Source organism: Phyllobates terribilis, unplaced genomic scaffold, assembly GCF_046119375.1.
Source record: "Phyllobates terribilis strain yellow unplaced genomic scaffold, ASM4611937v1 Scaffold_3__8_contigs__length_932513732, whole genome shotgun sequence".
Taxonomy (NCBI): Eukaryota; Metazoa; Chordata; class Amphibia; order Anura; family Dendrobatidae; genus Phyllobates; species Phyllobates terribilis.
Genome location: NW_027362763.1, coordinates 530,366,975 through 530,511,153, shown reverse-complemented (window position 1 = coordinate 530,511,153; position 144,179 = coordinate 530,366,975). Strand labels below are relative to the sequence as shown.

Genomic DNA, 144,179 nt, shown 5'->3' with positions numbered 1-144,179 from the left:
GCGGAAGAAGCAGTGGTGACACCCGCTGACACTGGTCGTGGACCCTGGGGTTCACCCCACAAAGTCGGGTGCTTTGCTGACATGTGCCTGATCATGCTGGTGGTGGTCAGGCTGGTAGTTTTGTCACCCCTGCTGATGCTGGCATGGCAGGTGGTACAAATGGCCTTTTTGGGGTTATCAGCAGAGTCTTTAAAAATATTCCAGACTCTGGAAGACCTACCGGTTGTACTGGCAACGTCCCTCGTGTTGTTGTTACGGGGAACTGTTGCCCGCCTTCTGTGTGCGGCCACCACACTGCTTCTTCCTGCCTGTTGGGGTACTCTGCCTCCCTCCCCCTGTGTGCTGCTGGCCTCGCTCTGCGTGTCCTCCTGCCACGTTGGGTCACTTACTAGATCATCCAACACCTCCTCCTCTTCCACTTGCGCACCACGATCCTCCTCCTCACTTCGTGGCAATTGTGTCTCGTCATCGTCCACCTCTTGTGACAAATTGCCAGCATCGACTTCCTGTGGCCGTGGCTATTCAAATATTTGGGCATCGCTACATGGGATCTCCTCTTCCACCACTTCAAGCGGAGCAGGCGAGGGGCACAAATATGGAAATGGACCAGTGAACAGCTCTTCAGAGTGTCCAAGTGTGGGATCAGTTGCTGTCTGACGACACTCGGCATGGTGGGAGGAAGGAGCATCAGGGTGAGGAGGAGTATGCGGTCGAGACTGATGGCTACTAAAACTTGACCGTGCGGAAGACAGATTGGAGGGGGTGGTTCCCAGGTAACTGGAAGCATTTTCTGCTATCCAATTAATAACCTGTTCATACTGATCAGTTTGCAATACTGGTGTTATAGTGTGCTTCCCTAGTAATTCGGTCAAGAAGTGGGAGTGAGAAGATGTGGCTGTTGGTTGTGGCATATTTTCACCTTGGCCACGGCTCTGTCCTCTACACGCACCATCACCAGAACGTCCAGTTCCACGTCCCTTGCCACGCGCCTTGCCCATTGTAAATGAAGTAAAATAGCTTACACTCGCACTATCAATGGAAAAAGGGTAATAAAAAGGAGATTAGAACCGTGGAAGAGGAAAACCACAGTTCTATTTCTCTGGCCTACACGAGAATATTTTAAACAGATATATTTGTGTCTGAATACTGAGCGAGACACTCAATTTTTTTATTTTTTATGTAAAAAAGGCAAAAAGGTGGATAATACAGAGATTTGTACCATGGAACTGCAAAACCACAGTTCTAGTTATCTGGCCTACACCAGAATCTTTTAAACAGATATATTTGTGTCTGAACAGTCAGGGAGACACTATTACTGTTTTTTTATGGAAAAATGGCCAAAAGCTGGATAATACAGAGATTTGAACTGTGGAACTGCAAAACCACAGTTCTAGTTATCTGGCCTACACCAGAATCTTTTAAACAGATATATTTGTGTCTGAACAGTCAGGGAGACACTATTACTGCATTTTTTACGGAAAAAATGCCAAAAGCAGGATAATATAGAGATTTGAACCGTGGAACTGCAAAACCACAGTTCTAGTTATCTGGCCTACACCAGAATCTTTTAAACAGATATATTTGTGTCTGAACAGTCAGGGAGACACTATTACTGTTTTTTTTTACGGAAAAAATGCCAAAAACAGGATAATTCAGAGATTTGAACCGTGGAACTGCAAAACCACAGTTCTAGTTATCTGGCCTACACCAGAATCTTTTAAACAGATATATTTGTGTCTGAACAGTCAGCGAGACACTATTACTGTTTTTTTTACGGAAAAACGGGCAAAAGCTGGATAATACAGAGATTTGAACCGTGGAACTGCAAAACCACAGTTATAGTTATGTGGCCTACACCAGAATCTTTTAAACAGATATATTTGTGTCTGAACAGTCAGCGAGACACTATTAATTTTTTTTTTACGGAAAAACGTCCAAAAGCTGGATAATACAGAGATTTGAACTGTGGAACTGCAAAACCAAAGTTCTAGTTATCTGGCCTACACCAGACTCTTTTAAAAAGATATATTGGTGTCTGAACATTCACAGACACACAAAAAAATTTTTTTTGGGGGGGGGGGATACCAAAAGGTTAATAAGATGCGTATTTGTACAGTCTGACTGAGGAAAAATAAATAAATACAGGATTTAGATGAAAAAAAAAAGGATTTTTCCTGGCCCCTGAGACCGGGGGATAAGTCTAGCAATTTGACCAGCAGGAGCACACAGGACTGTAATGCAGTGTTTGTTGGTATAACCACTGCGTCTCCTATACAGCCTGCCTGCCTGCCTGATATCTGGGATGGATATTAGTCCTGAGAAGGACTGTTTGTTTGATTTGGCAGGCTTTAGAGACCCTACACTACCTATTTCGCACTATATATCTCTCCCTAACTCAGCAGCACTGACCCTACACTGTCTGATCCCGGGTGACTGTGTCCAAGATGGCGGCACCCGGTTTTAAATACTTGAGGTGACGCTGTGCGGCCAGCCAATCACTGTAATGCCCACAAACAACATGGCTGCGGCATTACAGTGACTGGCTGGCAATCCCTGCATGTTCATTGGCTCTGTAAAGAGCGCCAAACGTGCAGGGCGGAGACCCGAGCTCCTGCCCGAGTAACCCGGAAATGCTCGGTGCTCGCCGAACATCCCGAGTAGTGAGATGCTCGCGCGAGTACCGAGCAGTGTCGAGCATGCTCGCTCAACACTAATCACCACCCTGGACCTAATGAAAGGGTACTGGTAAATTCTCCTGTCCCCAAGTGCCATGGAGAAGATGACCTTCTCTACTCCTCACGGGTGCTTTCAGTACACCAGGATGCCGTTTGGTCTGCAGGGAGCCCCAGGTCCCTTCCAGAGGGCCATGGACTGAATCCTAGCCTCTTTCAAAAAGTACACTGCAGCTTACCTAGATGACATTGTGATCTTCAGCCCGGATTGGGGAAGTCATCTACAGAAGGTCCAGGCAGTACTGGATGCGCTGAGGAAAGCAGGGTTTACCATAAACCCAATGAAGTGCGCAATGGGAAAAGAAGAGGTAAAATACTTGGCCTACATCGTTGGAAAGGGCGAAATAAAGCTGCAAGTAAATAAGGTGGAGGCTATCCAAAATTGGCCGCAACCGAACTACAAGAAGCAAGTTCGGGCGTTTCTGAGAATTGAGGGATACTATGGGCGATTTATCCCGAATTTCGCCATGATAGCCACCCTCCTGACTGATCTTCTTAAGGGCACAAAGACGTCGATGGCCAAATGGTCCTTTGAAGTGGAGATGGCATTCCAGGAGTTGAAGCTCGCCCTATATAAACAGCTGATCTTGTTCGCACCTGACTTCACTAAGGAGTACGTGGTTCAGATGGACGCCTCCGAGGTTGGTTTGGGAGCTGTGTTGTCTCAGGAAATAGATGGGGCGAACATCCAGTCTTGTTCCTGCGTAGGAAACTCTCCTTCTGTGAAAAGAACTATGACATCGTAGAGAAAGAGTGCTTGGCCATCAAATGGGTAATTAACACACTGAGGTACTACCTGATAGGCCGGAAGTTCAGGCTAATGTCATATCTCCTGAGATGGATGAGGGAAAAGAAGGGGAAGAATGCCTGGGTGACTAGGTGGTTTCTAGCGCTCCAGGACTTTAGTTTTCATGTGGAGCACAGGCCTGGGAAGCTACCTGGTAATGCAGATGCCCTGTCCAGACTTCTCTGTTTAGCGAGTGAAGGTGCCAAAACCTGCAACTTTGGGCAGAGAAAGGGGGAAATGTGACAAAGTCACTGGCAAAGTGCTGGAGGGGATGTATGTTTCACTGAGGCTATTAGCTTCAGTGATTTGAAACCCAGAAGGTTAAGCAAATATTTTAAGGGCTGGGTTTTTGGGAACAACCATGGAGCGGGTGGCAGGTTGTTCTCCATATCTCCACCCCAGGGTGTGGTCTGGGGTTTAAATAGACGGCCTGCTAAGGCATTAGTTTTTCAGGGTGTCTGGAGAAGCTAACTACAGAGAGGTGCTGGTGTTTGTGCTGAAATTGAACCAGTGTTTTGATAACCCTGAGCGGGCGGATCCCCGTTACCACAAGGACTGTGCTTTGTGTTGCCACTTTGTTTTGTCTTTCTGTTTTGTCCAAAGGGCCATGTTTACTTTGATGGACAATATGTTGGTTTATGCCACATTCTAATAAATCAACAAGAAATTTAAAGGGACAGGGTTCCTGTAGCTACCTTCGTGTGCAGCTGTGTGAGCCGATTTACCAAAAAAAATAAAAAAATAAAAAATATATATATATATGTCTATATATATATATACAGTACAGACCAAAAGTTTGGACACACCTTCTCATTTAAAGATTTTTCTATATTTTCATGACTATGAAAATTGTACATTCACACTGAAGGCATCAAAACTATGAATTAACACATGTGGAATTATATACTTAACAAAAAAGTGTGAAACAACTGAAAATATGTCTTATATTCTAGATTCTTCAAAGTAGCCACCTTTTGCTTTGATGACTGCTTTGCACACTCTTGGCTTGGCATTCTCTTGATGAGCTTCAAGAGGCAGTTACCGAAAATGGTTTTCACTTCACAGGTGTGCCCTGTCAGGTTTAATAAGTGGGATTTCTTGCCTTATAAATGGGGTTGGGACCATCAGTTGTGTTGTGCAGAAGTCTGGTGGATGCACAGCTGATAATCCTACTGAATAGACTGTTAGCTGCTTTTTTCTTGCCATAATACAAATTCTAAGTAAAGAAAAAAGAGTAGCCATCATTACTTTAAGAAATGAAGGTCAGTCAGTCCGAAAAATTGGGAAAACTTTGAAAGTGTCCCCAAGTGCAGTTGCAAAAACCATCAAGCGCTAAAAAGAAACTGGCTCACATGAGGACCGCCCCAGGAAAGGAAGACCAAGAGTCACCTCTGCTTCTGAGGATAAGTTTATCCGAGTCACCAGCCTCAGAAATCGCAGGTTAAAAGCAGCTCAGATTAGAGACCAGGTCAATGCCACACAGAGTTCTAGCAGCAGACATATCTCTTCAACAACTGTTAAGAGGAGACTTTGTGCAGCAGGCCTTCATGGTAAAATAGCTGCTAGGAAACCACTGCTAAGGACAGGCAACAAGCAGAAGAGACTTGTTTGGGCTAAAGAATACAAGGAATGGACATTAGACCAGTGGAAATCTGTGCTTTGATCTGATGAGTCCAAATTTGAGATCTTTGGTTCCAACCACCGTGTCTTTGTGCAACACAGAAAAGGTGAACGGATGGACTCTACATGCCTGGTTCCCACCGTGAAGCATGGAGGAGGAGGTGTGATGGTGTGGGGGTGCTTTGCTGGTGACACTGTTGGGGATTTATTCAAAATTGAAGGCATACTGAACCAGCATGGCTACCACAGCATCTTGCAGCGGCATGCTATTCCATCCGGTTTGCGTTTAGTTAGACCATCATTTATTTTTCAACAGGACAATGACCCCAAACACACCTCCAGGCTGTGTAAGGGCTATTTGACCAAGAAGGAGGGTGATGGGGTGCTACGCCAGATGACCTGGCCTCCACATTCACCAGACCTGAACCCAATCGAGATGGTTTGGGGTGAGCTGGACGCAGAGTGAAGGCAAAAGGGCCAACAAGTGCTAAGCATCTCTGGGAAGTCCTTCAAGATTGTTGGAAGACCATTTCCGGTGACTACCTCTTGAAGCTCATCAAGAGAATGCCAAGAGTGTTCAAAGCAGTCATCAAAGCAAAAGGTGGCTACTTTGAAGAACCTAGAATATAAGACATATTTTCAGTTGTTTCACACTTTTTTGTTAAGTATATAAATCCACATGTGTTAATTCACAGTTTTGATGCCTTCAGTGTGAATGTAAAATTTTCTTAGTCATGAAAATACAGAAAAATCTTTAAATGAGAATGTGTGTCCAAACTTTTGGTCTGTACTGTATATATATATATATATATATATATATATATATATATATATATATATAATATATACATATATATGTATGTATGTGGCCTTTTACACATATATGCCCCTATATATATTTTTTATACATATTAATAATACGTGGAGGCCAGGTCATCTGGCGTAGCACCCCATCACCCTCCTTCTTGGTCAAATAGCCCTTACACAGCCTGGAGGTGTGTTTGGGGTCATTGTCCTGTTGAAAAATAAATGATGGTCTAACTAAACGCAAACCGGATGGAATAGCATGCCGCTGCAAGATGCCTTCCAAGGACATAGGGTGGTATATATAACAACCCAACATCAAAGATATGGCAACATTTCCTGGCAATATTCTTCACTTGCAATATTTCCAGAGTCTTCAATTTGGATAATCCGGGAACATCCCAGTGTTTACCATAGACGTATGAGGATATATTACATGAGACTCCAGAGCGACATCCTGGTTCCACACCCAAAGGATCCATCAAACATGAAACACATCCGAAACCCTAAGGTAAGTATATAAAATAAAATAACTAAAAACAAAATAAACGGCAATCAAGAATATGTTAAAATACTGTATATAGCAATGAAATTCCCTACCCTTCACCCCATAAGCCTCTAGTTGACAAGTAGGACCCAAATCCAAAGATATCATTTAATCCTTGTGGGTCAATGTTCCCAGCCTGTATAGCCACTTACTTTCAGTTTGGGCTAACATTTTCCCCAAATCACTACCTCTCTGACCAAGCTATATCTGGTCAGTATCTCTAATGGTTAGATCCTTGGAGGTGAAATTGTTTAAAGCGTTGTGGTATCGTTTTAAGCAGGGAACAATTTTCAATGATTTTAGCTTTTTCAATATCTCTTATGTGTTCCCTAACCTGTACCTTCAATTCTCGGGTGGTGAGTCCAATGTATACCTTACGACATGGGCATTCAGCATGGTAAATAACCCCTCTGAAGAATAGTTTAGGAGTTTTCTTATATACCTTACGACATGGGCATTCAGCATGGTAAATAACCCCTCTGAAGAATAATTTAGGAGTTTTCTTATTTCAAAGATCCTCAATCCATCCAAGTTCTTGAATGTTTTGGCTTTCACCAAGTTGTGACATGCCTTACACAGGGAACATGGAAAGATTCCTTTTATTGATGGTGTTATTGTAGTGTCTCTAAAACGGGAAGAATCATAATGGCTGTGAACGAGCAAATATCGGAGATTTTTCCATTGTCTCGCTACCATAAAAGGAGAAGAATAGAGTATCTTACTTAATATGGGGTCAGTCATCAGTACACGCCAATGTATTTTAATGATGGTTGTAAGCTCTTGCCATTGGTTGTGTATTTGTTCCTGTTTTTTGGAATTGCCGTTCTCTCTCTTCCCATAGAGCATATTCCCTGGAGGAATTTTTTGCCTTTTTTTAAACCATTGTTGTTGTTTATATACTTACTGCAGGGTACTTGCTTATGTTTTTATCTTGGGTTTTGTCTGTTTAGTGGCCAGTGTGAACATGCTGCATACACACCCACTGATATTCCAGTTCATCTTTTCAGGTTACTTCTTTTATAACCATGTTTAATAAATTTGTGGCTATAGCCCCTTTCCTCAAATCTATGGGCTAAATCTGCAGATTTACCTCAAAACAAATTCTCTTAGCTCTTAAAAACTGACCAATCGGGATCCCTCGAATGGTAGTTACATGATGTGAGGACTCAGCATGGAGAAGTGAGTTTGTGGCTGTCTGTTTTCTAAACATACTGCATCAGTAATAATACAACCATTTTCAGAAACATGCATTTGCAAACCCAGAAAATCGAAGTATCTACCACACTTATAGGTGAGTTTAATGTTCAGAATGTTGTTATTCAATTTGGCCATGAGTTGTTCCAAATCTCATTTAGACCCCTCAATCCAACCTTGAACATGAGCCATTTCGGGTATAGATTCATCCTGGAAAATGTCTCTCTCCCATGCTCCTAAAAAAAGCTTAGCATAAGACAGGGTGCAAGATGCCCCCATTGCTGTCTCTTGTAGTTGCAAATACATTTTCTGATTAAAGATGAACACGTGTTTGAGAACAAATTCCAGGAGGATCAGAAGCAGCTCCACCATGAGTCCCTCCAAGTGACTGGATCTTAAGAACCAAGCCACCGCTCTGAGATCATCATAATGTCTAATAGACGTGTATAGTGATTCGATATCTGCTGTTACCATAATCATATTTTCTTGTAGTAAGTGGTTTAATCTCTGAAGGTTAAGCCCTATGGGTAGGGATAATCATAGCCTTTACTACAGCTAAGCATTTGTACTTTATGGCTCTATAACCTTGGCCACTTTTCTTTGTGGACCCTCTCATGATTTTATTGGTTCTCCAGGCATTTTTGTTTTGTTTTTGAGGCTTTCCCTTTCATTTTATATGTGGTTTTAAGTATTTTTTTCAGTATGTTTTCATTATTGTTGCTTGAATCTTTTCTTATCCTGGGACCTTATTACATTTTTTCCCAGGTTTTTTGGGTATATATACTGTATATTTGGTGAAGTGTCTTGCATTATATGATATTTTTTGGGATTATTATGATTGAATTTACAATGTGAAAATTCATATAAGAACAAGGAAAACCATTGTATGAACAAATGTGTCCAAACTGGTTAATTACCGTAGTTTTCGGATTATAAGACGCACTTTTTTCCTCCAAAATTTTGGAGGAAAGTGGGGGGGTGCTTCTCATAGTTCGAATGTATATGGCTGTTTATGGTGGCTGTGGATGGTGTGGGGGAGCGGCAGTGGTGGAGTAGCGGGCACAGGAGGCAGGAGCCGCCTGCTGCAGCCTACACTGTGCCCGCTACTAAAGAAAATTAATATTCACTGCTCCCCACGCTCATGGGCGTGGAGAGCAGTGACTATTCATTTTCCTTAATAGCGTTCACACTGTACCCATAGCGCGGCTCCTGCAGCGGTCGGCGGTCAGTGTGCCCACTATTAAAGTCCATGCATATTTTACTGGGCCCTATGCAATTCACTAGAGACATATGGGACACCTGTAGGAGGAGATTTCCTCTTTCTTCTAAACACTCCCCGATGATATCGTTTGTCTTTCAGCCTTTGCTCCCTCAGAGCCAAGAATCATCAATGGCTCATCCCTGGATCAACGCGGGATTGTTTAGATTTGCGGATATAGTGGACAGAAACACCTTAGTAATACATCAGTTTGATTATTTAAAAGAAAGTTTTAACATCGCTAACCGGGAATTCTATCAGTACATACAGATTCAGTATTTTGCAAGATCCCTGTTTGGCTCATATAAAGTGTCCATCCCCACGGAGTTTGAGAGGCTGTGCAGGAGAGGTCCCTCTACCAAGGGGTTGATCTCGGATATATATAAAATAATCAATTCACCGGTGGGTGGACCCATCTTCCAGCACCCCTATATGTCTAAGTGGGAGGGATTCTTGGGAAGGAGGCTTTCCCCTCAGACATGGCAGACAATATGGTCTAAAGCAGCTAAGACATCAATCTGTACCCTATACAAGGAGAACCAATATAAAATTTTAATGCATTGGTACCACACGCCGGATGTCCTGAATAAAATGAACCCGCAGGTCCCGAGTACATGCTGGAGATGTGGATCATCTGTCGGCACTCTGACACATGTTTTCTGGTCCTGCAGCAAAATAGTTCCCTTTTGGGAAACAATAAGAAAACTGGTTCAGGAGGTGCTATTTACAGAGATTTCTCTGGAGCCCTCTGTTTTCCTTCTCAATGTGACCCCTGGGGGAATGGGTAGACATTCTTCCAAATTGCTCCTCCACTTGTTGACAGCAGCAAGATGCATGATTGCTCTTTGCTTTGTCACCACCCTCTAGACATGAGTACTACGCTAGGGTCTGTGATGTGAGGCGGATGGAGTCCTTGACTGCAAGTCTTAATGCAAAGATGGACCTGTTCGAGACAGTATGGGCCCCATGGGACTACTATTGGGCGCAGCGTAGTGAATGATCAACTGTTTCTTGATCTTTTGTCTATATCGTTCTTCCTTTCCCTTCCTTCTCTCTGTGTTGTCTTTTTTTTTTCTTTGGGTTTCATGGACTGTTATTTAAAATGGATGTCATATCAGATATTTGAATTTGAAAGCTTTAAAGTGATCTCTAATGGGCCGGCCTGCTGGAGGCATAAGGGTTTTCTCTGATATGAAAATGTGAATGACTTTTCTGTGTTCTATGTTTGCTAAAATATGTGAAAAATTTTAATAAAAATTACAGTTATAAAAAAGTCCATGCATATTCACTACAACCCACTCCCATGGAAACTTAGTACAGCAGATGAAAGACACACCATGCTTACTACCCTTCAAAATCGAGAGATGTCAAACAGTCCCTTGGTTGGGACATCTTTGATTGTCTGTTTAGCCAGAACAAGTAATTGGCCCTTAGAAGTTTCATGCATTCTGACTGGGCAAAGTTTGCCTCCCGTCTGCTCCACCACTATGAACTAAGTTTGGTACCCGACAAAGACTATCACCCTAAGAACAGAAGCAGCCAATAGTGTGACAAATACCAGAAATTCAGGATATAGAAATATTGTAGAATTCTGATATTGCAGCATTTCCAATGTAATCTCTGTGCTGCCCATCCGTTCTGAGGAGCCTAGGAAAGTTCAGGTAACAATCTCTTTGGCAGCACTAAACTGATCGTGACCCAGCTTTATCAGAAGTAAATATGAAAAATAGCTAAATAGATTTTGTAACAATTTATCAGAAAAGAACAAGTGCTCTTTCTCAATGGTGGTCCTAATCATACAATCAACTAATTTTTACACCCTCAGTCAGTAAAGATCTGTAGAAAGTGAATTATGCCATTTCACTGCATAAAAGTCTCATTGTGAACACTAGCCAAGGGGAATTTTTTTTACTGAGTCACAGCTACTGATAAAAACAAAACAGATGCTAGTTCATTAGCTGGCCAGAACTTTGTATAGCCAGGCTTTGTGTTAGGTGTACAATAGTGCTGTTCCTGTTTACCGACAAGGTGCTCTGTCTTCAGCTGCGTCTATAGGTAGCTGGTACATCCTCTGCACTGCCTGCAGCTAAATGATGGTTTCTTTGAAACAAACCACAGATTATTTTATTTATTCATGCATTGTGAATCTTTTTTTTGCCTCTCACACCCCCACATCACTAATTTAGAATATTAAATTAACCGTCCTTTGTCTCCAGATGGTTCCCACATATTCATTCACCTGGTTTTGTTATACAGATACACTATTATATATAGGTGAAATTAATATTTGGCTTGTAGAGCCTTAGATATGCAATATACAGTCATGGCCGAAAGTGTTGGCACTCTTCAAATTATTCCAGAAAATGAAGTATTTCTCCCAGAAAATTATTGCAGTTTCACATGTTTTGATATATACATGTTTATTTCCTTTGTGTGTATTTAAACAACATAAAAAACAAAGAAAAAAAGGCAAATTGGACATAATTTTACAAAAAACCCCTGGACAAAATTGTTGCCATCCTCAACTTAATATTTGGTTGCACATCCTTTGGAATAAATAACTGCAATCAATCGCTTCCTATAGCCATCCTCAAGCTTCTTACACCTCTCATCTGGAATTTTGGAGCACTCTTCTTTGGCAAACTGCTCCAGGTCTCTCATACTTGAAGAGTGCCTTCTCCCAATAGCAATTTTAAGATCTCTCCATATGTGTTCAAGTGAAATTTCTATCCCTTCCAATGTACAGCACCATGGAATCAATGGCGCTAAATAAATAAATAATCTATAATATAACCGTGGATGCGTACCTCTGTCTGAAGCCTCGATAGACTGCGCATGCGTGACACGCAGTCTGGCTCCAGACAGAAGCAGGCATCCAGCCGTTACAGGTAAGAGGAGGTGTATGGCGCCGGAGATCGCAGTATGCGTAAACACTGAACGCATACCGCGATCTCCGGTGCCATTCTTGCATACTTACCTGACTGGGAGGAGCGTTGCCGTGGCGCCTCTCTTCTGGCCGGAGACTGGGGGCAGGAGTGAGGCGTCGGATCGGCGCGTGCGCATAGCGCTATCCTTCGCCATTTTACTGAAGACACATTTACAGTGTGTCTTCAGCAAAATGGCGCCGGACAGCGCTGTGCTCTGGCGCCGCTCTCTTCCCCCGGCCTCTGGCAGAACAGGACGCTGCAGCGCTGGAGTACAGAGAAGAAAGGTGAGTATAACTGTTTATTTTTTTTTGTATGTGTGTACAGTGTGAAAGGGAAGAGGGGGCCACACATATCAGGATTGTGGGGTGAGGGGACCACGCATATACCAGGATTGTGGGGTGAGGGGACCATGCATATACCAGGATTGTGGGGTGAGGGGTACCACGCATACCAGGATTGGGGATGACGGGAGCCACGCATACCGGGATTGGGGATGAGGGGAGCCACGCATACCAGGATTGGGGAAGAGGGGAGCCACGCATACCAGGATTGGGGAAGAGGGGAGCCACGCATACCAGGATTGGGGAAGAGGGGAGCCACGCATACCGGGATTGGGGATGAGGGGGGCCACGCATACCGGGATTGGGGATGAGGGGAGCCAAGCATACCGGGATTGGGGATGAGGGGAGCCACGCACACCGGGATTGGGGATGAGGGGTGCCAAGCACACTGGGATTGGGGATGAGGGGAGCCAAAAAACACCGGGATTGGGGATGAGGGGAGCCACGCACACCGGGATTGGGGTTGAGGGGAGCCACGCATACCGGGATTGGGGATGAGGGGAGCCACGCACACCGGGATTGAGGATGAGGGGAGCCACGCATACCGGGATTGGGGATGAGGAGAGCCACGCACACCGGGATTGGGGATGAGGGGTGCCACGCACACCGGGATTGGGGATGAGGGGAGCCACGCACACCGGGATTTGGGATGAGGGGAGCCACGCACACCGGGATTTGGGATGAGGGGAGCCACGCACACCGGGATTGGGGATGAGGGGAGCCACGCACACCGGGATTGGGGATGAGGGGAGCCACGCACACCGGGATTGGGGATGAGGGGAGCCACGCATACCGGGAATGGGGATGAGGGGAGCCACGCATACCGGGAATGGGGATGAGGGGAGCCACGCATACCGGGATTGGGGATGAGGGGAGCCACGCATACAGGGATTGGGGATGAGGGGAGCCACGCATACCGGGATTGGGGATGAGGGGAGCCACGCATACCGGGATTGGGGATGAGGGGAGCCACGCATACCGGGAATGGGGATGAGGGGAGTCACGCATACCGGGATTGGGGATGAGGGAAGCCACGCATACCGGGATTGGGGATGAGGGGAGCCACGCATACCGGGAATGGGGATGAGGGGAGCCACGCACACCAGGAATGGGGATCAGGGGAGCCACGCACACCAGGAATGAGGATGAGGAGAACCACGCACACCGGGAATGGGGATGAGGGGAGCCACGCACACCGGGAATGGGAATGAGGGGAGCCACGCACACTGGGAATGGGGATGAGGGGAGCCACGCACACCGGGATTGGGGATGAGGGGAGCCACGCACACCGGGATTGGGGATGAGGGGAGCCACGCATACCGGGATTGGGGATGAGGGGTGCCACGCATACCGGGAAAGGGGATGAGGGGAGCCACGCATACCTGGAATGGGGATGAGGGGAGCCACGCATACCGGGATTGGGGATGAGGGGAGCCACGCATACCGGGATTGGGGATGAGGGGAGCCACGCATACAGGGATTGGGGATGAGGGGTTCCACACATACAAGGATTGGGGATGAGGGGTGCCACGCATGCAGGGATTGGGGATGAGGGGTGCCACGCATACAGGGATTGGGGATGAGGGGTGCCACGCATACCAGGACTGGGGATGAGGGGAGCCACGCATACGGGGATTGGGGATGAGGGGAGCCACGCACACCGGGAATGGGGATGAGGGGAGCCACGCACACCGGGAATGGGGATGAGGGGAGCCACGCACACCGGGATTGGGGATGAGGGGAGCCACGCATACCGGGATTGGGGATGAGGGGAGCCACGCATACCGGGATTGGGGATGAGGGGTGCCACGCATACCGGGAATGGGGATGAGGGGAGCCACGCATACCGGGAATGGGGATGAGGGGAGCCACGCATACCGGGATTGGGGATGAGGGGAGCCACGCATACCGGGATTGGGGATGAGGGGAGCCACGCATACCGGGATTGGGGATGAGGGGAGCCACGCATACCGGGATTGGGGATGAGGAGTGCCACGCATACAGGGATTGGGGATGAGGGGTGCCACGCATACAGGGATTGGGGATGAGGGGTGCCACGCATACAGGGATTGGGGATGAGGGGTGCCACGCATACAGGGATTGGGGATGAGGGGTGCCACGCATGCAGGGATTGGGGATGAGGGGTGCCACGCATACAGGGAATGGGGATGAGGGGTGCCACGCATACAGGGATTGGGGATGAGGTGTGCCACGCATACCGGGATTGGACGGTGAGGGGTACCACGCATACCAGGGTTGGGTGGTGAGGGGTACCATGCATACCAGGATTGGTTGGTGAGGGGTGCCATGCATACCGGGATTGGGGATGAGTGGGGCCACGCATACCGGGATTGGGGATGAGGGGTGCCACCCATACCGGGATTGGGGATGTGGGGTGCCATGCATACCGGGAATGGGGATGAGGGGTGCCATACATACCGGGATTGGGGATGAGGGGTGCCATGCATACCAGGATAGGGATGAGGAGTGCCATGCATACCAGGATTCGGATGAGGGGCCATGCATACCAGTATGGGGATGAGGGATGGGGTACCATACATACCACGATAGGGATGGGGTACCATGCATACCAGGATGGGGATGAGGGGTGCCATGCATACCAGGATTGGGGATGAGAGGTGCCACGCATACCATGATTGGGGGTGAGGGGTGCCACGCATACCTGGATAGGGGATGAGGGGTGCCATGCATACGGGGATAGGGGATGAGGGGTGCCATGCATACCGGGATTGGGGATGAGGTGTGCCATGCATACCGGGATTGGGGATGAGGGTTGCCATGCATACCAGAATAGGGATGAGGGGTGCGATGCATACCAGGATAGGATGGTGGGGACAGGATGGGGGCAGCACAAATACCAGGAGGGGGGCAGCACATACCACACATACCAGCATGGGAGACCATATACCAATAAAAATGCTCACCACCCGGGCGTAGAACGGGTTCAATAGCTAGTAATAATACATTTAGATCCGGACTCATTGCTGGCAACTTCAGAACTCTCCAGCAGTTTGTTTCCATCCATTTCTGGGCACTTGTGGAAGTATGTTTGGGGTCATTGTCCTGCTGGAAGACCCATGACCTAGGACGAAAACCCAGCTTTCTGACACTGGGCACTACATTGCGACACAAAATCTGTTGGTAATTTTCAGATTTGCATACAGCCAGAGGCAGCAAAACAACCCCAAAACATCTTTGAACTGCCATCTTATTTGATACTGTGTTCTTTTCTTTTTAGGCCTCATTCCATTTTCGGTAAACAGTATCTAGGGGTAATATTTCTCCTTGTGGAGAGTGCCATATTAAGCACATAAGGTGAGGAGACTTTTAAAGCCACAATGCTCACTCTGGGAAATATACAAATTGTCTCTTCAGAGAGGAAGAGGACTAGAACTCTAGTGCCACCTACAGGAAGTAGCAATCCTAAAAGTCAATAGTGACCCTTTAACGAGCCTTATCACATGACTTAGGATAAAAAGCCAAGACCAGAAACTCAATTTGCAGACACTGTGTTTCGGGGTAGGTGGCACTAAAGTTCTATTCCTCTTCCTCTTTGAAGAGAGAATTGGTAAATAGTAAAACTATGTGCTTTACCAAAAAGCTCTATCTTGGTGCCATCTGTCCACGAGACGCTTTCCCAGAAGGATTCGGCTTACTCATGTACAATTTGGCAAACTGTAGTCTAGCTTTTTTATGTCTCTGTGTCAGCAGTAATGTCCTCCTTGGTCTCCTGCCTGGATAGTTTGCACTGAAACTGATGCACCCTGAGCCTGCAGGACAGCTTGAATTCCTTTGGAACTTGATTGGGGCTACTTATCCATCATCTGGACCTTCCTGCGTTGCAACCTTTCAAGGAACTGTTGGGAGGGAATAAACGCAAATGTAAACGACTAAATGAGAAAACTTTAATTTTAACAAAAAATTGTTTACCTATAGACGTTCTACCAATTTAAAAGATATTTTGGTGCATAATCGGTTAGAAGCACCTTCAAAAAATTGGTTGAAAAATCTGGGTCCTTCAGGTAATTTTAAATGCAGGGACTGCTCTTTTTGTTCATTGCATCTGACATCTAAATGGCTCTGAATAGGTGACATCTCACATGTGGTTAGAGATTTTATTTCATGCAGGACACGATATGTGGTTTATTTTATATAGGTAAGACTATTAGACCACAATTTGTTAGCTTTACAGATTAATCAGTAAGCGGAAAGGTTCCCATCGTTTGATAGAGCACATACGAGATAAGTACAATTCAAATCCCAGATCGCTACGCTTTTCAGGCCTGGAAAGGGTTAAGCACTCTGTTCAGGGTGGTTACCTACACAAACATTTAGGGGATGTGCACGCGATGCGTTTTTTACGCGCTTCTGCTGCAGTTTTTCCGCTGCGGAAATGCATTAAAACCACATGTTAATAGGTCTGCCATGTATAGCAATGGTAATCCGCATGTGCTGTGCACATGATGCGGAAATTTCCGCTCCGGATTACCATTGCGGTAAAATCCGCAGCATTACCATTTCTAACGCGATTCTGCGGCGAATTTGCGCCCATTGACTTGCACTGAATCGCAGCAAACTCGCAGGTAGAATATCTATACCTGCGGAATTGGTGCGTTTCAATGAAAATCAATAGGCGCGAAATTGACGCGGAATCGCGCTGCGAGTGGTATCCGGGTCAGGAGAGGAGGCTGCTTCTCCTATCATCCAACCGCTGCTCTGGCTGATAACAGCGAGAGCAGCGTGGAAGGGAGAAGCTGCAGTCTTATCTTCCCAGCCCACATGCCCGCGGTAGTAAAAAGAAGAATAAAAAAGTAAAAATAAAAAAAATAAACCTTTATACTCACCTTTCCGGCGGCCCGCAGTGTCCTCCTAGTCCCCAGCGGCGATGCTGTCTTCCCAGTGGCCAGCTGTACGCTGCAGGGCACGGGCTCGCGCCCCGCAGTGTACCGAGCTGCCAGGACCTGCAGTGACGTCACGAATCAGCTGATGGTCACGTGACCATCAGCAGATAAGTGCCAGCAGGGATCAGCTGATGGTCATGTGACCATCAGCTGATAAGTGCCGGCAGCAATCAGCTGATAGTCACGTGACCATCAGCTGATCGCTGCCGGCACTTATCAGCTGATGGTCACGTGACCATCAGCTGATCGCTGACGACACTTATCAGCTGATAGTCACTTGACCATCAGCTGATGTTCACCCTGGGAATATGCGCAAGAATGTTCCCATGGTGGTTAGCTCACTGGGGCTGATCAGCTGATCTTCAGCTGATGAACCCCAGTGACCTCCTGCTGCAGCATGTATACTAACAGGGTGATTTTACACACCTGTCAGTATACATTGCTGTCTTCTACAGCAGTGACATCAGTGATGGCTGATGTCACTGCTGTAGAAGTGACCCAGATCGCCATGGGACATTCGGCGGTATGTGGACTGCGTCGTTGACGGCGGACAGGTGAGGGATATGTTTGTTTGTTTTTTTACGTTTTTTCAGGAGATCAAGGGCTTCGCGGAGGCGTGTAATGAAAAAAAATTGTAGCACCGTGTGTGTTTAATTTCATTAAAATACTTTATTCTGGCCGTGTCTTTTATTGATAAGGCGGCGACCATTTTACTACGCGGTTAGTAATGGGGCGTCTTATAGACGCCCTTCATTACTAACCTGGGCTTCACGTCAGCTGCCAATACAATACTGACGTGAATTCCAACCCCATTACCCCACTCGCGACCGCTACAGGGCAGTGGGAAGAGCAGAGACTAAGCGCCAGATTTGGCGCATCTTATGGATGCACTATTTCTGGGTTGCTGAGGGGTGATATTAATAGCCGCGGAGAGGGCTATTATTCATGGCCCCTTCCCTGGCTATTAATATCAGCTCGCAGCTGTCTAGTTTAGCCTTTGCTGGTTAGATTTTATAGGGGGACTCCACTTCAATTTTTTTCAGGGGTCCCCCTGTAATCTAGCCAGTAAAGGCTAAACAAATAGCTGTGGGCTGATATTAATAGCCAGGGAACATTTTTGGCTAATGGCCCCTTCTGTGGCTACTAATATCAGCCCTCAGTGGTCAGATTTCCCTCTGATTGTTATAAAAATGATGCGGGAGCCCACCCCATTTTTTTTTTAACTTTAGGCTCTGTGCCCACGATCCGGACATAGCAGCGCTTTGGATGCAAATTTTTTCTGCGTCCAAAACGTTGCATTCTATTGAACACAGGTAAATCCAGATGTGTTCACTGAACCATGCGGATTTACAGCAATCAATACTTTCTAGTGGTCAAATTTCTGTTGCGCAGACTAGCGACTCCGCAAAAGAATTTGACATGCTGCGGTCCTGAAAGACGAGCTGCATGTCAGTGTACACGGGTGATTCGCAGCCTCTGATGCACGCATAGTGGACAAGGGATTTCTAGAGATCCCATCCACTATACTGTAACATCTGGACGCTGCAGGTTTGACGCTGTATAAACATGCAGCATCAAACCTGCAGCGGCTCCTGACCGTGGCCACGTACCCAAACTCACCCGCAGCATGTCAAATTCTGTAGCGGACAAGCTAGTCTCTGCTGCAGATTTTGACCGATTGAAGTGTCATTATATGGGGTGGATTCACGTGTACTGACATTAGAACACCGTGTTTTGGACACAACATAAATACGCATTATATGCGGTGGATTCACGTGTACAGACATTAGAACACCGTGTTTTGGACACAACATAAATACGTTGTGTCCAAAGCAATGCTGAGTGCTGATCGGGGGATGTAGTGGCTAACGAACCAGCTGTGAAATGGTAATTATGGCCAGAGAAAATGTTTGCCTATTGGCACCTTTCCAGGCTAAAATTAACAGCTCACAGCAGTCGCATAAATTACATGAATAGAAATGCTAATGAAGGTTGGGTGAATGGGACTAGCTGACACCCAGCTCTTTTGTTTGGTTATGTCAAGGTGTCAATGAGACCTTTTCAGACCAAACTTAATTAAAGTAAAGTAAAGAGTTAAATAAACACACAGACACAGTGTAAACACTTTATTTGAATTACAGCAGATACATTCTTTAATTATTTAAATGAACCAATATACTCACCCCAGTTCTATGGTAATCCAAGGGTTTAAGCAATATCCCACCAAATAACTTTATTTAGCTTAAAAAAGCATTTATTAATGTACAAAAACACTTCAAAAAACGCATGTAAAAACGCTCAGGAAATTTCTGCTTCAAATCCGCATCGTGCGCACATACCCTTACTGAGAAGAGAAGCTAGATGGATACTTCATTCATGTTCACAGGGTAACTCAGGGCTGAAGGATAAATTGGATAGGTCAGTGTTTTATGATTTGTTTGTTGCTGACTGCTTTTTCATTTTATGTTTTTGATATGTTTATGCATGTTTTGGATTATATGTTCATATTGTGCTTTTATACCACTTGCTGCACGTCATGTTGGGATTGGGTATATAAATCAGATTACTCCCACTGACAAGTATACAAGAACCTGTTGAAGAGCTGGTTGGTGTGAAATGGCTGTCATCCTCTTTGCATTCCATTCACCACTGCAACCCAATGTTTTAACTTTTTCGTTAAAGTTCTGAAGTTTTAAGAAGACAGTGAGTGCAATTTTTTTCTTTATACTTTTTGACGTTATGCCACTGGTGTTTTCTGAACACACCCATAGTCTCCTGAAGGACTGATTTGTCTCGTTCTGTTTTTCAGAAGAGGCAGTAACAGATGGTGCCGGAACACACCTCCATCACACGCAACTTCTTGATTATGTTGCGCACCGTGGACAAAGGAGCATCAAGATCTCTGGATATGGATATGAGATTGTTGAAATTGTTTAACAATTTTGATTCTCAAGACCTCAGACAGCTCTCTTCTCCTCTTTCAGTTCTCCATGCTTAGTGTTGCACACACACACCCACAACACAAAATTTGGGTCAACTTCTCCCCTTTTTATCTGGTGTGACAAAGTCACTGGCAAAGTGCTGGAGGGGAGGTATGTTTCACTGAGGCTATTAGCTTCAGTGATTTGAAACTCAGAAGTTTTGCTTCCGCACACTAAGTTTTGCATGGGGTTAAGCAGCCATTTTAAAAAGGGCTTGGTTTTTGTGAACGACCATATAGCTGGTGGGAGGTTGTTCACCATATCTCAACTCCAGGGTGTGGTCTGGGGTTTAAACAGACGGCCTGCTGAGGCATTCAGTGATCAGTAGGTCTGTTTAGGCTAACTCCAGATATGAGATGTTTGTGTTGAACTAACCTGAACCATGTGGAGTTGCTAAACTCTGAGCGGGCGGATCCCCGCTACCACAAGGACTGTGCTTTGTGTGACCACTTTGTTTTGTTTTCCTGTTTTGCCCAAAGGGCCATGTTTATTTTTACTTCATCATGGTTTATGACACCTGTATAATAAACCAGGTAAGAATTTAAAGAAACAATGTTCCCGTGTCTACCTCCGTGTACAGCTGAGTGAGCCGATCTACCACAGGTGGTGGTAGAAGTGCGGCCAAGATCCCCAGGAGGCACGTGTAGCGGCTGAGGACAAACCGCATGCCCTGGTAAAGATGGCCATAAGCCAGGAATCGACGGCCGACAGGATGGAGGACCTGATCAAGCACCTTGTGAAAGCCCAGCAGGAGACAAGTAAGCTGCTATTGCAACAGATCCACCAACAGCAGCAGCAACAAGACAAGCTCCGACAGTAGCAGATGGAGTTGCTCGCAGAAGTGGTTCGAGGAAGGCTGGCAGCTCCTCCCCCCAACTCCAGGTGTTGACTCATACATTCGGAAAGCGGTAAGATGAGCCATGCACAAAATTACCCTGGGCGATGATGTGGAAGCTTTTTTGGCTGTGCTTGAAAGGGTGGCAGAGCGGGAGCAGCTACCACCATAGCAGTGGTCGGAGGTGCTAGCCCCCTATCTAACTGGTGAGCCCTAAAAGGCTTATTATGACCTGGCCTTACAGGATGCACAGGAGTATTCTAAACTAAAAACTGAATACTGTCACATTCAGGGGTCTATATTTCTGTCCGAGCTCAAAGAGTCTACCACTGGGCATATTGCGGTGATAAACCCCCTTGCTACCAAATGTTCGATCTGCTGCATCTGGTACAGAAGTGGTTGCAGCCGGAGTCCTCCACCCCAGCCCAGATGATAGAGCGGGTCGTAATAGACAGATTTATTCACGCCCTCCCCAGGCTGGTGCAGACCGGGAGCCCCCGGAATGCGGACAACTTGTTGGGCCCCCTAGAAAGATACCAGGTGGTCAAGAGGTACTTAAGGAAGCTGGGTGGTGCTGAATCCCCATACTGGGGTACCCAGAGGAAGCCCAAGTCCCAAAGGAAGGGTGGTAGGGCCACTAGTGGGGGAAGTCTGAGGTCCCAAGGGGTCACTGAGGGGTTGCCAAAATCCGCTGGGAAAGACTTGCACTGCTGGAGATATCACGGTCCTGGACACATAGCTGCCCGTTGTCCTATGACCAAATGGACTGCTGCATAGGGAGGTGATCTTCATACTATGCCTATCCTGCCTGCACTGTGGACTATCAGCCCGGTGAGGGGCCGCAGGCATGTCCCGTGACACTAAATGGAGTATTGTTGTCGGGTCTCTTGGACTCCGGAAGCTTGGTGACCCTGTTAAGGGCCACACTCCCCTACCAGTTTGTCGCAGGGAAACACGTGGGCATCCACTGTATCCACGGGACGTCAGCCTGCTCTGGGACTTGTGGGGAAAGGTGGGGGAGCCCACTAACTCAGACCGGAGCCGGTTCACCCATGAAGATTCCCCATTGCAGTTGGAAGTGGATGAGTTTCCCCTGTGTGTCCTTGCTGGCGACGAGGACGAGACAGTGACCCAGGAGGAGCAGATTCCTGAATTGGGGTTTTCTGGGGGAATTTTGGAACTGCTCAAATAGAGGACCTTAGGTTAAAAGTGGTATGGGACAATGTGACTGTGATGAATGGGGTTGGCTAAGAGCCGGGGGCTGACACCAGGTTTCCTTATTTTGCAGTTAATGAGGATTTGATATATCGGGTCACTAAACAGAGAGGGGAAGGATTAGAGAAGCTGTTAGTACCAGGACCCTATAGGTGTAGGGTACTAGACAAAGCCAATTCTCATGTTTTGGAGGGGCATCTGTGCCTATGCCAAAACCCAAGAGCGAGTCCTTCAAAGGTTCTACTGGTCTGGGTGCCACCTGGAGGTTGTTAATTATTGTCGGTCCTGTCCTACGTGTCAGTTAACTACTCCCTAGTCCCACTTTCATAGGCCCCTGGTCCACTTACCCATTATAGAGGTCACATTGACCAAATTGCCATGGACCTTGTAGGACCCTTAGTTATGTCCGTCAGGGGACACCAATAAATCCTGGTGGTGTTGGACTATGCAACACGGTACCCAGAGGCGGTACCACTGAGAAACTGTCAGGAGTATAGTAACATAGTAACATTGTTTTTAAGGTTGAAGGAAGACTAAGCCCATCTAGTTCAAACCATAGCCTAACATGTTGATCCAGAGGAAGGCAAAAAAAAAACATGTGGCAAACACTAAGCTCCACATTGGGGAAAAAAATTCCTTCCTGACTCCATACGATAATCAGACTAGTTCCCTGGATCAAAGTCCTATCAAGGAATCTAGTATATATAACCTGTAATATTATACTTTTCAAGAAAGGCATTCATGCCCTTCTTATATTTTAGTAGTGAATCACTCATTACAACATCATGTGGCAGAGAGTTCCATAGTCTCACTGCTCTTACAGTAAAGAATCCGCGTTTGTGATTGTGATTAAACCTTCTTTCCTCCAGACGTAGAAGATGCCCCCTTGTCCCCGTCTCAGGTCTCAGAGTAAAAAGATCAGTAGAAAGGTCTTTGTACTGTCCCCTTATATACTTGTACATAGTAATAAGATCACTCCTACGCCTTCGTTTTTCCAAACTAAATAACCCCAAGTGTAATAACCTGTCTTGATATTGCAGACTCCTCAGTCCTCTAATAACCTTGGTCGCTCTTCTCTGCACCCGCTCTAGTTCAGCTATGTCTTTCTTATACACCAGAGACCAGAACTGTACACAGTATTCTAAGTGTGGTCGCACTAGTGACTTGTATAGAGGTAAAATTATGTTCTCCTCATGAGCATCTATGCCTCTTTTAATGCATCCCATTATTTTATTTGCCTTTGCAGCAGCTGCCTGACACTGGCCACCAAACAGGACCTTGTCGTCCACCAATACACCCAGGTCTTTTTCAGTGACAGTTTTGCCCAGTGATTTAAAATTAAGCATATAATTATACATTTTATTTCCTCTTCCCAGGTGCATTTCCTTACATTTATCCCCATTAAAGCTCATTTGCCATTTATCAGCCCAAGCTTCTAGTTTACATAGATCCTCCTGTAATATAAAATTGTCCTCCTCTGTATTGATTACCCTGCAGAGTTTAGTGTCATCTGCAAATATTGAAATACTACTCTGTATGCCCCCTACAAGGTCATTAATAAATATGTTAAAAAGAAGCGGGCCCAATACTGACCCCTGTGGTACCCCACTGTTAACTGAGACCCAGTCTGAGTGTGCTCCATTAATAACCACCCTTTGTTTCCTATAACTGAGCCAGTTCTTAACCCACATACATATATTTTCCCCTATCCCCATTGTTCTCATTTTATGTATCAACCTTTTGTGTGGAACCGTATCAAAAGCTTTTGAAAAGTCCATATACGCAACATCCACTGCACTTCCTTGGTTCAGTCCGGAACTTACCTCTTCATAAAAGCTGATCAGATTAATTTGACAGGAACGGTCCCTCGTAAACCCATGTTGATATTGGGTCATGAGGTTATTCTTCTTCAGATACTCTAGTATAGCATCTCTTAGGAAAACCTCCAGGATTTTACCCAACAGTAGAGGTTAAGCTTACTGGCCTATAATTTCCAAGTTCAGTTTTTGTCCCCTTTTTGAATATTGGCACCACATTTGCTATACGCCAGTCGTGTGGTACAGACCCTGTAATTATGGAATCTTTAAAGATTAAAAATAATGGTTTATCTATGACGTTACCTAATTCCTGCAATACTTGCGGGTGTATCCCATCCAGACCCGGGGATTTGTCAACTTTACTGATTTTTAGACGCCGCCGTACTTCCTGCTGGGTTAAGCAAGTGACATTTAATGGAGAATTTTTGTCATCACTGATCATGTTTTCTGTCATGCGATTTTCTTGTGTAAATACTGTTGAAAAAAATCATTTTACATATTGGCTTTTTCCTCATCCTCATCCACCATTTCACCCAGACTATTTTTAAGTTTAAGTATTTTTTTAGTTTTTTGCTATTTATGTAGTTAAAGAATATTTTGGGATTATTTTTACTTTCTCTGGCAATGAGTCTCTCTGTCTCAATCTTTGCTGCCTTGATTTGGTTTTTACAGAATTTATTTAATTTTCTGTATTTATTTAATGCCTCATCACTACCTACTTGCTTTAGTTCTCTAAATGCTTTCTTTTTGTCACTTATTCCGCCCCTTACAGCTCTATTTAGCCATAGTGGTTTCCTCCTATTTCTAGCATTGTTATTCCTAAAGGGTATACAGTGGGTTAGGAAAGTATTCAGACCCCTTTAAATTTTTCACTCTTTGTTTCATTGTAGCCATTTGGTAAATTCTAAAAAGTTCATTTTTTTCTCATTAAAGTACACTCTGCACCCCATCTTGACTGAAAAAAACAGAAATGTAGACATTTTTGCAAATTTATTAAAAAAGAAAAACTGAAATATCACATGGTCATAAGTATTCAGACTCTCTGCTCAGACACTCATATTTAAGTCACATGCTGTCCATTTCCTTGTGATCCTCCTTGAGATGGTTCTACTCCTTCATTGGAGTCCAGCTGTGTTTAATTAAACTGATAGTACTTGATTTGGAAAGGCACACTATATAAGACCTCACAGCTCACAGTGCATGTCAGACCAAATGAGAATCATGAGCTCAAAGGAAATGCCCAAGGAGCTCAGAGACAGAATTGTGGCAAGGCACAGATCTGTCCAAGATTACAAAAGAATTTCTGCATTACTCAACATTCCTAAGAGCACAGTGGCCTCCATAATCCTTAAATGGAAGAAGTTTGGGACCACCAGAAGTTGTCCTAGACCTGGCCATCCAGCCAAACTGAGCAATCGTGGGGGAAGAGCCTTGGTGAGGGAGGTAAAGAAGAACCCCAAGATGACTGTGGCTGAGATCCAGAGATGCAGTAGGGAGATGGGAGAAAGTTCCACAAAATCAACTATCACTGCAGCCCTCCACCAGTCGGGCCTTTATGACAGAGTGGCCTGACGGAAGCATCTCCTCAGTGCAAGACATATGAAAGTCCGCACAGAGTTTGCTCAAAAACACATGAAGGACTCCTAGACTATGAGAAATAAGATTCTCTGGTCTGGTGAGACGAAGATAGAACTTTTTGGTGATAATTCTAAGCGGTATGTGTGGAGAAAACCAGGCACTGCTCATCAGCTGCCCAATACAATCCCAACAGTGAAACATGGTGGTGGCAGCATCATGCTATGTGGGTGTTTTTCAGCTGCAGGGACAGGACAACTGGTTGCAATTGAAGGAAACATGAATGCGGCCAAGTACAGAGATATCCTGGAAGAAAACCTCTTCCAGAGTGCTCTGGACCTCAGATTAGGCCAAAGGTTCACCTTCCAACAAGACAATGACCCTAATCACACAGCTAAAATAACAAAGGAGTGGCTTCAGAACAACTCTGTGACCATTCTTGACTGGCCCAGCCAGAGCCCTGACCTAAACCTAATTGAGCATCTCTGGAAAGACCTGAAAATGGCTGTCCACCAACGTTCACCATCCAACCTGACGGAACTTGAGAGGATCTGCAAGGAAGAATGGCAGAGGATCCCCAAATCCGGGTGTGAAAAACTTGTTGCATCATTCCCAAGAAGACTCAAGGCAGTACTAGCTCAAAAGGGTGCTTCTACTCAATACTGAGCAAAGGGCCTGAATACTTATGACCATGTGATATTTCAGTTAATCTTTTTTAATAAATTTGCAAAAATTTCTACATTTCTGTTTTTTTTTAGTCAAGATGGGGTGCAGAGTGTACTTTAATGAGAAAAAAAATGAACTTTTTAGAATTTACCAAATGGCTGCAATGAAACAAAGACTGAAAAATTTAAAGGGGTCTGAATCCTTTCCGTACCCTCTGTATATTGTGCACAGGTCCTATTCAGGATGCTAATAAATGTCTCCCATTTGCTTTGTGCAGTTTTATGTCTCAGGATATCGTCCCAGTTTATTGCACTAAGATCATTTCTCAACTGTTGGAAATTTGCCTTCCTGAAGTTTAGTGTCCTTGTAACCCCTCTACTACACATTTTATTAAAGGATACATGAAAACTTATTATTTTGTGATCACTATTACCCAAGCGACCCCCAACTCATATATTTGATATGCAGTCTGGCCTGTTGGTTAATATTAGGTCTAGCAGTGCCCCCCTTCTTATTGGGTCCTGAACCAGTTGTGAAAGGTAATTGTCTCTCATAGTTGTCAATAACCTATTACGTTTGCTTGAACTACAGGTTTCTGTTCCCCAATGTATTTCAGGGTAGTTAAAGTCCCCCATAATAATGACTTCTCCTTGAGTTGCTGCTTCATCTATTTGCTTTATGAGGATATTCTCTGCTGCTTCCATTATTTTTGGACACCTATAACAAACCCCTATCAGTAAATTATTATTTTTTCCCCCTCCCCTTATCTCCACCCACAGGGACAGTACATTTTCATTAGATTCACAAATATTCTCACGCAAGATGTGTTTTAAGATGATTTTACACATAAACACACTCTCCCCCTGCTTGTTTGTACGGTCATTTCTGAACAGACTATAGTCCTGTAAATTAACTGCCCAGTCATGGCTCTCGTCCAGCCATGTCTCAGATATCCCCAACATGTCATAATTATTTTCCAAAAAAATTAATTCTAATTCCTCCATTTTGTTGGTGAGGCTTCTGGCATTAGTGTACATGCATTTTATGTATCTCTCTGTACCTCTATTCCTTCTTACTATATTGACTGTTCTAACCCCACCCCCAATTTCTTTATTTGTGCCCAGGTCACTATCAGCACTATCTTCCCGACCTATAAAATGAATACCCCCCCCCCAATCCCTAGTTTAAACACTCCTCCAACCTTCTAGCCATTTTCTCCCCCAGCACAGCTGCACCCTCCCCATTGAGGGCAGCCCGTCCCTAGCGTAGAACCTGTAGCCAACTGAGAAGTCGGCCCAGCTCTCCAGGAACCCAAACCTCTCCTTCCTACACCAATTCCTGAGTCACTTATTTATCTCCCTAATCTCCCGTTGCCTTTCTGGCGTGGCACATGGTACAGGCAGTATTTCAGAGAATACCACCTTGGAGGTCCTTGCTTTAAGCTTGCAGTCTAATTCCCTGAAATCATCTTTAAAGGACCTTCCACCTACCTCTAACTTTGTCATTTGTGCCAATGTGCACCATGACCGCTGGGTCTTCACCAGCCCCTCCCAGTAATCTGTCAACCCGATCAGCGATGTGCCAGACTCGAGCGCCAGGTAGGCAGCACACTGTTCGACGATCCCTGTCTTTGTGACAGATTGCCCTATCTGTTCCCCTAATAATTGAGTCCCCCACTACCAGCACCTGCCTGGCCTGCCCTGTTCTCCTATTTCCCCCCTTACTGGAGCTGACACTCCTCCGGCTTTCAGAGGACATGCCTTGCTGCAGCAGTGCTACCCCTGTACTGACACCCCCCTCATCTGCCAACTTTGCAAACTTATTGGGGCATTCCAGATCAGGACTAGCCTACCTGGCACTCTTCCCTCTAACCCCCCTTCTGTCACCCAGCTAACTGCCTCACTGTCCTGCAGCTCCCTACTACCACCCTCCCCCACATCTACCCCAGTGAGCAGCTGCTCAGTGAGCAGCAGACTCCTTTCCATATTGTCAATGGATTCCAGTGTTGCCAGCTGCTCATTTAGATCCAGTACCTGGGCTTCCAAACGCACAACGTGCACCATCTCGCACAGCAGTATGCACCCACGACCGGCTGTTCAAGGATTGCATACATGTGGCAAGATGTACAGTGGATAGCATTGTCAATAATGGAGCTCATTTCCTAATGGGAATTGCACTAGACAGAAATGTTAAGTAAAAAGAAATGTAAAGAATTAATAAAATACAGACAGCAATTCAGTCCAAATTTGTCCCTTCCAAACTCCCTGAATCAAAGTCACTGAAAAACAAGTCACACACTTACTTCCATTTGAACTTACACTCCGGTCACACTCAGCTCATTCACACTCGCTAAGGAAGGAGATTTAAAGAGTTTTTTTTTTCCCCTTTAGCAGCAATCCAACCTACAGTTCAATGCACTGCCAAAGGACTGGATGCCCCAACCAGCTGCCCCTTATAAACCCTTAATCATGACCCCTCACCCTTAATTAACCCCTTGTGAGTATAGCTACACCTCAGGATTTAAGTGCAATGTAGTTAACCCTTAAATACACAGGTAGTAAAATAAGAGACTATAGAGAGAAAATAGGTTTTAAAAAGCCAAATAAAACTAAACAGGTAGAAAAGCACTCAGCAGTTCACAATTCAACAACTCACAGCAATTCACACAGGTATTTTCTGCAGGATTCCCAATTACCTATCCACTGAAAAACAAGTCACACACTTACTTCCGTTTGCACTTACGCTCCGGTCACACTCAGCTCGTTCACACTCGCTGAGGAAGAAGATTTAAAGAGTTTTGTTTTTTTTTCCCCTTTAGCAGCAATCCAACCTACAGCTCAATGCACTTCCAAAGCTAGCGAGAGCTAGTCCATATCTTCTCCCGAACGGGCCTACCAAAGGAGACCCTGATGCATCAAGGGACTCCTTTTAAGTCCAAAGTAATGAGGGAGTTGTGTAAGGCTCTCCAAATTACCCAACTCCGGACGTTGGTGTACCATCCGCAAACGGACGGCCTAGTAGAGAGGTTCAACAAGACCCTGAAGTCTATGCTTAAGAAGGTCGTGGAGAAGGATGGCAGAGACTGGGACAGCCTACTACCGTACCTACTGTTCTCCATTAGAGAAGTCCCATAGGCCTCTTCAAGCTGCTATATGGATGGCACCCTCAGGGACTTCTGGACATTGCAAAGGAGAACTGGGAAGCCAAGGTAACAGCCCACCTAAGCATCATTGAACATGTGGCCCAGATGCAGGACTGGATCGCGAGGGTGATGCCAATTGTGAGGGAGAGCCTCCTCCGCGGTCGGCGAGACTGAGACAGTTTAGCCCTGAAGACTGGGTATTGGTGTTGATCCCCACGGTAGAAAGTAATTTACTGGCCAAGTAGCACGGGCCATACGAAGTGGTCGAAAAGTTGAGTGACGTCAACTACAAGTTCCATCAACCAGGGAGAAGAAAGCCATATCAGGTGTACCACATTAACCTGCTCAAACCATGGCGAGACAGGGAACAGGTGGAAGCTATGTGCCTGGGGGCCTATCCTGAAACCCGAGTCGAGGATGTCACAGTGGCAAAGACACTGTCACCAGTCCAGAAGCAACAGTATCGAGAGCTGCTTCAGCGGAACCTGTTTTCGGAGCCGCCAGGTTGTACTCTGGTGGTCGAGCATGAAATCCTGACGAAACCGCATGTGAGGGTGAACCAAAAGCTGTATCGGATTCCCGAAGCCCGCCACGAGGTGACCTCCGAGGAGGTGAGGAGAATGTTGAGCCTGGGCGTCATTGAGGAGTCATCCAAATTCTATTTTAACAACTATTAAGTGTTCAAGGGCTGACATTGAGGACATCTTTTAAATTCAACCAAAAGAAACGTTTTTTCAAAGGATATTACTGATCATTATGTGTAACAATTATGGGTGGTGAGACGCATAGAACGCATTGACACCCTAATACACATATATATGAGTGTGTAAAAGTAACAATCACTTAATGTGCATATCCATAATGGTGATGTGCAAGTCACCTCTGATGACACAAAGGGGACTTTATCCATGGGGGATGGACGTCAACTGCATTTCGGACATATCCATGTCCACTAAAAAATAAGTGATTGGATAAGTATGGTCCAAGATGGTAAAGGAATCCAGGACCAACCAATAAATTAATGATAACACATGCAAAATCAAGTGCCAATGCCTTTATACTGGTCACATACAACAAAGTCGGAACAGTGGCATATATGTCCAAGTGCTGATGGGCATATATGTCCAATTGCTAATGAGTATAAAAGTGATAAGCGCAATTGCTGAATATAGATGAACAGCTTATCACAATGAGGGGACCGTAAAAGAAAACTTATACCCTAAGATATAAGATGCGCCCATAGGCGGATTATAATGAGGGCAATCCGGGCTACCGCCCGGGGCCCGAGGCCCCAGGGGGCCCATGAATTTCTCCCATTATAATGCGCATTTTTTTCAGTCACAGGCACAGCCGCGCTGGCCGAAGGTTAGATGATCATCACCGCTGTGGGCCCGCAGCTGTAGGTGATTTGAATCATGCTGTGTTGCCCCGCCCTGCCAGTGCCACATGACGCTCCCATCTGGCCGCCTCAGCTATCTATTCACTAGCACAGACGTGCAGTTTAAATGCTGTTGGGACCGCCCTGCCTGACGTCATGTGGCAGGGCGGTCCCAACATCATTTAAATTGTCCGCCCATGATAGTGAATATACAGCCGCGGCGGCCAGATGGGAGCAGCTGCGTGATGCAGGCGGCCAGCGTGTCTGTGAGTGGCTGGCTGCTGTTGGTTCCGCCCTGCCTGACGTCATGTGGCAGGGCGGTCCCAACATCATTTAAATTTCCCGCCGACGCTAGTGCAAATACAGAGCTGCCTGATGCAGCCAGCATGTCTGTGAGTGGCTGGCTGCTGTTGGGACCGCCCTGCCTGACGTCATGTGGCAGGGCGGTCCCAACATCATTTAAATTTCCCGCCGGTGCGACTGCAATTACAGAGCTGCCTGATGCAGCCAGCATGTCTATGAGTGGCTGGCTGCTGTTGGGACCGACCTGCCTGACGTCATGTGGCAGGTCGGTCCCAACATCATTTAAATTTCCCGCCGGCGCTAGTGCACATACAGGGTTGCGCGATGCAGCCAGCGTGTCTGTGAGTGGCTGCTTTGAACTTTGGGACCGCCCTGCCTGACGTCAATCAGGGCGGTACCAAAGTTCAAAGCAGCCACTCACAGACACGCTGCATCACGCAGCCGCTCCCACCGGCCAGCTGCAGATCCACCGGGGCGGGCAGTTTGAATGATGCTGGGACCGCCCTGCCACATGACGTCAGGCAGGGCCCAGCATACACAGGGGCGCGGGTCTATTTAAAAGTTCATGAAATGGCTGACATGAGCCAGTGTCATTCTGCCCTGCAGCATCTGCTGAAGAGGAGCCGCCACCCACAGTTTGTCTGTAGCCTGCCTGGTCTCCTGCTGAGCCCTGCTGCTTCAGTCTCAAAGTGTGTATTCTGTCTTAAAAGTATGTTTTTGTATATCAATGAATAATGGTCCCCTGCAGTTTTATACAGAGTGCTTGCTGGCTGCCTTCTAGTGTTCCTGCCACTTGCCACAGACAAACATTAGCTTATATCATCATCTGTCTCAGACAGTGTCTGTGGACTGTGGCAGTGGAACGGGGTGGGCAGCCTGGCAGCCAGAAGCACTTTGTATGAAAGGGCAGAGGATCATTGTCATTTTTAAAATTTGTACATAATGTTGGGGATGGGAGAGGAGTGGACTAAAACTACATAAAGACAAATGCCCCTGCACACTGTGTACTACCTCCCCCCATCATCTTAGAAATTTTGCTTGCATCATGTATTTCATTATTTGTATAAATATACAAGCAAAATTTCCAAGGTGGAGGGGTACATAGTGTGCAGGGGCATTTGCCCCATGTAATTTCAGTCCACTCCCATCCCCCACATTTTTTACACAATGAAAGGATCCTTGCCCTTAGATACAGAGCGCCACTGAAAATTCTGCTTGTACATGCCCATGATCAGGATTCTGTGTTTGTGTTGCACTATTGATATGAAAACCTTGTGAAAATTGGCAAGAGACTTGTTTACATATTAAAGTTGGTCTGTTCAATACTATGGGTTAAAGTATTATTTTAGATTAATGGCTGTTTTTTAGGTTAGTTTCACTCGGCAGCTATTTTTTTCAATAATAATGTTTCAGGTATATGATGACCCCCGACCCGTCATGGGGGGGGGGCACGCTGTCTCAACTGCCCAGGGCCCTGGCTATCCTGGATGCGCCCATTGACGATATCATGGGAACAGATGAATTATGAGCAGGTGAGCAGATGTATGAGTTTCTGTGACAAGATTGAGATCTCATTATAAGTTGAAAAGATAATTCTGCTTGATCAACAATACAACCCCAGATATGTAAAGATACCAAAAAGACAGAAATACAGAACATTCGGAACAGCAGATGAATAGCCGAAAGGAACTCCAGAAACACATCAAAGGTGAGTTGCCGGGTAGGGCAACCAAAGAATCAAAAGACAGAAAAAAAGGCAACCTTGCCTAAATGTATGGAAGCTGGATAGATTCCATAGTATAGACAAGCCCATAGCTAGATGGCATGCTAGGAAGGAACTAAAACATTGCAATAAAATTATACTAGGGATCTTCATGGAAGGACCCAAGACAAAGGTGGACGTGCAATGTCTGGAAAGAGGACAAAAATATATATGAGGCATCCATCATGCACAAGATATAAAGGTAGATATATCATTATGAAAAGTCCAACACAACTGCCAAAAGTAATTAAATATCATAAGTACCCGAATAAGAAATTATTTTTCGTTATATTCTTAATTATTTTCATATAATATATTTAGTTGGAAGGAGGATAATACAGTTCTACCAATTATAAGAAACCCAAATCGCAGTAATGAAACAAATTCAATTGCAGGAAAAGGATGCGCATAAATAATGTCAAAAGAGGTCCTCAGGCCCATTTGGTAATAGGATGGGAGTTCTAAGGAAACCAGAGCCATAATGAATATACTGTATATTCAATAAGTAATAAATCTAGCAATTTAATATGATGACCAATCCAGAAATGCTGACTAAAGCAAAGGTTCCGACAATGTCCAAATGGTGTAGAGAATTGATGTTGAGAATTTCAGTAAATAGGAAACCATCCATATTTCAAATAAGGCATTCGTGGTGAGCCTATCGGAGGAGGTCAGCTCAGAAAACCCGTGAAAAGAAGTTCTTCATTAAGTCCTGATGGAGCAACAGATTGAAGGTTGAAAATCCACCTTGCCTCCATTTGTAATAGTAGTCTATGGCAATTGCCACCTCCGCCACTGTTCAAAATCTTATGTATGACCAAAAAAAACGAACATTCTTAGATTTTCCATCATGTACAGACAAAAACTGAGTGGCGATAGGGGTTGAGGTCTTACTCTTCTTCGAATCGGTCGCTGCCAGGTGAATAGTAGGGAGGTGTTTCTGTGCTAATTTCCTCAGTTCTTGGGAAGTCTGGCCCACATACACTTTGAGACAGGGACAAATGATTGCATAAATGACATTTCTGGTTTTGCAATTTATATAAGATTTTAGCGGACAAACATTGCATTCCCAACAGGGAAAAGATCCCCACAGCACAAAACCCCGGTTGAGCCTAGCAGTAGGCCACATATAGTAACTTCTGGTCAGGATGTCACGGAAATTTGGGCCTCTCCTAACCATTAATAGGGGCCATGCACACATAAGGGGGGATGTTTGAGTGTCTGTGGTCAAGATAGACCGGTGGTTCTGCAGAATGTATCTCACCTGATCCCACCAGGTGCTGTAGTCCGTAATAAACCTTGGCAACGAGTCCTGTTTCCGATCACGGGGGGGGGAGTAATGAGTCTTTGCTGTGTCCTTTGGCGCGTTGAAATGCAGCCGAAATTACTTTTTAAGCACCAGCTTATGCCAACATTTTTTTGGGGTGGTGGAAGGACACAATTGTCTACCGATCCCGCCTCTTCCAGGATTAAGTTCTGGGGAAAGGAAGCATGCAGGGATGCCGGCGTTACATGGTGTATATACTGCACACAGGAAACACTGGGACTGGTGTATATACAACACATATGAGACACTGGGAGTAGTGTTTATACACTGGATAAACTAAGAGTAGTGTATATACTGCAGATAGGAGACACTGGGACTGGTGCATATACATCACATAGGAGATACTAGGACTGATGCATACACATCACATAGGAGACACTGAGGCTGGTGTATATACATTACATAGTAGACACTGGGACTGGTGTATCTACATCACATAGGAGATGCTGGGGCTGGTGCATACACATCATATAGGAGACACGGAAGCATGTAGAACCTGTAGAATCCTGTAGACTGGTGTATACATATCACATAGGAGACACTGGGACTGGTGCATACACATCACATACGAGACACATGGACTGGTGTATATACACCACATAGGAGATACTGGAACTAGTGTATATACATCATATAGGAGACACTGGGACTGGTGCATACACATCACATACGAGACACTAGGACTGTTGTATATACATCACATAGGAGATACTGGGACTAGTGTATATACATCACATAGGAAACACTGGGACTGGTGCATACACATCGCATATGAGACACTTGGACTGGTGTATATGCATCACATAGAAGATACTGGGACTAGTGTATATACATCACATAGTAGACACTGGGACTACTGTATATACATCACATAGGAGATACTGGGACTAATGTATATACATCACATAGGAGATTCTGGGACTACTGTATATACATCACATAGATGACACTAGGATTGGTGTATCTGCATCACATAGGAGACACTGGGACTGCTGTATCTACATCACATAGACACAGCGACTGCTGTATATACATCACATTGAATAAGATAAGAATAGAAGGCACCACCAAAAATATGTTTTGGGATCTGCCCGTTACATACCAAAAAGTAACTAAGAGTAGTTGAAAGAGAAAAGGGGTGTGAAAACAAAGAGATCACCATAAATGTATAAAATAAGCAAATTTAACATTAAAAACACTAAAAAGGCACAAAAATGGCCATGACAAAGTAACAGACCACAACACTATAGTATTGGAGTCTAAACCATCTGCCTGGGAGAAAATATACAAAAAAGCCAATTAGAAAATACAACATAGTGTTGAACAGTGTATACATCACATTGGAGAGAGACACTAAGAATGTTGCATATACATCGCATAGAATACACTGAAACTGCTGTATACACATCACATTGTACACACTGGGACTGGTGTATATACATCACATAGGAGACACTGGGACTGGTGTATATACAGCATATTGAAGAGACTGGGACTGGTGTATCTACATCACATAGGAGAAACAGGGACTGCTGTATATACATTGCGTAGAATACACTGAGATTGGTGTATATACATCACATAGGACACACTTGGACTGCTGTATATGCATCACAAGAGATGTATGCATTACATAGGAGACACTGCAACTGCAGCCTTCAGCACTGGGACGGGAGCGCAGAGCGTGCTAACTCTGCCCACAAAGATTCTTCATTGAATTCTCACATTCTAGGGAAGAATTAAAGGACCTTAAGGCTTAGGGGCAATCTTATTATAATGTAAAAATATATGAAGGGTGGGAGATGCTGGACATGCAGACCTCTTTCATTACATGTTATTTCCGATAGCTGTAAGTAAACATATGCTTCACTCTAAAAACTAACAAATGAATATTGTTTACCATGCCCATGGTGACCTCTAATTACATTTGGTTTTAGGTAGAAATAATTGGCTCAGTTTACATTAGCACTAGCACTTTAACTTACGGTAATTGATTCTACCCATGAGGATACATGATTATATTCAGTCTTAATCTGAAAACAGCCCTGGTTTACATTGGCACTAGCACTTTAACATTTATGCCTCTTTTGCACTTGTATTGAATTATGAATATAATTCCTGCAATTTATGTGTACTTTCTGCATGATCTATGCTTGCTCTTTAATTGGGCAAACCCTGCTTATTTTTAGTTTTGTTCATTTTTTAATGTACATTTCAAATAAAAACTTTATATTTTAATCAGATTTAAGGCATGCGTCTCTTCCTAACCTGCGACTGATTACCTCAGGTAGTGTGTTTTATATTTTAAATATATGAGGGGACAGTACAGAGATCTTTCCAATGATCTTTTTACACTTAGGCCTGCGACAGTGAGAAGAGGGCATCCTCTACGTCTAGGGCACACGTGTCAAACTCTGGCCCATGGGTCAAATCTGGCCGCATGGTGATTATATTTGTCCCGCGACACCAGAACCACCACCCCTATGTGGGGCCATTATTCTGTATGTAGGATTATGTGGGGCCATTATTCTGTATGTAGGACTTTGTGGGGCCCATTATACTGTATGGAGGACTATATTGGGCCATTATTCTGTATGGAGGACTATATGGGGCTCATTATACTGTATGAAGGACTATGTGGGGCCATTATTCTGTATGGAGGACGATGTGGGGCCATTATTTTGTATGGAGGACTATGTGTAGCCCATTATTCTGTATGGAGGACTATGTGGGGCCCATTATTCTGTATGGAGAACTATGTGGGCCCATTATACTGTATGGAGGACTGTGTGGGGCCCATTATATTGTATGGAGGACTATGTGGGGCCCATTATTCTGTATGGAGAACTATGTGGGGCCCATTATACTGTATACTGGTTGACCCGCGATTTTGTCCAAGTTTTTCATTTTGACCCTCTGCGTATTTGAGTTTTACATCCCTGGTTTAGGGGAAATTAGGTTTAATCTTAATCACAGATGCAGAATCTTTACTGTAAGGCTATGTTCATACATTGCGTTTTTTCATGCAAATTTACAGCTGCATTTTACAGTGAAAAAAAGTTGAAGAAACCAGCTTCCAAAAGTGCAAATATTTATTGAAGCAAATCCACGCAGTTTAAAAATTTCCAAATTACATCGGGGAATCTCACATGGAAAAAACGCAACGCGTTTCGAACACAGAGCTGTGTTCTTTGTCAAAGCTTTGACAAAGAACACAGCTCTGTGTTCGAAACGCGTTGCGTTTTTTCCATGTGAGATTCCCCGATGTAATTTGGAAATTTTTAAACTGCGTGGATTTGCTTCAATAAATATTTGCACTTTTGGAAGCTGGTTTCTTCAACTTTTTTTCATGCAAACACGTGAGGCCACACGTACCCCTGCTTCCTTCCAAAGCCTACAGCAATCAGGTGAGCTGAATCTACTTTCCTCTTTTTGCATTTTACAGTACCAGCAAAGTCTATAAGATTCCAGAAATCTCATGCACGCATCATGGTTTTTATTTGATCAGTATTTTGTGCTTTGCATGTTTTTTTGCAGAACAGAGCATGTCACTTCTTTCAGCGTTTTTCAACCATTGGAAGTAATGGGTGGTGAAAAAAACGCACCAAAAATGCAGATGTCAGGTTTTTCAGTGTTTTTTGTGCCAAAACCAGAATGAATTTTTTTTCCACTGAACTTTATGTACATGCATAAAGAGATAAAAGGACAGTGAAAAAAAGCACCAAAAACCAAGCAAAAGAGCAAGAAAACTCCTGATCAAACCTCTAGGCAAGAGATCAGGTTTTGCTGCTGAAAAAACGCAATGTGTGAACACAGCCTAAGAGCAGTGAGACTATGGAACCACATGATGTTGTAATGGTTCACTGCAAAGCAAAAGTTCAAGGAGGACCTAGGTGCTTTTGACGCACCCGCTGGGCCATGTTGTGCAGCGTTGCGCATGCGGGGAATACCCGGAGCCGGATCTGATAGGGGTAGTAGTCCTCGTGGCGGTGACCCGGTCCGTGCCCAGGGTGTCAAACCAAGTGGCAGAACTTAGAATAAGATGTTATATTGTTCGACTACGCCACCCGTTGATTGCGGCTATGAAGCCGCCGCTGCAGGGCAGACCGCTGAGGCCGGTGGTACGGGTGTGCAGCGTGGATAGTATAACCCCCAACGGGAGGGGTATGGCCCCAGGGCAGCAGGCGAAGAGGGGATGATGGTAGTGATGTTATAGTAGTCCCCGTCCTAATAATGCTAATGCGACAAGGAATCAGTGAGACGTACAGCTGCAGTTTTCAATGCTTTACTCACAGTTCTTTATCAGGTCCCTTGTGCGCAGTCAAGACCGCCCGAGTCATGCTGCGTCCACCAGGTCAGGGACTCGGCCAACTCCCAGGCAATTCCAGAGCGTGGTCCAGGGCTCCCCTCTCTTCCTTCCTACTGGCCGTCCCCACCAGGGACCCACCTTTGTCCGGCTCCCTCGGGCCTTCTGGTGGCGAAGCCTTTCCCGGTTTCCCTGACCCTATACGGTATGCCTTCCTGGTGGATATGGTGAGGGGTCGCGCCAAGACTTGACCACGACCTCCGGTTCCTGGCTAAGGATAATTGGCCTCCACCAGTTTGGGATCCGGTACCCTGTTCTGCCAACCCTTCACCCGTTATTCCGTGGGATCTTAGGGTTCCCTCTTTTCTTGCGTCTCTGGGCCTTTCCTGGTGTTTATGTTCCTTCTTCCTCTTACTTCTCTCTCTCTCTCTGCTTCAGGCCTCCACTTCAGGCCTGGCTCTGGAGCTGGGCCCGGACTGAGCCACAGCTCCCTGTCAGCCCTCTCTGGCTGAACTCTCTCAGACTGCACTCCTCTGCACCTCACCCCCGTTCTATCATGGTGCCCACCTTTTATACTCCCTTCTGACACCCGAGCCCAGGTGACCAGCACCCAATGGGCTCCTACCTATGCCCAGAGTCCCTCCCCTGTCTGCTCCTACACCACTGGGATATTCCTCCCCCCTCCCCACTCCAGCCAGGGACAGACGCTGTCGTACCTGCACATCTATCTGGTGGGAGTACCGTTGATCTGTCCCCCGGAAATGGGGTGAGTGTAGTGTATGCAGCTAACTGAGCCCCGTTCCCCACTCCTTCCTTACCCGGGAGTGGAATACCGCACCTCTGGTTCGAGGTGCAATACCGCTGTAGCAGCCGAGTCCTCGGGGTGCTACATTTTTCTTGCTAAATATATTATTAAAGCTTATGGGTACTATATTCTGAGATCCAGGGAACTAATCTGATAGCTGTACATGGAGTTAGTAAGGAATTTTTCCCCTAATATGGGGCAATAACCATTTGCCTCATGGGGTTTTTACCTTCCTCTGGATCCACGTTAGGTTATAGGAAGAACTCGATGGACTTATGTCTGCTATAAAACCATTGTTTATCTTTGAACGCATCTAAATGATGAAGAAACCACATGATCACACAATACACAGTACAGCAGACTTATCAGGACTAGGGCATGGGGAGAACCGGGGAATTTCTGAATCCCTGTACTAAATGGCTCCTAATGAGAGCTGCACTCTGCTGAGAGCCATTGCTCCACTTTCCCCATAGCCTACAGATGCCATAAGACAGAATACAAGTGTGTGAGACATTTAGGGAGCTGCGCCATGTTTAGCACGCAGTGTGCGCCATTTAGGACAGATTATAAATGTGCTGCAATGTGGAGATTGTAAAAAGACACCTAGGCCAAGTTCACACGTCCAGTATTTTGTGAGTTTTTTACCTCAGTATCTGTAAGCCCCAACCAGGAGTGGGTGATAAATACAAAAGTGGTGACGTGTTTCTATTATACTTTCCCTCTGATTGTTCTTCACCTGGTTTTGGCTTACAAATACTGAGGTAAAAAACTGACCAAATACTGAACATGTGAACGTGACTTAAGTGGAGTTCCACAGAGCAGAAGCTCTAATAACCAGACACTGCTTTATTCATAAAGTTGGTTCAAAACTTTGAAGACGACGACTACGTGGTGCTGCGTACGTGTGAAAAACTCAGCGCCTTCTAATGTCCTAGCAGCAGTTAGGGGGACAGAGAGGAGACTGATAGAACGGAGGTCTTCGGTAAAATGGCCGCCGCGTTATCACTACGGAGTAGTATCACGTGACAGCATACTAGTAGTGTCCTGAACAGTTCGGCCTCTTGTGACAGGAGCGTTTCGTGCGCTTCGGCCGCACACGGTGACGTTGGCTGCTGCAGTGGCGGCGCCGGCGCGGTAGAAGCAGAAGATGTGCAGGTGGTGAACGGAGGAAAGCGAGAACGCGGCGTCCGCCATGGCCAGACACCGAAACGTGCGCGGGTACAACTATGATGACGGTGAGAAGCTGAGCGGGTGGTGGGAGGAGCCTCAGTGATCCGAGCCTGCTGGCCGTGCAGGACGCTCCTCTCCATATGTTTGCTGAGCACCGGCCGTAGGTTCCCATATGGTGGCTCGGTAACGCCGTGGATCCGCCTCTGGGAGCTGTCCGCTCCATATTCTACCATGGATTCTCCTAGGGAGGTGTACAGCATAGAGGAGTTGTCAGAAGTGGCTGCAGCTCCCTGATTGGTTGGTGTGGGCCGCTCAGCCATAGTCCTGTCACTTGTAGGGCCCCTAAACCATCACCCACTCTCCTAGACCCCACCAGGTCCACCCATGTTTACTAGTATTGTTGACATTCTTGTTATTGAGGTACATAGACTCTGGTACGTGCCGGGGTCCCCAACACTCTTGTGATACTTTCCACAATGCCCCTTCCATTTTACATGGACCCCCTTAGACTTTAAAGGGGTCCACTTCCCAGACAACCACCTGTTTTCCTCTTGTAGAATAATATCTTTACCCCACTCTGGTGCCGTTCCAGTACTGTCGGCAATAGCTGTCCCAGGGCTCATGTGACATTGTCATGCAATCCCTGCGGCCAGTCAGCCCTGACTTTACTCTCCCCTCCTTCATACAAATCACATACATCCGGATGTATGTGATTTGTCCAAAGACAGGAGAATGAAGCCACAGTGTCTCGCGATCCCCGGGAGAGCCAGTGCAAACACCACTGGAACGGCACTGGAGGGGAGCATATGTGTTACTATTTTATTGAAGGGGAAACATGGCGATAGTTCAAGTAGTGGAAACCCCTTTAATGGATGAGTTTGATTTCCAAAACCGATAAGAATAGGACATGCTCTGAGTCGGAGACGTGGACCTGTTTTTAAAATGGATGTTTATCAGTGTGTTGATCGAGGAAAAACGCACCTGATGTCATCGCGTCACATTGATGTGTGAATGCTACCTAAAGAACATCAACATAATCTCGCCTGGATAGATTATGGTGAACACCTCCTTCCACATGTATTGTACTATAGAATAACGACTATCCCATACATCTGGATTCTCAATTAGGTTGCGATCAGACATGATGTATCAGTACCAATCGAACAAATCACTCAATGTGTAAAGCCTCGTTAAAGTGATTGCCCACCTTTTGAAGATCATTTAAATACCCGCCGCAGTTAACTGGATAAATGCTGCTGTCAATCACCGGCACCAGCATTTAACACACGATTGCGGGGCGCCGATGGGTTGTCATGACAGCTAGGGATCTGCAGTAGACCCCCGTGCCGGTCATTGTAGATCTCCTATGAACGCCGGAGATCTCATAGATCATGATTTTTGCTACACATTGCAGTGCTGAAGCCCTGCTACATGTAGCACAGGTGATCGTATGATTGCAGCTTCCAGTCTCCTAAGGAGACTATTGTGGGGGTTTTGTTTTTTTACTTTTTATTGGCTACAAGTTCAAATCACCCCCCTTTTTGCCCCATTCAAAATAAAACAATTAAAAAAATAAGAAATACACATATTTGGTATTGCTGCGTTTAGAAATGTCCGATCTATCAAAATATAAAGTAAATGAATGTGATTGGTAAACGGTGTAAAGATAAAAAAATCAAAACTCCAGCATTACGTTTTTTTAGTCGCTGCAGCATTGCAATAAAATTCAAAAACAGGCAATCAAAACATATCTATCCCAAAATGATATAAATAAAAACTTCAGCTCGGAGCGCAAAAAGTAAGCCCTATCCTTGCCCCAGATCCCGAAAAATGGAGACGCTGCGGGTCTTGGAAAATACCAACAAGCAAATTTTTTTTTCTTACAAATTTCAGATTTTTTTTCACCACTTAACTAAAAAAAAGAACCTATACCTGTTTGATATCTTCAAACTCGTACTGTCCTGGAGAATAATAATGGCCGGTCAGTTTTAGCATTCAGTGAACGTGGTAAAAAAACTAAAAAAAAAAAACAATTCTGGAATTGCAATTTTTTTGGAATTTCACCACATTTGGAATTTTTTCCCGTTTTCTAGTATACAATATGGTAAAATCAATGGTGACATTCAAAAGTACAACTCGTCCAGCAAAAAACAAGCCTTCACACGGCTTTATTGACGGGAAAAAAAATAAAAAGTTATGGCTCTAGGAGGAAGGGGAGCAAGAAACGAAAGCGCCAAAACGGAAAATCGCATGGTGGTGAAGGGGTTAATGAAAATTATTTTTAGCCCCAAAATACATGTATTTAAGAAAAAAAAAACCCAAAGGTGGCTAACCCTTTTAATTACCACTAAAAGTTAGATACATACTAAACAAAAAGCAATGAGAGCAAGACTTATAACACTATAATGATTTTTAGGGAATTTTGAAAAGAACATGACATAAAAATTTTAAAAATGTGCTTAAAATTAGATATACATTAGCTTATATCAGAGAAAAAAAGTGCTAATGTTGGCTTCCTGTGTAGGGAGGACATATTTGTAAAGTGATTGGCTCATGAGTTTCCCCATTACTCTTATTGTTACTTATTTTACTGACATTACAGCACTTACCGTGACACAATTCCTCTGCCTATGCAGGTTGCCTAAATTCCTTCTTTTTTCTGTAATATCATTGTGTATCTAATGTATAAGTACATTTTTAATATTTCTGTATCACCTTTTAAAAATTGACAAAATCATGATGTAACGTAATTATTATAAGTCTTGCACTCATCCCATTTTTTGGTGTTTGAGACCTTTTCAGCGGATCCCACTCTGACAATACCTTATACACACAGAGTGAATTATGATCATGGATTGTTGGGGATCTTTCATGCAGATTTCACTTCCAATTTGCAAAATATAAAATCCACCGCAGAATCCTTATGTGGCATATGCAGATTTCTGGGAATGATGGGTTATAATCCCTATGTACAGAAACACTGCTCTGTCACTGGATAACCAGAGAGCTGCTCAGGAACCATGAAAAGCTGGGTGATCAACCTCTGACTGCTGCCATATTTCTATCCCCCCTCAGGTATGGATGTATATAGAGGTCCCTGAGTGGTCCTCATGTTTCTATGGTTGTAGTCTTGTCGTTCCATATCCAATATATTAAACTATTCAATAATTACTTTCATAAATGCTCTCTTAATATTGAAGTTTAATTAGTCACCGTCATTTAACAAACATTCCATAAATCAGTAGTATAACTATTATAAAAAAATGTGTGATGTACCTTATCAGAGAAATCAGCTTCTTCCTGAACTCATTATTCACTCTGAAAGAAAACTTCAAATCCATCTTCATTAAAGCACATGTACTGCCCGCACACTGAAGTATTAAATTGCAACTCCTATTACGTTTTCTAGAGAGGGGATGGAGGAAGAATGAAAAGCTCTCAGCTCATTGAGAGACCAGGCAGACAGACAGATTGCCCAGCAGCTTCTAGAAAATGTATTTCACTCACAGAGCTGGATTCACAGTTGCACAGCTCAGTACTGCTGTATAATGTCCTACATGTAACTGCTAGGTCTGGCCATGTGCTACAGAGAACTCAGAGCAGGAATCCAATCCGTATTTGTGCGTGCTTTGTATAGAAGACATCATAGCAGCTAGTTTCCATCCAGTAGTTCAGAGAGACCTGGAAATCAGAGCTGGAGCCTGCAAAGGAGAAAATCAGTAAGTGGCCATAAAGTGTTATTCCTCATACCGAAGGGTCTTTCATCCTCTTAGAATAATGGCCATTCTTACTGATAGATAAGACATTATTAGCTTACTGTTGTACCTAAATTCAATATACAGTGATATGAAAAAGTTTGGGCACCCCTATTAATCTTAAGCTTAATGTTTTATAAAAATTGGTGTTTTTGCAACAGCTATTTCAGTTTGATATATGTAATAACTGTTGGACACAGTAATGTTTCTGCCTTGAAATGAGGTTTATTGTTCTAACAGAAAATGTGCAATCTGCATTCAAACAAAATTTGACAGCTGCATAAGTATGGGCACCTCACCAGAAAAGTGACATTAATATTTAGTAGATCCTCCTTTTGCAAAAATAACAGCCTCTAGTCGCTTCCTGTAGCTTTTAATGAGTTCCTGGATGAAGGTATTTTTGACTATTCCTCTTTAGAAAACAATTCCAGTTCAGTTACGTTTGATAGTCGCCGAGCATGGACAGCACTCTTCAAATGATCCCACAGATGTTCAATGATATTCAGGTCTGGGGACTGGGATGGCCATTCCAGAACATTGTAATTGTTCCTCTGCATGAATGCCTGAGTAGATTTGGAGCGGTGTTTTGGATCATTGTCTTGCTGAAAGATCCATCCCCTGCGTAACTTCAACTTTGTCACTGATTCTTGAACATTATTGTCAAGAATCTGCTGATACTGAGTGGAATCCATGCGTCCCTCAACTTTAACAAGATTCCCGGTGCCAGCATTGGCCACACAGCCCCAAAGCATGATGGAACCTCCACCAAATTTTACTGTGGGTAGCAAGTGTTTTTCTTGGAATGCTGTGTTTTTTTGCCGCCATGCATAATGCCTTTTTGTATGACCAAACAACTCAATCTTGGTTTCATCAGTCCACAGGACCTTCTTCCAAAAAGAAATTGGCTTCTCCAAATGTGCTTTTGCATACCTCAGCCGACTCTGTTTGTGGCGTGTTTGCAGAAACGGCTTCTTTCGCATCACTCTCCCATACAGCTTCTCCTTGTGCAAAGTGCATTGTATAGTTGACCGATGCACAGTGACACCATCTGCAGCAAGTTGATGCTGCAGCTCTCTGGAGGTGGTCTGAGGATTGTCCTTGACTGATCTCACCATTCTTCTTCTCTGCCTTTCTGATGTTTTTCTTGGCCTGTGTAACATACCTGGCGGCGTCCTTGCATAGTGGTCCATCTCCTACTGTGCAAGAGCGCGCACTTGATCTCCAGTCCAGAATGTCTCTCTGGCTTCCCTCCATGCTGTCTGTTTGTGTCTGCTTCTGCTGCTTAAGGGCGGCGCCCGATCACTTCCTGCTTTTTGTACCTGCTGTGGGTCACACCCCTTGTGCGTCCTCAGCCTATTGCTGTCTGTCACCTGGTATTTAACCCAGCTGCCCCAATCAATCCCTGCCTGAGCATTGTGTTTCATTCAGTGTGTGCTTTCACTCTGAAGGTGCCAGGTCCCTTTCTGTGTTCTCTTGTCTGCCTATCCTGTTCCTCCCGCCTTCTAGGGGCCGATTACCTAGACCCGCTCCTGTATCTTATCTGTCCTGTCTGAACACGCTCCTTGCCTGTTCGTTCCGCCTCTCTGGGGGCCGTATTCCCAGACCCGCTCCTGTATCCCGCTGCAGTGTCGGTCTCCTCCGTACACTCAGTTCCAGTCTGAACTCTCTCCTATCTTTTACCTGTTTTTTCTGTATGTCCGTTCCTTTCCTTTTTCTGCAGAGTCTGAACTCGTACCTAACTCCTGCTTGTTGTCTCTGTACTCCCGTTTGTGAGTTTGTGGTCCACGCTCTACTTCTCTGCAAGTACCCTGTGGGTATCTGGCTCTGCCTTTCCCTTCCTGTCTGTTCCGTGTGAACTGAGCCCTGTCCCCCCTGCTCTGCCTTGCTCACCGCTCCGGCGGTTCTAGCCTGCTCTGCCTTGCTCACGGCTTCGGCAGCCTTGCTCCGCTCTGACCCTTTTGCTTGCTGCTCCGGCAGCCTTGCTCCGCTCTGACCCTTTTGCTCGCTGCTTCGGCAGCCTTGCTCCGCTCTGACCCTTTTGCTCACTGCTCCGGCAGCCTTGCTCCGCTCTGACCCTTTTGCTCACTGCTCCGGCAGTCTCGCTCCGCTCTTATCCTTTTGCTCACCGCTCCAGTCGGTCTCGTCCTGCTCTGCTCTTGCTCACCGCTGCGGGCGGTCTCGTCCTGCTCTGCTCTTGCTCACCGCTGCGGGCGGTCTCGTCCTGCTCTGCTCTTGCTCACCGCTGCGGGCGGTCTCGTCCTGCTCTGCTCTTGCTCACCGCTGCGGGCGGTCTCGTCCTGCTCTGCTCTTGCTCACCGCTGCGGGCGGTCTCGTCCTGCTCTGCTCTTGCTCACCGCTGCGGGCGGTCTCGTCCTGCTCTGCTCTTGCTCACCGCTGCGGGCGGTCTCGTCCTGCTCTGCTCTTGCTCACCGCTGCGGGCGGTCTCGTCCTGCTCTGCTCTTGCTCACCGCTGCGGGCGGTCTCGTCCTGCTCTGCTCTTGCTCACCGCTGCGGGCGGTCTCGTCCTGCTCTGCTCTTGCTCACCGCTGCGGGCGGTCTCGTCCTGCTCTGCTCTTGCTCACCGCTGCGGGCGGTCTCGTCCTGCTCTGCTCTTGCTCACCGCTGCGGGCGGTCTCGTCCTGCTCTGCTCTTGCTCACCGCTGCGGGCGGTCTCGTCCTGCTCTGCTCTTGCTCACCGCTGCGGGCGGTCTCGTCCTGCTCTGCTCTTGCTCACCGCTGCGGGCGGTCTCGCCCTGCTCTGCTCTTGCTCACCGCTGCGGGCGGTCTCGCCCTGCTCTGCTCTTGCTCACCGCTGCGGGCGGTCTCGCCCTGCTCTGCTCTTGCTCACCGCTGCGGGCGGTCTCGCCCTGCTCTGCTCTTGCTCACCGCTGCGGGCGGTCTCGCCCTGCTCTGCTCTGCTCTTGCTCACCGCTGCGGGCGGTCTCGCCCTGCTCTGCTCTCGCTCACCGCTGCGGGCGGTCTCGCCCTGCTCTGCTCTCGCTCACCGCTGCGGGCGGTCTCGCCCTGCTCTGCTCTGCTCTCGCTCACCGCTGCGGGCGGTCTCGCCCTGCTCTGCTCTGCTCTCGCTCACCGCTGCGGGCGGTCTCGCCCTGCTCTGCTCTGCTCTCGCTCACCGCTGCGGGCGGTCTCGCCCTGCTCTGCTCTGCTCTCGCTCACCGCTGCGGGCGGTCTCGCCCTGCTCTGCTCTGCTCTCGCTCACCGCTGCGGGCGGTCTCGCCCTGCTCTGCTCTGCTCTCGCTCACCGCTGCGGGCGGTCTCGCCCTGCTCTGCTCTTGCTCACCGCTGCGGGCGGTCTCGTCCTGCTCTGCTCTTGCTCACCGCTGCGGGCGGTCTCGTCCTGCTCTGCTCTGCTCTTGCTCACCGCTGCGGGCGGTCTCGCCCTGCTCTGCTCTTGCTCACCGCTGCGGGCGGTCTCGCCCTGCTCTGCTCTTGCTCACCGCTGCGGGCGGTCTCGCCCTGCTCTGCTCTTGCTCACCGCTGCGGGCGGTCTCGCCCTGCTCTGCTCTTGCTCACCGCTGCGGGCGGTCTCGCCCTGCTCTGCTCTTGCTCACCGCTGCGGGCGGTCTCGCCCTGCTCTGCTCTGCTCTTGCTCACCGCTGCGGGCGGTCTCGCCCTGCTCTGCTCTGCTCTCGCTCACCGCTGCGGGCGGTCTCGCCCTGCTCTGCTCTGCTCTCGCTCACCGCTGCGGGCGGTCTCGCCCTGCTCTGCTCTGCTCTCGCTCACCGCTGCGGGCGGTCTCGCCCTGCTCTGCTCTGCTCTCGCTCACCGCTGCGGGCGGTCTCGCCCTGCTCTGCTCTGCTCTCGCTCACCGCTGCGGGCGGTCTCGCCCTGCTCTGCTCTGCTCTCGCTCACCGCTGCGGGCGGTCTCGCCCTGCTCTGCTCTCGCTCACCGCTGCGGGCGGTCTCGCCCTGCTCTGCTCTGCTCTCGCTCACCGCTGCGGGCGGTCTCGCCCTGCTCTGCTCTCGCTCACCGCTGCGGGCGGTCTCGCCCTGCTCTGCTCTGCTCTGCTCTCGCTCACCGCTGCGGGCGGTCTCGCCCTGCTCTGCTCTGCTCTCGCTCACCGCTGCGGGCGGTCTCGCCCTGCTCTGCTCTGCTCTCGCTCACCGCTCACCGCTGCGGGCGGTCTCGCCCTGCTCTGCTCTGCTCTGCTCTCGCTCACCGCTGCGGGCGGTCTCGCTCTGCTCTGCTCTCGCTCACCGCTGCGGGCGGTCTCGCTCTGCTCTGCTCTGCTCTCGCTCACCGCTGCGGGCGGTCTCGCTCTGCTCTGCTCTGCTCTCGCTCACCGCTGCGGGCGGTCTCGCTCTGCTCTGCTCTCGCTCACCGCTCCGGGCGGTCTCGTCCTGCTCTGCTCTGCTCTCGCTCACCGCTCCGGGCGGTCTCGTCCTGCTCTGCTCTGCTCTGCTCTGCTCTCGCTCACCGCTGCGGGCGGTCTCGCCCTGCTCTGCTCTGCTCTCGCTCACCGCTGCGGGCGGTCTCGCCCTGCTCTGCTCTGCTCTCGCTCACCGCTGCGGGCGGTCTCGTCCTGCTCTGCTCTCGCTCACCGCTGCGGGCGGTCTCGCCCTGCTCTGCTCTGCTCTCGCTCACCGCTGCGGGCGGTCTCGCCCTGCTCTGCTCTGCTCTGCTCTCGCTCACCGCTGCGGGCGGTCTCGCTCTGCTCTGCTCTGCTCTCGCTCACCGCTGCGGGCGGTCTCGCTCTGCTCTGCTCTCGCTCACCGCTCCGGGCGGTCTCGTCCTGCTCTGCTCTGCTCTGCTCTGCTCTCGCTCACCGCTCCGGGCGGTCTCGTCCTGCTCTGCTCTGCTCTGCTCTCGCTCACCGCTCCGGGCGGTCTCGTCCTGCTCTGCTCTGCTCTGCTCTCGCTCACCGCTCCGGGCGGTCTCGTCCTGCTCTGCTCTGCTCTCGCTCACCGCTCCGGGCGGTCTCGTCCTGCTCTGCTCTGCTCTCGCTCACCGCTCCGGGCGGTCTCGTCCTGCTCTGCTCTGCTCTCGCTCACCGCTCCGGGCGGTCTCGTCCTGCTCTGCTCTCGCTCACCGCTCCGGGCGGTCTCGTCCTGCTCTGCTCTGCTCTCGCTCACCGCTCCGGGCGGTCTCGTCCTGCTCTGCTCTGCTCTCGCTCACCGCTCCGGGCGGTCTCGTCCTGCTCTGCTCTGCTCTCGCTCACCGCTCCGGGCGGTCTCACTCTGCTGTGTTTGTCCGCCACATCTGTGGTTCTGTTCCAGAGTCCCAGTGTGTACTGGGTCCTATCCCGCCTGTGTTCCTACCTGCTAGTGCCTTCCTGTCTGCACTCTAGCCGTGCTTGCCTGTACCCCCCTGCCTGCATACCCGCCTGCCTGCATACCAGTTGTGCCAGCCTAACCAGTCTGTTCCTGTATTCCCCTGTGTGGGTCAACAGCCGTGTCCGGGGTCTGTCCTGGAGTAGCACCTGGTCCCTCTGCTCGGTTCCTCCTTGGTGCACTGGCGTCGTATGCCGTCGTGCGACCCTGGTCGGATCGGGTGAATACCTAGTTACGCCCCTCCAGGCATTCACTCTCCGGCACGGTCCAGTGGAATCACACACACACGCCGCTCAGCCCGGGCATGTGCATTACAGCCTGCCACTTCTGGCCTTAACAAGAACTGTCCCTGTGTTCTTCCATTTCCTTACTATGTTCCTCACAGTGGAAACTGACAGGTTAAATCTCTGAGACAGCTTTTTGTATCCTTCCCCTGAACAACTATGTTGAATAATCTTTGTTTTCAGATCATTTGACAGTTGTTTTGAGGAGCCCATGATGCCACTCTTCAGAGGAGATTCAAACAGGAGAACAACTTGCAAGTGGCCACTTTAAGTAGCTTTTCTCATGATTGCATACACCTGGCTATGAAGTTCAAAGCTCAATGAGGTTACAAAACCAAAAAAAGTGCTTTAGTAAGTCAGTAAAAGTAGGTAGGAATATTTAAAACAAGAAAATGATAAGGGTGCCCATACTTATGCACCTGTCAAATTTTGTTTGAATGCAGATTGCACATTTTCTGTTAGTACAATAAACCTCATTTCAAGGCAGAAACATTACTGTGTCCAACAGTTATTACATATATCAAACTGAAATAGCTGTTGCAAAAACACCGATTTTTATAAAACATTAAGCTTAAGATTAATAGGGGTGCCCAAACTTTTTCATATAACTGTACTTGCCATTCATTTTCACTATGAAGACACTATAGCCTTGGCCACGTCATAATACGTTACAGTTCATCGCTGTGTGCAGCCGTTTTGCACATCACTATTATCTATAGGGATTGGTAAAACATTTTTACTTTGCAGGTTCATGGGGGTTAATACCTTAATAACAGTATATTTTGGTAATTGCATATACTCATGCTTTAACTAGACTTTTCCTGACTATTATTTTTTATATATTTTATCTTTTAAAGATTTTGATGATGATGACATGTATGGACAGTCCGTAGAAGATGACTACTGTATCTCACCAGCCACAGGTATACATTAACTCTATCCTCTGACACGTGTCAAGACATTCCACAAGCTGTTTCTTAGGTATTCGATTGGCTAACCAAGTCCCACTTAAACCAATGCCACAAATTTGGCTGTGTACACAAAGCATGATACAGTTCTTAACTGGCCACAATAAACAGGAACGCGCTCTGTCCAATTTAGAAGAAAGTTTCGTGTAGGGAACTTCAACAACTTCATCAATGTTTAATCCTGCAGATTAGTCTCCATAATGTGATGCGCAGGGAAGTAAAGCTGCAGTGGTTACTGCTACCAAAGTTTGGAGCTGTGATACTGTTCATTACAGGTGAATGGTGGTAATGATTGTGACCTGCCCAATCCAACCATTATCAGTGATAATGATGACTATAGGTGAATGGTGGTAATGATTGTGACCTGCCCAATCCAACCATTATCAGTGATAATGATGACTATAGGTGAATGGTGGTAATGATTGTGACCTGCCCAATCCAACCATTATCAGTGATAAGGATGACTATAGGTGAATAGTGGTAATGATTGTGACCTGCCCAATCCAACCATTATCAGTGATAATGATGACTATAGGTGAATGGTGGTAATGATTGTGACCTGCCCAATCCAACCATTATCAGTGATAATGATGACTATAGGTGAATGGTGGTAATGATTGTGACCTGCCCAATCCAACCATTATCAGTGATAATGATGACTATAGGTGAATGGTGGTAATGATTGTGACCTGCCCAATCCAACCATTATCAGTGATAATGATGACTATAGGTGAATGGTGGTAATGATTGTGACCTGCCCAATCCAACCATTATCAATGATAATCATGACTAAAGGTGAATGGTGGTAATGATTGTGACCTGCCCAATCCAACCATTATCAATGATAATCATGACTAAAGGTGAATGGTGGTAATGATTCTGACCAGCCTATAGAAATGGAAACCTATTTTGGAGAACAATATGAAAATATGTATGACGTTGGGCGTCTGCTGCATGTTTTACAAGGCAGAGAACAATGTCATCCCCCTCCTTGCTTCTTGTCACTGCTTGTGTAAAATGAATTTGGTGACAGATTGCACCATCCATTGTACTTGCTTAGCCTCTGTGACATTGAGCACATTATTGAAACATGTTCATTGTTCTTTGTGGCAACTTTGACTCCCATATATATATTTTTCCTCTGGTGAGGTCTGCCTTCTATTTCCCTTGCTAGTCATTTGTGAGTTGTTACTTGTCAGTTCTACCTATTTAGCTGAAGCTAAAATATTACTGCCACTTTCCCATATCTCCGTCCCAATCAAGTCCGTTTTTACACAAGCATTGTTGTGTTACACTCAGTCTGACCATGGTTCTATTCACCTATACTAGTTCTTTGGGAAACAATAAATGAGGCCTAAATCCCCTCACACACATTAGACTTTTGTCAGCCAGACTCGACAAAAATCATCGGGTTCGGAAAGTAGTTTAATATGCAGGGGGCCCTGAACAGATGATTCTCAGGTGTGTTAAGGCTCTGGATGTCCAATCTTCTTCTCTCTGTATAAGCCACCGCCAGACATGTTTGTCAGCGGCCCTCTCGTAAAGAACACTGGAATGCTCTCCTGGGTGAGATAGACGAGATGGCTAATGAATGAACGATTGGCCGAACAGTGCTGCTACCAAGTAGATATCTAAGGGGTGTGTGTGGGGGGAGCAAGAGTGGGTCTTTGGTTCTTAAGGGTCTGTTTTGGCCCTGTGTTTGGCATGTGTCCTGTAAAACACTTCTCATGTATACACTGAATGTATCCTTAAGCCCCTACTGAGGGTATTCTTTTGGCATACACTATATTGATAGGGCTCTAGAGGTAGTGAATAGCATTGTTAACCCCCTACCATAGGCAACAGCCCTCTGACCCGATAATCTATCCAGTGCAATGGCTGCTAATTGTGTAACAGTAATTTAGGAGCATAGCACTATCTGCTCATTCATGTAAAAGTAATGTTATGTTTGTACAATCGCTGCTGGCTTTCTTTGTGTTTAACCAATATTACCTAAGTTATGCTGTAAAAGTCTTGCCTTATTTGACTTTACTTTGAACATGGCAGGGTGACTCCAATAATCATAACTTTTTAGGACATTTTGAGAAATTCTTGAAAACACACAATTACTGGTTAAAAGTGGCAATTTTTAGCCAATGCTGAAACCACTAAAGGTAGGTAAAAAAAACAAAACGGGTAGCCTTCAGACCTATGTTAGTCAATGGAACAGTGCAGGTGAGAGTTTTTTTTTTCACTGACCCAAGTCACAATTACTTCAACCACTTTCATGCTTATCAAATGCCGGGGGCACTTCTAGATCCCCTTTGCCCCCTTATCTCTGCTAGACTGTATGTAAGACTCATACCAACTGGAAGTACTAGTTGTGCTTCATAGGTCTTTTATTAAAGAAGAACTCCCATCAAACTTTATATTCTCTAAAGCTGTGTGGATTTATATGTAGTGTAAGTGCGGTAATATACTCACCGATTGTCCTCTTCTCCGGTTTCCAGCACTCCGGTCCTCTTCTGGGTAATGTGATGGCTATTCTGACCTCAAGGATCTCATGGGGCTTTGTGTGAACCGGAAGTCACTTTTACAGTGTAAGCCTATGGAGTCTTGCTCTGATGCTCCATAGAGTTACATTGTAAAAGCCACTTTTGGGTCACACACACAGCCCACTTGTGATCCGACCAATCAGAAATGGAAGTCATGTGAGCGAGAAAAGGAGCGGGGCTGGAAACGCTACACTAAATACACAAGTTTAGGCAATAAAAAGTTTGTTGACTGCTTCTTATACTCTTCCTATTGATTTCAATGAGTAATTCTCATTGGTGTTCATACAGTGACTTTTTCACAAATTTGTTTGCTACGTGGTTTTGAAAACCTCGCGGTAGAAGAAAAAAATAACATGTCACTGCTTTATTGTGGATTCCTTGGGGAACTGAATCCCCTGCAAGGTTGATACTGAAGTCAAAAGGCTGTAAAAACCATGTGGAAATAAATCCCTTTAAAAAACTCTTCAAAACTGCATCAGATTGGAAACTTCGTAAAAGACCCAAGAGATCAAACAGTGTGTTTTGCTAGAAAACCAATGCCGGGTTTGTCTTCCCCATAAGAACTCTGTGTGAACATTCCCTAATGCAGACCTCTGCACACTGTGGCCCTTGTACCGCATTTGGCCCATTGGCTGTCCCTGTCCAGTTCACAGAGAGGGGCAGCCAAAGGGCTAAGAATCAAATTAGTAAGCAGCGGGACTATAGTCTTTCTCGGTCACTGTTTGCACCTACCAGTATCGAGATGCAAGTCGGCTGCACAGGCTACATTTCATGCTGGGTGGTCCTATTTGCCAGCACTCCTCACAATGTGCTTGCTTGATAGCTACTCCCTGCTGCGCTGCTTCACCAGAACACTTGAAGGGAATCTGTCAGCAGCTTATTGATACCTCAGCTGAGAGCAGCATAATGTAGTGGCAGAGACTCTGATTCCAGTGATGTATCACTTAGTTTACTGGGTGTGATAACTTTACTGTTAGGCTGTGTGCCCACGATGCGTTTTTTAAGCGTTTCCGCAGCCGCAAAAACGCTGCAGAAACGCTTAAAAAACGCATGGTAGAAGGCCTGCCATGTTCCCCAATGATAATCCACATGTGCTGTGCACATGCTGTGTAAATTTCCGCTGCGGATTATCATTGCGGAAAAAAATGCAGCACTACCAATTATTTTGCGGAAGTGCTGCGTTTTCGCCGCCATTGACTTGCATTGGAACGCATGGATTCTGCATCACTGCATATGTACATGCGCATTCCATGCGTTCTAATGTGCAGATGGTACCCGGGTCTGGGGGAGAGGAGAGTCTCCTCTGGACCCGGGTACCATAGAACCTGTGAAAAAAAGAATAAAATAAAAAATAAATGTTATATTTACCTTCTGATGGCCCCCGCTGCACTCGTCCTCCCATGCCGGCAGATCACGATGGACTGAAGGACCTGAGCGGACGTCATAGTTATGTGACGGAAGGTCCTTCAGTGTACCGCGATCTGCCAGCAAGGGAGGACGGAGCGAAGCAAGACTCCGGGGGCCATCGGAAGGTAAGTATAGATTTATTTTTTATTTTTAACCATTCTTTACGGTCACACTATATAAATCCATGCCGTTTGCATGGATTTATATAGTGTGACCAAGTTGTCAAGCACTTTCCAAGTGATGCTAAAATTGCTTGGGAAGCGCTTGTCAACCCGCATGCGGAAATGCAAGTGAAGAACGCTTCACATCCGCATGTCCCTGGCAGGAAACCGCATGTACAATCCGCATGTGCAATCCGCATGTTTTTTTTCTGCCAGGGAGATGCAGAAACGCTTAGGAAAAATCCTGAGCGTTTCTGCATCGTGGGCACATAGCCTTACCTCTTCTGCACATGTAGCCGTGCTCAGAATGCAGAGCCCTGTATAATACCGCCCTCACCACTGATTAGCAGTTTTCTGCCAATCAGTGGAGTGGGCGGAGTTAAACAGAGCAGTTGACTAGGAGGCACTAGACATCTAGTCCTGTAATGATCTTCTGATGATAAAACACTGATTTTATTGAAATAGCAACACATAGACCAGTAAGTGACACATCACTGGAATCAGGCTCTCAGCCCCTACATCATTATGCTCTCACATTACATAGCAAAACCTGCTGATATATTCCCTTTAATAAAATCCTGACGCCCTGTGGGACAAGCACATGGTGATGTTTTTGCTGTGCTGTCTGAGCAGTACGTATTGGAGAAGTTCTTGCCGCCTGTGAATAAAATCTTGGTCCTTGATAAGCAGCCATGTGAGCAAGTAGTTGCCTCATTGAATGAGCCATATATCTTTTCACTGGGCCCTTAGTATGGTTCTGGAACATAATGAGGATAGTTTATCAATAATTTGTGTCCCGACAACCCCTTAAACTGCTACCACATGTTATGATTAAGGCTTATTGTAGCAGCTAATCAAAACTATGTAATTTTACTGCTTTTTAAAAAGCGATAAATTTAATATTTTTTTTTATACTGAAGGGGTTATCTGGGACTTTTTTATTTTTTTTCTGATGGGGCTAAGAATTTACAGGCAGGTAGTTGCTAACTACCTGCTTGTTCTGCCTGCCACCAATCTGCTGGTTGATTCTCTTCCGATTGTCTCTATTGACAGAACGTTACTGCTGACATGCTGACTGACAGCTGGCTCCCCAATGCCTAACTGCGGGGAGCCGGCTGTCAATCAGCATGATGTCAGCAGTGACCCCCCAGTTGACAGCAGCCTAGAAGAGAAAGAGCAGCTCTGTTGACGTAAGGTCAAATGAAGCAGTAGACTTGCCGGCAGGAGTGCGGTCTGTGACCGCTCTAAGTCAGCAGAGATTTGCGCTGGGCAGAAGAGGCAGGTAGTTAGTAACTGCCTGTCTGTAAGTTCTTAGCCTCCTAAGAAAAAAAAAATACAAAAGTCTAGCGTAACCCCTCACACATTTTAAAAAAAAACCCTACCCTAATGTCAGGTGGTTATTTTTATTCCACTTGTTGCTTGTGTGCGCAATGGTCCATACACGGACCAGTGTTAGCCCTTGTGCAAATGGCTTATTTTATGCACAGACCTCGGGTCCGCGTGGAAAAAATTTTCAGCATGTGCTAGTCTGGTCCTGGCTAGGGCTTGTAAAAAGTATGCAGCTCCTGTGTCTATGCAGGCGAGTACACCGAGCTGCACATGGAGCCAGTTCCGTCTGTAACATGGGCACATGATTGGTCCTCAAAGCTTAGCGTTTGTCTGAGTGTAGCCTAAAGCTTTTGTTACACTTCGTATACTCTTCCAATTGTGAAATATTTGCTTGTTTTTTAGCTTTCTGACATTTGTATTGCTTATACTTCTCTGCGTCAATATGTTATCTTAATAATTATACTTTACTTACCTGGCAAGATCCACAGTGCTGGTGACTGATGTCCTTGTTAGGTACTGCATGGATACTCTTAACTCATTAGTCTTCAAGTTCTGTTATTTTAATCTATGTTTCTTTGATTATCCTTAGGGGTTCTCCAAGAGTGAATTTTTTTTTTTCCGGCTTGGATTGGTTGAAAATAACAAACAGAGACATAATCACTTTCCAGCTCACTCGTGGATCCAGCACAAGCCTCACAGAATGTCTGTGCTGGCTCCGGATGTGGTGCTGGCTCCGGATGTGGTGCCTGCTCCACTCGGCAGTAACAGTACCACGTCAGCGAAGAAGTGACTAAAAGAGCTCGTCATCAGATGTTTCTCCCGTTACATGCTTTTTTAGTCACCTGACCACTGCAGCCAATCACAAACTGTAGTGGTACAGTGAAATCCGAACCAGTTCCAGAGCTTGCACAGAACTCTGAAGTAGCCTGCACTGGATTTGCGATGGAGCTTTGGAATTAGTTTCAACAAACGTTTGTATAAATCAATGGTACAAGAGAATATAAGAAACTTTGTATTGTATCTTAAAATAGAAATCTGCTTCATTCTCCACTTATAAGCCACTTCTCCTCCACTCATCATTCACTTTGAAAAACAGCTCAAATTCATCTTGCAAGGCTAATTGCCAGCACCTTTCACAGCATATTGGAGTCTATGGAGAGGGTAGGAGTGAGCAGCAGGGAGATAAACAGATCTGTACTGCAGATTCCTTAGAAAGTAGTTTCTCACCACAGAGCTGGATTCACAGCTACAAAGCTCAATGTCCTCCATGCTACTTCTGACTATGTGCTACCAAAGGAAAAAAGAGCAGAAGCCCTGTCTGTGTGTTAAGTGAATGGGAGCTAGTTTCCTATCATTAGCTCAGTCAATTGCAAATTTAGCTCCCATTCAATGTATTGAGAATAATATTGCTGTTTTAGGTTTCTTTGTTCTTATTTGCAGCTGCTCAGTTTATATATTCTAAACGGGACAGACATTCTAGCTTTACTGAGCCTTTGGAAGAAGAGGAAGATGAATATGAAGATGATGACAAATCCAAACCTTCCAGCACGACGCTGAGTGCTTTTGATCAAGGTATTGGGGGCTCATTTCTCATATCTGCACAGTTTGCACTTTTTGGGACCCATGTAACATATTTTATTTATTTTTCAGCTCGCTTATATTCCTGCCTGGATCAAATGAGAGAAGTCCTAGGAGAATCTGTATCGGAGCAAATCATGACCGATGCTGTATTGCAATGTGGCTTTGATGTAGCAAAGGCCCTGGACTTCATCTTTAAGCAAGATAGCAACACTAACAAGAAGCCTGTTACCCAAGACTCCGCTGTTGAAAGACCAGGAAAAGGTACGTTTGTTTTATAATTGCTTTTTTTATATTCACACAGTTCACAATTTGACAACTTTAACTATATAATGCTAGGTCAGTTCTCAAAGCTTTGGGGTGTGGAAGCTTTATTTAAGAAAGAAAAAAAAAAATCCTGTTCAGTGGAAGCGGCTGACACTTGTAGCACTATGCTAGTTGTGCATTTTGTGTTTAATTGTGTATCAGATATTTCCTTTATTGATTATTATTCTTCAGTCATAATCCAAGATTAGTATACTCAAGTAAATGCATCGTGCATTGCCATGCACATTAACATATAGAGATCAACACAATTAAACAGTTGTGGCGCAGAGGCGCACTGCGCATGTCTGGAGGCTTAGAAGATGGCGTCCGGTCATGTGCAGTGCGCGGCTCTGAAGCCGGGAAGCGTACACCTGGCTTCAGACACAGCCAGAATGAGCGGCGCACAGGCGTGAGGTTTGCACGAGCAGCGATGACGCCGCTCGTGCAAATTATGTTATCACACCCACAGGGGCGTGATAACATGGAAAGAAGGCTGACTAGTCTGGGGCAACTAATGCCCCATCAACTAGTCAAAGCCCCTATTAGCATAGCAAATGGGGACATTATAAATGCTTTTTATACCTTGTTTTCACTCAGTAACGTCATCCAGGGCTGGTTAGGCAGGGAATTTGCTCATACATAGATGAATGCTGCTGGGTTGGAGGGCATGGGGGACCTGACAGGTTCCCTTTAAAAATGAAGCCCCATGTAGCACACACAAAAAAAAATTACTTGAATACCCAAATGAGAATTTTTTTTACAACTCTTTAAAGCACATGTATGAAAGAAACAGGAAATGTGTCTGGTCAGGAAAGGGAGTTAATGGCCCAGTCTTGAACTGATTAATAAAGCCCTCCCGTTATTTTTTTGAGTGCCTAAGTATATGTAAATGTTAGTGTAGTGTGTGTTAGTATACTCAGATCACCACCTTTTCGGGCATCCATCGCTGTTGCGCTCCTCATTTGAGTCATTTTCAACTCTGTCCGGATCACACTGCGTGACGCAGAAGTGACTTGGCGTAAGTCTTTAGATCAGTGTTTCCCAAACTCCAGTCCTCAGGCTCCCCAACACATCAGGATTTCTTAGTATTGCACAGGTGATGGAATTATTATTAAGGCATCAGAAACTGCCACAGGTTCTCTCACCTGTGCGATACTAAGGGAATCCTGAAAACATGACTTGTTGGGGGGTTTGGGAAACACTGCTATAGTGCATCAGAATGAGTCTCCATAGACATCCATTGTAGAAGAGACTTCCGGGTGATAAAGTGCAGTGTGATCCAGAGAGTCCGAACTGCCATCACGTAACTCAGAAGAGGTGCTGGGAACAGTAGAAGACAGCAATCAGTGAGTATATTACCACTTACACCACACTACACGCGTTTACACAGGTTTAGAAAATAAAAATAACGGGAGGACTTCTTTAAGGAGATACAACTGGTTTCTACATGGTGCTAAGATTTCTTTAAATAATGATCCACTTTTATGTAAGTATTTGTTGTGACATTTAGCAAATAAATGCCTTTTTGTGTCTTTTTCTTTCTGTTTTGTCTTGTTCCTGCTGACTTCGTGTATGGATTGCGGTTTTGTTCATCAACCTGAATATTATTGGCCATGGTAAGGTAAGAAGCCTTATTTACCTCTTTACAGCACTTATCCAATGATCAAGCTTTATCATCTTTACTCCTGAACTCAGAATGTGCCGACCCTTCACACTTAACCATTAATGAGCCAGCAAATAGACGGTCGCAGAGTAGCATTTTTTCTGGTGATCCTTCAGATGGTAGCAAGGAGAATATTTTGCCCAATTATACTCCCAGCTTGACTCTATCTGCCCTCATAAACGATGAATCGCAGCAAAATGTTGGCAATGGAAAACCCATTGCTTTGTCGCAGATTAGTTTGCTGGATTTAATGAATCATACGCCTGGTACCCCTGGCGCTGTGAGTGACATGTTTGACAGCAGGGTACAGACTTCAGCCCAGATTCCTGATTTGATGCAGATAAGTCAATCGTCTATTAGTGTTGAAAAGTCTATGGACGTGGCTGTCGGTGGCCTACATGGTTCTCGAATAAGTTCCTTCCCCATAAATACTGGGCCAGAATATCATGTCTTGCGTGAAAAAGCCCCTTTATTTGGAAGCCTAAGTTCAGTCTTACATTCAGAGGATAGTATGTCCTCTGATGGAGAAAATCTGTCTGTACCAAAGTATGGAAGTCCATCACTGGCTGATCTTATCCAGGAGCACAAGGAGAGGAACCCTTCACAGGATTTTGTGATCGATTCTCCTCAGAAGAATCGGTGTAATTCAGACTTGCAGGCTGGATCGTTTGTTCCATTGTCTCAGTTATCTGATGGGCCTAATGCAGAATTCGATATACCATCTCTGGCCACATCTCTGTCATCCCTTGCTGTTTCTCAGAACGTTAATCAGGGAGACTTTCATGTTTCCCTGTCTGATCTCATTGTTGAAGCCAATAACAAACCTTATGATGACCTCCACAATTTGTTTCAGTCCAGCGGAGTGACCCTGACGGAGACCGATACCAACATAGATCTCCGCTTTCTCATTAGTGAGCCTCTGGGCGGTCTCGATCCTTCAAGTCTTAATGTAAACCCTGCTGCACCTGATCCTTTAGAACACAAAAGTGACAAATGTATACATTCAGTGAAAAGTCTAAGCTCTAAGAATCGCAAGAAACCCGACCTTTGGGTTAAGTCGTTGAAGGCCAAGCCTTCCACCTTTGCATTAAGCTTATGTTTTACCTACATTCCTAAAGCGTGCAGGAAGTCCCTTTTATTGGCTCAACCACCAGACTGCCAAAATAAGGAATTAACGCTAACTGATGACACGAGTCAGACCCAGATAATGCCATTTGATTTCCAGACTCCCTCCCCTGATGACATTGTAAAAGAAAGTCAGAAAAAGGCTTTTATGAGATAAAGTAAAAGATGTCCTAATTTGGATGTTCACCCCTATTTTTTACAGAAATATTTTCTTGAATGTATATGTAATTTGCAGAAATGGAGCTGTATATTTAGTTATATTTTAGAAGCTTTTTATTTTTATATTTCATTATATTCCGAGGAGTTTTTAATACTTTTAGATCCAAAAGCAGTATCTTTTTTTTTTTTTTTCCTTCCCTTTGAAAGTATTTTTTACATCAACTTTATGGGCCTTAAAAAGTTTTCCCCACTAAGAACATACATTTTAATAGATCTTGGAATAATAATAACTTCCACAATTGGATGTGTTTTAAATAAAATGTTCCTGTGCTGAGATAATCTTATAAATGTGCCCCTGCTGTGTACTGTGTAATGGCTGTGTCTGACCGTGTAGGGAACATGGTCTAATCATACCACATCTCCTGGGCAGGGGAGGAAACAAGTATACAGAAATTACAGCAGGGGATCACAAGTGATTCTTTCTGTGAGGTAAAACATTTTCCTGCCTGTCACAATCAGCTGCGATCCCCTGCTGTAATGTCTGTATACTCTTTTGCTTCCTCCCCTGCCCAGGAGATGTGGTATGATCAGACCATGTTCCTGCACGGTCAGACAGGACCATTACACAGTACACAGCAGGGGCACATTTATAAGATTATCTCAGCACAGGAACAATATTTATAAAAACATCCAATTGTGGAACTTATTATTTTTCAAAGATCTATTGATTAAAATGTTGATTAAAATTAACTTTGTTCGTGGTCACACCCCTTTAAGGGGTTATCCAGAACATCTCACTTCCGCATTTACACTTGAAAAGTGCTGTTGCTATTGTGTTGACATCGGGAATCGTGCACCTGTAAGTAAGTGTAAGATATGTGTGGGCCATGCATGAGACCAGTCAAAAGTAACGTCTCTGCGATGCCAGCAGCGTCTCTCGCCTCCCGATGCGGAAGTGAAAGGGATCGGATTTTGCATTCATCTGAAAAATTCAGTTTTATGGGAGATGAAGGAGTATTCACTGTATTTTTGATGATTGCCTTACAACCTAACCAGATTTATTTTTTTTTTTTTTGTATAACCAGTAATTTTATCAATGATTTTTCTGATAACCACAAGATACTTTTTATACTCAGTATTATTGGTATTTATTTTCCTAAATATCCACTGCCTATCTCTCAGCATTTTCTCAAATCATATAAAGCCTGGGCTTACAAATATTCGGTTTCTTTGTTGGAAACTTTTTAAATGCCATAGACATAGTATTTTTTTATGAAATATGTTGGGTCTTGTGTATGCCTATTAGATGTATGCTTAATAAAGATGAAAGAGGGAACCCCTCTATCTAAACCATTGCGGCTTATCCTTTTCATCATTCCTAGTGTATATTATGTGCATCATATTCCACTTTTTTTTCATTTTTTTTTGTCAGATGGGGCTAAGAACTCACTGGCAGATAGTGAACGTCCTCTCTGTTCTTTCCAGCGCCCATGTCCGCCAGCTCGTGCTGTCATGGGCGGCTCATGCCAGTGATTTTGCGGCTTATGGTGGCATCACATCAATAGAGCAGCTTCTCCTTTTCTGCTTTGCTCTGTTGACAGCGCGTCTCTGCCAATGTCATGCGGATGGACTGTGATGCACCATCAACAAAGCAGACTGGAATAATAAGATCTGCTCTGTTACTGTGTAGTGAAATAAAGCAGCGGAATCGGTCTGTGACCGCTATGATCCAGCATAGATCGGTGCTGGGCAGAACAGAAATGTAGTATGCAATTAAACATAACTGCGCACTCCCATCCTCCAGATTTGATTGATGTTGATGACGTCATCCACGTAGCCCAACGAAATCTCGCTGCTGTGCCGGAGCATCGCCAGCTCTCGCACATGCGGGATTTCTTTGGACCAAGTGGATGACGTCATCAACATCAATCAAATCTGGAGGACGGCGATCAGCAGCAGAGGATGGACACCCATAGCAATGACACCCATTAGACCGGACTGTCCGGATTTACATACAATGTGAGAGGAATTCAAAAGTTATTTTTGGGGGTATACAGGGGCAGTCAGGGGATAATATTTAAGTTTGTGGAATGCAACACAGGCGCTTATAAATGTGGTAGAATTTATTCAAACACACAAACTGATGTGAGGTTCCCTTTCAGATCAGATAAAATTACAAAAGTCCTGTATAACCCCTTTAGCCCCTTCATGACCTTGCAATTTTCCGTTTTTTCCTCCCCTTCTTCCAAGAGCCATAATTTTTTATTTTTCTGTCAATATAGCTGTATTAGTTTTTTTATTTTACCATATAATAATAATAATCTTCATTTAAATATAGCAACAACATATTCTGCAGCGCTTTACAATTCAGAGGTTCATATACAACAGTCATAAGTAACATAGCTAAAGACAATACAATAATTACATAAAAAATAATGACAACCCTACTCGTAAGAGCTTACAATCTACAATGAGGTGGGGGTGGCACAAAGTACAATGGCTTATTTACAAGGATGGTCCAGCCATCTTGAGGGGATGAGGGATAGATAAAGGTGGCATGAGCTCATCCCCAGCCAGTATCTGTAGTGCTTTTTGGTTCGGTGAAGACTTATGTTTGGAGAAATAAGGGATGGGCTATAAGAATATAAAAGGACTTCGATTAGGGAACGCGATAGGCCGCCCTAAACAGGTGTGTTTTTAGGAAGCGCCTAAAACTGTGTAAGTTGTGGTTCATCCTAATTTCTTGGGGTAGAACATTCCAAAGAATAGGTGCAGCTCGGGAGAAGTCTGAAGCCGGGAGTGGGAGGTATGGATTAGTGCGGATGTTAGTTGAAAGTCTCTTTCGGAGCGTAGAGAACGGGTAGGCCGATAAACAGAAATGAGGGAAGAGATATGCCACACTGTGGAGAGCTCTGTGAGTGAAAACAAGCAATTTAAATTGGATCCTATAATGTATGGGCAGCCAATGCAGTGACTGGCAAAGAGCGGAAGCATCCGAGTAACGATTAGCCAGATAGATGACCCTGGCTGCAGCATTAAGGATGGACTGGAGAGGGGAAAGTCAAGTGAGGGGGAGGCCAATTAATAAAGAATTACAGTAGTCAAGGCAGGAGTGGATCAGGGCAACAGTGAGGGTTTTTGTTGTTTCCAAGGTGAGAAGGGTGTTCTGTAGTACAGCAGGGCCAAGGTCAGGGGATAAGGTGTATAGTTGTGTGTCATCAGCATAAAGATGGTACTGAAAATCAAATTTGCTGATGGTCTGTCCAATTAAGGCTGTGTAGAGAGAGAAGAGATGTAGTGTATGTACGTACTGTACGCTACATGTACTTACCATGTAGTGTACTGGAAAAAGTGTGGTGAAATTGCAAAAAAGAAAGTACAATTCCACAATTGTTTTTTTTTTATTTTTTTTATACCATGTTCACTATATGGTAAAATTGATCTGGCAATATGATTTTCCAGGTCAGTATGAGTGTGTTGATACCAAACATAACCAACACATGTCACAAAAATAAATATAGTCACTCCAAGAAATTCATATATAACACACATTATCCCTTTAAGGCAACAACAAGGGGTAAACTGGAGGCAAGAAACAATAGAAGACTAAAAGCATATTTTATTATTAAATTCTTTGAAATATTTTTACACACATTTAAAATTTAAGCAGGAAAATATTTTTTCAGCTATACAGGAACATGTAACTGGGTCCCAAACCGAGGGCTGAATATATGGGCTAGTTAAGCTAGGAGCGTATATTATAAGGTATTATCCTACGGCTCAAATTCAATAGGCTGGTTTCAAAAACAGAAAGAGAGACCTAAAGTGCTAGTGCTACGTATCCACCCGTAGAAACCTACACTGCTAGTGCCTCACATAGAGACTGTAGGAACCGTGTATACCTGTCACCCAATCTATATGGAAAAAATTGCCTAATGTTAGCAATCTACCCACTCCATTTATAGTACTTCATTGCCAAGGTCCTGTTGTAGAGGACCACAATAATATGGGTCCAAAGCGGCAAGTCACCGAGACCATAATGAGGCGTAAGAAAGAAGGGCACATTACCTATAGCCAAGCGGAGAGAGAAATATGGCCCACAGCTCCTGATGCTGCACCCCAATTTTAAATGTGTGTAAAATTTTTTTTAAAGAATTTATTAATAAAATATGCTTTTAGTCTTCTATTGTGTCTTGTCTCCAGTTTACCCCTTGTTGTTGCCTTAAAGGGATAATGTGTGTTGTTGATACCAAACATGTAGTTTTTTTTTTTTTTTATTTAAGTAGTGAATTTTTTTTTAGAAATTTGGAAGAATAAAACATTTTACTTGTGTCTCCATTTTCAAGACCCGTAGCGTTCTAATTTTTCTGGATCTGGGGCTGGTGAGGGCTTATCTTTTGCGTCTTGAGCTGATTTGATACCATTTTAGGGTACATATGATGTCTTGATTGCCTCTTATTGCATTTTGTTGCAGTGCTACGGTGGACAAAAAAACGTAATTCTGGCAGTCTGATTTTTGTTCTTGTTTACGCCGCTTACCAATCGGATTAATTTATTTTATATTTTGATAGATCGAACATTTCTGAATGCACTGATACCAAATATGTGTATTTTCCTTTTTTTTTCTCATGCTTTACTGGTTTAACCCCTTGCTTACCAGGGAAGTATTAGTACGCACATTTGCGTACCCCCGGTTCAGTGAGGGCTGCTGCGCTGAGCCCTCACTGAACCGAGCACATGTCAGCTGATTCTTACAGCTGACATGTGCCCGCAACAGCCGCGGGTGGAATCGCGATCCACCCGCGGCTGTTAACATGTTAAATGCCGCTGTCAATCTCTGACAGCAGCATTTAACGCGCGCTTCCGGGTTGCGCGTCATAAGCCCCGCCCATCGGCGACCCCGTCACGTGATCGCGGGTCGCCGATGGGCATGCATGACAACCCAGGGTCTGCAGCAGACGCCTGTGGTTGTCATGATCTGGTCGCTATGAGCGCCACCTAGTGGTCGGCGCTCATAGCACAAGACCATTTCTGCTGCATGCAGGGGATCTGCTCGTCCCCTGTATGTAGCAGAGACGATCAGACAACTGCTGCTTCTAGTCTCCTATGGAGACTATTGAAGCATGCAGTAAGTGAAAAAAAAAATGTTTTTAAAAATATAGAAAAAATATAAAAGTTTAAATCACCCCCCTTTCGCCCCATTCAAAATAAAATATATATATATAAAAAAAAAAAACCCACATACACATATTTGGTATCGCCGTGTTCAGAATCGCCCCATCTATCAATATAAAAAAATAATTAATCCAATCGGTGAACGGTGTAGCGAGAAAAAAATTCTAAACGCCAGAATTACGTTTTTTGGTCGCCGCAAAATTGAAATAAAATGCAATAACGGGCGATCAAAACATCGGATCTACCCCAAAATGTTATCAATAAAAACTTCAGCCCAGCGCGCAAAAAATAAGCCCTCACCCAGCCCCGGATCACGAAAAATGGACACGCTACAGGTCTCGGAAAATGGCGCTATTTTTTTTTTTTAGTTTTTTTTTACCAAATTTTGGAATTTTTTTTCACCACTTAAATATAAAATAACCTATACATGTTTGGTGTCTATGAACTCGTAATGACCTGGAGAATAATAATGGCAGGTCAGTTTTAGCATTCAGTGAGCGTGGTAAAAAAAATAAATAAAAAACAACTGTGGTATTGCACTTTTTTTGCAATTTTACCGCACTTGGAATTTTTTCCCGTTTTCCCTTACACGACATGGTAAAACTAGTAATGGCGTTGGAAAGTACGACTTGTCCCGCAAAAAATAAGCCCTCACATGGCCATATTGACCAAAAAATAAAAACGCTATGGCTCTGGGAACAAGGGGAGCAAAAAACGAAAAAGCAAAAACGACAAAACCCAAGGTTGCGAAGGGGTTAAATTGTTCCCTTAGGAGAAGCTGCGATAGTCCAATCGCTTGTGCTATACATAGCTGGGCTTCATCTATGAACGCCGGCTTCAGGAACTTCACAATGACAGGTACGGGGGTCATCAGCAGACCTTCGGCTGTTATGACAACCCCCCAATTACGAGACTGGGGCACTGATGGGATTAATGATGCGTTTCTGGCCAGCATGTGTTAAATCCCACTGTCAGTGATTGACAGCGGGACTTAACAGGTTAACAGCTGGGGGCAGAGCACTGCTCAGTCCACAGCTGTTAAAGGCACTTGATGGCTGATTTAAATCGGCCATTAAGTGCAGGAAAAGATGTGGTCGTGTGAGCCCCCATCAAAGGCAAGGACATGGCCTTTGACGTAAATATACATCAAAAGTCGTGAAAGGGTTAAGGAGTAACTAAGCCTTTATCACTTTTTTCCTGTTCTTGCAAGCAAATGGGAAAGGGTCCAGGTTGTAAATTGTTTTTATTTACTTTTATATATTATAAACTACACACATCCTTGTGCCAGCAATGGGGTTCATTTAAGGTTTGTGCCAGTGCACTTCTTCACTGCCGTGGTATTTTGCATTGTAGGTACCGAGCAAAGGATGTGGCTTCTATTACAACAAAACATGATGTTAACAGTTCAAACACATCATTTTTATTTTATTTTTTGTTTTACCAGCTCGCCCACACTGGAAAGTCTGAGTCTCTCCTGCTTTTTCATGTTCACATGTATTGAGTAGCCTATAAGTAGATGCTGCTTAATAGACAAACATCTGCTGATCAATATCTTAGTTTTTTTCCATGTACTCTACAAGTGCAGCAAGTGTGAGAACGACATTTTATTGAGGTCCTGCTTGCACTTCTATAGAGCATCAGGCACAAGCTCCTGACCTGTGGGTACCGGGCACAGACATGAAATATGTGTATATGCAGCAGATGAAAGTACATATATTTCTAAAGGTACTATTGACATGAAATTCTCACCAGATGTCAGTAACAACCTATCCAATCCACACAGGCGAAGAAATCAAATCATAGATGTCAATAAATTAAAGGGAACCTGTCGCATCCTTTTTTGCTATTAAGCTGCCCCAAGTGTCTGTACATTGCATCACTAACATGTTTATCTCAAGCAAAGTCCCAGTATTTAGCACACCAATCACTTTTTACACTTTGACTGCCACAGATACCTCCAGATTTGGTCATAGGGGTGGGCAGCTCTAACTTTCAGTCACGGTCAATCAAATGCGTTTTGAAATTCTCCACGCCCATCGTATTCGCATTCCCTCTCGTCACTGCTCCCTACGTCACCGCAATCTCCCAGCTGATCCCACGCTTGCACAATGATGCTCAGCTTTCCGGGCATCTGGGTGTACATCCCAGCTGCAGGGGCAGCGCTGGCACTGGTTCAGTCACCACTCGAAGTATTCAGAGCGGCGGCCCTGAGCACCAACTGACAGCTGGCCCCAAAGCCAACAGTGTCAGTCAGGGCCGGGGGGTGGGCAGCTACAGCTACCGCTCCATATACTCAGAGCGGTGACTGAACCGGTGCCGTCCCCATGACTGAAACCGAATGCTGCTGCGTAGAATAAAGTTCATTTTCTCCCCACAGTGTTCGGCTAATTGCAGGTGCCGGGCAGGTTAGTAGCTCTATTAACATGCAGATTAACCCCATATCTGCAAGTTAATAGCTTTCTTCCTGGGGACAGGTTCCTTTTATGGCAGTAAAAATCCAAAATTGCAGATCACTTCTTCAGCAGTCATGGTCATCAATATCAGATTGGTTGAGGTTTTCATCATCATCTGCTGTTTGGCAGTGGCTGGATGCAGACTTTGAATTGAGCTGTACAGCACATGTTTGTACAATGTGCCGTGACTACTGCCGAGAACTGCACATCAGCTCCTACACATGGATGGATGAAGTGATGTGGTTGCTTGATTTGTTTAGGGGCCACTGAGCATGATTGCGCTTCAGCATACCATTAACTTACATACTTTTCTGTAATCCATATTGTACAGTAGCTTGGGAAAGTATTCACACCCCTTGGTATCTTTCATGTTTTGCTACCTCACAATCTGGAATTTAACTAATTTTTTTTTTTTGAGGGTTTGCATCAGTTCATGTAAAGAACATGCCTACTATTGTGAACGTTTTTTTTTCTTTTATTGTGAAGAAATCAAATAGGACAAAATAACTGAAAACTTCAGTGTGCATACCTATTCGCCCCCCTAGTACTTTGTAGAGCCTCCTTTTGTGGCAATTACAGACGCAAGTCGCTATGGATAAGTGTCTATGAGCTTTGCACATCTTGCCTCTGAGATTTTTGCCCATTCCTCAAGGCAAAACTGCTCCAGCTCCTTCAAGTTAGATGGTTTCCTCTGGGGAGCAGCAATCTTCACGTCTGACCACAGATTCGCAATTGGATTAAGGTCAAGGTTTTGACTGGGCCACTGCAAAACATTTACACATTTCCCCATAAACCACTCGAGTGTTGCTTTAGCAGTATGCTTTGGGTCATTGTCTTGTTGGAAGGTGAAACTCCGTCCCAGTCTCAAATCACTGACAGACTGAAACAGGTTTTGCTCAAGAATATCCCTGTATTTCGCACTATCCATCTTCCCCTCGACTCGGACCATTTTCCCTGTCCTTGCTGCTGAAAAACATCCCCACAGCATGATGCTGCCACCACCATGTTTCACTGTGGGTATGGTGTTCTTGGGGTGATGAGATGTGTTGGTTTGGCGCAAAAAACATAGCATTTACTTTGGTGGCCAAAAGTTCAATTTTGGTCTCATCTGACCACCGCAACTTCCTCAATACATTTGGGGAGTCTCCCACATATCTTTTGGCTCAAAACGAGCCTTACAATTTTTGTGTGTAAGTAAAGGCTTTTTTTCTGGCCACTCTTCCATAAAGGCCGCCTCTATGGAGTGTACGGCTTATTGTGGTTGTATCCACAGATATTCCAGTCTCTGCTTGGGAACTCTGCAGCTCCCTTAGGGTTACCTTTTGGTCTCTGTGCTGCCTCTCTAACTAATTTCCTCCTTGCCCAGGCTGAGAGTTTTGGTGGGCAGCCCTCTCTTGGCAGGTTTGTTGTGGTAGCATGTTCTTTCCATTTAATGATAATGGATTTGATGGTGTTCCCGGTGATCATCAGAGATTGATATTTTTTTATAACCCAACCCTGACTTGTACTTATCAACGACTTTGTCCCTGACTTGTTTGGCCATCTCCTTGGTCTTCATGGTGTTGTTTGGTTATTGGTGCCTCTTGCTTAATGGTGTTGCAGCCTCTGTGGCCTTTCAGTAAAGGTGTGAATATACTGACAGACCAGGTGACACTTAAGGCCCCGTCACACTTAGTGACGCTACAGCGATCCCGACAACGATACGACCTGTCAGGGATCGCTGGTGAGCTGTCAAACAGGCAGGCTCACCAACGATCAGGGGAGCAGCGACATCGTGGAAAGAATCTTTCCACGATGTCCTGCTCCTGGTTACCAGCCTGCTGAAGCAGGAGCAGGCTGGTAACCATGATAAACAGCGGGTTACTAGGGGCACACGCGCACTTAGTAACCCGCTGTTTATCATGGTTACCACTCTGCTATTGTGAGCGTTGGGTTACCGCTCACTTTAGCAGGCTCGTAACCATGATAAACAGCGGGTTACTAAGTGCGCGTGTGCCCCTAGTAACCCGCTGTTTATCATAGTTACCAGCCTGATCGCTGGTCCCGCTGGTCACACACAGTGATGTGTGCTGACCAGCGGGAGAGCAAAGACCAAAAAATGGTCCAGGACACTTTGCAGTGATCAGCGACCTCACAGCAGGGGCCTGATCGCTGCAAGTGTCACACATAGCGACATCGCTGGTGAGGTCGCTGTTGCGTCACCAAAACCGTGACACAGCAGCGATCTCGCTAGCGATCTCGCTATGTGAGACTGGGGCTTTAGATTGCACACAGGTGGACTTCCTTTCACTAAGCATGTGACTTATGAAGGTAATTGCTTGCTCCAGAAATTCTTAGGGGCTTCATAGCAAAAGGGATGAATACATATGCACATGCCAATTTGTAGTTATTCAATCCCATAAATGTAATTTATGTTTATATTTTTCTCACTTCACTAACTTTTGACTGTACTGAGGCGTCACAGACAAATCAGATTACAAAAATATTTAAACACAGGTTGTAATGTAACAAAATAGGTAAAAAGCCATGGAGAGGGGGAAGGGGTGATTACTTTTGCAAGCCACTGCACATAGAAAAGGCAGAAAAGACTGCTAATGGAAAAGATCCTACATCTATACACTTCTTGGTTTTGTTTTTTAGATTTTTTTTTTTTAGTCCGCTAGCTCCCCCAGCTGGTAAATATTATCACTGGCTTGAAGTGAACAAAATGCTACTGAAAAACTGTTTTCCGATTCTTCACATTTGTAGTGTCTTCATTATTATAGAAAGGGCATAATGGAGAAAATGCATTGTCCATGCAGGAAGCCAATTCATGGGATGCCTTTTGTGCTCTCTGTACTTAACTAACACTAAATTTATTAGCAATACTATGTTTCACCTCTCTTACTGTGTCGAGCAGTCATTGACTACAGATCAGTAAAAAATTAATCAGAAAAATCCATCACTCGGTGTCCAAAAAATTTAGAACAATAACGTTTATTGAAACATCTACAAATAAAATCCGCACACTGTAAAAACAGGACATCCTAGAGCAGTGATGGCGAACCTTTTAGAGACCGAGTGCCCAAACTGCAATCCAAAACCCACTTATTTATCGCCAAGTGCCAACACAGCAAATTAACCTAAATATTGAGGTTTTAGTTTAAAAACAACTGAAACAAAGAGCAGGTGAGCGCAGCACAGAGCAGCCACAGGAAGGAGCAGGGGTATGAGACTACAGAAATAAAGAATGTGCTCACCCCCATCTTGGTATATGCCCCCATCCTTATATATATGCTGCCCGCCCCCCATCCTTGTATATATGCTGCCCACCCCCAGTCCATGTACAGTACAGACCAAAAGTTTGGACACACCTTCTCATTTAAAGATTTTTCTGTATTTTCATGACTATGAAAATTGTACATTCACACTGAAGGCATCAAAACTATGAATTAACACATGTGGAATTATATATTTAACAAAACGTGTGAAACAACTGAAAATATGTCTTATATTCTAGGTTCTTCAAAGTAGCCACCTTTTGCTTTGATGACTGCTTTGCACACTCTTGGCATTCTCTTGATGAGCTTCAAGAGGTAGTCACCGGAAATGGTTTTCACTTCACAGGTGTGCCCTGTCAGGTTTAAGAAGTGGGATTTCTTGCCTTATAAATGGGGTTGGGACCATCAGTTGTGTTGTGCAGAAGTCAGGTGGATACACAGCTGATGGTCCTACTGAATAGACTGTTAGCTGCTTTTTTCTTGCCATAATACAAATTATAAGTAAAGAAAAACGAGTGGCCATCATTACTTTAAGAAATGAAGGTCAGTCAGTCCGAAAAATTGGGCAAACTTTGAAAGTGTCCCCAAGTGCAGTTGCAAAAACCATCAAGCGCTACAAAGAAACTGGCTCACATGAGGACGGCCACAGGAAGGGAAGACCAAGAGTCACCTCTGCTTCTGAGGATAAGTTTATCCGAGTCACCAGCCTCAGAAATCGCAGGTTAACAGCAGCTCAGATTAGAGACCAGGTCAATGCCACACAGAGTTCTAGCAGCAGACATATCTCTACAACAACTGTTAAGAGGAGACTTTGTGCAGCAGGCCTTCATGGTAAAATAGCTGCTAGGAAACCACTGCTAAGGACAGGCAACAAGCAGAAGAGACTTGTTTGGGCTAAAGAACACAAGGAATGGACATTAGACCAGTGGAAATCTGTGCTTTTGTCTGATGAGTCCAAATTTGAGATCTTTGGTTCCAACCACCGTGTCTTTGTGCGACCAGGTTGGTTAGTCTTGTGGTATAAGCTAGGTGAAATGATGTTGCCAAGAGTAACACGTCTTTTACCAGTAAAGGAGCATCCCGGTTCTAGTATGTCAGCAAGATCTTTGTCGTTTATATACAGTTAGATGAAAAAGTTTGAGCACCCCTATTAATCTTAAGCTTAATGTTTTTTAAAAATTGGTGTTTTTGCAACAGCTATTTCAGTTTGATATATGTAATAACTGTTGGACACAGTAATGTTTCTGCCTTGAAATGAGGTTTATTGTACTAACAGAAAATGTGCAATCTGCATTCAAACAAAATTTGACAGGTGCATAAGTATGGGCACCCTTATCATTTTCTTGTTTTAAATACTCCTACCTACTTTTTACTGACTTACTAAAGCACTTTTTTTGGTTTCGTAACCTCATTGAGCTTTGAACTTCATAGCCAGTTGTATGCAATCATGAGAAAAGCTACTTAAAGTGGCCACATGCAAGTTGTTCTCCTGTTTGAATCTCCTCTGAAGAGTGGCATCATGGGCTCCTCAAAACAACTGTCAAATGATCTGAAAACAAAGATTATTCAACATAGTTGTTCAGGGGAAGGATACAAAAAGCTGTCTCAGAGATTTAACCTGTCAGTTTCCACTGTGAGGAACATAGTAAGGAAATGGAAGAACACAGGGACAGTTCTTGTTAAGGCCAGAAGTGGCAGGCCAAGAATAGCATCAGAAAGGCAGAGAAGAAGAATGGTGAGATCAGTCAAGGACAATCCTCAGACCACCTCCAGAGAGCTGCAGCATCAACTTGCTGCATATGGTGTCACTGTGCATCGGTCAACTATACAACGCACTTTGCACAAGGAGAAGCTGTATGGGAGAGTGGTGCGAAAGAAGCCGTTTCTGCAAGCACGCCACAAACAGTCGGCTGTGGTATGTAAAAGCACATTTGGAGAAGCCGATTTCTTTTTGGAAGAAGGTCCTGTGGACTGATGAAACCAAGATTGAGTTGTTTGGTCATACAAAAAGGCGTTATGCATGGCGGCAAAAAAACACAGCATTCCAAGAAAAACACTTGCTATCCACATTAAAATTTGGTGGAGGTTCCATCATGCTTTGGGGCTGTGTGGCCAATGCCGGCACCGGGAATCTTGTTAAAGTTGAGGGACGCATGGATTCCACTCAGTATCAGCAGATTCTTGACAATAATGGTCAAGAATCAGTGACAAAGTTGAAGTTACACAGGGGATGGATCTTTCAGCAAGACAATGATCCAGAACACCGCTGCAAATCTACTCAGGCATTCATGCAGAGGAACAATTACAATGTTCTGGAATGGCCATCCCAGTCCCCAGACCTGAATATCATTGAACATCTGTGGGATCATTTGAAGAGGGCTGTCCATGCTCGGCGACCATCAAACTTAACTGAACTGGAATTGTTTTGTAAAGAGGAATGGTCAAAAATACCTTCATCCAGGATCCAGGAACTCATTAAAAGCTACAGGAAGCGACTAGAGGCTGCTATTTTTGCAAAAGGAGGATCTACTAAATATTAATGTCACTTTTCTGGTGAGGTGCCCATACTTATGCACCTGTCAAATTTTGTTTGAATGCAGATTGCACATTTTCTGTTAGTACAATAAACCTCATTTCAAGGCAGAAACATTACTGTGTCCAACAGTTATTACATATATCAAACTGAAATAGCTGTTGCAAAAACACCAATTTTTATAAAACATTAAGATTAATAGGGGGGCCCAAACTTTTTCATATAACTGTAAAATAGGTAGGTGTTTCTTGAGGAAAGGTTTAACCTTTGTACCCTTATCCCATTTTATTTGTTTTACTTGCCACAGCGCTTTACAGACATTATCATCACTGTCCCCATTGGGGCTCACAGTCTACATTCCCTATCAGTATGTCTTTGGAGTATGGGAGGAAACTGGAGAACCAGGTGGAAACCCACGCAAACACGGGGAGAACATACAAACTCCTTGGGGGGAATTGATCCCAGCACCCCAGTTCTGGAAACCAACAGTGCTAAGCTCTCAGCCACTGTGCTGCCCCTGTGTTTTACCCTATATCACGCTAGGATGTTAACCCCTTTCTGACATGTGCCTTACATATACGGCACATGTTGGGCCTCTCCCTTTGGTGCTGGCTCCGGCGATGAGCCCGCACCTCCTTTCCAGCTGTCAAATGCCCCGATCAGCCGCGGGTGGAATCGCGATCCACCCGCGGCTGTCAACATGTTAAATGCCGCTGTCAATCTGACTTCAGCACTTAACATGGCTGTAGCAGAAGGACTTCATAAGTCCCGTCAATCAGCGCCCGTGTCACACGACCGCGGGTTGCTGATGGGTTGACATGAAAACCCGAGGTCTGCAGGAGACCCCTGTGGTTGTCATTGCTGAAAGGCTATGAGCGATGTCCAGCGGACTGCGCTCCTAGCCAGTGAACATTTCTGATACACACAGGTGATTGTATCTACCCCAAAATGGTATCAATAAAAACGTCAGCTCGGCACGCAAAAAATAAGCCATCACCTGGCCCTAGATCCCGAAAATTGAGACGCTACGGGTCTCGGAAAATGGCGACCTTCTTTTTTTTTTTTTTTTTTTTTTTTTTAAACTTTGAATTGTTTTTTTTCACTGCTTAAATAAAAATTAACCTGTACATGTTTGGTAGCTACAAACTCGTAATGACCTGGAGAATCATAATGGCAGGTCAGTTTTAGCATTTAATGAACATGGTAAAAAAACAACTGTGGAATTGCACTTTTTTTTGCAATTTCACTGCACTTGGGATTTTTTCCCATTTTCCAGTACATGATATGGTAAAACCAATGGTGTTGTTCAAAAGTAAAACTTGTCCCGCAAAAAATAAGTCCTCACATGGCCATATTGACCGAAAAATAAAAAAGTTACAGCTCGGGGAAGAAGGGGAACAAAAACCAAAAACTGAAAAACGGAAAATGGCAAGGGGGTAAAGGGGTTAAAAGAAACTTTTGAGGTCCGATAACGCTATAAACCTGCAGATATTAGGTTAATCTGCAGGTAATTAGTGCTATGAAGGTACCCAACTGCAGTACTGAAAGAGCAGCAACCGGGAGAAAATGAACTTTATTTCTCCAGGGAGCTGGCAACTTTCAGTCATGGAGGTGTGTCCAAAGCAATTAGTCACTGCTCACACCACTGACTGGAGCTGCTGTAACCACTCCCTGACAATGACTGACAGCTCAGCAATGCATCAGTATAGAGCCAACTGTCAGTCAGATGTTCCAATAAGGCTATGTGCCCACGATGCAGAAATGCTCCGGGTTTTTCCTGAGCGTTTCTGCATCTCCCTGGCAGAAAAAAACGCACGCGGATTGTACACGCGGATTGTACATGCGTTTTTCCTGCCAGGGACATGCGGATGTGATGCGTTCTTCACATGCATTTCTGCATGCGGGTTGTCAAGCGCTTTCCAAGCGATTTTAGCATCACTTGGAAAGTGCTTGACAACTTGGTCACACTATATAAATCCATATAAATAACGTCAGCGCAGGTCCTTCAGTCCATCGCGAGCTGCCAGCAAGTACAGACAAGGAGACCGGGGGCCACCAGAAGGTAAATATAATCTTTATTTTTTATTTTATTCTTTTTTTCACCGTTTCTATGGTACCTGGGTTCGGAAGAGACTCTCCTCTCCTCCACACTCGGGTACAATCCGCACATTGGAACGCATGGATTCTGCATGTACAGATGCTTTGATGCGGAATACATGCGTTCTAATGCAAGTCAATGGCAGCGAAAAGCAAGTTCTTACGCAAAATAATTGGTAGTGCAGTGTATTTTTCCTCAATGATAATCCGCAGCGGACATTTCCACAGCATGTGCACAGCACATGCGGATTATCATTGGGGAACATGGCAGGCCTTCTACCATGCGTTTTTTAAGCGATCGTGGGCACACAGCCTAAACGTTGTTTTTAATTTTTTTGGAAACGTAAGTGCTTTTTTTTATATCTGCATCCATCCCTTTACTAACTGGTATTCCTCATCCTTGCACTCCTCATGGATTAATGAGTTATGAGAGGTGAGCTGAACATATTTTTTTTTTTCAGTCATTGACTACTGCAAAGTAAAATGATGGACAATGAGAAACCAATTTTCATACTCTTAAGACTCCTCTATTTTTTTCACCCTCCTGCTCTATTCTTCATAAATGGCCAGTAATTCATAGAATATTAGAGTTGGAGGGGACCTCCAGGGTCATTGTGTCCAACCCCCTGCTCAATGCAGGATTCACTAAACCATCTCAGACAGATGTCTGTCCAGCCTCTGTTTGAAGACTTCCATTGAAGGAGAACTCACCACCTCTCATGGCAGCCTGTTCTACTCATTGATTACCCTCACTGTCAATTTTTTTTTTCTGATATTTAATCTGTATCTTCTCCCTTTCAGTTTCTTCCCATTGCTTCTCGTGTTTCCATGTGCAAATGAGAATAAGGATGATCCCTCTACAGTGTGACAGCCCTTGAGATATTTGTAGACAGCTATTAAGTCTCCTCTTACCCTTCTCTTTTGCATGCTAAACATTCCCAACATTTTGCAAGATAATCATAACAGATTTACTATAGTAAAATGGTAGCACCAATATATCACTGTAGCGTTCTGGTTTCAGTCATGGGGTTGGTGCTAGCACAGTGTCAGCTGTTTTTGTATAGAGGGTGGCAACTGTAATTACACCTACGGCACTGACTGACAGCCGGCTCTAATAAAGTTAATTTTCTCCTGGCAGAGGGGGGTCTAAGTGCCGGAGGCGGGCAGGTACAGAACATTAACCTGCCGGTTATACATATCCCCGGCCATTCAGCGCCAAGCCCCGTCTAGTGACGCTGATTGCCAGTGGGCGCGTCTGAATAGAAGGCGCGGCCTCGCTCAATACAAGTGTATGGAGAGCGAGGCCATGCCCATTGGCCAGGGATATGTTTAACACATACATACTCTCCATTTCCAGGTCTCATACTGGCGAATCCCCGCAGCGCATAGTGCCTGCGCTGGGGGGATTCATAAGTCTGCAGTCACACAGAGTGACAGCAGACTTATCACTTTTGACCAGACAGTCCCTTTAAGTGGACCGTAAGGTTCTGTGGCAGAATTGCTGTTGATTTACTATGTAGATTTGGGCATAGAAATGAGCAACAATACCACATGCTGTGGAATTTTTCTTCGTTGAAATTGATCAGTGGGGTTGAATTTTTTAATGTCACTTTCTGTTGCATGAAGAATAAGTGAGATTCTCAATCCTCTGAAAAGTCTAAATTCGCAATCAAATATATTTGTTCCAGATCTTGTACACCTCCCCTAAAGTTAAATAAACGGGTTCATCATGTCCAACCTGTTAACATGCTTTGTTGTTGAACTTGAGGAAGACTACTGTGGCAAAAGGTCTATGAAGTAGTTTGCCATTTTATCTTTAAAGGAATTGTCTAGAATTATAAGAAAGCATCTTCTATTGAATGGGACTGAGCTGCAACGATGGATGCAGCCCAGGGACAAGGATGGCATGTTTTCTAATTAAGGACAGCCCTTTAAATAACAGTGAATATATTCTCATTATTTGAGAGGGTCTGGTCACTTTCGAGTCTACAATTGAGACATCCCCCTTGTTTATTAGCTAATGGAGTTCGTTACAGTTGGTATCTTAAGGGAATCTGTCAACAGGATTTTTCTATTTAATCTGAGTGCAGCATAATATAGGTCAAGAGCGCCTGATTCCAAGTATGTCACTTATTTGTCTCGCAAGATGTGGGAAAGACTAAGTGCAACACCAAGGGAGTAGGAAAAGGGAGCCCAGACTCTAGGGAAAGAGGGGAGTGGAGACCTCCTAGGTTGATCTAGTGTCACCCTGTCAAAACTACCATCCCTATATTGGCTCTTCATCAATCGCCGCACACATACCTCACCCTGTCTTTCCCTGGCGTTAGGCTCAGGCTAGGGAAGGGAGGGGATGAGCGCTAGTCCATCCCCACTGAACACTAAAGACAACAAGGGGGGGGGGGGGACGCTTAGCTTTAGTCGACTCCAGACTAATGCGCACATGTCCTCTAGCACCAGAGAGGAAGAAGTACTGCTTTTGCTCATGTCTTCACAAGGAGTAATGAATATCGCCGGCGCCTCCCTCTTGCACACAGCAGATATTTATACACCCAGGCCAGGGTGTTAATTAGCCAGACGAAGGTAGCCGCTGGGTCCTAGAGATACAGATTCTAAGAAGTTGTCTGTAATGCCAAACGAAGAGATCTCCTGGAACCAACTGCTGGGTGACTGTCTGTCACTTCTGACACACCCGTGACATTATTAGGCTGTATGCTGTAGTTTCAATACAATCAGTGTTTTATCTGCAGGAGATTATCACTAGAGGACTAGATCTCACGTGCACAGCTGTCAGGCTAATCTGTGTAACCTCACCTCTGATTGGCGGCTTGCTCACAATGTACTGTGTACACAAGAAGCTGCCAACCAGCGGTGTGGGCGGGGTTATACACAGTTTAGCATTATAGCCACTACTACATCTACAACAAATAAAACAGGGAATCTATCAAAAATATGTCAAGCAGTCCAGTAAGTGATACATCGCAGGAATCAGACTTTCTTGCCCAATATTATGTTGCTTTCAGATTACGCAGAAAATCCTGCTGACAGATTTCATTTAATGTGTACTACTTTTGAGGCTTGAAGCAGAGTTGTGAGGGAATGAGTGGGTGTTGGTGTATGCATAGGCATGTCTGTTTGCATGGATGTTTTTGAGTTTCCGAGTGCCTTTAGAAATGTTTGTTCTGTAATGCCCCACTTGTGGTAACTATGAATCCTCCTTAATTATGAGAAGATATGCGGCACTCCACGTATAAGATGAGGTGCTCAAGCAGGGTTCCAACCTGTAATCTATAATATAACCAGGGATGTGTCCATCTGTCCCAAGCCTCTGTAGACTGTGCCTGCGCAATCTGGCCAGAGACATAAGAACACATCAACCATTACAGGTGAGAGGGAGGAGGACGAGTATGAAGGACTGTGGTGCCAGAGATTTTGGTATGCATAAGTGCTGACTTCATACCGCCATCTCCGGCGCCATTAGGACACATACCTCGATCTCTGCGGGCATTTTGTTGACGCTGTGTGCAAATTTGTTTTCAACAAAATGGCGCCAGAGATCGCGCTATGCGCAGGCGCGGACTACGGCGCCACACGCCTCCTCCAGCCTCACTGGAGATCGAGGATGTGCTGCAAGGGAGAGGGGAAAAGGTGAGTAGGAGTGTTGTTTGTTTTTTGTATGGATGGAAGAACAGCAGAGCAGCCAGGATGGGGGAGCATATACCAGGATGTGGGACCAGGATGGGGGACAATATACCAACATGGGGGGGGGACCTATACCAAGATGGGGGACCAGGACGGGGGTGAGCATATACCAGGATGGACTAGCCCGATAAGGGGACCAGGATGGCGGAGCATATGCCAGATGGGGAGCATGTACCAGGATGGGAGAGCATATACCAAGATGAGGGATAAGGATGGGGGGGAGCATATACCAGAATGGGGGACCAAGATGGCAGAGCATATACTTAGATGGGGAAGCCTATACCAGGATGGTGGCATAGGATGGGGGACCATATAACAGGATGGGGGACCCGGATTAGGAGACCATATAACAGGATGGGGGACCCGGATTAGGGGACCATATACCAGGATGGGGGACCCGGGTAAGGGGACCATATGCCAGGATGGGGGACCCGGGTAAGGGGACCATATGCCAGGATGGGGGACCCGGGTAAGGGGACCATATGCCAGGATGGGGGACCCGGGTAAGGGGACCATATGCCAGGATGGGGGACCCGGGTAAGGGGACCATATGCCAGGATGGGGGACCCGGGTAAGGGGACCATATGCCAGGATGGGGGACCCGGGTAAGGTGACCATATGCCAGCATGGGGGACCCGGGTAAGGGGACCATATGCCAGCATGGGGGACCCGGGTAAGGGGACCATATGCCTGGAGGAGGGAGCATTCAGTTTCAGTCATTGCTTTGAGAATACAGAGCAGCTGCTTTATCCCGGCCCTGACTGACAGCAGGCCTCAATGTAGAGCCAGTGTCAGTCAGTGCCGGGGGCGCGGTTACAGGGGACGCTCTGCATACCCTCCTCCATGACTGAAACCGAATCCTGGCAAGGAGAATAAATTTAATTTTCTCCCTGCTGCATTCGGCTGCGTCCGAGCGCTGGGCAGCATAATAACGCTATCAACCTGCAGGCTAATAGCGTTATTTCTGATGACAGGATCACTTTAATTTTGTAGCAATATACTTCAATAAAATGGCGCCGTAGTCAGCGCCTGCACACGCTCTATCTGGTGCCATTTTTTTTTAAGACACTGTGTTTGAATTTACAAATACAGCGTCTTCAATAATATGGCACCGGATAGCGTGGTATGCACATGCGCTGACTCTGCACCATTTTATTTTTTTCTAAAGACTGATACTTTTCCAGCAACGGACCACCATTTTTGTTAATATTATTATTGTGTTTTATTAGTGATTTACTTGTTATGTTTTATATAGTTCTGCTATCTTGTCAGTATGTGCACTAGATTCACTTGTAAAATGTCCAGCATTCCACTAATCTGTATCTCAGGAGTATCTAACCATTGTTCCAATAGCCAATAATCTCGTTATGTGTGTGTAGATTGTAGACACAGTGGAGCCGTCCCCACAGGGGGTCTTACATGCAGTCTCAGATGAAGGCTTCTAGAATATTCTTCATTGTTTAGCGAACAGTGAATGTTTAAGGGGGAGGGTGTGATCACTTCTGACCTGGGAGGGGACTGAGCCCAGTGGAAGAAAGGACAGAGATGTTTTAGGAGAGTGGGTGGAAGGATTGAAGGAAGAGGATGGAGACCGTGAGTATGGCCTTATACAAAGCCAGTGGAACTACTGAACCCAGATTGGGAATTTGAGGACTAAGAGAATTGCCTGTTGGACATTTACCTGGAATTGCTGTTCACCGTGGTCGTAAGGAATAAAACTAATGGCATCGATAACCTGCCTAGGTGATTATTAAAAGCCACAACCGCACATCTTTACAGTAATGTACTACAACGTCAACATAGCAGTGCGCACGCACCGCCCATCTCCATTATCACTATGGCTGGCATATGCGCACTGCTATGTTGACGTAATATATTACTTCAATAAAATGGTGCCGGAGTCACCGCATGCGCATACCACGATCTCTGGCGCCATTTTATTGAAGACACTGTATATGTGAATTTTTAGACATAGTGTCTTAAAAGAAAAAAAAGATGGTGCCGGAAATGTATCAATAATAATTCTTGCCACCCAGGCGTAGAACAGGGTGGTCCAAAAGTAGGTGGACAGAAAGTGTAATAAGTTTATGAAAGGGGAGATTTATCAAACACTAAATTGCAGCCGCCTGTCTGGATCATCCTCCAATAAACCATGAATTAGACGTGGACGATAAGCTTTCCACCCAATAGATTTCAGGATTCGCATGATAGAAGCTCGTGAAATTCCCAATTCCAAAGAGGCTCTTCTGGTGGACTTTTCTGGACTCTGAACAAATGTTTCAGCAACAAGTTGTTTATTATCTTCTGTACAGACTGTTTTGGGTCGACCAGTTTTTGGAGCATTAAGGATTGAGCCAGTGGCATTGAATTTGTCACGAATGCGGTAAATGGTTGGTCTCTTTGGGGCTTGAGTACCAAAAGTTTCAACCCAATTTGCTCCAACGGTTTCAGCATTTTGAGATTTCCAATACTCTGTTAAAATCCATTTTCTTTGATCTGTATTTAAATTATTTGCCATTATGTGTTATCTGAATTATCTGAAAAGAAAACAGATTTGGGGGAGATCTATCTGTGAAACTGGCTCAGTTGCCCTTAGCAACCAATCAGATTCCACCTTTCATTTTCTAAAGAGTCTGTGAGGAATGAAAAGTGGAATCTGATTGGTTGCTAAGGGCAACTGAGCCAGTTTCACTTTATACCATGTTTGATAAATCTCCCCCTTCATAACCTTATTACACTTTCTGCCCACCTACTTTTGGACCACCCTGTGTGTGTGTGTGTATATATATATATATATATATATATATATATATATATATATATATATATATATATATATATATATATATATATATATATATATATATATATATATATATATATATATATATATAATATATAATATATTTTTTTATTTATTTGCAGTGGGCAGAAGAGACGTTTATTCAGGCAATCATAAACGGTTAAACGTTTTCGGTCCTTCATTAGAACCTTTATCAGAACTGTGAGAATACAAAAATAAAGATAAACATAAATGACAAAAACAGAATATATACATGTCGCTAGATTTCCTTTACTCCTGGATTATTGTAATATTCCCCTCTGGAGGGTGGCCGACTGAGAAGGTTGGGAACCCATAACCATAATGTTAAAATGACAAATGTGCGTTTTGTAAGTTGCTCATATCTATTCTAGTTTGACAGTTTGGTGATCTGAACTGTGCACTGTCTGATGCTGCTTGCAGAGGCAACATTTTACCTCTGCAACACCCAAGGAGCACTTTGGCTGTATCCATACTTCAGAGCAGCGCTTACAAGCTGTATAGTAAATGGCTTGCAAGTGCACGCTCCTTGCCTACGAAACCAGTCGCCACTGATAGACTGCAGATGAGACTGGTATACTTTGGCAATAACCTGTAATTCCCCCCGTTCTTGAGAATACGGGAGGATTTTTAATACGTGATAGATAGCAATGTTGCTTGTTTTTACTAGCACTTTGCAGTTTTACCCATTTAATAAGATGAATTTACCTCTTTTATGGCCATTCTAGCTTACTGTTATAATACTTCATCTGTTTGTGTCTGTTTTTGCAGTTGCTGGGTGAAAACTTACTTTCACCATGCTTGTAGGTGGCCTTGTTTTGTAGCTATCAGTGAGTGTGCGCATTGCGCTTGGCAAGCGTTCTTCTTTGAAAAACCCTAATGTTCTTTGAATATTTACGCAGAAGCCTTCTGAGTATGGTGTACAGGCAGACTGAAACTGTTTGCAAGTAAATGTTCAAAGTCTCTCCGAAAGCCCCAGGCAGACTACCTGATTAACCGTATCTGGTCTTTGGTTTATTGCAAGTATAAAGTGTATTTATCACTGCATATGTAAAAGTAGTTACAACCTATGCTAATGCATTTTTGTTATCTGTGCTTTTCCCCTTATAAACCTATAACACATCATAATGTAAAAATGAGGACTACAATGGGAACTCGGATCTGAAGACCCATCAGATTCTTTTCTTGCAAGGGGTTTTCCCAAATGATTGTTTTCTGGCTTGTAAGTAAGGAAGTGTTGTTAAAGTTGCCCTCCGATGTGACAACAATGGAACGAATAAGGGAAATGCTTAGTAAAGTTGCCTGGTGCCCTCATTTTGCTTGCATCTGCCACCAGTTCCCTGATTTTTGGGCCACAAGCCTTTCCACTAATAGTGTTTCTGAGGCTGCATGACACACTGCACATTCTCCCAGTAAAGTGAATAGTATATACGGTATATGCATTTTAGTGGGGAGATGGGAATAAGCTCTGTGACTAATCTCTAGTCGGATCAATGCGTCACACAAGTTGAAATCCAACATACCCTACTCCTCATTCCCCCATGGAAGGTTCAGTTGGCTCATACATGTGTAGACATTTGCTGATTTTGTTCTTTGGCAGTAGGTGGCAGACAGGAAGCACTGTGTACTGGCGTTCCTTATGGTCATATACATTTAGATGCTATTGCCAACATCTTCTAACGTAACCTATATGAAAATCGATAGGTTTTCTGAGAACCTAAATCTTTAGGCTGGAAGATCTTTATTTTCTAGCATTGTAGGGGTGTTCAAAAGTTCTTAAATTGCTTTAATTAGTTAGACAGCATGAAAATAAGCAGGCTTACAATTAACTTGCTTTTTCCATCTGCTGTCATTCTGCAATTAAATATTTTATCTTTTATAGCAGTAATGGGGGAACCTTTTTCCTGCCAAAGGCCATTTCTATATTTATAACCTCGTTTGTGCGCCGTACAAAATTATTAACTTGAAAATAATCCTGTTTTATTTGGTCAATGAATTTACACCTAGTTTGGTGGCTGGAACCGCTTCTCTTTGGTGAGACGTGTGATGTTAGGTGGTATTAATGATGTTGCTGCTCGCAACTGGTCCAGGTTTGCCTTGGTCTGAAGCGCAGTCGCCTCTTTGATACGTTTTGTAAAGAACTTCTTGTATAAGAAGGTTGTTTTGAACGCATGTATATTACACTGCAGGTCTCCTCACAGTGGGAAATCCATCACTGCTCACGTTACATTTATAGAAGTCAAGCAGTGGGAGGTCTGCTGTATACATCACAGAGAAGACACCGAGACTGTTTTGTATATATATCACATGGGGGACACCCGGACTGGTGCATCTACATCACATAGGAGACACTGAGACCGCTGTACACATCACATAGGAGACACCAGGAGTGGTGTATATACAGTACCTCAAATAGGATACACTGAGACTGCTGTATTTACATCATATTGGAGACACTGGGGCTGGTGTATATACAGTTGAAACCAGAAGTTACACCTGTTTTGACAGGAGGAATGGGCCAAAAGTCCGACCAAATTTTGTGAGAATCTTGTGGAAGGATATCCCAAACGTTTGACCCAAGTCATTCAGTTTAAGGGCAATGGTACCAAATACTAATGAAATGTAGGTAAACTTTTGTCTTTGCAGTAAGTAATAAAAATGCCTTAAAAAATTCTCTCTCTCTAATTATTCTGGCATTTGGCAAATATTAAAAATTATGGTAATCCTAATTGACCTAAAACGCAAAAGGTTTCTTCTGATTTCATGTCAGATATTGAGAAAAACATGCATATGTGTCTTTTTATATAGTGTATGTAAACTTCTGGTTTCAACTGTACATCACATTGGAGTCACTGGGCCTGGTGTATATACATGACGTATGTGACAATGGGGCTGGTGTATATACATGACGTATGTGACAATGGGGCTGGTGTATATACATGACGTATGTGACAATGGGGCTGGTGTATATACATGACGTATGTGACAATGGGGCTGGTGTATATACATGACGTGTGTGACAATGGGGCTGGTGTATATACATGATTTATGTGACAATGGGGCTGGTGTATATACATGACGTATGTGACAATGGGGCTGGTGTATATACATGACGTATGTGACAATAGGGCTGGTGTATATACATGACGTGTGTGACAATGGGGCTGGTGTATATACATGATTTATGTGACAATGGGGCTGGTGTATATACAGGACGTGTGTGACAATGGGGCTGGTGTGTATATACATAACGTATGTGACAATGGGGCTGGTTTATATACATGACGTATGTGACAATGGGGCTGGTGTATATACATGACGTGTGTGACAATGGGGCTGGTGTATATACATGATTTATGTGACAGTGGGGCTGGTGTATATACATGATTTATGTGACAGTGGGGCTGGTGTATATACGTGACGTATGTGACAGTGGGGCTGGTGTATATACGTGACGTATGTGACAGTGGGGCTGGTGTATATACGTGACGTATGTGACAGTGGGGCTGGTGTATATACGTGACGTATGTGACAGTGGGGCTGGTGTATATACGTGACGTATGTGACAGTGGGGCTGGTGTATATACGTGACGGATGTGACAGTGGGGCTGGTGTATATACGTGACGGATGTGACAGTGGGGCTGGTGTATATACGTGACGGATGTGACAGTGGGGCTGGTGTATATACGTGACGGATGTGACAGTGGGGCTGGTGTATATACGTGACGGATGTGACAGTGGGGCTGGTGTATATACATCATGAGTATCACATCAGAGCAGGACGTTCTGGCACTGGCTAGATTCAAGATGTAATCATTGCATTCGCTGCAGCATGCGGTAGTGAACATTGCATGCTCACAGTGTAGGGAGGAATTAAAAGTGCCGCCGGATGGCAAAACGGGGTCGCCAGCACATGCCCTGCGGTCACTGGGAATCTGCCCCTGGGCTTGAGGTTTTCCACCCCTGTTTTGTAGTATCCAGCTTGTTTCCATGAAGTCCAGTCTCTAGTGCCTGCAGACCCTGGCCCATATTTACATTCCAGGAGAGGGGTACACTCTTAACATACCAGACAGCTTTCTCAAATCCATTGATTGTATACATCAGTTGACTGCTCACCTCCCTCTCCTCCCTCCTCTCTCTCTCTCTCTCTCTCTGAAGGTATGCAGTTATAAATCAGCGTGGCAGCTTACTCTGTCACTGAGAGCTGAATGTCTTATAGCAGAACTTAGGAGACTGCATTGCTTTGAACTGCTCAAGAGATAACCTGAGAATACCCCTTTTAACTGCTGTAGCATCTGTATCAGCCTAAATATTCCCACTTGTCAGAACAGCCTGTTCTGTAAGTCGCAGGCTAATACTGGTTACTTGACCACTGGTCTTACAACTGGTTCATAAACCGGCTCCTGGTGCAGTAAAGATGGAAACACTGGCCTCCAGTAGTGAAGTAGTGCAATGCTGCTTCTTACCACCCAAGCATGTATTATAAAATCCATAAAAAGTGAGCACATCACGGGACACATCAGTGGGACTTCAAAGGTCTGGCATGATGTGACCCAACTTGATTTCTGCCCTTGCGGCTTCTACGTGCCATGACCTCCTTATTACCGTCATTATTTCTTATACTATATCTCTCTAAATACCATATACATTAAAATACTTTTCCCAATGCTTGCTCAAAGGCCAGCTACATTCTGAAATTTTAGCCTGACGCATGACTGGACAAAATTTCTGAATGCAGTTTGGCTTTTGTTAGCACGGTTTGGATAGCCTTGATTAGATGACCTGATTAAGGGAGCTGGAAGTGCCCAAAGTGAAGAAAGCCCCTGTCTGACATCTCTGGTAGTGACTCCTCTCCCCTGGAAAAAAAAAAGAAAAGAAATCAGGTATTGAACTTAGACTGTCCTTTTACATTTTATCCCCTGACATAAATTGAGAATTTGGTGCAAATAACTCCAACAATTTTTTGAAAGCCAGTTTTAATAAATATGGACCATTGTGTCTTAAAAGGAACTTGTCACTTCTAGAAATACTATTTACTTGCATACATAGGTGCAATCTCCAGGTAAATATTGTTTAATTCCCAATTAGCCAGCTTATTGGGAGTAGCAGCCACAGGGAGAAAATAGTTATATTTTCCCTGCAGCCACACACTTCCAGCCATCGGGAAGGTGCATTGAGCTGTTAGTCACCACTCACTGTAAAGTGAGTGCACTGTTATCACACCTCAGGATGTTTTTTTTTTTTTACAGCCACTGCACACATACACTGCAGACCATGCTATCAATCAATGTGCTTGGGAGGGATTACAGCCCTTTCACCATGTAATGTGCACTGACTATAAGTTCACCCTGCACTGCCCCAATGACTGGAAGCGAATAGCTGCTGGGAGAATAAAACTTTTTCTCCCTGTAGCCGCTGCTCTAGTAAGCTGGTTAATCGGGAAATTAGGCTATTTATCTGCCTAAAATTCTATACCTGCAGGTAATTTAGTCTTTCTGCACGTGAAAGGTTCCCATTAATACAGCAATCAATCTTAGTTAGTAACATCGAATAGAGGCTTTATATGCCCGAACTAGATGTATAATAGAGGAGCTAACAGCATCTGAACTTCACTGCAAACAGTGTAATTTTTTCTTCTTAGGTTCTTGGTCTGCTGCTAGAGGATTGTCAGGAATGGCTGCATTAAAATTTTTGGGGCTTCAGAGCTCCAAATACTTTGCTCGATGAATCATGCACTTGTAGTAAATCTATTTTTGCTTTTGTCCACTGATAGCAAGCTTGCGGTTTGCTGCTTCCTTACCTGAAGCTAATGTGTAACATCTGTAACCACAAAATGTAACCTTAGCAGCGATTGATAATGTGGTATGTAAATGACACTTGTCTAGTCAAAAAGGACTTGGGATGAATTACTTTATTTTTTTATTATGACCTGTGTGCCAAGGCAATGAATAACTTGCCCTGTACAATATCCTTGTATTGTAGGCTTAGAGAGGCTTGAAATTTTTCATTTGAGAAGAAATTATTTCTAGGTTTGGAGAAAGAGGGCAATACATGAGTTTATGCTACTTTTCTGGTTCTAAAAAGTCGCAGTTTTTGCCCAAACCTTGTTACCACTGTGGATTTTCTGCTGTGGGAATGTCTGATGTCAGAAGAACACATACCCGAAGAGATGGAGACATACAGGTGCATCTCACTAAATTATAATATCATCAAAAAGTTAGTTTATTTCAGTTCTTCAATACAAAAAGTGAAACTCCTATATTATATAGAGTCATTGTTTTTTTCTGTTAGGCTGTGTGCCCACTATGCGTTTTTTAAGCATTTCCGCAGCGGCTATTCCACTGCAGAAACGCTTAAAAACCGCTTGGTAGAAGGTCTGCCATGTTCCCCAATGATAATCCGCATGTGCTGTGCACATGCTGCGGAAATTTCCGCTGCGGATTATCATTGCGGAAAAATCCACAGCACTGCCAATTATTTTGCGGAAGCACGGCGTTTTCGCCACCATTTACTTGCATTAGAAAGCATGGAATCCGCATCACTGCATTTGTAGATGCACATTCCATGCTTTTCAATGTGCGGATGGTACCCGGGTGTGGAGAAGAGGAGACTCTCCTCCGGACCCGGGTACCATAGTACCTGTAAAAAAAAAAAAAAAAAAAAAAAAGAAAAGAAGAATAAAATAAAAATTAAATATTATACTTACCTTCTGATGGCCCGCGGTGTCCTTGTCGAGGACCTGCGGTGACGTCATTTAGTCATGTGACGGGTCACGCGACCGCTGACGTCGGCAGGTCCTTTAGTCTACCGCGAGCTGCCGGCAAACCAAGACAAGGACACTGGGGGCCATCAGAAGGTAAGTATATTTATTTTTTTACCATTCTTTCGGTCACACTATATAAATCCATGCCGTTTGCATGGATTTATATAGTGTGACCAAGTTGTCAAGCACTTTCCAAGTGATGCTAAAATCGTTTGGAAAGCGTTTGACAACCCGCATGTGGAAATGCATGTGAAGAACGCTTCACTTCCGCTTGTCCCTGGCAGGAAAAACGCATGTACAATCCGCATGCTTTTTTTCTGCCAGGGAGATGCAGAAACGCTTAGGAAAAAATCCGGAGCATTTCTGCATCGTGGGCACATAGCCGTAATGTTGATGATTATGGCTTACAGCCAATGAAAACACAAAGTAATTATCTCAGTAAATTAAAATAATTAACAAAAAACACATGTAAAGGCTTCCTAAGCTTTTAAAAAGGTCCCTTAGTCTGTTTCAGTAGGCTCCACAATCATGGGGAAGATGGCTGACTTGACAGATGTCCAGAAGGCAGTCATTGACACAGTCCACAAGGTCCCAGAGTTCCAATTTTCATTTGGAAATCAAGGTCCCAGAGTCTGGAGGAAGAGTGGAGAGGCACACAATCCAAGCTGCTTGAGGTCTAGTGTGAAGTTTCCACAATCACTGATGGTTTGAGGAGCCATGTCATCTGCTGGTGTAGGTCCACTGTGTTTTATCAAGACCAAAGTCAGCGCAGCCGTCTACCAGGAAATTTTAGAGCACTTCATGCTTCCCTCTGCCGACAAGCTTTTTGGAGATGGAAATTTCATTCTCCTACAGGACTTGGCACCTGTTCACACTGCAAAAAGTACCAATACCTGGTTTAAAAACAACAGTATCACTGTGCTTGATTGGCCAGCAAACTCGCCTGACCTTAACCCCATAGAGAATCTATGGGGTATTGTCAAGAGGAAGATGAGACACCAGACCCAACAATGCAGACGAGTTGAAGGCTGCTATCAAAGCAACCTGGGCTTCCATAACACCTCAGTAGTGCCTCAGGCTGATCGCCTCCATGCCACGCCGCATTGATGCAGTAATTGATGCAAAAGGAGCCTCGACCAAGTATTGAGTGCATTTACAGAACATACATTTCAGATTTTAAAAGCATTTTTCTAGCTATTGTTATAAAGTATTCTAATTTACTGAGATAATGACGTTTGTGTTTTCATTGGCTGTAATCCATAATCATCAACATTAACAGAAATAAACACTTGAAATAGATCACTCTGTTTGTAATGACTCTATATAATATATGAGTTTCACTTTTTGTATTGAAGAACTGAAATAAATTAACTTTTTGATGATATTCTAATTTAGTGAGATGCACCTGTAGCAGTCACACCTTGGCCCCCTTCCACATGAGAGCACGGCATATTGTACATGGCATCTGGTTGGTGGTGGGCACAGTTTCAGGTTACTTATCGAGGCCCCAAAACTTCAAGTTATAAACTCTGAATTTGTTGATGCACAAAAGTCAATCAAGTAACAACATTTGACTTGTGATTATAAGAAAATCTTAGTTCTTACAACTGATTAGTTGTGAGTAGTAAGCTACCTGTCCTACAGAATGGCTGTTCTCTGTGTGTGTGAGTGCGTCATGTTGTCCATATACACTCGTATGGCCGACAGCTCTCTTCCCGCTTATCCATACATATAGACATGGTTTATTGGGGAGAGGGGAGAAGCCACTACCAGACACCTGTGTTCTCGGCTTACCTCCCCTAGATAGATTAGGTGTTTAATTTCATGCATTCTGGTTTTTCTCTACTCCAACCATATGTGCCATGGGAGAGTGCGATTTCCAATACACATTGCATGATCGGCTGGTACTGCTGGTTTGGACAACTTTAATATGTCTCGGGGCCTTTTATGTTTGAAAATCATGTGAACCCCTCCACAGTTGACCGACAACCTCACCTGTCAGTTTGCAAATGCTGTACAGCCTATGACCAACATTTTATAGTGATGATACATAGCCTTACCAATCGGGGTGGGGGGGTAGTGCATGTCTTGGATTGCCTGCTTGGTGCACATACAGAGATGGACTGCTCCATTATTTCTAGGCTTAGAATGCATATGGATTTCAATGGGTAAATGCCGAGTTCTACAGAATATTATCCTACAAACCTGTGTATTTGCTCATTTCCTGCTGTATAGCATGCTGCATTCAGAACCGGCGCGATGTTTAACGTGACAGGTTCCCCCTAACTGTAATAGTACACTAGCCGCAATGGCCTTACATGGGACTTGCATGATGAACTTAAGCTTCACATTTGGTGAATTTTTGCATAAATTATATGTTCAGAAACTGCATTTTCAGCAATCGTACAACAATAAATGGCTGTTATTCAAATTTTTCCTTTGAACACGAGCAATACCTTTTGAGAACCAAAGAAACTGAGAAATCAGAGTCGCTCTTGTTAGAGTACAGCTTTGTGGGTTTTAGGCTGGATTCCCATATGAACCGCCAAATATAGATGTGTAAAGTCAGCCTTAAAGTGGTATTCCCATCTCCAAGATCTTATCCCAATATGTAGTATGTGTAATATTAATAATAATAGCAAATAGCTCCAATTAGAAATGTAGTATAGTTTTTCTGATTCGCTGTGTAATCCGCTTACCATGTGCAGCACATTGCAGTAGCTTAGGTATCAATGATTATGACCACTAACAAGTAACTCATTATATGAGTGGTCGTAACCATGGATACCTAAGCTACTGCAATGCTCTGCACATGGGGTAAGCAACATAGCGAATCAGAAGAACTATACTACATTTTTAATTGGAGGTATTTGGTAATGTTATTATAATAACTTGCTACATATTGGGTAGGATCTTGGAGATGGGAATACCGCTGTAAGGCAGTGAGCGGGGTAAAGAGAAATCTGTGAAGGTTGTATCCATCACGGTCAGCCAAAATCTTACTTGCAAGGGAAGGGTTTCTGGTAGTGAATTTGTGATAGAAAAATGTTTTGGTCTGGTTTTTATTTATTTATTTATTTTTCATTTTGGAAACCGTTGACGGCTTTTCAATGACTTGCCTTAATATCTTGGGCACAGCACATGTGGATTTCAATTGGGGAACATTGCTGCCCTTCTACCATGCGTTTTTAATGCTTTTCCGCGGCGTTTACGCAGCTGCAAAAACGCAGCGGAAACGCATTAAATACGCATCGTGTGAACTCAGCCTTAATATCCATGGCCCAGTGATCTCTGGGAGGACACATTATTCTAGGGAGTTGGGTTTACCTACATCAAATTTCTCTTTAGTACCTAGTATAAAGAGGACATAAGGATGGCAATGGTCTCTACACAATAAAACTTGGGATAAGTAAAACCATGCATTTCCAGAGTGACTCCACCCTTAATGTTGAAGTAATATGGGCTAGCCTGTTAATGAATGATCCCTCAATTTCCCAACCCTAGGTTCACCACCAGTCAGAATGACGGGGCACAGCTGCAGTACGAGACATGGCGACTGCCCCGTTACACTGCTGCTGTGTCTGGTTACCAGGTAAAATACATTGTAGGAGTCGCTGCATAGGTGACACCGCCAGATCTGCTGATGTCAGTGACGGTGGCCCCGAGCACCAATTGTATGTGTCCATATATACCACCGGCACTTCTAGTTCAGGCTATGGAGAGAGGCAGATGGTGGAGAGGACAAAGTCCTAGATTATTAAAATTTTTTATTTCGCCTCAACCCTAAGAGTATGTTCACACAGCGCCTCTTTACAGTGAGCCCTAAAGGTTGTCAGATGTTTGAAAAGCTTTTGATTGTTTTGAATGTGTTTAATAAATAAACTTGTTGATGTTCTTAATTTTCAGAACTCCATGAATTACTTAATTCCAGTCCCTGATGCATGGTCCTAGAAGTTTTGTGCCAAGATTCACTAGCTAGGCCAAATTACTAGTGACTGGAAAAGAAGCGAATAAGCGGAGCCAGACAGCCAGGCTTGTGATACGCCTGGAGGTGAAGGAAGCTTCCTGCCACCCGAGCTTACAGCAGAAGCTGCGTGGACCATGACACAAGGACTGGAATCAAGCCTTTCATTCAGCTTGGAGTAATAGTCATTTATTTTACAATGAAGAACTCTCAGCCTCAACAGAATAGCTCTGTAACCTGTAGACTACCTTCAAACGACACGTTCCATTCCATTAAAACATTTAATTATTACAAACATGGTACTTGTTCTGTACTGATCTGATAATAATGAGTCACATGATGGTTTCTCTTCCACCAGTGTCATTTCTGAATTGTGCTATATTATCAGAGATTAGTTCATTATTACTGACCAGAGAAGATTGTGTTTTTTTTTTTATGGGTAGCCAGCAGAATTTCAAAAGCTGCAACGTATATAGTGAAATTGACACCAAGGCGGGGCGAAAAATTTAAATACACCTTCCCACCTGCTTGTTTTCCATCAATCTCCACCCCCTCTTCTTTGACAGCTATGGCTTCATAGTGCCAGAGAAGGGTGGAGATAGAGGGAAACCAAGCAGATGGCAAGGTGTACATAAATGTTTGGCCCCGCCATGATGCACCGAGCACTTGAACTTGGTTTGAACAGTCATTCTGTCCTGACACAGTGCCTTTAATAGTTGTCTTCTGCGCTAGTCAGATTTGTTCTCTTAATGCTGTTTTACTGCAACACTGACAGCGAGCTACTGCAGCTGCGCTCCCTCTCTATTTACTGCTTTACACTCGACAGTGTGTCAGCAACCAGTAGCAGGAGTGCCACAGCTGGCACATGGGTCATATTAGCCTGGCATACTTATAAGGCGGAAGCTGCGCTCCAGACTCCTCCAGAGCACAAAGCACTGCATTTAAGAGGCTGATTGTGAGGCTTAGTTCCAGTAAGTTAGAGTAGTGTTGGTATGGGGAGTACAATTGGGGGAGAAAGGTTGAACTTTGGACCTAGGTCTTTATTCAACCTACATTACTATGAAGAAAATAGTAATCATGTAGCCGCAAAAGAAAGCACTTAGAACAGAGCTGCTCCTGGCTGATAGAGGTAGTCCCTGGGACTGATTAAGTGGGCTGCACTTGGCCAGCTGGAGCTGCTCATCAGGGGAGGGAGGTCTAGGAGCCAAATGAGAGGATGAACCCGCTCCCATCGTGCTGAATCGTATTCTGATTGCTTTATTCTGATTTTTTTTTTAAATGGTAAAAGTGCTGTAATGTGAGAGAGATTCAAGTTTTCACGAATGAGATTACAAAGGTTCATGGATTGACATTTAATACTGGTGTTTAGACTCAAAGGGGGTTCTCTGTGACTTTGCAGCCACTTATCAATGGGATGATGACAAAAAAAATACATCAAGCAGTATTCATGTTTTGTTTGATCCGGAAGAAAAAAACTGTGAATGCTGTAGTCGATCGACACCTGTTGATTGGCTAGCTGCAGTGCTCACGTAATGTTCCTGTGGGATGTTGATGCAATAGTGCTAAAATGGAGTAGCAAAACCTATGTGGGAGGTGAGCATTTTTTCCTTTTTTTCTCCCATCTAGTTTAAAGGGAACCTGTCACCTGGATTTCCCCATATAAAGTACGGCCAGCACCTGTAAGCCCTCTGGTACAGCATTCTTGTCCCCAATCCGCTCTGCAAGGCACAAAATATAGCTTTTATTATACTCACAGATGCCGCGGTCCTGTCTGATGGGCGTCCCTAGGCTTGATCCGGCGCCTCTTCTCACTATCGCCGTCATCCTGCTTGATTCATGTGGATGACTCGTCCCGTGTCATCCACGGCGTCCTCCATCTTGCTCCTGCGCAGACGCAGTTTTCTCTGCCCTGCCGAGGGCAGAGCAAAGTACTGTAGTGCGCATGCGCAGACTTTACCTACGGGTCATCAGCGCTCTTTGGCCTTTCCCCGCACACGTGCACTGCAGATAGAAGTGTGCCTGCTTAGGAGCGCTATGGAGGACACTTTGTGGATGACTTAAGACATGTCATCCACACGAAGCAGGGAAGGAGGGCAGCGATCATAAGAAGAGAAGGCGCCAGATCAAGACCAGCGACGCCCATCGGACTGCACTTAGCTGTCAGAGTATAATAAAAGCTATTTTTTGTCCCTTGCAGAGCGGATTGGGGACATATATACAGCATACCAGAATGCTGTAAGAGAGGGCTTTACGGGTGCTGGCCCAACTTTATATGGGGAAAACCTGGTGACAGGTTCACTTAAATAAAAAATTCAGCTTTTCAATGTAAAAATGTACTTCCTCATCTTCGCAGTATATTAGTGAGCAATGTACATGTAGTATCCTTCTAGATAATTAAATTATTTGCAAAGGATGTACTTTTACTTTACATGCACCGCTGCTATAGTAAGTCTTCATTGTGGCCAGACTTTATAAAAAGGTGACGCTTGTGTGGCAAGAGCCAAGCCCCAGACGTTTGTGGTTCGGAAGATAAAAGTTATTAGCTAGGCAGGCTTTCTAACCTTAAAACCCATTGTGGTTACAATCACAACTACGACACACAACTGAAATGTTCTCAGGAGAATACGTGTCCTTATTTCTTAAGTACAGTCATTATCTATGGGGTACATTTTCATCTTTTGTTGTAATTTTTCTCTTAATTAATTGACTTACACGTAACATAGGTTCTTTATTACCTAATTTTATAACTTTTCTGCACTTAACATCATTATGCAGTGTTTGTTATGGTGTAGGAATGTTTTTTGCTTAACAATGTGCATAGCTAACAATCATAAAGGAGAACTCCTGCCTGACAATATTTTTTATACAACATTCCTTTGGGTTTTACCTTCTGAAAATTATCCATCCTTGGCCGGGGAAAGTGGCATTGAATTATTATACAACATCTTATTCTCAAGTTATTAAACTGGCTTAGTTAGTATGAAAATAAGCCAGTTTGCAATTGACTTGCTTTTTCTATCTGCTGTCATCCTCCTGGACTTTTATCTTTCATAGTGCACAACTTGTTTCCATGGAGCTTGGCCACTAGTGCCTGCTCATACCCTGGCCAAGTTACATTCCAGTAGAGGGGTTAACTCCTAACATACAAGTCAGCTCTCTAGCCAATGAGTTGATATACAGCAGTTAGCTGTTATCAGTTCTCTCATCAGTCCTGTAGAATTCCCCAACACCCCAGCATCAGCTGTTTCCGGAACAGTTCTCCTAACCTCGGCTCTCACTTTCCTGAGCCTTGTGCCTGTTCAAAGACCGTGTTCTCTTTTTTTGTAAATATAGTGATGACAGTGTAGACTCAAAACAAGCAATGACAAAAAGTTAATGTGTAGCAGCAGAATGATGCTATTCACCAGAAGTTACAAGTAGCTATCTGCGGGCTAGGGTTGGATCTGAAGGGAAATGCAACTGTTCTGTATTGTTAGAGGTTGGTGAATGTAATGTATCCCCTTACCATGGGATAGATGATAACTTGTTGATAGGTCAAAGCCTGACCAATGGGATCTGCAACCATTGACAGAATGGTAAACTATTATCCCTGATTTAATAGAGCGGCAGTGAGCAAGTTCAAACTGCACTCCATTAAATTTTTATGGGGTTTCTTGGCTGTATCCAGTAGCCCCAGAGAATGAATGGAGAATCACAGGCTGGTGAGAGTGCTTGCCACTGCAGGCATCCTATGTTTACCCTATAGCACTTTATCACAACTTGATCGATATCTTTCTCACCAAAACGGTCTATGTACCTGATGAAGGTCAGAGTCAATGACTGAAACGTTGTTCACTCACTTTTGGATTGTAAATACATTTCCTATCTCACATCTGAGTGCCTTGTTCTTTGGATTTATGGTATACAAGGGCTGGACTCCAACTCACACTATCACGTCTGGAGTGTCGTGGGTTAAATTGTGCGAAGTCAGGTCGCAATCATTAGAACACATGAAAATAAGAAACTTTGTTATCAATCTGATCAGAGAAATCCAATTATTTTTTCGTCACCAGTAGTGTTGAGCGATACCTTCCGATATCAGGAAATATTGGATCGGGCCGATACTCAAAAAGTATCGGATATCGCCGATTCCGATACCGGAAACTAATGCAAGTCAATGGGACACAAATATCGGAATGAAAATAAACCCTTTCTTTCCTTGTAGGTTAATTCTACATGAAGTAAAACAACTAACAATAATGTAGAATGTATTGGGGGAGGTGGCTGCCCAAATCGATGGGAGCAGTGCTCACAGTGAAACATGAAAAGCTGGCAATTCAGCAGCGGCATACACCGGTACCCGACAATTTAGAACAGAAAGAATAGAGCATCACACATAGATTAGATACATAGAAACATGTCAGTCACATATATATGAAGTACATTGACAGTGTTGCTTACTGTACTTGTCATTTAGTGTAAAGAATTTATTTAAAAAAATAATAGTGTTTTCATGCACCGTCTCTTTAAAAAAGCCGGCCGGCAATTCAGCAGCGGTACCCGACAATTTAGAACAGAAAGAATAGAGAATCACACATAGATTAGAGCGATGGAAACATGTCAGTCACATATATAATAAGTACAGTGACAGTGTTGATTACTGTACTTGTCATTTACTGTTAAAATAAAGGATTTATTAAAAAAAAAATTGGCGTGGGGTTCCCCGTAATTTTAGTCTCTAGCGGAGGTTAAGCAGACGGCTGGGGCAGATGTTTGAAGCCTGGGAAGGGAGTAATACCCACGGAGCTTCCCAGGCTACTAATATCAGCCCCCAGCTGAATACCTAGCCTTTACTAGCTATTAAAATGGGAGACCCAAAAAAAAATGACATGGGGTCCCCCCTATTTTAATAGCTAGCAAAGGCTAGGCAGACAGCTGGGGGCTGATATTAATAGCCCAGGAAGGGTGCCATGAATATTGGCCCCCTCCCAGGCTAGAAACACCAGCCGTCAGCCGCCCCAGAAATGGTGCATCCATAGGATGTGCCAATTCTGGCACTTAGCCTCGCTCTTCCCACTGCCCTGTAGCGGTGGCAGTGGGGTAATGGGGTTGGGGTTGATGTCAGCTTATAATGCCAGCTGACATCAAGCCCAGGTTAGTAATGGAGAGGCGTCTATAAGACACCCCCATTACTAACCCCATAGTCAAAGTTAAAAAAAACACAAACACCCAGAATAAAGTCCTTTAATTGAAATAAACACACAATTCTTTATTGTTCTAAATTAAACCATACTTACCATCACGCCCATTCCAGCTGAAGCCAACGATCTCCTGCAATAAAAGTAAAATAATAAAGCCACATCATCCTTACCTTTCCATGGTTCCCACGACAGCTTCAGCTCTGCTACATTCACATGACAGGCTGGATCGCTGTAGAAAGCTGCCATCCAGCCTGTCATCCCGCAGACACTGAGAAGCGCAGGCATGCTTGCGCTCCTCAGTGTCTCACTGTGACGGCATAAAAATGAGCCGAGGTCATGTCCAATGAACTCAGCTCACCTCATGCACGTCACTGACAGCGTGGAAAAATTCTCCTGCACTCAGCGCTTCAGCAGGAGAATTCTCCCACGCTATCAGTGACGTGCATGAGGTGAGCTGAGTTCATTGTCGGCTCATCAGGATGCTGTCACAGCCAGACACTGAGGTGCTTCACTGAGGAGCTTCTCAGTGTCTGCGGCATGGCAAGCTGGATGGCAGCTTTCTGCTGCGGTCCAGCTTGTCATGTGAATGTAGCAGAGCTGGAGCCGTCCTGGGAACCATGGAACGGTAAGGATGATGTTGCTTTATTATTTTTCTTTTATTGCAGGAGATCGTTGGCTTCAGCTGGAATGGGCGTGATGGTAAGTATGGTTTAATTTAGAACAATAAAGAATTGTGTGTTTATTTCAATTAAAGGACTTTATTCTGGGTGTTTGTGTTTTTTTTTTAACTTTGACTATGGGGTTAGTAATGGGGGTGTCTTATAGACGCCTCTCCATTACTAACCTGGGCTTGATGTCAGCTGGCATTATAAGCTGACATCAACCCCAACCCCATTACCCCACTGCCACCGCTACAGGGCAGTGGGAAGAGCGAGGCGAAGTGCCAGAATTGGCGCATCCTATGGATGCGCCATTTCTGGGGCGGTTGACGGCTGGTGTTTCTAGCCTGGGAGGGGGCCAATATTTATGGCACCCTTCCTGGGCTATTAATATCAGCCCCCAGCTGTCTGCCTAGCCTTTGCTAGCTATTAAAATAGGGGGGACCCCACGTCATTTTTTTTGGGGTCCCCCATTTTATTAGCTAGTAAAGGCTAAGTATTCAGCTGGGGGCTGATATTAGTAGCCTGGGAAGCTCCGTGGGTATTACTCCCTTCCCAGGCTTCAAACATCTGCCCCAGCCGTCTGCTTAACCTCCGCTAGAGACTAAAATTACGGGGAACCCCACGCCAATTTTTTTTTAAATCCTTTATTTTAACACTAAATGACAAGTACAGTAAGCAACACTATCACTGTACTTCTTATATATGTGACTGACACGTTTCTATCTATCTAATCTATGTGTGAAGCTCTATTCTTTCTGTTATAAATTGTCGGGTACCGCTGCTGAATTGCCGGTCGGCTTTTTTTAAGAGACGGTGCATGAAAACACTATTATTTTTTTTAATAAATTCTTTAACACTAAATGACAAGTACAGTAAGCTGAGCGCTGCCATCCAGCTTGTCATCCTTCAGAGACACTGCAGAGTGCAGGCATTATGGGAACTTCCGATTCCGGTATTCGATATTCTAAAAGTATCGGAACTCCGATACCGCGAATATCTGTCGATACCCGATATTTCAGTATTGGAATGCTCAACACTGGTCACCAGTGCTCACTCAAAATTCTCAGGTAAAATCTGTATTCGGGAAGACAGATGTTCACATGATATTTGCTACTGAGAAGATTATTGTGTAGATGGCAGAGGGGAAGAGGAGGAAGGAGCTCGGACTCTAGCATATTCTTTTCCTCCTCTTTTTACCATCTACATAGAATCTTATCAGTGGCAACTATCATTTCAGTAATGTAGAAATCTGTCTTCACCAAATACTGATTTTATCCGAGAACTGAGAATTTTGAAAATGAAAGATCAGTCCAGGAGGAGAAAGAGGCAGACCTGTCTGATAAGATATATTACAAAGTTTCTTATTTTTGTGTGTACTATTGATTTGTCATAGAGGGCAGGCTCCTTATGTACAATTACTTAATTCCATAATCATAAAGAGGTTCTATAGTTCTGCTCATTACTAAGAAATAAAAGCAGAGTCGATGCTATGATCGTAGTAAAATGACCAATTAACCTCCCACTACCTAACATTGCAGAGTGACGGCAGATGACTGAGCCGCTTGTTGTGTTATGTTTAGAATTCTGGTAAGTTCCATGTTAAAGGGGACCTATTCAATATCTGGCCATTTCTGCTTTAATAAGTACATTACCCATGAGGTGACAATTCTGGTGGTGACAGGTCTTCTTTAATGTCTGCCCAAAACTGAATTTTCACATTTAGGCGGAGTGGTATGTTAAACACCATGGTATTGATCCAAGGCTTACGGTGTCTCAACAGTTTCATGTTCTTTTCTTTCACTTGTATCTTAAACCAGTGGTGGTACAGTCATTATGCCCTGTTCAGTTGTACGCAGGATCCTATTGGGGTCTGAATTCAAGCTGTAGCTGCACATCTCACTTTTCACTATTTTTGCTCTCTGACCTTGGAATCTGTATACTCTGAACTTTTGGGACCGCTAATACAGAAGTTCATTTTAGATGCTTAACCTTTTTCCATTTTCTGTTTCACTATAGGCAAATCAAGAGAAATGCCTTCTCCAGATACCCAGATTGTTCCTAAAATTGCCAAGTTGACAGTTTCTGGAAATAAACAGACAATGGGATTTGCTGTTCCAAGGTGCGTATAAAGCATATGGAAGAGTGGAAACCACCAAGTGCAATGTGTAATAAAACTACAAACATTACCAATGTCAAGTTGGGGAAATAACTAGACTAGACAGCATGACTGATCATTATCCATATGGGAGCAAGGACCATAGGGTCAAATGGCATCTTTACAGTACAAAGGCCGGAGTCACAGCAGGAGGACGTTCTGCATCGCACTGTATATGTAGGCGCGGCACTGCTAGTAAGAGGAGAGGACATGGCTTACGATCTCTTTTCTAGTTCATTTTCTTCCACCTAAAACTTGCCCAACTATGCCTTCATGGACCTTACTTTGTGCACTGGGCCACAGTCATGGGGAACAGAAAATGGCCTTTCCCAAATTGTTCCCATAAAGTTAGGTATTTCCTAATTTCTTCGACGAGCCATTATTTTTTTTATTTTTTTTTTCTTATTTTTCTGTTGACAGAATATAAGACAGGGTCTCATTACTTTTTAATCCGAAAGATGGCTTAGGGCTTATTTGCAGAGGATGTCTGAAAAAAAATCTAATTATTCAAATATAATATAATCATGTCAACACACACACTGCACAAGTGGTACATACCAGTCTGTCTCCTCTTCAGTTCCTCTAGACTCCTGCAGTTAAAGGACCTTTGCTGACATCATGGTCACACAGCTGTGATGTCACCAAAGGTCCTTAAAAAGTCTTAACCTTGGAATACTAATGCTGGGGGCCCCTAAGAGTGTGGGAACCCTGGGCAATTGATCAGTTCCAACCCCTCCTAATGCCAGCCCTGACTGTAACTAGGGCTTATTTTTGGAGTATGGCTTTTATTTCAAGCAATCTCCAAAAATCCTGGAACATCATGCTAAGTCTTATGTTTGGATTGGTCTTATATTGGGGGAAATACGATAACTGCATGAGGTTTTTTTTTTTTGTGGGATGGGTTATTTTTTAATGACCATGTTAATTTTACCATATTGCATACTTAAAACGTGAAAAATTTCCCAGTGCAGTGAAATGGCAAAAAAAAAACAGTTCCCATTGCATTTCGGGTTTAGTTGTTATAGCATTAATTATGTAGCAAAATTGACTTGTTAAAGGGACTTTGTCAGCAATTTTTGTTTTCTCATCTGAGAGCACCGTGATGTAGGCAAAGAGACCCTGATTCCATGGATGTGTCACTTAGTTTACTGGGTTCAGCCGTTCTCACACAAAAGAGTTTTTAGATTCAGAATGAAGCAGAGCTGAAACCCCCCACCCACACCAGGCTGTCCATGTACAAAGTCCATAGACGGTGAGGGGCTTATCACAGGAGGGGACATTGCCAGATTAGTGTAGTCCACCAATATTAATCTCTAAGTGATAAATCCTTCACAGTTAGTAAACAGCACGCACTTTGACAGATCCCTGAATTCTGTGTCTGAGCCTCTATATCCTGCTGTATTCAGTTTACGTAGCAAAAACTTGCTGGCAGATTCCCTTTAACATGATTCTCCATATATATATATATATATATATATATATATATATATATATATATATATATATATATATATATATATATATATATATATATATATATATATATATATATATATATATATATTAGCTATTGAACCCGTTCTATGCCCGGGTGGCGAGCATTTTTATTGGTATATGGTCTCCCATGCTGGTATGTGCTGCCCCCACCATCCTATCCTGGTATGCATGCCACCCCTCACCCCCAATCCTGGTATGCATTGTACCCCTCATCCCCAATCCTGGTATGTATGACACCCCTCGTCGCCAATCCCGGCATGCATGGCACCCCTCGTCGCCAATCCCGGCATGCATGGCACCCCTCGTCGCCAATCCCGGCATGCATGGCACCCCTCGTCGCCAATCCCGGCATGCATGGCACCCCTCGTCGCCAATCCCGGCATGCATGGCACCCCTCGTCGCCAATCCCGGCATGCATGGCACCCCTCGTCGCCAATCCCGGCATGCATGGCACCCCTCGTCGCCAATCCCGGCATGCATGGCACCCCTCGTCGCCAATCCCGGCATGCATGGCACCCCTCGTCGCCAATCCCGGCATGCATGGCACCCCTCGTCGCCAATCCCGGCATGCATGGCACCCCTCGTCGCCAATCCCGGCATGCATGGCACCCCTCGTCGCCAATCCCGGCATGCATGGCACCCCTCGTCGCCAATCCCGGCATGCATGGCACCCCTCGTCGCCAATCCCGGCATGCATGGCACCCCTCGTCGCCAATCCCGGCATGCATGGCACCCCTCGTCGCCAATCCCGGCATGCATGGCACCCCTCGTCGCCAATCCCGGCATGCATGGCACCCCTCGTCGCCAATCCCGGCATGCATGGCACCCCTCGTCGCCAATCCCGGCATGCATGGCACCCCTCGTCGCCAATCCCGGCATGCATGGCACCCCTCGTCGCCAATCCCGGCATGCATGGCACCCCTCGTCGCCAATCCCGGCATGCATGGCACCCCTCGTCGCCAATCCCGGCATGCATGGCACCCCTCGTCGCCAATCCCGGCATGCATGGCACCCCTCGTCGCCAATCCCGGCATGCATGGCACCCCTCGTCGCCAATCCCGGCATGCATGGCACCCCTCGTCGCCAATCCCGGCATGCATGGCACCCCTCGTCGCCAATCCCGGCATGCATGGCACCCCTCGTCGCCAATCCCGGCATGCATGGCACCCCTCGTCGCCAATCCCGGCATGCATGGCACCCCTCGTCGCCAATCCCGGCATGTAGGGCACCCCTCGTCCCCAATCCCGGCATGTAGGGCACCCCTCGTCCCCAATCCCGGCATGCATGGCACCCCTCGTCCCCAATTCTGGCATGCATGGCTCTGTCATCGCCTATCCTGGTATGCATGGCACTCCTCATCCCTATCCTGGTATGTGTGGTACCCCTCATCCTGGTATGCATGGTCCCCTCACCCCCCAATCCTGGTATGCATGGTCCCCTCACCCCCAATCCTGGTATGTGTGGCCCCCTTATCCATTTCACGCTGTACATACATGCAAAAAAATAAACACTTACACTCACCTTTCTTCCTGTGCTCCAGCACTGCTGTGTACTGTTCTGCTAGAGGCTAGGGGAGGAGTGCGGCCCTGGAGTACGCACGTGCCCATACCGCGCTGTTTGGCGCCATTTGGTGAAGACACACTGCAAATGTGTCTTCAGTAAAATGACGCCGGATAGCACTATGTGCATGCTCCGATCCGAAGCCTCACTCCTACCCCGGTCTCCGGCGAAGAGAGTCACCGCGGCAACTCTCCTCCCGGTCAGGTAAGTATTGCGCCGGAGATCGCGATATACGTTCAGTGTACGCATACCGCGATCTCCGGCGCCATACACTCCTCTTACCTATAATGGCTGGATGCGTGATTCTGTCTGGAGCCAGGCTGCGCTCCGCTCATTCGCAGTCTATAAAGGCTTCAGACAGAGACATGCATCCCTGGTTATAATATATATATATATATATATATATATATATATATATATATATATATATATATATATATATATATATATATATATATATATATATATATATATATATATATATATATACATACATACATACATACATACATACATACATACATACATACATACATACATACATACATACATACATACATACATACATACATACATACATACATACATACATACACCTTCTCATTTAAACATTTTTCTGTTATATACTTAACAAAAAAGTGTGAAGCAACTGAAAATATGTCTTCTATTCTAGGTTCTTCAAAGTAGCCACCTTTTGCTTTGATGACTGCTTTGCACACTCTTGGCATTCTCTTGATGAGCTTCAAGAGGTAGTCACCAGAAATGGTCTTCCAACAATCTTGAAGGAGTTCCCAGAGATGCTTAGCACTTGTTGGCCCTTTTGCCTTCACTCCGTGGTCCAGCTCACCCCAAACCATCTCGATTGGGTTCAGGTCTGGTGACTGTGGAGGCCAGGTCATCTGGCGTAGCACCCCATCACTCTCCTTCTTGGTCAAATAGCCATTACACAGCCTGGAGGTGTGTTTGAGGTCATTGTCCTGTTGAAAAATAAATGATGGTCCAACTAAATGCAAACCGGATGGAATAGCATGCCGCTGCAAGATGCTGTGGTAGCCATGCTGGTTCAGTATGCCTTCAATTTTGAATAAACCCCCAACAGTATCACCAGCAAAGCACCCCCACACCATCACACCGCCTCCTCCATGCTTCACTTTGGGAATCAGGCATGTAGAGTCCATCCGTTCACCTTTTCTGCGTCGCACAAAGACACGGTGGTTGGAACCAAAGATCTCAAATTTGGACTCATCAGACCAAAGCACAGATTTCCACTGGTCTAATGTCCATTCCTTGTGTTCTTTAGCCCAAACAGGTCTCTTCTGCTTGTTGCCTGTCCTTAGCAGTGGTTTCCTAGCAGCTATTTTACCATGAAGGCCTGCTGCACAAAGTCTCCTCTTAACAGTTGTTGTAGAGATGTGTCCGCTGCTAGAACTCTGTGTGGCATTGACCTGGTCTCTAATCTGAGCTGCTGGTGACTCAGATAAACTTATCCTCAGAAGCAGAGGTGACTCTTGGTCTTCCTTTCCTGGGACGGTCCTCATGTGAGCCAGTTTCTTTGTAGCGCTTGATGGTTTTTGCAACTGCACTTGGGGACACTTTCAAAGTTTACCCAATTTTTCGGAGTGACTGACCTTCATTTCTTAAAGTAATGATGGCCACTCGTTTTTCTTTACTTAGCTGCTTTTTTCTTGCCATAATACAAATTCTAACAGTCTATTCAGTAGGACTATCAGCTGTGTATCCACCAGACTTCTGCACAACACAACTGATGGTCCCAACCCCATTTATAAGGCAAGAAATCCCAATTATTAAACCTGACAGGGCACACCTGTGAAGTGAAAACCATTTCCGGTGACTACCTCTTGAAGCTCATCAAGAGAATGCCAAGAGTGTGCAAAGCAGTCATCAAAGTAAAAAGTGGCTACTTTGAAGAACCTAGAATATAAGACATATTTTCAGTTGTTTCACACTTTTTTGTTAAGTATATAATTCCACATGTGTTAATTCATAGTTTTGATGCCTTCAGTGTGAATGTACAATTTTCATAGTCATTAAAATACAGAAAAATCTTTAAATGAGAGGGTGTGTCCAAACGTTTGGTCTGTACTGTGTGTGTATATGTGTGTATGTGTATACATATATATATATATATATATACATATACACACACATACACGTGCTTCTCACAAAATTGGAATATCGTCAAAAGGTTCATTTATTTCAGTTCTTCAATGAAAAAAATGAAATTCCTATATTATAGAGTCATTGCAAACAGAGTGATCTATTTCAAGTGTTTATTTCTGTTAATGTTGAGGATTATGGCTTACAGCCAATGAAAACACAAAAGTCATTATCTCAGTAAATTAGAATACTTTATAACAACAGCTTGAAAAATGTTTTTAAAATCCAAAATGTTGGCCTACTGAAATGTATGTTCAGTAAATGCCCTCAATACTTGGGGCTCCTTTTGCATCAATTACTGCATCAATGCGGCGTGGCATGGAGGCGATCAGCCTGTGGCGCTGCTGAGGTGTTATGGAAGCCCAGGTTGCTTTGATAGCAGCCTTCAGCTCGTCTGCATTGTTGGGTCTCATCTTCCTCTTGACCATACCCCATAGATCCTCTTTGCTGGCCAATCAAGCTCAGTGATACTGTCGTGTGTAAACCAGGTATTGGTACTTTTGGCAGTGTGGACAGGCGCCAAGTCCTGCTGGAGAATGAAATTTCCGTCTCCAAAAAGCTGATCAGCAGAGGGAAGCATGAAGTGCTCTAAAATTTCCTGGTAGACGGCTGCGCTGACTTTGGTCTTCATAAAACACAGTGGACCTACACCAGCAGATGACATGGCTCCCCAAACCATCACTGATTGTGGAAACTTCACACTAGACCTCAAGCAGCTTGGATTGTGGCCACTCCACTCTTCCTCCAGACTCTGGGACCTTGATTTCCAAATGAAAATTGGAACTCTGGGACCTTTGTGGAGTGTGTCAATGACTGCCTTCTGGACATCTGTCAAGTCAGCAGTCTTCCCCATGATTGTGGAGCCTACTGAAATAGACTAAGGAACCTGTGGTTTCATTGGCTACACACAATCTCTGTTTGAAGCCAAAAAGACCTAATTTTTAGCTGTATATATACTAATATGTTGATCTTAAAACTATTTGGCCTCATTCACATGTTCATTATAGGTTCAGTATTTTACCTCAATATTTGTAAGCCAAAACCAGGAGTGGGTGATAAATACAGAAGTGGTGACGTGTTTCTATTATACTTTTTCCTCTGATTGTTCCACTCCTGGTTTTGGCTTACAAATACTGAGGTAAAATAATGACAAAATACTGAACGTGTGAACGTGACCTAAATCTGAGATGGAACCTCAGCATGACAGCAACAGAACCGGGCTATACAGTTTCTGCCATTTTCCTCTCCCTGTTCATATTCTGCTCTGTACATAGTGTAGTTGACTTGTTATCTGGAACAGGATATGAGAGTAACTGCTGAGGAAGGATAGAAATGTATTTCAATTGGACAGATGGGGTGGATTGAGTCAAACTTGAGAAAGAAGCAAAAGAAATTGAGACAAAGGCATTAAGTTGCAGCAGGAAGATTCTGTAGGTAACAAGTGCAAAGATGACTAATATCTGTGTCCGTTACTTAAATCATTTGGGGTTTTGCATTTTTCTATATGTGAATGGCCGTTAAAGTCCCAGCTAGGTTGCACTTCTAGCAGTTTGCAGACTTTTTTTTTATCTGCATCATAAGCTCAGTTCAAATGTTATTTGTTTTATACGAACAGAACAGGCTTGAAGAGCTGAGGCATTATAATTTGATAGCATTGAAATAATTTATGCTAAACCGTGCATTATACAAGAATTGATGTCCTATTGGCACGTCACATTCACAATACAGTTAGTATTACTATTACTGAATATAGCAATTCAGAATTAAAAGGATTGAGCAATCTAGCTCTTCAGACTACTTGGTTTGTTATACTGTACTTTCCGTTCAGGCCGTACTACTATAAATTATGCCTAAAATATCATTTCCTTTTTTTTTTTTTTTTACTTGTAACAGTGCATCTGAACTGAATGGTCAGGGTGGCGCTGTGTGTACGAGGGGCCAGGCTATGGACGACATTATGGAAGAAGCTGACGGCAATGTGGCATCTCCCAATGTAACTAACACATCTCCGAACTCAGAAGACCTGAACTCCACCCCATCACAAGGGAAAAGCACCGGCAAATCCAAGCAAAAGATAAATATTAAAGAGGAGCTGGAGAAAAGACAAGGAGGAAAACAGCTGCTCAACCTTGTTGTTATAGGTACAAATGTGAAAGACAGCAGCTATGTGCAGATTTGGCATATATTGCCATTATATTTTATGTGAAACGTAAAGGTTTTCTTACGAATATTATTTTCCACCTATCCACAAAAGATCATAAATGTCTGATTGCTTTGAGTCCAGTGAGGGACCCCTTTCACCATGGTTTTCAAGCCACCATTCTTCCTAAAATGCGCTCAGGGTTGCAAGGAGCGGAATGATTGCGCATGCGAATCACTGTTGTACTTATTATTTACGGGACTATCGGCGATAGTTGGTTTCACAATCAGCAGCATGCTCAGAATTTGCAGTGTGAATTTTACAGAAGAAATCAGTGTGTGTGAATATAGTCCCATAGACAATGGATAGAGCTGGCAGCATACATGCCCAGCCTTTCTACTCCATTTAACCCTGACTGCAGCTGGGTGGAATGGTGACTCAAAACACCTGTTCTAGTGATCGGGGAGGGGATCATACATTTATCACCTATTCTTTGGTAAAGTGTTAATTGTCACTCAAGGGAAAACACCTTTAAAGAGAATCTGTCAGTAAGATCGACACGCTCCCCCTTTTCAAACCACATACATATGGGCATGAAGGTCTTTGAAATGTAAATTCATAGACACTTTTATATCTTCTATCTGTTGCTGCATTTCCAAGTAATTAGTATTTTCACTCATAAATTATTTGGACGTTAAGTGCTCTTGGCAGTTAACAAACCACTTACTTCCTGGCCAGCACCAGCCTCTATAACTTGATTGATAGCTCACAGTCTGATTTCCTTGTCTGGCTGCTGATGTCATAAAGACAGTGAGCTACCAATCAAGCGAAGGCTGGATTCACACATGCATTTGTCATGGTCCAGACTGATCGTGGGTCTCCCAACTCAAATATACAAATTAGGCTGTAAGCTCAGGTCAAGTGACCCACCACCAGTCCAAGCATTTTGGTCCCTTTACAAACCATGAAATACACTTGTGTGAACCAGGCCTAAGGAGGTTGGTGCTGGTGCTAGGCGGGGGAAACAACCAGGAAAGTAACGCCCAGAGCACTTACAGCTTCTTTTGCACATGAATGAAAATGTTACTTACTCAGGAAGGCAGCAACAGATAGAAGATATAAAGGTGTCAATGGATTTTCATTTCAAAGACCTGCATGCCCATACATGTGGGTTGATCTTAATGACAGATTCACTTTTAACTGTGATACATACTTGAGCACATCTGATAGTGAATGAAGTCATTCCGATAGCACATTCTGGCATAGGTGCGTAGCTCGGCTGCATTACCATTGTACACTTTAGGTAAATCATAGAAGCTCGACAAACTGACTATTCATCTTCATGGCAAGCATAGGGTTTGAATAGCTGCAATAGACTAGGGAGTCTGGGTGGTATACATGCGGTGTTCTCCGTTTCTTACTATCTCTTTCTATTCAGGTCATGTCGATGCCGGTAAAAGCACTCTCATGGGCCATTTATTATATCTCTTGGGACATGTGAACAAAAGAACTATGCACAAATATGAACAAGAGTCCAAGAAAGCAGGAAAAGCGTCTTTTGCATATGCGTGGGTGCTAGATGAGACGGGAGAAGAAAGGCAAAGGTATTTTGTCCTCTACTCGTTGTGTGACGTGTACAAAGGTTTCTGAGGTCATCTGGGTTACTCATTACCTTGGTCAATGTCAGAATTGCTTCTCTGGTAGTTAAAATTGCACTAGAGATGTGACCTTAATGTAAATTGTCCTGAAAAGTGTGCCCAGATTTAGGAATCTATAATTCTAAGAGAGGACAGTTAAGCCTTAGGCTTTATTCACACATTAGACTAAAATTCTAAAGTAATTTGAATAATCCATGCAGTCGTTCCTATAAATGTAATAGGATTTCATAGTTTTAATAAATGGACAGACTGGATCTGCTTCTTAGCTTCTATGTACTGTGGCTCTGAGACCCCCTCTATGACTTCCATACACCGCATTAGATCATATGTTAAGGGATTGTCCAGATAAGAAAACACTTTTTTAACTGGTATCTGCTATTCACTTTTGTAATTTTCAATTTTTTTTTTCTCTTTTGGTAGAGGGGTAACTATGGATGTTGGCATGACAAAATTTGAAACAAGGACTAAAGTTATTACTCTGATGGATGCTCCTGGGCACAAAGATTTCATCCCAAACATGATTACTGGAGCTGCACAAGTAAGTTGATGTTCTGTTCTGCACTTAGTACTGTGGACGTCCGTTTGATTATTTTCCAATCACAATAGAGTGCTGCGGAATATGTTGGCGCTATAGAAATAAAAATTACTACAATAGCCATTTAGTACAAGTCATTCAGTCTTCAGCGTCAGAAAGTATTTGTCAAAAATTAGACAAACGCCTACATTTAATAGTGGGAAAAAAAACACCAGCTTCAAAAAATGGAGCTAAAAAATATAATAATGTGGAAATAAATAGGAAAGATGTTACCTCTAAAAACGCTATTTATTTATTTACGTGCAGACTTAGTAATGAGCTGCAGGTAAATAGCGTTTAAATCATGTCTAGCTAATTTACTAGAGCAGCGGCTACAGAGAGAAAATAAAGTTTTGTTCTCCCTGCAGCCACTTGCTCCCAGTCAGGCTGGTGCAGGGAGCTGTTACAGCCAAATTTCACTATATAGTGAGTGCACTCTAATCACTCCCTGGCACACTGACAGCTGGCTCTGCGCGCACACTCTGCAGAGCAGGTGGTCAGTCATAACAGTTGCACTCCCTGTATAGTAATTAGCGACTATAACAGCTCCCTGCACCGCCCCGAGGGCTAGAAGCAAGTGGCTGTCCTGTTTGTCAACTAGATGCGATGATTAAAACCCTATTTGCCTGCAGATTACCCATTAAAACTGTAGGTAAATGGCTTTTCTGGAGATGACCGGTTCATTTTAAGACCTTGTAGACCAACAAAACTGTCCCTATTAGGTAAACAGTATAGTACAAACTGAAGGCAAGCATCTTTTAATACACCATAGAACATGTTTATATTAAATTTTTCATGTAATCTTCTATTTATCGTTCGACCATGACAGCACCCTTATATCGTGGTGCTGTCATGGTCTCTGAAAAATCCCGTTACCTGTAAGTAACATGACTTTTTACTGATGTTTTTTCCAGTTGATAAAGAATAAGTTAGTTGGTATGCTGCTGTTTTTTTCTGCCACCCAGCTTCACCTGTAATACTCCTATTAATTATAATAGAAACTTTGCAGGAGATGCGTCCGTCCTTGTATGGGTATTTCTGCTCTGGTAGGAGCAGAAATTTTATATAAATTAAATCATTGTGTTGATGGTTCAGCTCTAACAGATGTGTGACATAACTGATGTATTCTTCCCGAAGCTGGAGATGTACAGTATAGATGAAATGAGTGAAATTAGATACTTCTCCTCATTGCTATATAGACACATAAGGAATAAATCTGTAAGTCCTTAGATTTAGTGTCTACACTTTTATATAGGGGTTTATAGCTATATTGTCCTCCTGTCTTTTAGGCTGACGTGGCCGTTTTGGTTGTAGATGCCAGTCGTGGAGAATTTGAAGCAGGCTTTGAAGCTGGTGGACAGACTCGTGAACATGCGCTTCTGGTCCGATCTTTAGGAGTGACTCAATTAGCTGTGGTAGTCAATAAAATGGATCAGGTATGTTATGCAATCATCATTTCAGTATGTTGTAGTGGCTATGACATTGTCTAAGTTCTTTAGCAGATCTCTCTCCTTTTTGGTTTGGCCTAATTTATTCCATAGCTCTGCTACAGAGATTCTTCAGATCATCATCATCATCTCTTCTGGTTCTTACATCTAGTCTGCACTTTCTTTCAAGCTGTGGGCTTCATCTGCTATACTTGTGGATCCCACAATTCAGTGCCCCTCACCTTTTACTGTATTACTGTCATACTTGATTTTTTTTTATCAGATATGTACTGCAGTGTAGAATAGAGATGGGGAAAACTGGCCATTGTGTCTGCCAGGCTGTAGTGATGTGGTGATCAGACGATTGCCAAGCCAACTTTACATTGAAAAGTGTTTTTGTCTTCATGATACAACCCTTTTCAAGTATCTCATTGCGGTCAGGACGGCAGTTCGCTAGGTGCAGACTAGTTATAGGTGATTGAGGATTTGAGAGATTGACAGAATGAGCTGGAATGAAGTGACACCCAACACAAGCAGTCATCTGTGGACAGGGAAAGTTTCTTTTATGTCTTGATATTTCCCAAATTTCCTGGATATGCTTTATATCGAGATCCGTGTTGTTTCATACATCACACGATAATCTCAAGCTTTTTCTGAGCACTTAAACATTCTACTTCCGGCAGGTTAACTGGCAGGAGGAAAGATTTCGTGAAGTTACTAGTAAGCTCGGACACTTCCTAAAGCAAGCTGGTTTCAAGGTACTATGGCCATGAGTTAATACTTCTGATATAAAGTGGGACAACTCAACCTCACACACATGTCACTTCTTGTAGGACAGTGATGTTTATTACATTCCTACCAGTGGACTAAGTGGAGAAAATCTGTCGAAAAAGAGTGAAATAAGTGAATTGACAAGTTGGTACCAAGGACCGTGCCTTATTGACCAAATTGGTGAGCCTTTCATTTTGGACAGGTGTCTTTATACAATATCAGATCATGTTGTTCTAGATGGGGTTTTTTTTCATTGTCTATGAATTATTCTGCAAGACTACATTGTACAGAAGCTTGTAGTTTTAACATGACCACCTTACAGGCGGGGAAGCAAAATAAAGATTGTGACCTGAAACTAATGTCACTAGTATGTAAACCATTAAAGGTTTTGTTTATTTCATTGATATCCGTTAACTTATTACTGAACCAGTGTCTTTTACTTGTTCAATGCAGATTCTTTTAAAGCGCCACAGCGTTCAATAGACAAGCCTTTCAGGTTATGTGCATCTGATGTTTTCAAAGGTAAGAATTTAATTTTAGTTGGTGCCATGGAGTTGGGATATGAGCTCATCACACCTCCTCTCTGCCAGACACAGAGAAGGTCATTGTGAGCCGAGAGCTGCAGACCTATTCTTCCTTTACCTTTCTGTTTGGCTTCATATATTCAGCTAAAAGGCAAACCTCGACTTTTGCTTTACTCTGGCATTGTAAGTAATGCAACAGTTTTTGAGGCCGAATGAGCGGAGTTGGGGGGGGACTGAAACATGGTATGGCTACACTCACCTGTCAAATTCATCAAAAGTCGTGGCGTTTCTTACCCACATGGAGGCGCACACCACTGCTATGATGTGCGTAACGGCAGTCTTAATGAATTGGTGACTTTGTTTTTAAAAATTACACCACTCTTTTCAGCCAAGAATTAAGGAAGGAAACATTTGAGATCATACGTGAAAGTGAATGGAAAACCAGAAAGTTATCGTAAAATATTATATGTATGAATGTAGGTTGATTATACACGGTGTGTGTGCGTAAGTGCAATAATATTTTAAAGTAAGGTATACGTATGTGTGTGTATATTATACAGTCATATGAAAAAGTTTGGGCACCCCTATTAATCTTAAGCTTAATGTTTTATAAAAATTGGTGTTTTTGCAACAGCTATTTCAGTTTGATATATGTAATAACTGTTGGACACAGTAATGTTTCTGCCTTGAAATGAGGTTTATTGTGCTAACAGAAAATGTGCAATCTGCATTCAAACAAAATTTGACCGGTGCATAAGTATGGGCACCCTTATCATTTTCTTGTTTTAAATACTCCTGCCTACTTTTTACTGACTTACTAAAGCACTTCTTTTGGTTTTCTAACCTCATTGAGCTTTGAACTTTGAACTTTATAGCCAGGTGTATGCAAGGTGTATGCAATCATGAGAAAAGCTACTTAAAGTGGCCACTTGCAAGTTGTTCTCCTGTTTGAATCTCCTCTGAAGAGTGGCATCATGGGCTCCTCAAAACAACTGTCAAATGATCTGAAAACAAAGATTATTCAACATAGTTGTTCTGGGGAAGGATACAAAAAGCTGTCTCAGAGATTTAACCTGTCAGTTTCCACTGTGAGGAACATAGTAAGGAAATGGAAGAACATAGGGACAGTTCTTGTTAAGGCCAGAAGTGTCAGGACAAGAAAAACATCAGAAAAGCAGAGAAGCAGAGAAGAAGAATGGTGAGATCAGTCAAGGACAATCCTCAGACCACCTCCAGAGAGCTGCAGCATCAACTTGCTGCAGATGGTGTCACTGTGCATCGGTCAACTATACAACGCACTTTACACAAGGAGAAGCTGTATGGGAGAGTGATGCGAAAGAAGCCGTTTCTGCAAGTACGCACAAACAGAGTCGGCTGAGGTATGCAAAAGCACATTTGAAGAAGCCTATTTCTTTTTGGAAGAAGGTCCTGTGGACTGATGAAACCAAGATTGAGTTGTTTGGTCATACAAAAAGGCGTTATGCATGGTGGCAAAAAAACACAGCATTCCAAGAAAAACACTTGCTACCCACAGTAAAATTTGGTGGAGGTTCCATCATGCTTTGGGGCTGTGTGGTCAATGCCGGCACTGGGAATCTTGTTAAAGTTGAGGGACGCATGGATTCCACTCAGTATCAGCAGATTCTTGGCAATAGTGTTCAAGAATCAGTGATAAAGTTGAAGTTACGCAGTGGATGGATCTTTCAGCAAGACAATAATCCAAAACACCGCTCCAAATCTACTCAGGCATTCATGCAGAGGAACAATTACAATGTTCTGGAATGGCCATCCCAGTCCCCAGACCTGAATATCATTGAACATCTGTGGGATCATTTGAAGAGGCTGTCCATGCTCGGCGACCATCAAACTTAACTGAACTGGAATTGTTTTGTAAAGAGGAATGGTCAAAAATACCTTCATCCAGGATCCAGGAACTCATTAAAAGCTACAGGAAGCGACTAGAGGCTGTTATTTTTGCAAAAGGAGGATCTACTAAATATTAATGTCACTTTTCTGGTGAGGTGCCCATACTTATGCACCTGTCAAATTTTGTTTGAATGCAGATTGCACATTTTCTGTTAGTACAATAAACCTCATTTCAAGGCAGAAACATTACTGTGTCCAACATATATCAAACTGAAATAGCTGTTGCAAAAACACCAATTTTTATAAAACATTTAGCTTAAGATTAATAGGGGTGCCCAAACTTTTTCATATGACTGTATATATAATCTATATACATATATACACACTGCTCAAGAAAATAAAGGGAACACTCAAATAACACATCCTAGATCTGAATGAATGAAATATTCTCATTGAATACTTTGTTCTGTACAAAGTTGAATGTGCTGACAACAAAATCACACAAAAATCATCAATGGAAATCAAATTTATTAAACAATGGAGGCCTGGATTTGGAGTCACCCCCAAAATTAAAGTGGAAACACACTACAGGCTGATCCAACTTTGATCTAATGTCCTTTAAAACAAGTCAAAATGAAGCTCAGTGTTGTGTGTTGCCTCCACGAGCCTGTATGACCTCCCTACAATGCCTGGGCATGCTCCTGATGAGGTTGAGGATGGTCTCCTGTGGGATCTCCTCCCAGACCTGGACTAAAGCATCCGCCAACTCCTGGACAGTCTGTGGTGCTACGTGACGTTGGTGGATGGAGCGAGACATGATCTCCCAGATATGCTCAATCGGATTCAGGTCTGGGGAACGGGCGGGCCAGTCCACAGCTTCAATGCCTTCATCTTGCAGGAACTGCTGACACACTCTAGCCACATAAGGTCTGGCATTGTCCTGCATTAGGAGGAACCCAGGGCCAACCGTACCAGCATATGGTCTCACAAGGGGTCTGAGGATCTCATCTCGGTACCTAATGGCAGTCAGGCTACCTCTGGCGAGCACATGGAGGGCTGTGCGGCCCTCCAAAGAAATGCCACCCCACACCATTACTGACCCACTGCCAAACCGGTCATGCTGAAGGATGTTGTAGGCAGCAGATCGCTCTCCATGGCGTCTCCAGATTCTGTCACGTCTGTCACATGTGCTCAGTGTGAACCTGCTTTCATCTGTGAAGAGCACAGGGCGCCAGTGGCGACTTTGCCAATCCTGGTGTTCTGTGGCAAATGCCAAGCGTCCTGCACTGTGTTGGGCTGTGAGCACAATCCCCATCTGTGGACGTCGGGCCCTCATACCACCCTCATGGAGTCGGTTTCTAACTTTTTGTGCAGACACATTCACATTTGTGGCCTGCTGGAGGTCATTTTGCAGGGCTCTGGCAGTGCTCCTCCTGTTCCTCCTTGCACAAAGGCGGATGTAGCGGTCCTGCTGCTGGGTTGTTGCCCTCCTCCACGTCTCCTGGTATACTGGCCTGTCTCCTAGTAGCACCTCCAGCCTCTGGACACTACGCTGACAGACACAGCAAACCTTCTTGCCACAGCTCGCATTGATGTGCCATACTGGATGAGCTGCACTACCTGAGCAACTTCTGTGGGTTGTAGAGTCCGTCTCATGCTACCATGAGTGTGAAAGCACAACCAACATTCAAAAGTGACCAAAACATCAGCCAGAAAGCATTGGTACTGATATGTGGTCTGTGGTCCCCACCTGCAGAACCACTCATTTATTGAGTGTGTCTTGATAATTGCCAATAATTTCCATCTATTGTCTATTCCATTTGCACAACAGCATGTGAAATTGATTGTCAATCAGTGTTGTTGACAGTGTTGGACAGTTTGATCTCACAGAAGTTTGATTTACTTGGGAGTTATATTCTGTTGTTTAAGTGTTCCCTTTATTTTTTTGAGCAGTGTATATATACACACATTATATATACTGTGTGTATATGTATGTGTGTGTATATATATATATATATATATATATATATATATATATATACACACACAGTACAGACCAAAGGTTTGGACACACATTCTCATTTAAAGATTTTTCTGTATCTTCATGACTATGAAAGTTGTACGTTCACACTGAAGGCATCAAAACTATGAATTAACAGATGTGTAATTATATACTTAACAAAAAAGTGTGAAACAACTGAAAATATGTCTTATATTCTAGGTTCTTCAAAGTAGCCACCTTTTGCTATGATGACTGCTTTGCACACTCTTGGCGTTCTCTTGATGAGCTTCAAGAGGTAGTCATCAGAAAAGGTTTTCACTTCACAGGTGTGCCCTGTCAGGTTTAATAAGTGGGATTTCTTACCTTATAAATGGGGTTGGGACCATCTGTTGTGTTGTGCAGAAGTCTGGTGGATAGACAGCTGATAGTCCTACTGAATAGACTGTTAGCTGCTTTTTTCTTGCCATAATACAAATTCTAAGTAAAGAAAAACAAGTGGCCATCATTACTTTAAGAAATGAAGGTCAGTCAGTCTGAAAAATTGGGAAAACTTTGAAAGTGTCCCCAAGTGCAGTTGCAAAAACCATCAAGCGCTACAAAGAAACTGGCTCACATGAGGACCGCCCCAGGAAAGGAAGACCAAGAGTCACCTCTGCTTCTGAGGATAACTTTATCCGAGTCACCAGCCTCAGAAATCGCCGGTTAACAGCAGCTCAGATTAGAGACCAGGTCAATGCCACACAGAGTTCTAGCAGCAGACACATCTCTACAACAACTGTTAAGAGGAGACTTTGTGCAGCAGGCCTTCATAGTAAACTAGCTGCTAGGAAACCACTGCTAAGGACAGGCAACAAGCAGAAGAGACTTGTTTGGGCTAAAGAACACAAGGAATGGACATTAGACCAGTGGAAATCTGTGCTTTTGTCTGATGAGTCCAAATTTAAGATCTTTGGTTCCAACTACCGTGTCTTTGTGCGACGCAGAAAAGGTGAACGGATGGACTCTACATGCCTGGTTCGCACCGTGAAGCATGGAGGAGGAGGTGTGATGGTGTGGGGGTGCTTTGCTGGTGACGCTGTTGGGGATTTATTCAAAATTGAAGGCATACTGAACCAGCATGGCTACCACAGCATCTTGCAGCGGCATGCTATTCCATCCGGTTTGCGTTTAGTTGGACCATCATTTATTTTTCAACATGACAATGACCCCAAACACACCTCCAGGCTGTGTAAGGGCTATTTGACCAAGAGGGAGAGTGATGGGGTGCTACGCCAGATGACCTGGCCTCCACCGTCACCAGACCTGAACCCAATCGAGATGGTTTGGGGTGATCTGGACCGCAGAGTGAAGGCAAAAGGGCCAACAAGTGCTAAGCATCTCTGGGAACTCCTTCAAGATTGTTGGAAGACCATTTCCGGTGACTACCTCTTGAAGCTCATCAAGAGAATGCCAAGAGTGTGCAAAGCAGTCATCAAACCAAAGTTGGCTACTCTGAAGAACCTAGAATATAAGACATATTTTCAGTTGTTTCACACTTTTTTGTTAAGTATATAATTCCACATGTGTTAATTCATAGTTTTGATGCCTTCAGTGTGAATGTACAATTTTCAAAGCCATGAAAATACAGAAAAATCTTTAAATGAGAAGGTGTGTCCAAACTTTTGGTCTGTACTGTATATATGTGTGTTATTATATAATAATTTGTATATATATATATTAGGCACACGCATCTCTCTCTGGGTGAGTGTATCTCTATGTATAACATATGCATCTCTCTATATCATCAATATATATATAGAGAGAGAGAGAAAGATAAGTTAGATAGCCACACAAGTCTATTGAATATAGTTTGAAGATATGCCAAACTTATTTTTCAGACGCTTCGTTGGGGGACACAGGAACCATGTGTTAACCATGTTTCCACCTGGAGCTTTTTTTTTTAAGTTGTATTCTTAGTGTCAGCCTCCAGGTGGCAGCATGTTAAATCATGATTCTGATGTCCCCCCAATGAAGTTCTACGAAAGAGATTTTACGGTGGGTATCAAAAATTCCTTATTTCTGGGTATATCATTTGGATGATTGCTAGTTTGTACTTAATTCATAGATTACCCTGCGTAACATAGTTGAGTATTTTTATAATTCCATTTTTTTCTTTCCCTATTGTAAAGTCATCCCTAGTTACAGCCTGTATTCAATGCAAGGCTTGCTGTCTTTGGAAACCCCTTTTTGTAAATGCCTGGTGGGCCAACATACAGTTCATAAATAATATTGGGGGAAATTATCTTTCAAGTCAGCAGAATTACAACAGACAGCTCTGAGCTCCGGTCTATTGCACCGATTGTAACCTGGATCACCATTGCAGAAGATAAGAAATGAAGTGTAGTCAGTCCACCACAAGAAAAAAGAAATGCATCAAGAAATGAAATGTATTTGCAAAGTCACTAATCTTTTTATGTAGATTCATTGTAAGACATGCGCTTTGAAGCATATGTTTAAAATATGTAGTCCTTCACTAAGCATAGTCATATTATATAGATTCAATAAAATGCAAATAATGAAATCAGATCTAAAAAGAGTCCTGTCGATAGGGGTTGGTAAAGTTCAAGACTTTGTAGTTTTTGGACCTTGGTTGATTGGGAAATGAAATCACTATATGAAGTGATGCACAAGGAACTTACTCTGTAACATGGATCTGTAATGAGCGAGGAATTGGTGCAAAATCTATTGGGGCATGAAGCTGGCAATATCTGTGTTTACCTATGGGAACTGTAGTCATTTATAAGGCAAGACATTGATGTCGTATCTGACTAGATTGCCATCAGTGTAGGGGCTCCTGTACATTGGGTGACCTGTGGCGGACACAGACCAGCTACATGTTTGCCTGTCATTTAGGGCTCATGCAGACGCGCGTATATATCTGACGTGTGCTAGCTGATTTGGATTGTGTGCTATTCAATAGTGCTGTTCAGATGAACAATTTTTTTTTCTCGGTCCAACTGTTTTTAACAAAAAAAAATGGCCACATGCACTACTTTCTACTGAGTCTCGGATGAGATTCGCCCATTCAAGTCTATGGGTACGTGAAGAAAATCAGATGCCATACGGAAGATCTGAGTACCATCTGATTGTTACAGATCCATTTCTATTCTAAAGCTAGGAAACTGTATTTAATCATGCACATTTTTTATGTTATATGAAAATGGATCGCGCATGGATATCACACGGGTAGAACATGGACGTAAAAAACGGACACCTGGATGAAAATCTGATGACAATTACAAAAAAAGTCTGAATTTTCTAGGTGAAACTTGGACGATTTTTCAGCCGTCCTTAAAAAGCACTCACTATCTTTTTTTATTCTTTAAATGTGTGTGCACGTAATGTAGTGTGAATGTATAATATACTCACCTACCGCAGCTTTCACCAGTGTCCAGAGCCTTCTTCTCTGTGAAGTCACGCTGCCTGACCCCCGGATATCGATTTTACAATGTAAGCCTATGGAGCATCAGAACGATACTCCATAGGCTTTCATAAGGCTTTCATTGTAAAATTGACTTCAGGCTCATGCATAGCACATAGAACGAGCCGGCTAGTCCTAATTGCGGTGACATCATTGAGAAGTAGAGGAAAACTGCAGTGTACACCGGAGAGAGTGGTGGTAGGTGAGTACATAAATGCACTCACACTGCATTACATGCATGTGTACACACCTTTAATGAATAAAAATGTAGTGGGAGTGCTGCTTAAATATCCTGATTAGACACTCTTCCAATCAATATTAGATTGTTCTGTGCTGATGTGCTGCCGAGAACAATGATTTTAAAGCAAGCTTAAAAATCCTTTCACCTGACGAATGAGCGTTTTGCTTGATCTTCAGGTGATCGCCTGTTTACACTGCACGATTATCAGGAAATGAGCATTCGTTCACCATAACTGACCAGGGTGAATGCACCTTAATCCATTGAAAACCCCATTGACAGGAAGGTATTTTACATTCATATCATGAGAGATTGGATAAGGGAAAAAACTTTGTATTTATTTTCATTTCCACAGATCAAGGCTCTGGATTTTGTGTGACTGGCAAAATAGAAGCTGGCTATATCCAGGCTGGTGACCGCTTACTAGTGATGCCCCCTAATGAGACCTGCACAGTGAAGGGTGAGTAGCTAGACATGGCTGAAGTCTGTTATGGAAGATACCCTGGCTCGCTTCTCACAGCATCTGTTTTGGGACGGCTTCTGAAAGCCCTTTCTGCACCTGAAACTAGAACGCGCTGTCAAACTGATACTGACTGTTGAATAATTTATCCAAAACCTTGAAACGAATTTCCTCACAGGTGACTGTGTCTGAACATTTCTGGGGCTAGATGTTTGAGACATTTCACTTGATGCTTGAGGCTTCTTTTTCTCACGCCATGGTATGATTCCCCCATTGATTTATTAGTCATCTTGTTTATACACCGCTTCTTTGATTAGTACCTCTTTGCATCACGCTGCACTCATCCTAACAGTATGATAGAGAGGGGTTATGTTTTGGATTTAAGGTCCTAAAAATAAAACGTATGTACTTTGTATTTGATCATTTTGAAAGTCTGATATTTCTTACGTCGTCAGCAATATAAGTGCAAGCTTGTCAAGTTAAAGGGGTTTTCCCATCTCAGCATTTATGGCTGACACGTGAATATCTGTCTGTATGTCTGCAACATACGAATGGGTTATGAAAACGGGTAGCAGCCAGGGTTGTATAAAATGGACAGACTCCTAAAATATATAATAAATTGGGTACAGCAGTTCAATGCAGTTTGTGGGGAATATTTTTTCATAAGAATTTGGGAAAGTTATGAAATGTCGTATAAATGTCTGTCCTATTCCTGATCTAAGGGTCTAGACTTTTAGCCGAGATGAATCTGTACTACAGTAAATTTATCAATTAAATATATGAGCCATGTATGATGGAGTTGTGGAGTCGGTGTCATGGAAATTGAGGAGTCGGAGGTTTGGCTTACCCACTCCACAGCCCTGGTAGCAGCGCTGCACTGTTTCCATACAGCGGGTACAGAAAGTATTCAGACCCCTTTAAATTTTTCACGCTTTGTTTCATTGCAGCCATTTGGTAAATTCTAAAAAATTCATTTTTTTTCCTTATTAAAGTACACTGTGCACCCCATCTTGACTGAAAAAAAAAGAAATGTAGAAATTTTTGCTAATTTGTTAAATAAGAAAAACTGAAATATCACATGGTCATAAGTATTCAGACCCTTTGCTCAGTATTCAGTGGAAGCACCCTTTTGAGCTAGTACAGCCATGAGTCTTCTTGGGAATGGTGCAACAAGTTTTTCACACCTGGATTTGGGGATCCTCTGCCATTCTTCCTTGCAGATCCTCTCCAGTTCCGTCAGGTTGGATGGTGAATGTTGGTGTACAGCCATTTTCAGGTCTCTCCAGAGATGCTCAATTGGGTTTAGGTCAGGGCTCTGGCTGGGCCAGTCAAGAATGGTCAGAGTTGTTCTGAAGGCACTCCTTTGTTATTTTAGCTGTGTGCTTAGAGGTCATTGTCTTGTTGGAAGGTGAACCTTCGGCCAAGTATGAGGTCCAGAGCACTCGGGAAGAGGTTTTCATCCAGGATATCTCTGTACTTGGCCGCATTCATGTTTCCTTCAATTGCAACCAGTTGTCCTGTTCCTGCAGCTGAAAAACACCCCCATAGCATGATGCTGCCACCACCATGTTTCACTGTTGGGATGTATTGGGCAGGTGATGAGCAGTACCTGGTTTTCTACACATATCGCTTAGAATTATCACCAAAAAGTTCTATCTTCGTCTCATCAGTCCAGAGAATCTTATTTCTCATAGTCTGGGAGTCCTTCATGTGTTTTTGAGCAAACTCTATGCGGTCTTTCATATGTCTTTCACTGAGGAGAGGCTTCCGTCAGGCCACTCTGCCATAAAGACTAGACTGGTGGAGGGCTGCAGTGTTAGTTTACTTTGTGGAACTTTCTCCCATCTCCCTACTGCATCTTTGGAGCTCAGCCACAATGATCTTGGGGTTCTTCTTTACCTCTCTCACCAAGGCTCTTCTCCCACGATTGCTCAGTTTGGCTACACGGCCAGGTCTAGGAAGACTTCTGGTGGTCCCAAACTTCTTCCATTTAAGGATTATGGAGGCCACTGTGCTCTTAGGAACCTTGAGTAATGCAGAAATTCTTTTATAACCTTGGCCAGATCTGTTCCTTGCCACAATTCTGTCACTGAGCTCCTTGAGCAGTTCCTTTAAGCTCATGATTCTCATTTGGTCTGACATGCACTGTGAGCTGTGAGGTCTTGTATAGACAGGTGTGTGCCTTTCCAAATCAAGTCCTACCAGTTTAATTAAACACAGCTGGACTCCAATGAAGGAGTAGAACCATCTCAAGGAGGATCACAAGGAAATGGGACAGCATGTTACTTAAATATGAGTGTCTGAGCAAAGGGTCTGAATACTTATGACCATGTGATATTTCAGTTTTTATTTTTTAATAAATTTGCAAAAATTTCTACATTTCTGTTTTTTTTTTTCAGTCAAGATGGGGTGCAGAGTGTACTTTTAATGAGAAAAGAAATGAACTTTTTAGAATTTACCAAATGGCTGCAATGAAACAGAGTGAAAAATTTAAAAGGGTCTGAATACTTTCCATACCCACTGTAGCTCTCGTTGCTATCTCAGCCATTCATAGTCACAAGGAAGTGAATAACCTTACAGGCACAAATTCCACATTGTTCTGAAGTTATGAATTGATTAAACGCCTTTCCATATAACTCCATGTAAAAATCCAGTTCACATAGAGCAGATAAAATCTGCACAAAAATCAGTGTATGGTTCCGTATTTTCAAATCAACACCATTCTCCTTCTTGAGTCACCTTTCGAAATGACGCTTTTATTAGACCCGGTTGAAATCTGCAGAAATGTTTTGCCATGTGTGACCATAGCCTACAGATATTGTAAACCACCCTAGGCTTTAGTTTTATTTTATTTCTACTGTACTGATCAAAAGTTTAGACACACCTGTTCAAACATAGGTTTTCCTTGCTCTTATTGGAATGTACACATTGTAGATCTTGACTGAAGGCAGCAAAATCACAAGGGAACACATAGAAAAAAGGAGGAAAGCAACACGTGTGAAACAAATCAGAATGTGATAAATCTTAGAGCCCTCAAAGTACCCCCTTATTCTGATGACTGCTTTACACTCCCTTGGTATTCTTCATCAGGTAGTCCCTTAGAATGGCTTGAAAGCGTTCCTAGAGGTGCTGAGCACTTGGTGGCTGCTTTGACTTCCCAAACTATCTGTTCGGTCGGTGTCAGGTGATTGTGGCCATGTCACAGACGCAGCACTCTAACTGCAGATATGTTATGGATCATGGTCCTGTTGCATCACAAATGATGTTCCCAGTAAGTGCAAAGCAGATAGGATGATATGTCATTTTAGAAAGCTGTGGTAGCCATGCTGGGTAAGTGTGCCTTTAATTTGGAATAGATCTTCAACAGCGTAATAAGCAAAGCACCCCAATACCATCGCATCACATTGGGCACCACACATGTAGAGGCCATCTACTCACCTTTTCTGCATCTCACAAAGTCATGACTTTTTTTTTTTTTTTACCAAAAATCTCAAATTTTTACTTCTCAGAGTACAGATTTCTATTGATCTAATATCCAGTCCTTCTGTTGTTAGTCTCTTCTTGTTTGCTGTCCTCAGTAGTGGCTTCTTTGCAGCAATTTGACCATTGAGGTTTCTCTGTCTCTTCTATGGAGAGTTGATGTTGAAATGTGTCTATTTCTTAGTGCCTGTGCATCATTTATGAGGGCTGTTATTTAAGGTGCAGTCAGTTTGCAGTTTGTGAGGCTTGTAATTCTAATAAACTTATTCGCTGCATAAGGGGTCATTCTTGGTCTTTCTTTCCTGATTCGTTCCACACGAGAGCCAGTTTCATCATAGCGACTGATGGTATTCATGAATGCACTTGAGGTTACCTTCAAGGTTCTAGCAATTTTCTGGATTGACTGACCACCTTGTCTTAAGTGACAGTCCATTGTTACTTTCTCTTTGCTTAGTTGATTGGTTCTTGCCATATCATGTCTTTGAGCAGTTTTGGAATAGGGCTCAGCACTGTATGGAGCTGTGTACCAACACTGCCTCTACAAAACACACCTTCTGAAGGCCAGTGATTGCACAGATGAACTCTTGACGAGGCTTACCTGTTCATTGGAAGCCATTGCAGGTGACTACCTGAAGAAGCTCATCTCTAGTGTCAGGAATGGATGAGGCTTTAGTAATAAATAGCAGTACATTTCACATCATTTTCCAGAGCAGTTTAGGAAATGAAACCTGACCTGTGATTGGTTCTATATTCAGTTTTTTTTTGGTCACGTAGTCTGGATAAATATTTCCTAGGAGATGTGAGGGATTTAGGGGGATTACTGGGTTTCTGTTTCAGAAACATAGGCCAGAAACCATTTAATATGGCTGATATAGATATTTGAGAATCATGTACATACCTCCACAGGAACTGAAGTAATAGAAGTTTGGAGCACAAACAGAACAATAAAAAACCTGAACATTTATGATTGTTCTAAAAAGATAAGCCCTGCTCATTTAAGATTTAACCCCAATTATGTAAAATGTGGCTTTATATGCTTGTGTATAAGTGACTGGCAATCCATGTAAGACTAAGAAGTGGTAGTCTTGAGACAAGGATTCAGAAACAATTGCATGTCTTGTTTTAGTTGAGTCCATAAGGTCTAGTGTAACTAGTGTCCTGATTATCCATGTGCCTTTCTAAGCTTTATTGGAGTTTCATAGAGAAGCCTGTTATATGTAGGTAGAGGGGCCAGTCTTCTGCTTCTTGCTTTGGAGGTGTATGTGAATTTCTAACAGGGAAAATATATATATTTTCTACTGTGTTAGCCAGTAGATAGAAAAATATTTAGATTTGAGAGTCCTCAGTGGTTGATACCTTTTAATGGCTGACTGAAAAGATGCTAACAAGTTGCAAACTTTCAAGACTACGCAGGTCTCTTCATCAGGCTAGTATAATGCAAAATCTGAAGAGTCACATATTTATGCACAATAAGACATATAAATAATGCAATAGATGACAGTTGACGGAAAGCAGAGTTATTACTATGGGAGAGAGAAACCATTCTGGCTATAAATATTTTTAGCAGTTAATAGATAAGGAGTGTGAAGGTTTTTTTGCCCTGTGACTAGGTCCAGTGTTATGATGACCTTACAAGTCTGATGGGCACATTCCTTAGTTAATGTAGAATGACATAAATCCATGCGACACATTCATTCCTGCTCTGCAGGTGTCAAAGGTCACCATCAGTTTATATTCTGAGATTCTTCTTTCTCTCTGAGATTTGAAGTTACCTTTTAATACCAGTAATTTCATGTCTTTGATGCTGTGATCAGGGGAACAAAAATGCTTGGCTACAGGTAGATGTATTCTTTTTTCTTTTATTGTGTGGTGATGATGATTCATCCTTGTCCTAAGTTTTTGCCCTGTCTCCCCTACATAAAGACCCCCAGCTGGACATTTGGTACATATAATTAAGTACACTACGTTAGATGTGATAACTACCGCTGAAAGTACCTGGGATCTTGTAGTCCTGATGTGAGTCTGTTGGGGATCTTTATCTTGTCTGTGGTCGTTATAAATGGACAGGTTTTACATTTTTTTCTGGTTGCAGGGAAAGGTACCTGTAGCTGGTGCAGATGACAGGGAGCTACTAATCGCTTTTTGTACAATTGTTAGAAATGTGTTGTGTGCCTCTAGTGCCCTCTATTGAAAACATTTGTAATGGCAGTTGAAGAAGATTTCTTAACCTTGAAGAGACTTATGATTTGAGATGTGCCATGCTACACCATTAGGTTATGTGCACTCAATTCTTTTTCTGACAGATTCCGCCCTTTACCTGCCTGAAAAAGCGCCACAAATTGGCCTTTAAAATTAGTATAATGCACAGCAATGTCAAAACGACATCGCTGTGCACATGTTCTGTCTTGTGTTATTTATTTTAACCATTTCAGGGTGCTGAAGCCTTGACATGGTTAAAAGACGTGACAGACTCATTCTTTGGGCGGCTTCCACTGGGAAGCTGCTCGCTGTTTATACGTCACAGTATAGAGTGAAATACACTGGCGGTGGAGCCGCCACAAGAACAGCAGCAATACCGCCTACAAAGCCGCTATAGGAAAATGTCCGCCGGCGTTCTGAAGCTGCTTCGCCTGGGAAAACTCGGCCACTGCACCTACAAAATAAAATGCAGTGTGCACATAGCCTTACTGAACTGTATGCTGGTATCCAGGATTTATACTAATGGACTCGCCTAGAATGTTGGTTTATTTATTTTTTTTGCTAGTCCGTAGCTGATTATTTTGTTTTCCAGTGTTATGTGATTAAAGATTATTCATTGTAAAATGAAAAGTTCTGTAACTACAGTTGGTGTATCCGTTCTTAGCATTTCCAAGATCACTGCTTGCAGACAATGAATTGAAGAAACCTCCATCATGATTACTTGCCCCTGATCTATGACTTGTGAAGTGCATGCGATGTCTCTTTACTACCGGTGTCCATTAAACAGTATCAGGTCTGGTTTTCAGCCTGCATTTGCAAGGCACCGTGCACATTGAATCGCAGCGTCTCAGTACGGGTATACAGGACTGTAAAGATGTACCAAGCTTTTCCAATGAGTGGAGGTTTGTTGAATACCACTGTATATAGGAGCTCTCTATGAAGCCGGGTGCTGCCTGCAGTGAATGCCCCTTTTCTCGGGCACATATTGCTGTCGCATAGGTTTTCATTGTAACTGAAATACAATGACTCATGTATCACATTTGGCCCAGAGAAAACCTTGTGGTTCTTGCATCCAGCAATAATGTTCTATTCTTACTCATTTCCAGGAATCACATTACATGATGAAGCAGTTGATTGGGCCGCTGCCGGCGATCACGTTAGTCTCACTTTGACCGGTGTGGATATCATCAAGATCAAGTAAGTGCTCATCAATCAGTGTCTGACTCAGCAGCAGTTTCAGGACATCGTGAAGAGGGTGTAGTCTCTGAGAGTTGAGTGGTTTTATTTTTAGACAGAATTGACTGTTACTTAAAATTTGTCAATTATTAATGAAACCGGGTCTGAAACTGATCTCCCGTAAACAGGAACACATTACTCTGCAGTTCTCAGCCAGAAGACATCAGTTGTCACCACATTGCAACCTTTGCAGAACTCTGCACCTGGGTGTGGTATTCCCTCTTGTAGCTTTTCAGTCATGTTAGTGGCTTCTTCGTTTGCATTGCGGTTACCAGTGAATTGGACTCTGATTTTGGAATTGTCCTGCGGTCAAGAGCTGTTAGATGCTCGATAGATCTCGACGTCACATTTAATGTCATTGGTTTACAATGTCTTATTCACAGCGTTTCATTTAGTGTTTCCTCTCCCAATTCAATCCGTCTGGTATCCTTGCAATATTGGGTATAGAGCTCCAAAAGTTTCTCCAGAATCCCACTTTTGTATTTTAGCAACTTATGACTAGGCACAGATTGTAGAAAGAAACTCACCTCTAGGACCCATACTTATCAGATGTTTATGGGACATCCTATTGATATCATATAAATGTGTAAGGGTATGTGCACACTGAATTTTCCTGAAACGTTTTTGGTGCAGAAACTAAGCGGACACTCTCAAAATCCTTCTAAAAACTCAAAGCGTTTCCGCTCCAAAAACTCAGCAAAGAAAACTTTGTGTATATGTCCTTAGAGTATGTGCACTCACCATCTTTGTCAGACAGATTCCACTTGAAAAAGCGCCGCAAAAAATGAGCATAATGCACAGCACTGTCAAAACGACATTGCTGTGCGCTTTTTCTGTCTTATGTCACTTCTTTTAATCGCTTTAGGGTTCAAAAGCCTTAAAGCTGTGAAAAGAAATACCATGTTCATTCTTCAAGTGGTTATGTTTAGAAGCTGCCCGCTTTATATACTTAAAAATATAGCGCAAAACGACTAAAAAACAGCCAGCGAAGACGTTACAAGACATCAGCCGCCGGGGTTTTGCTGAAGCTTAAAGACTCTTTTGTGCATGTACCCTATGGTTGGAATACCATTATGGTTCCTTAGTAGTGGTATTAGTAGTATTAAATACAGGTTGTATTATATGCTGCCTAGAACATCATACAATCCTCAATTTTTGAATTAAAACAATCTTCACAATTCGCAATAGTCTTTATGTATATAACCTGCAGCAACACCTACAATAAGTGCTAATAAAGGTGCATTTTGGCAGTCACCTGTTACCTCGGCTTATCCCACGCATAGAATATTCTGTCCAATTACAGCCCCTTTCTCATCTTTTCATTACTCCTATAGTAAAAACATGGGTGCTTTCAACCTCTTTTGATGCAGAAATAAAATACCAGATAAGGGTTGGTGACACATAAGCCGAAAAAGGACTGTTCGTTACAACAATACATATACAGCAATAATCGATTAACAACAGTTTCGGTACCGAAAAATGAAATAATTCAAGAACATACTGACCTGTATGAACCCAATGTGTCGCAGGCATTTCAGTAAGTGTATACCATATGCCAATCTCCTAACTACAGTAATACGTCGCACCCTTTGAAGTGGCAAGCAGGTTTCCTGATTAGAAAAACCATTAGATTGTCGAAGATCAACCAAATCAAAGACACAGGTTTCAAGGGTTTTGTGTATGGTTTGTCACTAATAAGGAATCACTATCTTGTAATCGCTGAATTTTTGAATGTGTCCTATAGATAAAAAGTTTTTGCTCTATTAATCTGTACATTGATGTTATTGCCAACCGATATGTAACATATGTATGGCCGTCTGTAGTCATTTGTGATGATTAGAGATGAGCGAGTCCAAACTTAAAAGTTCGGGGTTCGTACCAGGCAGTTAGTGCCTGGTGCTAAACGACAAACACGGACTTCTCCCAGACATCCGTTGCAATGTTCAGAGTTCTGGGGGAAGTCCGTTTCAGAGGAGAGAGAGAATTTTCTAGCTCAAAAGTCCAGGTCCCCATTGTTTTCAATGAGGTTCTAGTTCATGTTCGAGTACAGTTCTGGTATCCAAATTTTGGAATAAAGATTGAGTCTGGTACCAGAACCCAAACTTCCACGGGTCCGCTCATCCCTAGTGATGATCAGTGTTGTTAAAGCCTTCCTACACTTCTGAACTCTGTATCATGGGGTTTGTGAATACTCTTTTTTCTTTTGCAGTGTGGGCTATGTGTTTTGCAGTCCTAGTGAACCTATCAGAGCAAGTACACGATTCCGGGCCAGAGTTCTCATCTTTAATTTTGATATTCCTGTAACACAGGGATTCCCAGTAAGTATTTGTTCTTGCATGCTTAGTCCTAGACCAAGGTTACTTAATGACTCCTTTAGTGCTTTGATGTCTAGCTAGTTGCCAATAGTTTATTGTAGACTGTTCCTTAGTGCTATTACCCACTGATTGTTAAATCATGCATTTTTTTTCTTTCCCCATGTAGGTTATTATACATTACCAAACTGTGAGTGAGCCTGCCACCATCAGGAAGCTGATTAGTGTCCTACACAAGGGCACAGGAGAAGTGGTGAAGAAAAAGCCAAAGTAAGATGTGGTCAATGTCCTGCACTGTCCTATACTGTACTGTATAGAAGATCACACAGAGTACTGTGTGTATAAGTATGTGGATGTGTGTGTATACATATACACACAGTACTCTGCAAATGTAGGCAGGTGTGGAAAAAAAATTAAAAATGCTTGAAAAAATGGAATAACAGATTATTTTGCCTTTGCCTTCAAAACGGCATCAGTTTTTCTAGGGACTCTTACTTGCACACAGTTTTTGAAGGAACTCCACAGGGAGGTTGTTCCAAACATCTTGGAGAATTGACCACAGATCTTCTGTGGATGTAGGCTTGCACAAATCCTTCTGTCTCTTCATGTAATCTCAGACACACTCCATGATGTTGAGATCGGGGCCCTGCAGGGGCTATATCATCACCTCTGCGACTCCTTCTTGGCTGAAGATATGTGTTAATGACCTTAACTATATGTTTGGGGTCGTTGTCCTGCTGCAGAATTAATTTGCTGCCAGTCAGGTGCCTCCTTGATGGCATTGCATGATGGATAAGTATCTGCATGCATTTCTCAGCATTCAGGACGCCATAAATCTTGACCAGATCCCTTGAGCAGACAAAACTTATTATTGTGCCTGTCTCTAGCCCTTTGGCGAAAAAAACTGCTTTCTATTCCAGCCAAATATTTCACATTTTGACTCATCAGCCCAGAGCACTTGCTGCCATTTTTCTGCATCCAAGTTCCTATGTTTTCATGCATGGTTGACTTGCTTAAAGGGAACAGTCACCTGAAAAACTCTATTAACCTTCCGGTATGGTGTTAATCTGCAGCTTAATAGCGTTGTGAACTTGCCTGGCACTTAGACCAACGCTGCTGAGAGGAAATGAACTGATGGCACTGCTGAACATCTACTGATTTTGATGTGAAATAAGCATGATGTATCTTTCAGGTGCTGCACTACGTTTCCTTGGATGTCCACTGCGTTTAAGGGCCTCAGCGTTGCCTATTTCTTGGTGTTTCTTCAAAAGAGCTTGAATAGGACATTTTGAAACCCCAATCTTCTTTTAAACCTTTACCTGGGGGATAACTTGCTGATGCGGTGCATCTACATTGTGTCTTGTTGCTGTGCTCAGTCTTGCATATGTATGACCTTTGACATGAAAATGTCTTCGACAACCTCACCTTTGTAGCAGAGTTTAACTGATCCTCACCCAGTTTTAAGCCTTGTTCACAACTATTCCTTTTTCAGTTAATGATTGTGTTTCAACTACATGTGAAGATGCTGATCTTTATCACCTGTTTGGTATAATAGGTTACTCATACTCCTACCTAGAATTCTATAAATCCCTAACTTTGTGCAAGTGTATGTAGAAGAATTGATGTCGTTTTGAAGGCAAAAGTGTGAATTCACCAAATATTGATTTTAATTTTTCATTTCTCCTTTGTTCATTTACTTTGCATTGTTAATTTACAAAAATAAAATATTAACATCTGTATTTTTTTAAATCATTCTTACTTTGTAGAAGTTTTTCCACACCTGCCTGACACTTTTGCACAATAGTGTTTGTCTACATATAGATAGATATATCTATATATAAATCCGTACACCATACATTATATATACCGCATTTTTCGGACTAGAAGATGCACTCTTTTCCTCCAAAATCTTAGTCAGAATGTTGGGAATGTATGTGTATATATGGGTGGAAAGCTTATCGTCCACGTCTAATTCATGGTTTATTGGAGGATGATCCAGACAGGCGGCTGCAATTTAGTGTTTGATAAATCTCCCCCTTCATAAACTTATTACACTTTCTGTCCACCTACTTTTTGGACCACCCTGTGTAATATATATATATATATATATTAGTACAGACCAAAAGTTTGGACACACCTTCTCATTTAAAGATTTTTCGGTATTTTCATGACTATGAAAATTGTACATTCACACTGAAGGCATCAAAACTATGAATTAACACATGTGGAATTATATACTTAACAAAAAAGTGTGAAACTACTGAAAATATGTCTTATATTCTAGGTTCTTCAAAGTAGCCACCTTTTGCTTTGATGACTGCTTTGCGCACTCTTGGCATTCTCTTGATGAGCTTCAAGTGGTAGTCACCGGAAATGGTTTTCACTTCACAGGTGTGCCCTGTCGGGTTTAATAAGTGGGATTTCTTGTCTTATAAATGGGATTGGGAGCATCAGTTGTGTTGTACAGAAGTCTGGTGGATACACAGCTGATAGTCCTACTGAATAGACTGTTAGCTGCTTTTTTCTTGCCATAATACAAATTCTAAGTAAAGAAAAACAAGTGGCCATCATTACTTTAAGAAATGAAGGTCAGTCAGTGCGAAAAATTGGGAAAACTTTGAGAGTGTCCACAAGTGCAGCTGCAAAAACCATCAAGCTCTACAAAGAAACTGGCTCACATGAGGACCGCCCCAGGAAAGGAAGACCAAAAGTCACCTCTGCTTCTGAGGATAAGTTTATCCGAGTCACCAGCCTCAGAAATCGCAGGTTAACAGCAGCTCAGATTAGAGACCAGGTCAATGCCACACAGAGTTCTAGCAGCAGACACATCTCTACAACAACTGTTAAGAGGAGACTTTGTGCAGCAGGCCTTCATGGTAAAATAGCTGCTAGGAAACCACTACTAAGGACAGGCAACAAGCAGAAGAGACTTGTTTGGGCTAAAGAACACAAGGAATGGACATTAGACCAGTGGAAATCTGTGCTTTTGTCTGATGAGTCCAAATTTGAGATCTTTGGTTCCAACCACCGTGTCTTTGTGCGACGCAGAAAAGGTGAACGGATGGACTCTACATGCCTGGTTCCCACCGTGAAGCATGGAGGAGGTGGTGTGATGGTGTGGGGGTGCTTTGCGGGTGACACTGTTGGGGATTTATTCAAAATTGAAGGCATACTGAACCAGCATGGCTACCACAGCATCTTGCAGCGGCATGCTATTCCATCCGGTTTGCGTTTAGTTGGACCATCATTTATTTTTCAACAGGACAATGACCCCAAACACCCCTCCAGGCTGTGTAAGGGCTATTTGACCAAGAAGGAGAGTGATGGGGTGCTACGCCAGATGACCTGGCCTCCACAGTCACCAGACCTGAACCCAATCGAGATGGTTTGGGGTGAGCTGGACCGCAGAGTGAAGGCAAAAGGGCCAACAAGTGCTAAGCCTCTCTGGGAACTCCTTCAAGATTGTTGGAAGACCAATTCCGGTGACTACCTCTTGAAGCTCATCAAGAGAATGCCAAGAGTGTGCAAAGCAGTCATCAAAGCAAAAGGTGGCTACTTTGAAGAACCTAGAATATAAGACATATTTTCAGTTGTTTCACACTTTTTTGTTAAGTATATAATTCCACATGTGTTAATTCATAGTTTTGATGCCTTCAGTGTGAATGTACAATTTTTATAGTCATGAAAATACAGAAAAATCTTTAAATGAGAAGGTGTGTCCAAACTTTTGGTCTGTACTGTGTATATATATATATATATATATATATATATATATATAATCTCCAGTTTTTCATGTGGTTGTTTATATTTTCTTTTTAGATGTCTCACAAAAGGAATGAATGCCATTATAGAGCTCCAGACACAAAGACCTGTTGCTTTAGAATTATACAAAGACTTTAAAGAACTTGGCAGGTTCATGCTTCGGTACAGTGGCTCATCTATAGCAGCTGGAGTCGTCACAGAGGTCAGTTGCTGCTGTGCATTATTTTTGGTTCCCTGAATTACTTGTTCTGTTTCACTTGGATGATGTTTATACCAGCAGTATGCCAATTTGAGCACCTGGGATGTATCACAGCATAAGGGGTCCAAACATTTTCATTCTGAGAAGAAATATACCAATTTTTGCTACCACCATAATGGGCTTTTCCATACCACTTACGCATGCGCCATGAACAAATCAAGTGTTAATTTTCAGTGGTGCCAGAGTCCGCCATCAGGGTTCTTGTGGTTAATACATTGTACTGCACAAATAATGTTACTGGAGCCCATCAGGGCTCTGGTGTTCAACACATTGTATTCCACTAGTAATAATAGTTAAGGAATCCCTCCCATGAAGTTTATTTTTAATTAAATCTGGGTATATGTGCATTGTAGTGTGAGTGTGATAATATACTCTCCTAGTGACATCTTCTCCTGGATCCAGCGTCGTTCTGCTCCTCTTCTCAGTGATGTCACCACACTTCAGACTATCCGCTCACTCTATGCTCTATGCCTGAGCTGGAAGTGTCTATTACACTGTAACCCTGTGTAGTCTTGTTCTGATGCTCCATAGACTCGCATTGTAAAAGCAACTTCCGGGTCACGCAGAACGCAGTATGACGGAGAGTGTGAAGAGCAGTGATGTCACTGAGAAGAGGAGCAGAACGGTGTTGGATCCATGAGAAGGCGGCGGTGGGTGAGTATATTATCATACACACAAACATAATGTATAGACAGATTTAAAGGGTTTTTTTCACCAACAAAGTTAATTTTAATCAACAGATCTTGGAATAATAATAACTTCCACAATTGGATATGTTTAAAATTATTTTCCTATGCTGAGATAATCTTATAAATGTGCCCCTGCTGTGTCCTGTGTAATGGCTGTGTCTGACCATGTATGGAACATGGTCTGATCATACCACATCTCCTGGGCAGGGGAGGAAGCAAAAGAGTATACAGACAGGACAGCACAGGATCGCAGCTGATTCTTTCTTTGAAGTAAAACATTGATTAAAAATAGGCAGTGAAATGTTTTACCTCACAGAAAGACTCAGCTGTGATCCCCTGCTGTAATGTCTGTATTGTCTTTTGCTTCCCCCCCCTGCCCAGGAGCTGTGGTATGATCAGACCATGTTCCTGTACGGTCAGACACAGCCATTACACAGTACACAGCAGGGGCACATTTATAAGATTATCTCAGCACAGGAACATTTTTTAACACATCCAATTGTGGAAGTATTTATTATTTTTCCAAGATCTATTGATTAAAATGTACTTTATTCATGGGAAAACCCCTTTAATGAAGAAAAAAACTTAATGTGAGGGCTTCTTTAAGCCTCCTGATGGCCCAGTGTATATGAACTGGGAAGAAATGCTGAAGCAAGGATGAATTGATACATTGCTTATTAGGAGATAGTTAGTTATTTTGCAGCAGCTCGTTGTCTAGTGCTGCAATGAAATGTCAAACTAGAGTTGTTCACAGCCAATTGGCCCCAGTTGATCCATAGTGACACAGGTAGAATTCTAGATTGAAAGCTTGTTCATATGAGCATAATAAACATCTGTGTGATGTCCTACTTATGCAAAATGGTTAGCATATGGACAGATTACTGACCAATGCAAGACAAGGTGGTGATTACTGTGAACATTTTAATACATTGCCTCATGATCTGCATCTTAAACATTGTTGCACACTACTTTGATCCATAATCCCTTTTCAGATACTCGCACATTTTACGGAATAAAACTGATCTTGCACTTTTTACCATCTGCATTTTATGTGTCTTTCATGGATCTATTAAAAAAACACAGAAAACCAGATTTGGCCTTTTATTGTTAGTGTAAAAATCAGATTCCATATAGATTTAAAAAAAAACAGACATGGATGACCATGTGTTAAAAAAAAATTGTAGGTTTTTTTTCTGGATGAAAAACGAACCCAGCCTTAGGAAAAGTATTGATCCCTTTTTGTTGCTGTTAAGTAACTTTTCACCTCTTGTTATCTATATTAGGGTTCTGCTAGCCAACAATAAGATGTGTAAAAGCAATATTAATCAATAACATTTTAATACTAGATTAACTTATTAACTTACCCCTTTCTTACATGTGACTTACATGTACGCTGATGTAGTGGTTGTTTTGCACTCCTATGAAGCTCAGGTTCTAGCACTCTGTAATATGTAAAACTGCTCCCCCCTCTATCCCCAAAAGAGCCCAAAAATGTTTCGGAAAGACAAAACTTTAAATCGTCTTCTGTTTCTTATCCTCTTAATAAAAAAATAAATCAATGAAGCTGTGGAAAAGAGAGCAGCATGGCGAGAACTGTCCTACAAAGTATCCAAGGGTTGAACAACACAACTGAATGGATATAATCATCAGTAAATATAAAAATAAACCTATTCAAACACATACAAAATAAACATATTTGCTGTAGTCCTATCCATAAAGGTCTGATCTTTAAAAATAAATCATTATTTATCCAGCAGGATGAATGCTGAAAAAAAATGCTAGAAATGTCTTATTTTTTCACCTCCCCATAAAAATTAAAAAGCTATGGCTGTCAGAAAATGAAAACACAAACCAAGATTTTTTTTTTTTTTATTAAAGCTTTTTATTTTTAAAACATTAAAAATTAAAGTAGATCAATTTGATTTGACATCACTGAAATCATACTGACCTGCAGAATAAAGTCGCCAAGTTATTTTTACCACGCAGTAAATGTTAAAGTACAAGCATCCGTGGTGGAGTTACATTTATATTTTATGTTTTATTGTTTTTTTTTAGTGTAGGATATGGTTTATAGAATAGTGGCATTTAGTGGCAAGTTACAGGGCCCAATTTATCAAGTAGTTTGACAGAATTCTGGTATACAATTTCTTGAAATGTCACAAAATGTTTGTACAAATCAAAGCTGTGCAAAAATGTTTTGGCATTTTGATACCAGTCCTAGCTCTCTCCACTAAAGTGGGCAGAGCTGTGGCTGGAAAGGCATGGCCAAGCCCACCCGACAAATTCGTAATTTATGACGGTAACGCACGGTAGTGGAAAGATGTGTCAAACTCACTGAAGAGGCGCCTCTTAATCAATTTGTTTATTTCGTGAAGACTGGTGTGCAAGACACTAGCTTTAATGAATTGGGTCCAAAATTCTTCGGAAAAGCTCTTGCAGGGGGGAAGAGTTAATTGTCCAAGCAGCTAAGCAAGAGAAGATGCTTACTGTAGAACATATTGCTTAAAGAAGTTGTCCACTACTTGGACAACTCCTTGTCATACCCCACGCTTGGCCCCGAATAATTTTTTTTTAAAAAAAGCTTCTACTCATCTCCTGTGCTGTTGGCACTTGCGGTCCCGGGGCTCTCGTGCTGTTGTGACACGTGAGCCCGGCGCCCAACCAGCGCTGGCATCACTGTCCCCGCCTTCGTACAAATTGAACATGAAGAGGAAGTCAGAGATCAGTTGCAGCCCGGACTTCCTCCCTATGTTCAATTCGACAGGAGGCGGGGACAGCGACGCCAGCGCTGATTGGGTGCCAGGCTCACGCGTCGCAACAACCGCAGAGGACCGCAAGTGCCGATACCGCTGGAACGGCGCCAACACGGAAGCTGATTATAGGCTTTTTTATTTTATCGGGGCCAAACATTTAGATAAAGAAGGGTTGTCCCCTTTAAATAAACGGACAAAAACCCCTAGTTTTTCCTACAAGTCTTTCAGTCAAACTGTTTACAGTATTTTCTACATCTTAGTTTTATAACCATTACTTGGTTTCTGCAATGACCATCAATTGCAAAAAAAAGTATAAAATGGGACATATTAGAGTATGGGATTCTACAATGCTTCATGCGAAATAAAACCCGTGGCATAATCTGGGCCCTTCTGACTTGGATCTACAACATTAATTTCACTGTTAATGTAATGTACTGGTCACATAAAGCATTAAACATTTCTTTAGGCAATATGTCAATACATAAATAGGTCCATTGTGCGCTATGTAAATGGATATGATTGTGTAAATGGTCACTGAACCTCTACAATTTGGTTCCTGGAGTCAGAACTCCGAGATTTTACTATGAAAAATGACCGTAATACATTTAGCTGTGAGCAGTCATAGATTTGCCATTTCCACTTAGTCTTTTGGTTTAGGACAAGATTTATTCATTAGAATATGTCCACTTTCTATCGTTTCCAGTTCAGAAGTAAAAGTAGATTATTTTTTCTTTGCCAAAGTGTAGGATGTCATCTTTGGGGCCTTTTTAATGGCGCGGATAAGGCAATTTTTTTTTTCTTTTTACAATTTGGGGTGTCTGTGTTTATTTTGTTTATGGCACGTTGTATTGCTGGTAATGATTGTGCTGTATCATGCATTTCATATTCATTTGGAATTTTTTTTTTCATTATCAGATTAAAGAATAACACTTAACTTATTATGGAGACTTCTGCAACCAGTTGACTACATCCAGCTTGGCCGCCCAAGTTCTCCACCTTTAAAAAGTCTGATTGAAGACAAAAGTGCAATTAAAAAAACATAAAACCCGAGAGAGCCACTGTGGACCGTTACAAGAGGACTTCAGTCTCGTCATCTCCTAGAACAAAGAGCCAGGAAACCTCGTCCTGTGTCATCGTGAAGAACACCATACCATTAAAGCGTCTCTCCATCTCACTACCGTCCTGTATCATTAATGACTTGCAGCAACTTCTCATACAAAATGCTAAATTAATTTATATTAATAATTTTTCGGGACTTGGCATGCTGTTCATCTGAAACTGCCAGACACGTTTACAGTTCTCTTTTCTGAAATGTCTTTTCCTTTTAGTTTTTTTTTCTTTATATTAATGAGATTTGGTTTAAAATATTTAGCGCTGAATATAAATTGCTTATGTGCAGCGGAACAAAACGACAGGACAATTTTTTTTTTCTCAGAGCATGGGTGATCATTGAAAAGTGAGAAGAAATGGCAAGTTGCTGTGTGTGCCAATTTTATTATTTTACTAAGCGATCAACATGAATCTAAAATAGATGAATTAAAAGCCTTGGTTTGAGCATAACATATACATTGCGTGTGCATTTTAATTTGAGAAGATGGAATATTTTGACTTGAAAATGTATATAGAATTACCTGCTATGTTGGGGTGTGGCATCTATAAGCTGCATGTCTTTACACTAACCACCCAATTCTCAACCTATGTCTTACCATAGAATCGTAAATGGTCACTGTCATTTCATCAAACCTTGCATAAATTGATATTACATTTGAATATAAAAAACTTTGTAGTATATCTTATCAGAAAAATTAGCTTTTTTCTTCAGTTATTTGACCATTTTTCCTGTTCTCCTCTTCCAACCTCTTGAACTCACCATCCGCTCTGGGGAAAAAAAGACCTCAAATTCATCTTGGTTAAAGCCGGACAAACTGTTATCATTTGTGAGGTCCTATTATATTTTATGGATGGAGGAGGAGGAGTGAGGAATACGAAGCTCTGTGAAAGCTGGGCAGACACAGGCAGATTGAGCTGCAGCTTTAGTTAACTGTTCTTCTTCACTCCGGTGTAGGATTCACAGGTACACTGCTCAGTACTGTAGTATAATGTTTTCCATGCTGCTGCTGTTTCTTTCTTTATGGTACAGATAAAGAGAATTAGAAATCCATCTTTGTGTATTGTGTACAGAAAACCTCATAGAAGCTGGTCTCCAACCACCAACTCAGAGAGGAATAAAAAATAGACCCTGCAGAGGGGAAACCTGGTGAAGAATGAAAGATACAAGTAATCGAATGGCCAGAAATTGTGTTATTTCTCATTTACACACACACATACCAGTCTATTATGTAAAGCTACTTGAAACGACAGGTACAGTTTAAAGCAACAGCAGAGGACAATGCACAGCTACTTTTATGTTCAGAAGCTGCACATAACCATTTACGGCTGAACCTAACATTTTCTGAACTAATGTCTTCAGTTGACGATAGTAACCCTTTCAATGACAGCGGTTTAAGGGAATTTTGACTCCCGGATCTTTTTTGACATGTACAGATAAAACCTAAGTAACGCAATAAAAACTTTCTTTGTCTCAAACTGTAATTGTTCATAAAAATCATGGAGGTTGTGTCTAAAAGTATGAACCAGGAGAAATATAGATGCACCACACCTCCTAAAATAAAAGTTCCAGTTGTGCAGAGTTCATATATGCCATAGGTCTGTGTCTACATGCACATTTTGTTATAAAATCACGAGAACTGGAGAGATGGAAAAAAATAACTGATTTTAATCAGGTCTAAAAATGTTATGAACCTTGAAATGTGAGTACACACCTATACGTTTCCTTAAAGGAAATCTGTCAGTAGGTATTTATTTAATCTGAGAATAGCATATTATAGGGCATGCGAGCCTGATTCTAGCGATGTATCGCTTTGTGTCACAACTGCTGCACCTAGTAAACAATCTGAATTTTTAGATGTAGCAGAGCTCCGAAAGCTAACCCTGCCCACACCCGGCTACCTACAGTGGAGAAAAAAAGTATTTAGTCAGCCACCAATTGTGCAAGTTCTCCCACTTAAAAAGATGAGAGGCCTGTAATTGACATCATAGGTAGACCTCAACTATGAGACACAAAATGAGAAAACAAATCCTGAAAATCACATTGTCTGATTTGGAAAGAAATTTTTTTCAAGTTTTGGTGGAAAGTAAGTATTTGGTCAATTACAAACAATCACAGACCTGTAACTTCTTCTTTTAAGAGGCTCCTCTGTCCTCCACTCATTACCTGTAGTACTGGCACCTGTTTGAACTTGTTATCCATATAAAAGACACCTGTCCGCAACCTCAAACAGTCACACTCCAAACTCCACTATGGTGAAGACCAAAGAGCTGTCGAAGGACACCATAAACAAAATTGCAGCCCTGTACCAGGCTGGGAAGACTGAATCTGCAATAGGCAAGCAGCTTGGTGTGAAGAAATCAACTGTGGGAGCAATAATTAGAAAATGGAAGACATACAAGACCACTGGTAATCTCCCTCGATCTGGGGTTCCACACAAGATCTCACCTCGTGGGGTCAAAATGATCTCAAGAACGGTGAGCAAAAATCCCAGAACCACACGAGGGAACCTGCATAGAGCTGGGACCAATGTTACACAGGCTACCATCAGTAACACACTACACCGCCAGGGACTCAGATCCTACAGTGCCAGACTTGTCCCCCTGCTTAAGCCATTACATGTCTGGGCCCGTCTGAAGTTTGCTGGAGAGGATTTGGATGATCCAGAAGAGTATTGGGAGAATGTCATATAGTCAGATGAAACCAAAGTATAACTGTTTGGTATAAACACAACTCGTCGTGTTTGGAGGAGAGAGAATGCTGAGTTGCATCCAAAGAACACCATACCTAGTGTGAAGCATGGGGGTGGCAACATCATGCTTTGGGGCTGTTTCTCTGCCGAGGGACCAGGACGACTGATCCATGTACATGAAAGAATGAATGGGGCCATGTATCGTGAGATTTTGAGTGCAAACCTCCTTCCTTCAGCAAGGGCATTGAAGATGAAACGTGGCTGGGTCTTTCAGCATGACAATGATCCCAAGCACATCGCCAGGGCAACGAAGTAGTGGCTTCGTAAGAAGCATTTCAAGGTCCTGGAGTGGCCTAGCCAGATCCAAGATCTAAACTCTATGGAAAACCTTTGGAGGGAGTTGAAAATAAGTGTTGCCCAGCGACAGCCCCAAAACTTCACTGCTCTAGAGGAGATCTGCATGGAGGAATGGGCCAACATACCAGCAACAGTGTGTGCCAACCTTGTGAAGACTTACAGAAAACGTTTGACCTCTGTCATTACCAACAAAGGATATATAACAAAGTATGGAGATTAACTTTTGTAATTGAACAAATACTTATTTTCCACCAAAATTTAAAAAAAAAATTCTTTCCAAATCAGACAATGTGATTTTCAGGATTTGTTTTCTCATTTTGTCTCTCATAGTTGAGGTCTACCTATGATGTCAATTACAGGCCTCTCTCATCTTTTTAAGTGGGAGAACTTGCACAATTGGTGGCTGACTAAATACTTTTTTTCCCCCACTGTATATAGCAAAAATCACGGTCTACTATGAATGCTACTTACAGGCTGGCTTTCACAGGAGTACCGTCATTACAGGCATAGAGGTTTTCAGCAGACCCCCAGCTGTCATGGCAACAGTGGGAGAACTAGCACAATTGGTGGCTGACTAAATACTTTTTCCCCCCACTGTATGTACATTGTCTATTGACAGTGAGCTGCTTATCAGGGGAGGGGGCATGTTCAAACCATGGCTCACGTGCAGCTGTAGTCCAGCAGGGATCCTCTCCTAGTGATAAAACCTTCATTGTAAGTAAACAACACACAATTCAACGATGTGTCACTTGTTTGACTCAGTGTCTCAGCTGCTACCTCATGCTGTTCTCAGATTATATAGTGAAAACCTGCTGACAGATTCCCTTTAAAGCATCCTGTTACCGCTGTCTGGACCTGCTGTTCAACTTCACCTACATTTGTGAAAGAAAAGTATTTTTCTTTAAATATATATATATTCAGTGTTTTATTTGCTCATAAAACTTTCATTCAAGCAGAGACTTACATGTGAACAATGTAATAGTAGTAGTTCAAGGTGGAACGTTAATATATGCCATAAACACCTACATTATGAGCTGGTGCTCAAAACACTGAAACGGAGGCCATGCAATATTTTAGCTTCCTGCACACAAAAAAAAAAATTAAATGCACATCCCAAAAAGCTAAAGTGCTACCAAAATGAAAATTTTTTTTGAGAAAACGCAACATATCATGTGTAAAGATGCCTACCTAATGTATACTTACAACTTCCTTCAGACCTCAAATGCAAACAAAATATAC

The 144,179-nt window shown here is 43.5% G+C and overlaps 1 protein-coding gene across 3 annotated transcripts; it reads left to right on the top strand.

The window, feature by feature from the left end:
- Positions 1-40,264: 40,264 nt before the first annotated feature.
- HBS1L (HBS1 like translational GTPase) lies at positions 40,265-140,192 on the top strand. Of its 3 annotated transcripts, none has more exons than XM_073671282.1 (18): positions 40,273-40,479; positions 50,603-50,668; positions 57,585-57,716; positions 57,795-57,986; positions 101,600-101,702; positions 108,867-109,114; positions 110,552-110,717; positions 111,192-111,309; positions 112,635-112,781; positions 113,456-113,530; positions 113,606-113,723; positions 113,997-114,065; positions 121,989-122,093; positions 128,879-128,969; positions 131,218-131,326; positions 131,490-131,590; positions 135,140-135,284; positions 139,699-140,192. In XM_073671282.1, exons 1-18 carry the CDS (start codon positions 40,437-40,439, stop codon positions 139,708-139,710), a joined length of 2,040 nt encoding a protein of 679 aa, XP_073527383.1. In that variant the 5' UTR covers positions 40,273-40,436; the 3' UTR covers positions 139,711-140,192. The 3 variants fall into 3 exon arrangements, with proteins under 3 accessions (XP_073527385.1, XP_073527383.1, XP_073527382.1); XM_073671281.1 differs by lacking the exon at positions 139,699-140,192 and adding an exon at positions 135,873-135,980; XM_073671284.1 differs by lacking the exons at positions 101,600-101,702; positions 108,867-109,114; positions 110,552-110,717; ... (9 more) ...; positions 135,140-135,284; positions 139,699-140,192 and adding an exon at positions 59,655-61,351 and having other exon boundaries at positions 40,265-40,479.
- Positions 140,193-144,179: the final 3,987 nt, after the last annotated feature.

Bases quoted from the DNA above. Each gene is read 5' to 3' on its own strand.
- HBS1L (XM_073671281.1), top strand. From the start codon at position 40,437: ATGGCCAGACACCGAAACGTGCGCGGGTACAACTATGATGACG. The intron at 109,115-110,551 runs GTACAAATGTGA...CTTTCTATTCAG, and splicing joins GCTCAACCTTGTTGTTATAG to GTCATGTCGATGCCGGTAAA. The intron at 114,066-121,988 runs GTAAGAATTTAA...TCATTTCCACAG, and splicing joins TGCATCTGATGTTTTCAAAG to ATCAAGGCTCTGGATTTTGT.